The sequence below is a fragment of the Stereum hirsutum genome, assembly GCF_000264905.1.
Source record: "Stereum hirsutum FP-91666 SS1 unplaced genomic scaffold STEHIscaffold_7, whole genome shotgun sequence".
In the NCBI taxonomy this organism is placed as follows: Eukaryota; Fungi; Basidiomycota; class Agaricomycetes; order Russulales; family Stereaceae; genus Stereum; species Stereum hirsutum.
In genome coordinates this window covers 1,189,509-1,316,579 of record NW_006763137.1, presented here as the reverse complement: position 1 = coordinate 1,316,579, position 127,071 = coordinate 1,189,509, and the positions used below count along the sequence as shown (strand labels likewise).

General features: G+C 51.1%; 39 protein-coding genes across 39 annotated transcripts in view; 21 read left to right on the top strand and 18 right to left on the bottom strand.

Moving 5' to 3' along the window:
* The window catches only part of STEHIDRAFT_168651 (WD40 repeat-like protein), a gene marked incomplete at its 5' end in the record, with an annotated part of 2,169 nt that extends 1,986 nt beyond the window's left edge, over positions 1–183 (top strand). The window contains one exon of the mRNA XM_007304300.1: positions 1–183. This exon is cut by the window's left edge and continues 297 nt beyond it. Coding sequence (XP_007304362.1) covers positions 1–24 — 24 coding nt within the window. The 3' untranslated portion in view covers positions 25–183.
* A 1,012-nt stretch (positions 184–1,195) lies between these two features.
* STEHIDRAFT_57142 (DRMBL-domain-containing protein) lies at positions 1,196–3,202 on the top strand (the record flags this gene model as incomplete). Its single annotated transcript, XM_007303895.1, has 8 exons — positions 1,196–1,485; positions 1,561–1,628; positions 1,691–1,822; positions 1,884–2,095; positions 2,172–2,389; positions 2,444–2,471; positions 2,526–2,767; positions 2,845–3,202. 8 exons carry the CDS (start codon positions 1,196–1,198, stop codon positions 3,200–3,202), a joined length of 1,548 nt encoding a protein of 515 aa, XP_007303957.1.
* Positions 3,203–4,048: 846 nt separating this feature from the next.
* On the top strand, positions 4,049–5,010 carry STEHIDRAFT_111167 (uncharacterized protein; the record flags this gene model as incomplete). Its single annotated transcript, XM_007304299.1, has 3 exons — positions 4,049–4,542; positions 4,572–4,668; positions 4,771–5,010. The coding sequence occupies 3 exons, from the start codon at positions 4,049–4,051 to the stop codon at positions 5,008–5,010; spliced, it is 831 nt and encodes a 276-aa protein (XP_007304361.1).
* Positions 5,011–5,298: 288 nt separating this feature from the next.
* Positions 5,299–6,459, bottom strand: STEHIDRAFT_157023 (NAD-P-binding protein; the record flags this gene model as incomplete). The annotated part of the gene is made up of 4 exons (XM_007304298.1): positions 5,299–5,538; positions 5,636–5,807; positions 5,882–6,258; positions 6,331–6,459. The coding sequence occupies 4 exons, from the start codon at positions 6,457–6,459 to the stop codon at positions 5,299–5,301; spliced, it is 918 nt and encodes a 305-aa protein (XP_007304360.1).
* Positions 6,460–7,104: 645 nt separating this feature from the next.
* Positions 7,105–8,410, top strand: STEHIDRAFT_79313 (mitochondrial fission 1 protein). Its single transcript, XM_007303991.1, has 5 exons — positions 7,105–7,252; positions 7,409–7,541; positions 7,710–7,811; positions 7,882–7,959; positions 8,032–8,410. Exons 1-5 carry the CDS (start codon positions 7,190–7,192, stop codon positions 8,124–8,126), a joined length of 471 nt encoding a protein of 156 aa, XP_007304053.1. The 5' UTR covers positions 7,105–7,189; the 3' UTR covers positions 8,127–8,410.
* Positions 8,411–9,333: 923 nt separating this feature from the next.
* STEHIDRAFT_157021 (uncharacterized protein) lies at positions 9,334–10,049 on the top strand (the record flags this gene model as incomplete). Its single annotated transcript, XM_007304297.1, has 2 exons — positions 9,334–9,858; positions 9,933–10,049. The coding sequence occupies 2 exons, from the start codon at positions 9,334–9,336 to the stop codon at positions 10,047–10,049; spliced, it is 642 nt and encodes a 213-aa protein (XP_007304359.1).
* Positions 10,050–11,028: 979 nt separating this feature from the next.
* Positions 11,029–12,242, top strand: STEHIDRAFT_168647 (uncharacterized protein; the record flags this gene model as incomplete). Its single annotated transcript, XM_007304296.1, has 1 exon — positions 11,029–12,242. The coding sequence occupies one exon, from the start codon at positions 11,029–11,031 to the stop codon at positions 12,088–12,090; it is 1,062 nt and encodes a 353-aa protein (XP_007304358.1). The 3' UTR covers positions 12,091–12,242.
* Positions 12,243–12,493: 251 nt separating this feature from the next.
* STEHIDRAFT_79309 (V-type ATPase) lies at positions 12,494–13,283 on the bottom strand. Its single transcript, XM_007303990.1, has 4 exons — positions 13,233–13,283; positions 13,097–13,178; positions 12,936–13,036; positions 12,494–12,857 (listed from the first exon to the last, which is right to left on the bottom strand). The coding sequence occupies exons 1-4, from the start codon at positions 13,233–13,235 to the stop codon at positions 12,666–12,668; spliced, it is 378 nt and encodes a 125-aa protein (XP_007304052.1). The 5' UTR covers positions 13,236–13,283; the 3' UTR covers positions 12,494–12,665.
* A 74-nt stretch (positions 13,284–13,357) lies between these two features.
* On the top strand, positions 13,358–18,106 carry STEHIDRAFT_79307 (uncharacterized protein). The gene is made up of 13 exons (XM_007303989.1): positions 13,358–13,722; positions 13,791–13,905; positions 13,954–14,122; positions 14,185–14,312; positions 14,372–14,557; positions 14,609–15,730; positions 15,788–15,863; positions 15,927–16,084; positions 16,148–16,248; positions 16,304–16,610; positions 16,666–17,180; positions 17,239–17,348; positions 17,400–18,106. The coding sequence occupies exons 1-13, from the start codon at positions 13,476–13,478 to the stop codon at positions 17,877–17,879; spliced, it is 3,714 nt and encodes a 1,237-aa protein (XP_007304051.1). The 5' UTR covers positions 13,358–13,475; the 3' UTR covers positions 17,880–18,106.
* Positions 18,107–18,681: 575 nt separating this feature from the next.
* Positions 18,682–22,117, top strand: STEHIDRAFT_79306 (kinase-like protein). Its single transcript, XM_007303988.1, has 14 exons — positions 18,682–18,755; positions 18,823–19,085; positions 19,174–19,272; positions 19,334–19,516; positions 19,596–19,611; positions 19,677–19,686; positions 19,744–19,824; positions 19,886–20,090; positions 20,206–20,222; positions 20,324–20,393; positions 20,448–20,452; positions 20,507–20,583; positions 20,642–20,720; positions 20,787–22,117. The coding sequence occupies exons 2-14, from the start codon at positions 18,868–18,870 to the stop codon at positions 21,911–21,913; spliced, it is 2,187 nt and encodes a 728-aa protein (XP_007304050.1). The 5' UTR covers positions 18,682–18,755; positions 18,823–18,867; the 3' UTR covers positions 21,914–22,117.
* A 703-nt stretch (positions 22,118–22,820) lies between these two features.
* Positions 22,821–23,989, bottom strand: STEHIDRAFT_111161 (DnaJ-domain-containing protein; the record flags this gene model as incomplete). The annotated part of the gene is made up of 5 exons (XM_007304295.1): positions 22,821–22,889; positions 22,949–23,440; positions 23,504–23,548; positions 23,606–23,760; positions 23,806–23,989. 5 exons carry the CDS (start codon positions 23,987–23,989, stop codon positions 22,821–22,823), a joined length of 945 nt encoding a protein of 314 aa, XP_007304357.1.
* Positions 23,990–24,084: 95 nt separating this feature from the next.
* STEHIDRAFT_79304 (P-loop containing nucleoside triphosphate hydrolase protein) lies at positions 24,085–25,449 on the top strand. Its single transcript, XM_007303987.1, has 4 exons — positions 24,085–24,210; positions 24,268–24,498; positions 24,552–25,197; positions 25,264–25,449. The coding sequence occupies exons 1-4, from the start codon at positions 24,136–24,138 to the stop codon at positions 25,290–25,292; spliced, it is 981 nt and encodes a 326-aa protein (XP_007304049.1). The 5' UTR covers positions 24,085–24,135; the 3' UTR covers positions 25,293–25,449.
* A 1,273-nt stretch (positions 25,450–26,722) lies between these two features.
* STEHIDRAFT_157014 (uncharacterized protein) lies at positions 26,723–28,645 on the top strand (the record flags this gene model as incomplete). The annotated part of the gene is made up of 7 exons (XM_007304294.1): positions 26,723–26,740; positions 26,798–26,885; positions 26,940–27,300; positions 27,368–27,587; positions 27,669–28,038; positions 28,113–28,346; positions 28,407–28,645. The coding sequence occupies 7 exons, from the start codon at positions 26,723–26,725 to the stop codon at positions 28,643–28,645; spliced, it is 1,530 nt and encodes a 509-aa protein (XP_007304356.1).
* A 1,250-nt stretch (positions 28,646–29,895) lies between these two features.
* Positions 29,896–31,378, bottom strand: STEHIDRAFT_121579 (uncharacterized protein; the record flags this gene model as incomplete). The annotated part of the gene is made up of 4 exons (XM_007304293.1): positions 30,989–31,378; positions 30,556–30,909; positions 30,075–30,498; positions 29,896–30,015 (listed from the first exon to the last, which is right to left on the bottom strand). Coding segments are annotated over exons 1-4 (1,217 nt in total), but the record flags the coding sequence as incomplete, so codon positions are not given.
* Positions 31,379–33,025: 1,647 nt separating this feature from the next.
* On the bottom strand, positions 33,026–37,718 carry STEHIDRAFT_147218 (uncharacterized protein). The gene is made up of 11 exons (XM_007304292.1): positions 37,470–37,718; positions 37,359–37,404; positions 37,284–37,299; positions 36,858–37,222; positions 36,462–36,785; positions 36,002–36,265; positions 35,809–35,919; positions 35,544–35,758; positions 35,363–35,474; positions 35,083–35,099; positions 33,026–34,704 (listed from the first exon to the last, which is right to left on the bottom strand). The coding sequence occupies exons 1-11, from the start codon at positions 37,629–37,631 to the stop codon at positions 33,418–33,420; spliced, it is 2,919 nt and encodes a 972-aa protein (XP_007304354.1). The 5' UTR covers positions 37,632–37,718; the 3' UTR covers positions 33,026–33,417.
* A 1,562-nt stretch (positions 37,719–39,280) lies between these two features.
* Positions 39,281–39,876, bottom strand: STEHIDRAFT_131291 (ribosomal protein 60S; the record flags this gene model as incomplete). The annotated part of the gene is made up of 4 exons (XM_007304291.1): positions 39,281–39,322; positions 39,432–39,530; positions 39,616–39,648; positions 39,718–39,876. The coding sequence occupies 4 exons, from the start codon at positions 39,874–39,876 to the stop codon at positions 39,281–39,283; spliced, it is 333 nt and encodes a 110-aa protein (XP_007304353.1).
* Positions 39,877–40,234: 358 nt separating this feature from the next.
* STEHIDRAFT_79298 (40S ribosomal protein S15) lies at positions 40,235–41,331 on the top strand. Its single transcript, XM_007303986.1, has 6 exons — positions 40,235–40,308; positions 40,381–40,500; positions 40,558–40,566; positions 40,630–40,824; positions 40,971–41,082; positions 41,139–41,331. The coding sequence occupies exons 1-6, from the start codon at positions 40,306–40,308 to the stop codon at positions 41,162–41,164; spliced, it is 465 nt and encodes a 154-aa protein (XP_007304048.1). The 5' UTR covers positions 40,235–40,305; the 3' UTR covers positions 41,165–41,331.
* Positions 41,332–41,933: 602 nt separating this feature from the next.
* STEHIDRAFT_157009 (uncharacterized protein) lies at positions 41,934–44,709 on the top strand (the record flags this gene model as incomplete). The annotated part of the gene is made up of 7 exons (XM_007304290.1): positions 41,934–41,999; positions 42,080–42,721; positions 42,800–43,153; positions 43,212–43,623; positions 43,683–43,843; positions 43,900–43,999; positions 44,069–44,709. 7 exons carry the CDS (start codon positions 41,934–41,936, stop codon positions 44,707–44,709), a joined length of 2,376 nt encoding a protein of 791 aa, XP_007304352.1.
* Positions 44,710–45,501: 792 nt separating this feature from the next.
* On the bottom strand, positions 45,502–51,515 carry STEHIDRAFT_97455 (RhoGAP-domain-containing protein). The gene is made up of 11 exons (XM_007304289.1): positions 50,952–51,515; positions 50,802–50,889; positions 50,575–50,728; positions 50,257–50,513; positions 50,066–50,226; positions 48,924–50,002; positions 47,942–48,835; positions 47,739–47,870; positions 47,447–47,662; positions 46,844–47,387; positions 45,502–46,794 (listed from the first exon to the last, which is right to left on the bottom strand). The coding sequence occupies exons 1-11, from the start codon at positions 51,476–51,478 to the stop codon at positions 46,221–46,223; spliced, it is 4,626 nt and encodes a 1,541-aa protein (XP_007304351.1). The 5' UTR covers positions 51,479–51,515; the 3' UTR covers positions 45,502–46,220.
* Positions 51,516–52,864: 1,349 nt separating this feature from the next.
* On the bottom strand, positions 52,865–62,192 carry STEHIDRAFT_168636 (ATP-dependent DNA ligase). Its single transcript, XM_007304288.1, has 32 exons — positions 62,042–62,192; positions 59,108–61,970; positions 58,819–59,037; positions 58,513–58,748; positions 58,010–58,280; positions 57,751–57,945; positions 57,559–57,689; positions 57,423–57,508; positions 57,228–57,364; positions 56,996–57,171; positions 56,838–56,933; positions 56,693–56,778; positions 56,601–56,636; positions 56,257–56,531; positions 56,160–56,196; positions 55,994–56,084; positions 55,752–55,919; positions 55,648–55,691; positions 55,461–55,550; positions 55,344–55,401; positions 55,236–55,272; positions 55,095–55,179; positions 54,956–55,016; positions 54,794–54,876; positions 54,592–54,703; positions 54,040–54,535; positions 53,965–53,976; positions 53,829–53,899; positions 53,665–53,757; positions 53,406–53,543; positions 53,199–53,275; positions 52,865–53,076 (listed from the first exon to the last, which is right to left on the bottom strand). Exons 5-32 carry the CDS (start codon positions 58,256–58,258, stop codon positions 53,063–53,065), a joined length of 3,234 nt encoding a protein of 1,077 aa, XP_007304350.1. The 5' UTR covers positions 58,259–58,280; positions 58,513–58,748; positions 58,819–59,037; positions 59,108–61,970; positions 62,042–62,192; the 3' UTR covers positions 52,865–53,062.
* A 3,573-nt stretch (positions 62,193–65,765) lies between these two features.
* On the bottom strand, positions 65,766–69,315 carry STEHIDRAFT_168634 (uncharacterized protein; the record flags this gene model as incomplete). Its single annotated transcript, XM_007304287.1, has 11 exons — positions 65,766–66,423; positions 66,478–66,520; positions 66,590–67,333; positions 67,393–67,714; positions 67,778–67,861; positions 67,932–68,048; positions 68,111–68,455; positions 68,529–68,696; positions 68,750–68,847; positions 68,921–69,007; positions 69,075–69,315. The coding sequence occupies 11 exons, from the start codon at positions 69,313–69,315 to the stop codon at positions 65,766–65,768; spliced, it is 2,907 nt and encodes a 968-aa protein (XP_007304349.1).
* A 278-nt stretch (positions 69,316–69,593) lies between these two features.
* STEHIDRAFT_97447 (uncharacterized protein) lies at positions 69,594–71,524 on the bottom strand (the record flags this gene model as incomplete). Its single annotated transcript, XM_007304286.1, has 6 exons — positions 69,594–70,091; positions 70,156–70,324; positions 70,394–70,646; positions 70,706–70,980; positions 71,048–71,224; positions 71,313–71,524. 6 exons carry the CDS (start codon positions 71,522–71,524, stop codon positions 69,594–69,596), a joined length of 1,584 nt encoding a protein of 527 aa, XP_007304348.1.
* Positions 71,525–72,281: 757 nt separating this feature from the next.
* Positions 72,282–75,058, bottom strand: STEHIDRAFT_168632 (uncharacterized protein). Its single transcript, XM_007304285.1, has 9 exons — positions 74,587–75,058; positions 74,414–74,491; positions 74,268–74,348; positions 73,975–74,194; positions 73,791–73,896; positions 73,567–73,714; positions 73,320–73,485; positions 72,947–73,259; positions 72,282–72,833 (listed from the first exon to the last, which is right to left on the bottom strand). The coding sequence occupies exons 1-9, from the start codon at positions 74,995–74,997 to the stop codon at positions 72,332–72,334; spliced, it is 2,025 nt and encodes a 674-aa protein (XP_007304347.1). The 5' UTR covers positions 74,998–75,058; the 3' UTR covers positions 72,282–72,331.
* A 3,048-nt stretch (positions 75,059–78,106) lies between these two features.
* On the bottom strand, positions 78,107–78,916 carry STEHIDRAFT_157001 (P-loop containing nucleoside triphosphate hydrolase protein; the record flags this gene model as incomplete). Its single annotated transcript, XM_007304284.1, has 5 exons — positions 78,107–78,117; positions 78,187–78,329; positions 78,390–78,557; positions 78,621–78,730; positions 78,785–78,916. The coding sequence occupies 5 exons, from the start codon at positions 78,914–78,916 to the stop codon at positions 78,107–78,109; spliced, it is 564 nt and encodes a 187-aa protein (XP_007304346.1).
* A 1,714-nt stretch (positions 78,917–80,630) lies between these two features.
* STEHIDRAFT_111150 (ARM repeat-containing protein) lies at positions 80,631–84,298 on the top strand (the record flags this gene model as incomplete). The annotated part of the gene is made up of 4 exons (XM_007304283.1): positions 80,631–82,938; positions 83,005–83,289; positions 83,358–83,435; positions 83,505–84,298. 4 exons carry the CDS (start codon positions 80,631–80,633, stop codon positions 84,296–84,298), a joined length of 3,465 nt encoding a protein of 1,154 aa, XP_007304345.1.
* A 375-nt stretch (positions 84,299–84,673) lies between these two features.
* Positions 84,674–87,969, bottom strand: STEHIDRAFT_131278 (Adaptor protein complex AP-1 gamma subunit; the record flags this gene model as incomplete). Its single annotated transcript, XM_007304282.1, has 13 exons — positions 84,674–84,772; positions 84,857–84,949; positions 85,024–85,539; positions 85,596–85,639; positions 85,694–85,991; positions 86,056–86,271; positions 86,335–86,644; positions 86,699–87,030; positions 87,090–87,263; positions 87,334–87,475; positions 87,538–87,809; positions 87,864–87,892; positions 87,948–87,969. The coding sequence occupies 13 exons, from the start codon at positions 87,967–87,969 to the stop codon at positions 84,674–84,676; spliced, it is 2,547 nt and encodes an 848-aa protein (XP_007304344.1).
* A 304-nt stretch (positions 87,970–88,273) lies between these two features.
* STEHIDRAFT_168630 (uncharacterized protein) lies at positions 88,274–91,975 on the top strand. The gene is made up of 8 exons (XM_007304281.1): positions 88,274–88,559; positions 88,623–88,650; positions 88,720–89,596; positions 89,685–89,964; positions 90,039–90,069; positions 90,135–90,996; positions 91,071–91,638; positions 91,698–91,975. Exons 1-8 carry the CDS (start codon positions 88,319–88,321, stop codon positions 91,826–91,828), a joined length of 3,018 nt encoding a protein of 1,005 aa, XP_007304343.1. The 5' UTR covers positions 88,274–88,318; the 3' UTR covers positions 91,829–91,975.
* Positions 91,976–92,102: 127 nt separating this feature from the next.
* STEHIDRAFT_168629 (uncharacterized protein) lies at positions 92,103–95,503 on the bottom strand (the record flags this gene model as incomplete). Its single annotated transcript, XM_007304280.1, has 4 exons — positions 92,103–94,608; positions 94,668–94,754; positions 94,809–94,898; positions 94,958–95,503. 4 exons carry the CDS (start codon positions 95,501–95,503, stop codon positions 92,536–92,538), a joined length of 2,796 nt encoding a protein of 931 aa, XP_007304342.1. The 3' UTR covers positions 92,103–92,535.
* A 513-nt stretch (positions 95,504–96,016) lies between these two features.
* On the bottom strand, positions 96,017–98,310 carry STEHIDRAFT_57281 (DNA polymerase epsilon subunit B; the record flags this gene model as incomplete). The annotated part of the gene is made up of 11 exons (XM_007303906.1): positions 96,017–96,238; positions 96,304–96,405; positions 96,492–96,799; positions 96,865–97,084; positions 97,145–97,202; positions 97,256–97,383; positions 97,439–97,573; positions 97,639–97,789; positions 97,846–98,026; positions 98,090–98,228; positions 98,278–98,310. The coding sequence occupies 11 exons, from the start codon at positions 98,308–98,310 to the stop codon at positions 96,017–96,019; spliced, it is 1,677 nt and encodes a 558-aa protein (XP_007303968.1).
* A 1,201-nt stretch (positions 98,311–99,511) lies between these two features.
* Positions 99,512–101,134, top strand: STEHIDRAFT_121560 (Osmotin thaumatin-like protein). Its single transcript, XM_007304279.1, has 6 exons — positions 99,512–99,732; positions 99,798–99,857; positions 99,917–100,064; positions 100,134–100,259; positions 100,327–100,475; positions 100,532–101,134. Exons 1-6 carry the CDS (start codon positions 99,537–99,539, stop codon positions 100,558–100,560), a joined length of 708 nt encoding a protein of 235 aa, XP_007304341.1. The 5' UTR covers positions 99,512–99,536; the 3' UTR covers positions 100,561–101,134.
* Positions 101,135–103,630: 2,496 nt separating this feature from the next.
* Positions 103,631–105,013, bottom strand: STEHIDRAFT_57570 (uncharacterized protein; the record flags this gene model as incomplete). The annotated part of the gene is made up of 4 exons (XM_007303932.1): positions 103,631–103,814; positions 103,882–103,999; positions 104,064–104,163; positions 104,243–105,013. 4 exons carry the CDS (start codon positions 105,011–105,013, stop codon positions 103,631–103,633), a joined length of 1,173 nt encoding a protein of 390 aa, XP_007303994.1.
* Positions 105,014–106,032: 1,019 nt separating this feature from the next.
* STEHIDRAFT_97435 (Zn-dependent exopeptidase) lies at positions 106,033–108,848 on the top strand. Its single transcript, XM_007304278.1, has 13 exons — positions 106,033–106,324; positions 106,394–106,492; positions 106,546–106,649; positions 106,704–106,772; positions 106,826–106,883; positions 106,949–107,042; positions 107,123–107,198; positions 107,262–107,335; positions 107,398–107,454; positions 107,521–107,873; positions 107,966–108,273; positions 108,333–108,428; positions 108,497–108,848. The coding sequence occupies exons 1-13, from the start codon at positions 106,287–106,289 to the stop codon at positions 108,580–108,582; spliced, it is 1,512 nt and encodes a 503-aa protein (XP_007304340.1). The 5' UTR covers positions 106,033–106,286; the 3' UTR covers positions 108,583–108,848.
* Positions 108,849–109,390: 542 nt separating this feature from the next.
* STEHIDRAFT_57863 (carboxypeptidase S) lies at positions 109,391–111,861 on the top strand (the record flags this gene model as incomplete). The annotated part of the gene is made up of 13 exons (XM_007303954.1): positions 109,391–109,557; positions 109,630–109,728; positions 109,784–109,887; positions 109,951–110,019; positions 110,081–110,138; positions 110,218–110,387; positions 110,468–110,524; positions 110,584–110,597; positions 110,650–110,703; positions 110,776–111,104; positions 111,181–111,512; positions 111,585–111,689; positions 111,779–111,861. 13 exons carry the CDS (start codon positions 109,391–109,393, stop codon positions 111,859–111,861), a joined length of 1,641 nt encoding a protein of 546 aa, XP_007304016.1.
* Positions 111,862–112,083: 222 nt separating this feature from the next.
* On the bottom strand, positions 112,084–114,736 carry STEHIDRAFT_139485 (uncharacterized protein). Its single transcript, XM_007304277.1, has 5 exons — positions 114,594–114,736; positions 113,522–114,522; positions 113,438–113,455; positions 113,285–113,345; positions 112,084–112,939 (listed from the first exon to the last, which is right to left on the bottom strand). Exons 2-5 carry the CDS (start codon positions 114,489–114,491, stop codon positions 112,414–112,416), a joined length of 1,575 nt encoding a protein of 524 aa, XP_007304339.1. The 5' UTR covers positions 114,492–114,522; positions 114,594–114,736; the 3' UTR covers positions 112,084–112,413.
* A 1,331-nt stretch (positions 114,737–116,067) lies between these two features.
* On the top strand, positions 116,068–117,050 carry STEHIDRAFT_168621 (uncharacterized protein; the record flags this gene model as incomplete). Its single annotated transcript, XM_007304276.1, has 2 exons — positions 116,068–116,723; positions 116,789–117,050. A coding segment is annotated over one exon (582 nt), but the record flags the coding sequence as incomplete, so codon positions are not given.
* Positions 117,051–117,432: 382 nt separating this feature from the next.
* STEHIDRAFT_111139 (uncharacterized protein) lies at positions 117,433–118,610 on the top strand (the record flags this gene model as incomplete). Its single annotated transcript, XM_007304275.1, has 5 exons — positions 117,433–117,459; positions 117,523–117,716; positions 117,787–118,040; positions 118,119–118,320; positions 118,532–118,610. 5 exons carry the CDS (start codon positions 117,433–117,435, stop codon positions 118,608–118,610), a joined length of 756 nt encoding a protein of 251 aa, XP_007304337.1.
* Positions 118,611–119,984: 1,374 nt separating this feature from the next.
* Positions 119,985–122,109, bottom strand: STEHIDRAFT_121555 (phosphoglycerate mutase-like protein). Its single transcript, XM_007304274.1, has 10 exons — positions 121,786–122,109; positions 121,590–121,715; positions 121,272–121,536; positions 121,157–121,212; positions 120,978–121,106; positions 120,900–120,905; positions 120,685–120,832; positions 120,447–120,629; positions 120,196–120,377; positions 119,985–120,132 (listed from the first exon to the last, which is right to left on the bottom strand). The coding sequence occupies exons 2-10, from the start codon at positions 121,713–121,715 to the stop codon at positions 119,989–119,991; spliced, it is 1,239 nt and encodes a 412-aa protein (XP_007304336.1). The 5' UTR covers positions 121,786–122,109; the 3' UTR covers positions 119,985–119,988.
* Positions 122,110–122,743: 634 nt separating this feature from the next.
* Positions 122,744–123,564, top strand: STEHIDRAFT_156986 (uncharacterized protein; the record flags this gene model as incomplete). The annotated part of the gene is made up of 4 exons (XM_007304273.1): positions 122,744–122,754; positions 122,838–122,870; positions 122,957–123,413; positions 123,499–123,564. 4 exons carry the CDS (start codon positions 122,744–122,746, stop codon positions 123,562–123,564), a joined length of 567 nt encoding a protein of 188 aa, XP_007304335.1.
* A 1,605-nt stretch (positions 123,565–125,169) lies between these two features.
* Positions 125,170–126,661, top strand: STEHIDRAFT_97423 (FMN-linked oxidoreductase). Its single transcript, XM_007304272.1, has 5 exons — positions 125,170–125,380; positions 125,447–125,529; positions 125,602–126,034; positions 126,101–126,381; positions 126,437–126,661. The coding sequence occupies exons 1-5, from the start codon at positions 125,194–125,196 to the stop codon at positions 126,572–126,574; spliced, it is 1,122 nt and encodes a 373-aa protein (XP_007304334.1). The 5' UTR covers positions 125,170–125,193; the 3' UTR covers positions 126,575–126,661.
* The last annotated feature ends 410 nt before the right edge of the window (positions 126,662–127,071 follow it).

The following is a 127,071-nucleotide window of genomic DNA, read 5'->3' as shown; positions in this document are numbered from 1 at the left end:
AGGGGACGGGTTGATAGCTCATGATCGCTGTGCAAGGCTCTCTAGGATTGGTGTGCCGTTTGGTGAAATGGTCAAGAGGGGCCACAGTGGCGTCAGGATCAACGTACAAAAATTCGGACCGCGCCGGACCGTGTCATTGTTGACCGGTCGACCGCCGAGTCAGAGCGTTGATCTTCTTTGTCGGCGACAATTTGGACGATTTTCGCGACTTTGTTCGTTTCCTTATCGATTACCATCTTAGATCTATACTATATCTACTGCAGGCTGAATCTGCGCTATTGCTCGCCTCTTGATTGCCAACCTCTCGAACTGAACTTTCAGCTCAAGCGACTTTGACATCTACACGATGCCCACAACTTCCACATCCAAGAAACGCGTTGAAAAAGCACGGCCTTCATCTACTCTCCATTCCTTCTTTGCTTCCAACACGACACCGTCCAAATCCACCACCGCTAAATCCTCAAATCGCAATGTACACAACAAGTCCGCATCCTCGACTCCTCGTGTCAAGAAGTTCGTACCACCACCAGAGGAGGACATAATCGTTATTGACTCTTCTGAGGATGATGAACCGCACACTACGCTTCCCCGGAAGCCGTCGAGTTGCGGTATGAAACGCAAGGCCGAGGACAGGTCCAGTGATATTGAGTTTATTGAGGATTCGCATACGGAGACATCGAAGGGGACGTCTGCGAAAAAGGTGAAACAGGAGGTTATTGACGAAACTTCGACAAGGCCTGAAGACGAGGCCTCAGGTTTCTTTGGAAAGCCCCACTTGTTGTTGAGCTCCAAATCAGGGGAAAGTCCACCCTTCAGCACACCGAAATTCAGTGCGCCATCCGGCGAAGCTCCCACTGGACAGCGTCATGCCTCTGTAATCTCAGCGCAACCTGCCCCTCTTGTGCGCGACAACTCTCACCGCCCCACTCTTCTCGACTTGGACCCTTCGAGTACCGAATCTTGCTCAGCACCCGCTCCCAAGAGACCGTCTGCGTCCACTCGCCAGGATACAGCTTCCTCCAGTACGATATCGACATCTGGGCCTCAAGACGACAGGCTCCACGAGGTCGTTGAGATTGACGATGAATGGGACATGGGGGACGACGAACAGGCTCAGGAGGGCAGGGACCCTACTGAGCACGACTTCGACAATAATGAGGACGACGATGAAATAGAGTTCGAAGACCCGATCGATATGTCCACCAATTCTTCTAGTAAAGCCTCCACCTCCCGACTTGATCAAGATAGACCCAAAGTGGCGTCCAACAGCAAGAGTGCCAACGCGTTCTCTGTCCTTATGTCCTCTCATAAAGAGAACGAGGCTTGGAAGGAAGCTACAATCGCTGAGGACCGGACGTTCAGGCCTACGAAGAATAACGGTGGAAGGAGGAAAGCTCCGTTCTATAAGGTCATGACGGGTATGCCCATTGCCGTAGATGCTTTTCGGTATGGTGCTATCCCTGGCGTCACAGCGTATTTCTTGACGTGAGTTACTCGTCTACCTTACCTGATGTAGTAAAGTTGAAGGAATAGCGTTTCTCACCGCGTTAAATCCCTTAGTCACGCCCATTCAGACCACTACACAAATCTCTCGTCAAACTGGAAGGCTGGCCCAATCTATTGTTCCGGTCCGCATATCATTTTATATTTTGTATGGACCACACTCATTGTCAGTTTACCTCCCTTGTAGAAGGAACCGCGAATTTAATTATTCACATGCTTTCAGTTGATCGCAAGTGGGTGCACCCCTTACCAATGGACAAGCCGACAGTAATTCCCAACACCGGTGGCGTCACCGTGACACTCATCGAAGCAAACCACTGTTTGTCAATTTTCTTGTTCTCTTAAACCTAGAAATCTAAAGTTATCACTGTTCCGTGCAGGTCCCGGATCTTCACTGTTCCTCTTTGAGGGCAAACAAACTATCGATGCTGGTGACAGTACTTTCAAATCTCCCTTCGTCGGGTCCTCCAAGATGTTTCGATATCTCCATTGTGGCGACTTCCGGGCTTCGCCACAGCATGTGCTTCATCCTGCTGTCAAGGGCAAGCATCTCGACATTATTTATCTTGATACTACTTATCTTAATCCCAAAGTATGTTTTCTCCCTTGGTTCCTTGCTCTAAAGATACGTTTGTTGACAGGGCATGTGTGATGGTGCGCGGCATTAGTATTGTTTCCCAAGTCAGCCGCAGGTCATCGATGCGTGTGCAGAGTTAGCAAAAAGGATTGTCTGTGGTTCGGGCCTCGATGGAGGACGTGCAGGCGGCAGTACCAGCGTCGGGAAGACTGTTGATAAGTGGTTTGTGGCGGGGCCCAGCATCAAGGTCGAAGACAAAGGCAAGACGAAGGCGAAAGCAACTACGGATAAGATTCTGATCGTTGTTGGGTAAGAAGGAGACGCTATATGTCAGGATGATTGAGCTAAATCTCTTCAACCTAGAACGTACTCAATTGGCAAGGAGCGCGTCGTCAAAGGCATGTTGAAAGATGTTATGTCTGTCTCCAAAAGGTGACTAACGTAGCTCCCATTTTCAGCCATCGCTCGGGCCCTACAAACGAAAGTATACTGCGATTCCCGCAAAGCCGCCATCCTCCGCTGTCAATCCGATCCAGAGCTACACGCTATGCTCACCAAGGATCCCTATGAAGCCAGTGTACATCTTGTTCCCCTGGGAGTCGTGACTTCTGACAGGTTGAAGGAGTACACGGAGAGGTGGAAGGGGCATTGGGCTAAAGCGGTGGCATTTAGGCCCACTGGGTGGACGTGAGTTTCACTTCGCCCATTTCTTAAGGTTGTGACGCTCGCTCAGTACGCACGATCGCGCGACGGATACTTTTCAGGTATACGCCACCAGTAGGCAGCGATACTCTCCCTTCTATCTCTTCTATCATCACAAAGGGCAACCCACATCAGTCATTCACCCACGCCAACCTCAAACCCATGCGTAATAGCACTTTCACGCATGAACTCTACGGTGTACCCTACTCCGAACACAGCTCCTTCTACGAGTTGACCTGTTTCACCTTGAGTGTGGATTGGGGGAGAATCATCGCGACGGTGAATGTTGGGAGTGAGGGGAGTAGGGGGAAGATCAAGGCGTGGGTGGAGAAGTGGGACAAGGAAAGGAAGAGGAGGAAGGCCGCGGGGGTGAAAGACATAGATGGAGTGGTACCATATAGGAGTCCAGAGTACTGGTAGTGAAGGGGCATATGATGATGATGACGGTGTTGTGTCGTGTGGTGGTAAAGCGTTGGTTCTTGCTCACGTTCTCTCATTTCGGTGTATTACTATAGCTCACTGGTTACCTCTCTCCTGTACAGTCCTAATATCGTCGTCAATCTTATCTACTGGTTGGTATGTCGGTCTCGTCTATCATCCCTTCGGCCGATACGCAGAGCAGTAAGGCTGCTGAACAATCTGTTAAGTTGGCCGTTCCCTCTGGGACACTTGCTGGGTGCTATGTCTGAATTGTGACGGCGCATGATTGGCCTTTCTTCGAAGTTCTGATGCTCAAAGAGGCAATATCTAGGCTATTGCGACTGCTCAGCGACGAAGCTTCGTACCCCTTCTGGCCTCGGGTAGACTACTCCTGGAATGACAGTTGATTCCTAAGCGCCCTCGGTGGTCGTTCTCGGCGAGTGTGGATGAATATTTTGAGTTCGCCGCTTCACCTGAATCTTTGCGTTGGCTTAAGTCGCAGTGTTTTGCGCCGCACGAGATGCTTCAGTGGCGAGAAAGTTACCTCTACCAATGAATTAGTGAGACTTGGGTTTATCTTCACAGCGTTTCGTGCTGGTCATCTTCAGCCAAACGAACTTTGCCCGAGCCGCTTGAGAGCTAACTGACAAAGACTTTGGGATGTGCTTGAGTGAGATGGTTGAAAGTCCAATACTATGCCTATACATTAACACACTCTCCTCAGACAGGCGCTCTTAGACGAGGATCCAGTATAAAAGCCTAGTCGAATTGGCCGAGTCAATCCCTCACTAACTAGTCTCTTCATCTCCCTCCTCCACGAAGACCAACTCCCTGCTGATAAACAACATGTCTACATCCACCACTTTTGCCGTCGCTGGAGCTGGAAACATCGGTTCCCTCATTGCTAAATCTCTCCTCAAGTACAAAGCTTCGGGACGATCAAAGAGGTCATTGTCCTCACTCGCTCCGTACGCAACCATCGCTCCATCCTATTCTCGCAAGAACCAAACTCACCCCTCCAACACATTAACACAGGATACTCACAACGCGAACTTCTCTGCCACCGCCTCTCAAGACGCCGCCATCATCCCTGTAGATTACTCTTCCATCGACACGCTTATCGCCAGTTTAGCTCCCCACAAAATCGACGTTCTCGCGTCCCCCTTCAGCCACCCCACTGATATGGCGGAATCACTCGCTGACGCTGCGAAAGCTGCCGGTGTGAAATTGTTCGTGTCGTCCGAATACGGTGATCCCTCCACGGATTTGAAGGAACCGCTGGGGTTTATGGTTGACAAGATGAGGATGCAGAAGCGGTTGAGGGAGGATCGGAGGAGATGGTAACATGCCGCTGTCATGGGCCTCGAAGTATGAATGACATCGCGTCGTTCGTAGCCTACGTTCTCACAACGCTCCCTCCTTCAAAACTGGAGTGGCAGACTTTCCGCATCGAGGACGAGCGTCTCGTAAGCATCTCGTGTTCCTCCCGAGCTCTAGTTGCATCTTCACTCTCTTTCCGCAACGACGTCTGAAGATTCGCTCTTGCTGATATTTGTGTTCCCTCCCAGTCCTTCAACCAGATCTTCGAGGCCTACGAGAAGAAGACAAGGAAGAAAATTAATGTTACGCACAGACCCATCGAGGAGTTGAAGGACACGGTGAAGAAGGATAAATTTGCCAATATTTCCAGCCATCTGCATTTGATGGGGGCGGTGGGTGAGGCGTTGGTCGGCACGCCGGACCAGTTGTCTAATGGGTTGTTCCCCGGGTGGAACCCGAGGAGTGTGGCCAGCGTCATAGCACCTTAGATTCGTTGGAAGGTCTCTGATGTCGCAGAGTTTATCTGGAGAATGTAATTCGCCGTCTGTAATGCTTTAGTGGCGAAAATTGTGGTTTTTCTCCCGATATGCCCATTTCTCTGCACGTTTACGCTGTGGATTCTTTGGTGGCAGCAAATCTAAATGCCTTAAGATTTTGAGACAGGGAATCACACAACTTTGATCCGGTGAGAATCAATGCTTTCTCAATCCAAACTATATTTCTCCCATACCTCTGCCACCTATCCCCTTCCACCATACTATTCATACGTTCACCGCTCACGGCGCAATGATGTCAATGACCTTCTTTGGGTTCCACTCCGGGAACAACCCATTCGACAGCTGGTCCGGCTTTCCCACCTGAGCCTCGCCAATCGCCCACATCCAGAAGAGGCTGCTCACGAACTCGCCATGCGGGTCTCTCGCAACGGCTGCCTTCAATTCTTCGACAGGCCTGTAGGAGACGGCGATGTGTTTGCCCGTTTTCCTCTCGAAGGCTTCAAAGATCTGGTTGTAGGACTGCCAAGAAGAAATCATAAGAAGAACGAGAAAGGGTAAGTCAGCTTGACTGGACATGAAGACGAGGGAGGTGCAAGGAATGGCTTGAAATACTTACGAGGCGGTCGCCCTCGATGCGGAAAGTTTGCCACTCGAGTTTAGAAGGAGGGAGCGTAGTGAGGACGTGTGCCACGAACGACGCGACGTCGTACTTGGAGGTCCACGAAATAGGCATGTTACCGTCTCCGCCAACTAATGCCGTCCCTTTCTCGAAATCTATGCTCAAGGCTCTGTGATAAAGATCAGATGTGGTATCCGTCAGCTCGCGGCCGCAATGTCCCAGAGAAAACAAAACGCCACGAACGGGATCAAACAATACTCAGGCCACAGACCCGTAAAGAACAGGGTAAACGGGAGGTTCAAATCCCTCAAACTCTGATGCAACTTTAACTTCTCCACAATAAAACCCTTCGTCTCTGGTTCCTTCACATCCGACGTGGGCATGCCAAATTCGGACGGTATAAACAGCTTCACGCCTGCGGCTTTCGCTGCTTCGGCGACGAGATCGACCTTTGGAGTAGCAGGATCAAGCTCCCCGCCAGGTCGGCTGAAGGTAGCGAAGAAAACTTCGACTTTGAGAGATGAAAGGGTGTTGATGAGAGAGGTTATGGAGGCGTAGTCTACCGGGACGATTGTGGCTCCTTTGGAGGCGAGGGAGGCGAGTACAGGGTTGCTGCTTTCCTGGGATTGTCAACATAATGAGATCAGGTCACAGTAATGAGAAGCATAAAACGATAGGATAAGTATACTTACAGTACGAGTGAGGACAAAAACCTCTTTGATTTTACCCGCTGATTTGTATTTGAGGAGGGCCTCCGCAATCAAGGAGCCGATAGTTCCTGCGCCGGCGACGGCAAAGGAGGTAAACGTTGACTCGGACATGGTGATACTGGAGAGTGAATTGAGCTGTAGATGAGATGATGAAGAGAAAGATGAAGTGGTTGATGAGGTATTCTCTGGCCTCAGTCGAAGGGCTTTTATACACGAAGGTTTCCAGATACCAAAACCAGTGAGTACGGTACATCCTAGAGTTCAGGGTCGCCAGTCCATGTATCAATAAGCACTCGGCCATGAATGTTCGAAGACCTGGATGCGTTTTGAATCATGTAAGAGAGGGACATGATTGTGTGCTGCGGTGGAAGACTATTTCGTTTCAAAAGCTCAGTGTACGACTCGTGGTCTACAGGTGAACAAGTTCGATGATAATAATAGATACTAGACGCTGGTCAAACAGAGATTGTTTCAGGCTCGAGACGATGAACCACGCTACTTAACCGCGAGGAGTTTACTTGTCAGCCGTTCGGAGAACTCTAGTAAAAGAAGCCCGGGGAGTTGACGGTAAATAAGCAAGGTTGAACTTGTTCGGCTCGGGCGTCTTGGTAATCTTCCGAGCTGTATTGTGGCCCCGTTGTGGCGAGGAGGCCAAGCCCTCGGTGACACCCGGTTCCGAGACATGTTACGTCACCGCAGTGCCGCGTTTTGCCGCAGAGCTTGAGCGTACTCGTCTGCTTGCACTGACTCTGTGTTCGCCACTTCACCAGTACACTCTCCTTGCATCCATCCTTGTCCTTGCATACGTGAACTGTTCACCTAGTTGAAACAGAGAATATCGATGACTACTGAACTCCCATATGCCGCTGACGCAGAGGTTTCGCTCTCATACGATGAGCTTGAGGTCAGTACGCACCCCGCACATTCTAATTGCTATCAGACTTCCATTACCCCCCACCGTCCTTTGCTGGATAGAGTGCTGATATTCTGAATCTTTGCATATTTGGTATGGTTGTTGGCGGCCATTACTCAATGCAAATCTCGTTACGACACTGCATAGGTTCTGCGACTACAATATCAGAAGGAACTCGCACAAGCGCACGTCACGACACAGACTAAATTCAACTATGCGTGGGGGCTTGTGAAGAGTCCGATCAGGGACCACCAAGTTGAGGGCGTGAGGATACTTCAAGGTGCGTCTTGTTTGACGATTTGGAGTTGTTTCCATTCCCCTACACGATCGATGTCCAAACAACTTTGTCTATCCTTCCATTCATTCGTCCCGTCTCATATCATGCTCATGCTCCTTGTATCACATACTCGCGTAACTCATGGTTTCTATTCCCTGTTATGCTTTGCAGAAATCTACCGAGCAGAACCACAGAGACGGCGGGAATGTTTGTACTACCTTGCTCTGGGACATTACAAGATGGGAAACTACGAAGAGGCGAAGAACTTCAATGGTGCGTTGCGTTCCCTGTCATCTCTTCATGTGCCAACCCGCTCATGTCTCACAATTGTCGATTTCGGTAGCTCTCCTCCTCGATAGAGAACCCACAAACATGCAGGCGCAGTCTCTGGGCGGGCTCATAGAAAAGGCAGTTTCGCGAGGTGCGTCACCCTTTCGATTCTCACTTCAGCACATCTTATAATATCTTCATCTTCGATCTCTACATCATACAGAAGGATACATTGGCATGGGTCTAGCAGCAGGCGCAGCAGCACTCGGCACGCTCTTAATCGCAGGTCTCATACGGCGAGCAAACAACCGCAAATGATTCTTATTCTACCCGTGAACTCGCTGTGCTTACCACCCGCCTTTCTTTCGCAAACTGCAACCTTCAAACCGCAACCCTCATCTACCTCCCATATTCGCCCTTCGCCATGCATCATTCTTCATCGACTGTCCTTTCAATTCACGACCCCACCGCTCACGACACCTTCGATTCGCGACTACCCAACTATCGACCATCGACGGCCCAACCACGAGGACAGGCGTCAGAAGTAATATTCTTCACAGGCATCAATCCTCTGTATCGTATTCAGTACACGTATAACCATCCCATTCATCCCAACTCTGTTACCCTGCCTGAGTCTCAGCTTGCCAGTTATATCACACTGAGTCGTTCTCCCGGGACTAAGGTGACAAGAGTGCAGGCCCTCACAGATACCCGAGCGCATGGTCATAAGCTTTCGATCTCGATCTGTATAAGTGACGTTCTCCGAGTTTTCAATGTACTCATCGAGCCGAACTCGTGCATCTAGATGGATTTAGATGATCTCGTGAAGGGCCTGGAATTATCAGGATTGCAAGATGGTTTTCTAGGGTGCCCCGCAGTATGTGGGACAGGCTCCGATGGACCATGTTGTTGATGGAACAATGGTCTCGATGGTGTACATACCCACCTTCTAACTCGTGACTGCCCCGGCAGGACGTCAAGTTGAAGGGGCCATAAACATGAAGACAGCAACAGACAGTGACAGACCCATGCATGGAACAGAGGACTAAATACCTTGCAAATTATAACGTTCTGTGACTCGAGCAAAAATGATTTCACGATCCCTTGACTGGACAGTGTACGGGTTGGGGTTCTCTGCAACGCGTCCTGCCGGCAGCCACAGTGCATCCGTTCCCGATGCCGGTTCTGGAGAGACGCGCAGGGCGTCCATTGCGGCACACCGCCACACACCCAATGGCATCGCTGACAATACGGCCATCGCATTACGCTCGCCTTGATGACCGTGTGTTTCGCAAGCCCTGCTAAGTCAAGTGCGGATGTGCATGGCATGAGCTGACGCCTCCTACCGGCCGTGACTTTAATCACTGTACTATAACAGCGGCCAGCGCGCTCGTGCTGGACGATCCCTTCTCGCTCTCCGTTGACTGCTCGGGCCTCACCCTCCTCTCGAATACTCTCGGCAGGCCTCGCCTCGTCGGCTTTCAAAGCACTCGTACGACACCACATCTCGATATTCATAAAAGACATGGGCTGCTACTGGAATCGCAGTCGCAATCACCCCTCTGAACCGTGCCCGCATCCACACCGGAACCCACATTCGACTTCGAACGCTCAAGTTCCACCATCATATTATACTCACGTCTCTCGCCGCAGAGGACCTGCACGTATGTTCTGGTTCGTCGTCGGCGCGATCACCGCTATCGAAGTTATGGGATGTTTCGACAGGGTCAAGGATGGGGCGGCGGAGAGATTGAAGTATCATCATGCTCGTTGGCATGAGAAACATGGATACAACTGGGGACATGGGGACTGGGGGAAGCATTGGGGCAGGGATTGGCAGGACTGGGGCTCGCATGGGGATGGAAGTGGACATGAGTCGTGGGGGTATAGGTCGAGGAAGTCGTGTATGTTGTCTGGGAAAGGGACCGTACCAGAGGATAGAAGGATACAATCGTCTACGATGGAGATGGAGAGTTTGAGTGAGACGGCGACTGAGGTGGGTGGCGAGGGGGTTGAGAAGAATGGTGTGGCGAAGCCTGGTCATGATCCCGTACGTTCCCTGCCTCACTGAACCTGTTTGAAGTGACCATACGTACTAATGATCGGTTGATTCCCTTTGTCTAGTTGACCGATAAATTTTGCGAGCTTTCAGAAGCCACAGTCGACGCTTTGATCATTAGCCTTCAGCGACTGAAGACAGCAAGTCTCTCCATTTTCACCCTTCCTCTCCGCCGATTCTAACATCGACATCGTTTCCAGCGTCTAGCCAAGAATCGACCACCCTATCCACCCAGCCCAGAATCAACTGAGCTCTCCTTGCCAAGCACGCCACACGCCGGTGACGCCACACAAACACCACCACCGCCCTATTCGCGAAGTCAAACTTAACATCCACAGTTCTTTGCTTTCTTTTTGTATTGTGCATCTCCGTTCAGTCTCGTTTCCTTACTCTCGGACCATACCCACCTACAGGGCTGTACTCTCAGTTTCACTGCTCCCACTATCCTTATACTCGTACCCTCACACTTCACTACTCTTGACTTGACCACCCGTCCTTCCGTCCTATGCCCCTGTTTTTCGGATTTGCTTGTTACACGCGCTTTCTGCATCATCCGCCTGACCTGTCTCTTCTTCCAAACCTATAATATTTCTGTACCATCGTTGCATTTCACTCTCAACATTTTGGCATTGCTCTTACTCGTCATCTTGCACATAAACTCCAGAATAAAAATGAGACTGATCCTGTGTCGTCCATCAATGAGAATGACAAGTTCAGACCACTCGCGGCTCAGTCCAGGGCAAGTCTAGGGCCACATCGGGGCCACATACCATTTTCGTGCCAAACGCCGCCGGGAATTGCCGCACACCCAGGTAAGATCAACTTGCAGAGGCGCCTAAGATGCAGTGCCTGCGAAACCTGGGTCCTCTGCTCTTTTCTCTTCCCATCATCCATCCTTCCCACTGAACGACTTGAAGGAGGCTCATCGTAGGATGTTCAGGAGAGTGAAGCAGATTTCTAATAGTAAGTTATTTGCAGCCGTCGCATCTGCTACTCTGCGACCAGTGCACTTAAAAGTTGACCTTTACAAATTGATGCAAAATCCGAGTATAGCTTCACAGCCGTGCAGATGCATCGACGACGAGAAGGGGACGTTTATGAATGGACAGCGCGGTATGTGGATCGAGAGCCGAATAATCCCACCTTTATTGATAAAAAGCAATGTACACAGGACAGACTGAACAAGCCACGACCCATGAAGACCACGACCAGAAATCCATCATCTCAGACGGTGCAGACACCGACACTCTCGTCGACCTGACTTCTTCCGCATCATTGCACGTCCATGCAGCCAGTCTCAAATCACTGAAGCTGCAAGACCGCGCTCTTGGAAAGGACGGCCGTAAGCCCTCGATACTACACTTCCGACTGCCACGCCGAGTCGGAACTCTCCTCTCCGCGACTCGGAACAAGCTATTCGTCCAAGCCCCACTTGCCGTGCGATACGATATCGTCATGACCCTTCGCGACAATTTCGGTTGTGCTAAACTGGCCGAGACGACTATCAAGGATCATATACTACCGGCCTGTGTGGAACGTCTCGGCCCCAAGCATATCCAGACGTTGGTCGTTCGAGAATCGCTCGGCATTTGCGCATACCGTGCAGGAAGATATGGAGAGGCGATGAAGTTTTGGCAAGAAACGTGGGAGGGACGGAAGGAGGTTCTCGGACGTGAAGACCTCGCCACACTGAGAGCCCAATATAACCTCAGTGTTGCCCTGTTTGAAATGGGGTCTTTGGCTGAGGCGGAGAAGACGGGCACGGAGGTAGTTGCTTCTCACGAGAAGGTGAAAGGAAGGACACATGTGTGGACGCTGAGATATCGGGCAGCGCTAGCAGTCACGATCCATAACCAAGGGAGGTATGAGGAGGCGAAGAAAATCCTGGAGGAGGTGCTGGAGGAGCAAGAGAAAGCGGGGCGAACAAACCGTCCGGACGCGTTGCTATCCAAGCAATGCCACATCCTCGCGATATACAATCTGGGAGGAGACCATAAGCTGGCAGAGGAGTCGCTCACGAAGCTCTTGCGGAACCAAACGAAGGTGCAGGGCAAGAAGCATCCGAATACGCTCGCAACCCAGCTGTCTATAGCGCATGCGATCGCGAGACAAGGTCGAGAGGAGGAGGCGGAGGCCATACAAAGAAAGGTATTGGAGACGCAGGAGAAGGTACTGGGGAAGGATCATCCGCATACCCAGAAAACTCGACGTTTGTTGTCGTAGATTGTTTGGGGGATGAGGCGAGTGATGTGGTACAATTGATGGACACAGAAACGACTTGTCGAGTATGTGATCGGTGCTAGAATTGGTTCAGCACATCCATGTATGAGTATTGAGTAGAAGGGAGAACGAGACCTCGAGGGGACAAGTACAGCACGAGATGTATGGGTGAACACGTACCGAACATTGTTATGTATCGCAAGCGCCGTTGCCATAAAACATCGAGAAGGTATCATTGCTTATGATCAGCATTGAGTAGTTGAGAATATAAGGTTAGGGAGATCGAATGAAACTGCATAGCTGCGACCGTATTCTCTGGGGGTCGATAATCAGGCCAGGTGCAAATCCGGCGAGAAACCTACGGTTGCACTTTGCTGTTCCGCACAAAGCGATAGACATAGTATCCAGTGCAGTGACAGTAGGATGAGTTTCAAAGAGTAATCGTTGGCGTGGAAGGGCACGATGCAGGATAATTAAGTACATCATACGTATGCATTGCGTTCGGAGGCTTCGTTGTAGTTGGGTCCGTCCGGGAAAGGAGTTGACAAGGTAAAGAGGGTTTCGTAAAGTATGGGAGATCACTGCGAGGAGTTCTCTGTACCCAGCTTCTTGAGATTGCGGTGAAGTTGCGGGGTGACAAGGACAACGCGATCCAGCAGTTTCTTGACAACGGCATCTTTGTTTGATTCGAACTGACCCTCGACCTCTTTAAGCTTCTCATCTGTCTCCGCGTCTACAGCGCTTTGTGCCGTCTGGGTTGTGCCGGCGTGCTGTGTAATGTGCGTTCACGATAGTGTTTGAACTCGTGAGCGATAGGGTTGAGGAGGATTGGAACGAATGGGACGCACCGACTCCTCGAAGGCCTTGAACTCGGCTTCCTTGGCCTTCCTATACTCCTCAATCTCTTTCGATGCTTCTGAGCGGGCATCCTTTAGCCTTTGTACCCTGTCTAGATCAGAGGCATGGTCTCAGACATCGATATACGGATGTGAATGTAGAATTGAGATACATTGGCGTGCCTGCGCGACAACCTTCGCCGCCTCCTTCTCTGCTTCAAGAAGAGTTTGGATTCCCTGGGAGTGTTGAGCAGCCTAGAAATAAGTTTAATTAGTGATGAGAACAACGTCGAGATTCGAAGAACGCACCATGGTACAACGAGAGTGAAATGGAGCTATAAGAGCGTGAATGGACCCGAGCAAGCTGCGTTGGGAGAATTCAAACTCCGAAAACGCGTCTTTCCCTCTTCCGTCATTTGCCTCCAAGACAGCGCAGTGTGCTTTCTTTGAAGTCCTGCAGCAGTCAAGCGCGTAAAATAACGATAAACGACCCAACATATAGCCCACAGGGCTTGAGTCTTGTCAATTTCCGTCATATAATTTGCGAATAATATGGCAGACCCACTTCAGGCGCTACAGACCGCCCTCACTGTTCCACCCGACTCGAAACAACAAGCAGACGTGCTCGCCACTCTGCGTGACACTCTAGAAGGACAACCGGGACCTATTCCGGTCATCGTATCGACGCTGATACAGACAGTGAGGAATGGAGGGGACTCAATACTCAAGCGCTGGGTCATTGATCTCCTTCATTTTGGGCTCTGTCGGGCGAACCTCCCTATTGAAGTGCGGACACAACGTACGCCCCGTCTGTCCTAAGTGTGCTTATCTCGTGCTGACTTTCAATTTACCCCCATCTTTTTGTAGTCGCCTCACAATGTCTGGATACTCTCGCTGGGTTGCTGCATGACCCAAATCCCATGACTGTGAAGGTGGTTGTGCAGGCGTTCGCAGCAGTGTATCCTCTTTTATTCCGTTACCTGTAAGTGTGTTCTCACTTACCCTTGGATCTTTACTGACACGTAGTCAGTATCACCAACCGGTCGAACCGACAACAATGGGACGTACTCTCGCTCGCGAAGGGTCGAATACTGGAGTTCGTCTGGTCACCAGGAGTCAGTGCGGGCGTGAGGCTATCGGCCTTGAAATTTCTCCAGAGGGTTGTATTGGTGCAGACGCGAGGGATTGCTGACCCTAGGGTACTCCCCACCTTCACCTCTGCTCTGTATATACATACTTACGGCGCCACTCGTGAATATAGCTGCAAAACAAGAATGACCCCAACCTCTCCATGTGTCCTGCAGACCATCCGTTCATTCATGTCATGAGTCTCGAGGCTGAAGGCCAAAGACTCTTTGAGCATACCCTGGCCATGCTGTTCAATAGCCAGTGAGTGCAAGAGTATCCCCTTACCCGCTGTTGGTTGACATTTCTTCACGCAATTCTAGGAATGCCGACATCATGTCTGCTATATTGAACAGTTGGCCGAACCTGGTCAAACTACGTCCTCTTCTCGCCCAAAATATTATTGGTGCTGTTTGCGCGTGGTCACCGGCCGCTCTCGTTGGCTTTCCATACGGAACTGTCCGCAGCGTCGAAAAGTCCATCCGTATCCTTCTCATCCATATCCTTCGGTAAGTTATCACACCCGTAGCTTCTTCCCGCTCATGTTGACTTTTTCTTAGTTCACCTCAAGGCGCACCATTCGCCCATCAAATCAATGACGCCCTTAACGTCCAAAATGCGCGGATGGAAAGGGCTACCCTGGACGAAAAACACCGCAAAGCAGCGGCGGCTGCCCTCTCCGAGTCTCGCAAACGTCCACCATCCACCACGCTGCCTACAGACCCTGCCGCCACCGATGCTAACAAGCGCGTCAAACTCGACCATGACCCCTCCTCAGCAGCCACTCTTCCGGCCTCTATCCTCTCAGCATTCGACTTCACGACATTGCCCGCGCCACTGATCACGGAGCTCATTGTGGCAAATCTGCAAGCTTTCGACGAGAGGACACTCATCGGACTCGTCCAGAACTACAGACAGGTGATGGCTGCCGCTACTCTGGTGGCAGGACCCAGCACAGGTGCGGCACCTATGGTCGCCCCTGTTGCCGTACCGGCGGGTGCGCCTGGGGCTTCAGATATTGCTACTGTGACACCAGTTGCCCCCGCTTCCACAATTCCTACAGCTGGAACCCCAGTCACGGCTGCATCGACTTCTGTCCCACCTGCAACTTCGGAATCTGCTCAGACAGCCGATGTGCCCACGGAGCCGGTACCTCCAACCGAGGTTAAAGAGGAGCCCGTCGACCCTCTCCAGATGGATATCGATCAGGACGAGCTCGAGTATGAGCCCGACCTATTGAACCAGGAACTCGAGCCCATGCAAGAGGACGACGAAGCCGCGGCTCTAGCGGCTCTCGATACCAAAGCCCTGCTTGCTCTCGATTTCAAGATCCCGCCTCCACGGACATTAAGTGAACCGGAACGAGACGCATTTGTCAAGTCGAGTGTGGCGAGAATATGGGATGGAAAAGATGATCTGTTGGTTGGTGGGCTCGAGGTCGCTCTTGGGCCAGGGACTGGGGGAGTTGGACCCGGAGTCAATGACATGTGGATGCTATTGATTGTGAGGATGGTCACTCGAGTTGTGGACCCGAATGATGAGGAGAAAAGTGATGACGATGACGAGGACGACAACCCTAAGAAGGAGGGGGAGGAAGATGAGCAGATAGTGAGGCTGTACGAGAGGCAGGATAGGTTGAGGCGGACGTTGTGCGACTACATTATGAAGGATTTCTCTGGACGGTAAGTCTGCCACCTTCATGTGGCTAGTCTACTCTGACTCTTCTGCTTATCCTCTAGAATAGCACTGGCCACGACTTGGATGAACGAGGAATGGTATAACGATCAAATCCGGCTTCAAAGAGATCGTAACTGGGTCCGTCAGCATTCTGAATGCGTAATCAACCATGAAAGCTAATGGTCGATCACTTGACTATAGCCGCCAAACTACGATACATGGCTAAACCAGATCGTTGCAACTTATCAAAATAGTTTGGATGGCAAGGACCGTGTGTTTGGGCGGTTTCTCTTGGACTTGCCGGCCGTACCACCAGATGTTTTCACGCTGCTCCGGGATCTCTGTCTAGAACAAGAACGGTAAGCCTGTCTCCTTTGCTCCATTGCCGCAGTATGTCACATCATTGACCATTCGCCCATCAGCATGCAAGTCGGGTTCACTACTCTACGAGAGTTTGTCACACAGCGGCCGACCCTCCGAGTAGAGGCAATGAACATCATTCTTGAACTCACGACTCACCCAGGTAATACCACAATATGGTCAGGTATGGACTGTGCTGACAATAATGCATTCTACAGAAAAGGTCACCCGAGCGGCAGCAATCATCACCGTCAAGCGGTGGATTGGCGAAGACCAGCAGCCAATGGACAACATGGTGCGAGAGTTTGCATTGGGCCTGCTTCGACGGTTACAATCTCGGCCACCGTCGGAAAAGAAGTCCGACGACCAGGATGAAAATATGGAAGATGGCCAGCTGCCTCAGGAAGAAATGCTGCAGACACCATACCTCCCTGATCTGGAGTTCCCAGCGCAGAAACCTGTAGTGTTACAGCACGTCGAACTCCTGTTCGCTCTGTCCGTAAGATCCTCCGAATTCCTAGCAGAGTGCGTATCTTTTTCCCTCTCATCCCGCGAAACCAGCGCTCATGTCGCTATGCAGACTCTTTGCCGCCTATGGAGAGATGGATGTCAGTGTACAAGAAGCGATTCAAGACCTCATCACAACACTCGTGCGCTCAATGGGCCCAACAAACGGCAAACTCCTCACGCTCATGCGCACATTCCCACCTGGTGCCGATACACTCGCTCTCCGTGTTCTCAACATCTTCACCGAACACTCTCGACCATCCTCGCAACTCGTCGCCCTTGTCAAAGCTCTTATGGCTGAGCGCGACCTTGATGCCCGTTTCCTCATCCCTATTATCGCGGAGATGGACAAGTCCGACATCGTTAGACATTTGCCCAAGATTGTATCGATGTTGAACGGGACCATGGAGCCGAAAAACCTGGTGAGGTCGGTGTTTGGGGCTATTGTCACGACACCGCCACAGACGTTTGGGAGCGTGACGAGTAATATGCCAAGAGTGAGGCAGAGTGAGTTGTTGACACCTGCTGAGCTTATGGTGCTATTACATGAGAGTGAGAAGGAGATTGGGTTGAAGAGTGCGATCGAAGGTCCGTGGTGTTAATGATTTTTTTTGGAAATTTAGATGTTGACAGTCTGTTCCGTTAGCTATTGGAATATGTTTCTCGATGACGGACGTGTTCCGTTCAGAGATCTTGGCTGTTGTGATGCAACAGATCGTAGATGAGTCTGTGCTACCTACCCTCTTCCTGCGGACGGTAAGAGATTTCAGATTTAGTTCTATCACAAATGCTGAACATCCATCACAGGTCATCCAAGCCGTCACAACCTATAAGTCTCTCGTTGGCTTCGTCTCAACCACACTCCTCTCTCGTCTCATCACCAAGAAGATCTGGATGAATCCTCCTCTCTGGGAAGGCTTCATCCGCTGCGCCAAAGTAATCGCCCCATCCTCCTTCGGAGCCCTTCTTCAGTTGCCAAAGGAACAGCTACGAGAGTTGGTCGACAAACAGCCGAGTCTGAAGGCAGGTTTGCGGGACTATGTAATGAAGAAGGCAGGTAATAAGGCGCGTGTGGCGGGGTATCTGGATATATTTGGGGAAGATGATGGGGGAGCAGCGGCTGGGACTCCGGCTGGGACTCCGGCTCCTGCAACTCCTGCTGGAGCGGGTACGGCGAACGGGAACGGAGCGAGTACACCGACGAGTGCCACTGCAGATGGGGCTGCAACACCACCACCACCACCACCGTCGGAAACGCCTGCTCCTGCTTCACCCACGCCTGCGTAGGCAGAAGTGTATTGATTACTGCGCACTGAAATTGCTATGAAATGGGCAGAACTCCGTCGATGCTCTTCAATGCATCCGTCGTGGCGCAATATGCTAGTGACTCTTTTCAACGTTCCGACTGTTTGTTAATTATAATTATTCCTCTTGTTGCATCGTAAACACTGCTATATCTGCATCTGATACGCGTATACTTTCTTTATCTTTCTTTGCAATTTCCATCGCATATGATCAACGGACATTTTCAAGATTGTACTTCAGTGGTATGGAGACCAGACGCCAGCATGATATCAGTGTCATGTAAGTGCTTATTTCTCGATTCTGCCTTCACTGCCTAACTCATTCAGTGCCAACTCTTTTCTTCCCTATAGTACTCGTACATTAGTGCACGCGTGTGACTATCTCTCTATGCATCTCGGTTTAGATTTGGTTTAGCCCATAACGTCCATCAAGGGCTGCGAATCAATTAAGCCATGCACTTCGACGTCAGCCCGTACGACCACATACCACACAGACCTTTCCTGAGTCTGACTCCTGGCCTTTTTCTTGGATTCAGGCGAATCCTGAACGTCATATCTTGGAGCAAAAGTGATTTTAGTGACTTCGTCGATGCTTTGAGAGACAATAGCAATCAAATAAATTAATTCAGAATTTTGTCAGTTGTTTTTGTGGGCCACACTATGTTCAAACATGCCACTTGAGTGAAATCTAATCTTATCTTATCTATGTCGGTGTGTCACTGTTTAGTGATGCCCCAGTTGTGGCTCGCTCTCGTTCCGATCCTCCTGCTTCCCCGACACTTGTGCCCTTCTTGTCTTCAGCCTTCATCATCGCTCGACGCAGATTTCTTGGCAAAAGGAATCCATCCGGTCATATAGTGTACTAATTCATCCCTCAAATTCTCGATGTGCTGTTACTGACTTGTTAACTTTCGGAACAATGACAGCGCCGGAACGGGACTTTTGCATACAAGCATTCCGGACAAACCACGATGATCGAGAATGAGAAGATGCAGGATACGGAGGACGCACCACCACATTCCAACGCAGGCTCACAGCGTGGAAGGCGCATGTCGAGGAGTCGGAGCCAAGGCGAGGAATCCCCAGAAAGTGTACAAGCGTCACCTTCGTCATGGGATCAGAGCTCTCGGGGCAGATCCCTCTTGCGCAAAATGACTGATCCGTTTTCCGAGGCTAACCTGCGGAGGAGGTACGTGAAAATGTCGTCAATAGCTGCGCTTCCCCCATATAGGACTACTGTTCGTGCCTAACGTCTTGATTTTGCCGAACATGTACAGGGGATACCATACACTGCAGTCGTTTGACAAGACGTTTCATGTTGAGAAGAGATGGAAATTGATTAGAGAAATGGGCTCTGGAGCATACGGTGTTGTCATGTGCGTTTCGATTCTAAATTCTGCTCGACGTGTGGGCGTCAACCTCGGACCCTCCATACAGCTCAGCCGCGGATGATATCTCGGGCGAGACAGTTGCGATCAAGATGGTCACCCGGATATTCGAAAAGACACAGCTTGCAAAGAGAGCCCTTCGTGAACTTGCTCTACTCCGGCATTTCAACAATCACGAGAACATAACGGGTCTCATTGACGTCGACGCCATAGCTCCGAATTTCAATGAGATGTGAGTTCTTGGTTCAGTGGCATATCGTGGATTTACATATCGATCTCATGGTTTGTTGTGCTGGATTTCCGGCAACCAGGTATCTGTTCATGGAGGTGCGGTGTGTTCCCAGTGTTTCATCCGGCGTTCTCATCGATTGACGTTTATCGAATTTGGCTAGCCAATGGAAGGTTTGTGGACCTCGCTGTATTGTTCGCCTGCTGGCATGCTCACCCACAAGTAAACAGCTGACCTGCACCAGATCATCAAATCTGGCCAGATGCTGTCAAATGAACATGTCCAATATTTCACCTACCAAATCCTTCGAGGTATCTTAACCCCTATTCCCTTCGTCATCTGCCCGAGGTAACCGAGAACGTGTCTACCCAGGAATGAAATATGTCCACTCTGCCTCCGTCGTGCACCGCGATTTGAAGCCTGGAAACCTTCTCGTCAACTCCGACTGCGAACTCAAGATCTGTGACTTTGGTCTGAGCAGAGGCTTCGAATCACGACCGGACGAGTACGTCTCGCACATGACAGAATATGTAGCAACTCGGTGGTACAGAGCCCCCGAGATCATGTTGGCATTCAAGTGAGTTCGGGATTCTACATCACCCTCCTGGACTTGGCCCAGGTTGGGCTTTTGTTACTCCTTCTCTCTCTTCTTCATTGCTTGTTCGGACTGCTCGTTCAACTTTGGCCGCCAGGCGTTACGATACAGCAAGTCCGTTATATTTGCTGTATTTTCCTTTGAGACGAATGATTTTGACTGACCTCTATCCCTGACTCATTGGTGTTGCTTCATCTCTACCTTCCGTCTTATAGTCGACGTATGGTCAATAGGATGTATACTGGCTGAACTCCTGACTGGGAAACCGCTCTTTAAGGGCAAGGAGTAAGTGACAGTTGTTTACTCATGGTAGTTCATTAGCTAACGCAATCCATTTAGCTATGGTCAGTGTCGCATCATCTTCATAACCTGAATCGCTTTGTGATGTTTTGTTCTAGTTGACCAGCTAAACAAAATTCTGGATGTCCTGGGCACTCCAAGCGAAGCGGTGATCAAACGGATAGGCAGCGAAAAGGTATCATGATTTACACATTTTTTCTGGTCGTGGGACCCTCCAAGCTGACTTTACACAGGCACAAGCATACGTCCGCACGCTGCCGATCAAGAAGAAGGTCCCCTTCCGAAAACTTGTCCCCTCCGCTGACCCGCAAGGTGAGGAAATTCATGAGACAGAATTAACCATATTTTCTTTGTTCACCCATGTACCTATAACCATAGCCCTCGACCTCCTCGAGAAAATGCTTTCTTTTGATCCCAGCGGCCGCATTACCGTCGCCGAAGCCCTCGAGCATCCATGGCTCTCAGGTTATCACGACGTCAACGACGAACCCGAATGTCCGACAAAGTTTGACCGGTGGCGCGATATCGAGAAGTTAGAGACCATAGAACAGTTCCGCGAGGCACTGTGGAAGGAGATCGAGGATTATAGAAGGGAGGTCAGGATGATTGCGTTAGAGATGATGGATGATGAGCCTGCGCCACTTAGGAGCCCGAGTGTGCTTAGTGCGGTAGACGAGGGCGGGGACAAAGCGCAGGTGGAGGTAGTTGATGAAGAGATGGTGAATGCGACTCGGCTCGAGGGAGTGGATGAGTGTACCCAGGAGAAGGTCGAGGGGCAAGGACAAAGCGAGGCACAGCAGGAGGATACGGAAACGATACCACCACTCGCAGAGTTCCCGTCGAAGGAAACGAGTATGGAGAAACGGAGAAACAGCGGAAGCAGCACCCAAGGCTCTTCATCACTCGCATATCCGACCCAGCGCATCCCAGCCGTTACAAGAGATCCACTCGTTTCTTATGCCCGACGCACGAGCATGTTCGGCGCACACTCTAACCGTGGGTCATTATATGAAAGCGCCACCGGCTCTCCATCGGATCCCTATCAACCCATGTCCACCGGTACACATCCTACACCGACACGCGCTTCATCTTTCATCGATGACGGCTCTGGCGTCAACTTCGGGGGGTATGCGCTTGGATCGGGTCACGTTAAAGACAGTAGCACCAGCACCGCCGGGGGCATCGCGTTCCCATCCATGCAGCAGCGAGATGGGTTCATCGTTCCCGCAAGGTCACGGACGGCGAGTATGGCCACGGGGTACGATGTACCGAGAAAGCTATTGCGGACCCTCTCGACTGTCTCGATATACGAGAGCTTGGGACCTTTGGCGGGCGGTGGTGAAGGTGGAGGCGAGGGCGCAGCGTCAGGTGTGGCACCGATTGCGAAGATCATCAGGGAGAGAAGGACGGAGGCGGATGCGCCACCTAGTGAGATGCCGGGAGACTTCCAAATTGGGGTCGGGGGGAGCGACAGTGAAAGTGGGGAGAGCGGGGATGGGAAATAGACCTGGAGATTTGGAGAGCTGAGGATGGCCTTGGTGGATACATCCGTTCGTTAGTTGACTGGTTTCGCATCACTATCTACCATCTGCTTTCGTTACGGCGACACCTAGAGTTCGTAGAACCAACCACTGCCACACGGTCATTTCAGGATTGCGATTATCGTCGCCTGTACAATAGATAATAGACTGAACGAACAACAATACAATGCAGCTTTGTCCTTGATGGTCCATGTTAGAGGCCGTACCTAGCCCGTTCGAAATATGGTCGCCAAGGTCACGACGGGCGGCCACTTGCTCTACGATTCCACATCCATGACGGTGCCATATACTTTGTCACACCGCGTAGCTACGAACTTCTTCAGACTCGATTCTAGACACGGACACCTTAGGAGGATTGGAAAGCATATTGTCCTGGATCCATGAGGATCCTTGTAATTACACGGAATATATAGAGGCGAGGTGATGGCTTGTGAATCGTTGAAAAGTAGGTGAAAGCTATATATCTTGCCCGTATCATCAGCAATTGGAAGGATGCGTAAGTGAGATATACGGACGAGCGGGAGGAAGGTTTGTTTACAACGAGGATGGGACTTTGTGTACAGGTCAGGAGATTGAGTTAGGTAGCGCCATCATAGAACCCTGAACAATATGAGAGGAAAACGTATACAACGAACCAAAGTTAGAGCACAGAAACGGGAAGGAGATAGGAGATAGCACAAACAAAGCGTCGACTACTGTGCACACATGTACTACTTTGGCTTATTGGGAATGAAGGTACAGAAAGGGGGATAATAAACGAATAACCGATACGATTGAGTAGATGATGTTGCCTGTGGCATCGTAGGAGAATAATACGCTGGGCGGTCAGTGAATTCTGAGAGGTTGTTAGTGTTGGCGAAGTTCCGGCTTGCTATGATGCCAGCGTCCAAATGCTCTTGGATGAAGCGTTTCTCGAGACGCTTGGTCGAGAGGCTTTCATCTACAAAATGCACTCTCGTCAGCATCGATGCTGCGTCAGATGTCAGTTTACCGGCGTACCTGCTCCAGCCTCAATTTTCTCGCCTCCCACTCAGGACTCAACTTATATATCTCCTGCACCATCGTCTCCACCAGGACTTTGTATTCTTCTTCTTTCTTCACCTTCGTTTCCTGCTTCACCTCCTGCACTTTCTCGACCTGCAACTTCTTCTCTTCCTTCTCCTCGTCACGCCTTACTTCGAGTGCTTTCTCACTCTTGGTGTCCTCCTGTAGCTGTTTTCTCCCCTGGCCCTCTTTGAGGGCTCTAAGACGTTGCTGACTGCGGATATGACCTAATTGTGCCCATGCTTCTCGTTCAGCTGAGCGGCGAATGGTTTCGATGCTTGGCATTGAAGATGGAGCGGCATAGGTGGATTGTGAAGAGGAGTCCGAGTGCGTAGAGTGGGTGGACTTCGTGTCCCAGTTGAAGGAAGAGGCTCTCGAGGCACCAGACGGGGCGGGAGATGTTGCAGGTGTTGGATGCGGGAGGTTGCGTGTGTGGATGTCATACGCCTTATGGACAACAATAAGTCTAAAATACTCTTTCGAATGAGCACACGTTGAGCAAGCACCTACCCTGCGTTGGTCGACATTGCCTAACACCTCAAAGGCTTCTCGTACCTACCAAAACGTTCAATGTGCTAGAAAAGGGGATACACTCTATGATGGCCAGCTTACCCTTCTGAATTGATCCTCAGCCTCCTGTTTCTCCTGTTCACTCGCATCAGGACCAAGTTTGTCTGGATGTGTCTCAAGCACTTTCTGTCTGTATGCCTTTCTGACTACACTCCAACCGATCAACAAACACGAGGTCAGGACCGAGGACACCCTACCTCCAAATGCGGTTATGGCATTTAGAGTCAAACGTAAGTACTTACCGTCATCAGCAGTAGCTGCAACACTTATTCCTAGCGCGGCATAGTAATTGGGTATCGGATCCATAGGACCCTCGCAAAGATCGTAGGATTCAATATGCGGGTTGAGGAGGGGAGCGTCAGCGTGTGAAGTCACGACAAGTTGAACTTCATAACGGCTGCGGCTCATCAAAGCGGAACCAAGCATTGGACGCCCCTCGCCACGTGGGCGATGGTACGCGGGCCCTCCCGGGCCGGCTTAAAGTAGCCTTACCAAGCGCCCTCTCCATATTTCTCTCTTCCGGTCTCTTGCCTCTTGTATTTTATTCCTATATTTTCCACATTTAAAGCATAATGCTTGCTGTACAACAGCCCGTACCTCTCCCAGATCCTCTCTCCGTTCCATCGAATGCACCGGAACATTGTCCAGTACGCTCAGCTAATACCTCCAGTTTCTTCGTCCCACTAATTGTCGTAAATTTATAGGGGACCGAATCAGACCTAGCAGGCAAATCAGATGCTTGCAATGGATGCGCAAATCAGGAAATCTGCGCATCTAGTACACCAAAGGGCCCCGACCCCGCACTTCCCTTGATTCGTGAACGAATGTCCTCTGTGAAGCGGAAGATCTTGGTCCTCTCAGGCAAGGGTGGTGTCGGAAAGTCTACATTCACCGCTCAACTGGGATGGGCATTTGCTGCAGACGAGGACTTGCAGGTAGGTTTATCCCTGCAGCATCAGCATGCTTGAACTGACCTGCATATCGTTAGACCGGTATCATGGACGTCGATATTTGTGGCCCCTCCATCCCCACCATCCTCGGCATCGCCTCTGAACAGGTACACTCCTCATCATCGGGATGGTCTCCTGTATACGTTCAAGACAACCTCGGCGTCATGTCCGTGGGCTTCATGCTCCCCTCATCCAACAACGCCATAATGTGGCGCGGACCCAAGAAAAACGGCCTCATCTCCCAATTCCTCAAAGACGTCGACTGGGGCACCCTCGACTATCTCCTCGTCGATACTCCCCCAGGCACGTCCGACGAACACCTAAGCATAGTGCAATACCTGAAGGAATCGGGAATCGACGGTGCGGTCGTGATCACGACCCCACAAGAGGTGGCGTTGCAGGATGTGAGGCGCGAAATCGATTTCTGTAGGAAAGTAGGGATCAGGGTGTTGGGCGTTGTGGAGAATATGTCTGGGTTTGTCTGTCCGGGCTGTAAGACGGAGTCGCAGATCTTCAAGCCGACGACAGGAGGGGCGAAAAAGCTGGCGGAGGAGATGGGGGTAGAAATGCTGGGTGCTGTGCCACTGGATCCGAGGATAGGAAAGAGTGCGGATTACGGGGTCAGCTTTTTGGACGAATATCCGGACAGCCCTGCGACCACGGCATACTTGGATATCATTGACCGTGAGTATATTTCACCCGTGTCCAGTCGACCGAAATCGATGACAGATCTTCTTATTTTATCAATAGGAATAAAGGAGATTCTAGGCGATGATTAGCCCGTCATCGTGTCCCTTTGGCGATGTTCGGCACCTTGTACACTCATACCATTTTTCGCATCCCTGTACTTTATCACTTACTAGATCACAGCACTCATGTACATTTCGCATTCCTTATCGACGCTTTCGGATTTTGGGATAGATTCATGGGCTCAAGGCAGCCGCTATATTCGCGGCCATTCTCTCTGTCGATGTTTCTCGACGTTACAGCCCAAGATAACTGTCAACAGTCTGCGCGAAGTAGCGAATATATTAGGTGTGTCGCCAGTTGCTTGGTCTTATTTGTTCGCACCGGTGTCTTGCCCAGTTAGTTTTCCGATTTCATCCTCCGCTTGCGTGTATCGCTGACAATTCTCAATCCACGTCTCGTAATGAAGGAACCCACCAAGTTTCAGATCGGCGAGGCTTCATCGGAATACGGTCCTACTCGACCTTGGCCTGCAAGACGCAAGCGCTCCACAGCCTGAGGCGTCTACGAGTATTCAGGAAAGCTTATTGAACGTCCTATCTTCAACACCAAGGTCTGCCTGTGGGAGACTAGGAAAGCTCCATGGCCTTACGGAAACAAAAGGGTATATCTTTTTCTTGGCTGCACTTGGGATACCGTGATCGGTCTGCTATAGGGCGCTGGGTCTGAGCGACTATCGTCACATCTCGTCCGGACAACATACTGCAGCTGTGATGGCCCTTTGAGTGTGCTCTTACTACGGCTTGGCCTTGCGGACTCTGGAATTATTCTAACACTTCCTTTGATTTGCGACGAATAGGTATACGCCTATTGGAAGAGCCATAAACTTTGTGGTTGCATTTGTATTAAATATTGAAGAGGCACAAATGTCAAGTAAGAGGCACACGTTAGCATTCCCTTCACTTACGACACTTACGACGATTCCTGCCACTACGACGATACCAGTCTTGTCCCCTCTTGGCATCTCATACATCTACTTTCACCTACTTGCGACATCACACACGACTAGCCAAGGAATGCATGGCGGTTCAATATGACGGTACAACCATTGAATCATCATCGCCTTGCCAAGACGGTCTGGTGAGACTTGAAGTTTCTGCAATCGCCAAGACCCATCGTTAACAGATCCTTGAGCAGATACCTGAATGCCCTGAACATCAACATTCGACAGGTCTCCGTGATGTTTCTCACTTCGAAACTGGCACTATTAAAGGCTCAGCTGGGCCCTCACTATCGCGACTATGGCATCCTCTACACTACCCCGGGCTCAGGTCGAGGCTGACTTTTCGCATTCAATGGCTGCTGCAGTTGACGCCAATTCTATGCAGCCAAACTGTGCGCTTCTCATCATCCGTATCTTCTTTCACGGTACCCTACTAGTGCTGTTTCCTATGCTCTCCGTGTACGCAATATCTTTTCCCAATATCTTTAGTCTCGTCGGCGTCGCCGTGCTCCTAATAATATGTCTACTCGTGATCAGGTGCGGGAGTCTTCTGTGTATCTAGTATTCATAGGCTAACAAATATTGAGATATTAGCGACTTTGTGACTGTGGTACGGAGAGTGCGTTATTCTTCCTACTGGATCTCAGCCTGACTACAGGCTTAATTCCATTCTGCTGGTTAGGTATGTTCAGTGTTTCAAGCCTCGGCATCGTAATGATTACAGTCCCCCTTGCAGCCGAAGCATACGACAAGTCCTGGGACGAACAAATCCTTGACGATTTTTCGGATTGGCAGGAGCTGCTCTACTACTGCTACCCCTTCTACAAAATCAGTCTCTGGTTCCCTAAGATCCTCTGCGGCGTTTACGTTCTATTCATGATCTCAGTACCCTTTATCAATATATGGAGGCGGACACCAGCGTTCAATCCTCTGTTTGCAATCCCTAACGCCCCGCCGCCGAACCCATCTGAAGCCGGCGCGCCTCGTCCGTGGCTACGTTCGGTCGTAGGTACAAACCGGAACGAGAATGAGAGGCACTACGTCGAGAGGCATTGTGCATCTGCCTTGTTTCGTCACTCGCCTTTCCGCAAGCATCCGTGAGTTTTATACCTCAATTTTCTTTTTCTTTTTATGTCTGTTTTTGTTTTTGATTGGCGTGAACAGGTTTGAACCTCCGATTTTGGGCTTCGCGCGTGGGTTGATCGCGGCATACGCAACGCTTGGTCTGTTGGGCTACACGGTTTTCCTCGTCAATTCGGAAGAGAGTACCGCGAGTACCACGCAATCCGTCCACATGTCTCTTACCTTGGTCGACAAAAGCGGAAGTGATCTTTCAACCGGTGCCAGCTATTCCTTCGGTTCGAATAATCCCCAGATCTACGCGGTAAGGGATCAGTCATGCCTTCCTTAATTTATATCCTCCTTACCCTCGTGTGCAATCCTCCGCACGTGGAATGTGCTGTAGGTCGCAAATAATATCGCTGATCAGGTCTTCGGCACCTTTCGTGATCTACACATCACAGTCCCCGAAACAGAGAGTGGAGTACACTGCGTACAGGTCTACGTCGACAGGCCGGAATCTCGCGATACTCTCTCACAGAATTGTACTATCCCCGCTTCGGGGAGCTTCTTTCATCACCTCAATTTATCTGTCTACGCCAACGTCTCATTGTCCATATGGATCATCGACACTATTGCCGGAGCAAGATTCGATCCCTCCACGGCCAAGACGCTCACCAGCCCCTTCATCCTTCCCGCGAATACACATATGTCAGGATTCCTGTCAGTAACGAAGAAAGTAAGGGGAAAGGTCGAATGGCTCGCATACGATCCCTGTAAGCCCTCCTATCAAAGATGCGGTGAGACTTCGCCGATACAAGGTCTGACTAGCAACTATCGGCACGTCCAGACCTCTTGCAAACGAACGCTTCCGCAGTGGAAGCAGCTGAAGCTGGAACATCTTCGATCGCACTTTTCACCCACTTCCCCGAAACTATCGAATGGATCCCTACGGTCGAAATCGTCTCGCCTTCTGTCCTCAGTACAGCCCTTGGGATCATCTCTACCGTGGGCGGTGTACACGTTGTCATAAACGGGCTATTCTTCTTGATATTCGGAAGGGGTCTGTGGATGGTTCTCGTCGGTAAGTCGACCATCTTTCTCAATCTCATGACCCATCATATGAGACGCGCATTCTAAATAGCCGCAGGGGGAAGGCCGATCTCCCCGTTTGGAGTGTTTTGTATGTTTGCATGGTATAGGCGCGCTATCTTGAGACATTATCCGGCGCTGGAGGACGACCTGGAAACCGGGGGCATGGCGAGTTTCATAGAAGAAGTTGGGATGGATGTCGTGGTTCTGCGAAATGCGAAGAGCAGAATCGTGGATAGGAGTTGTGCAAATTCCAGGCCAGAAGGGGGTGTGAAAGATTTGGAGTGCTAGTGGGATCTGCTAGTGTCCTCACTCGATTGAAGATATGAAGTATATTTTATTTTGTATCAGTGTACGTTTAGAGAACATCCACATATATATGGACCGTTGTGGATTTCTATTACCAAGCTCACCCGATAGGCCGTCCTGGTACTGTAACCACAACTTGAATGCAACTTGAAGGGTAGACTCTACATAGTAAATTCGAGGGAGCTCAGACGCGCACGTATTTTTTTGCCCTACACCTTCCTGTTGATCGTATGATAGATAACGGGCGATGGATTGCGATTATAGAGGAGTAACAGTAAGGCTATAAATCACACGGAAGGCAACAGAAAATGTGGTGTCGAAAAGGTTCCGAGGGCTCGTCAAGCCTCCTCAGCGGCCTTCCTGGCCTTCTTCGCGCCAGAGGACTTGAAATCATCCTCGGAATCTGCCTTCCTCTTGATCTTCGGGGTCGAGGCCTTTCTTGATACTTCGTTCTTTACCTTCGCGATCTCTGCGGTCTGCTTAGCCGCTTTCTCCTCTGCAGCCTTCTTGGCCATCGCACGGAGCACAGCAGCAGGAGGCGAGCGTGGCAGGAGAGCCTTTGCCCTAACAGTACGTTGAGCCTGTTCTATCTCCCGATACTTGGCCCTTTTCTCATCATCGGCCAGATCCTTGAGGCCCTCTTCGGCGGCCCCAAATATGGCGATGAACTTCTCGTGGATATCCGACCAGGAGCGGGTCTGGTAAGCCTCTCGAAGAACGTTCCAGAGTTTCACCAGGGTGTTCCCGAGTGGACGTAAATAGATCTGCATGTGGTTCAAGATTTTTTGTTGGAAATCGTTTTTGAGTGTGATGATGAGTCGTTTGTTGGCGGAATTAATTGGAAAGATTCTCCCTCAAACAATTCCTCAATGACGGTCTTCAAAAATTGGTCTTTCGAAGACGTCTGGTCGAGAACGACGCGGGTTCCTGGTCCTGTAAAAGAGATGCACAGCCAACAAAGTATCCAGAAGAACCTTTCCATGTCATGGGTTGTTTCGTGGCGGGTGACTTTGTGCTTGGACTCTGGGATATCCTCCTCAGGAGATGGAAATGTGAATTCTTGATCGGTCGTGTTATCGAAGTATGGACGATGGTTTACGTCCGATATCTCCGCACTCATGAATGCTAGAGTTCCCTAGAAGAAAATTCAGTGTAAATGTCTTGCCGCAGAACCATTCGCAACGAGCTTACCGTTCGTGCAGCGTCGAGCAAAGGCGTGTGACCTTCGAATGCGACGGCATTGTCAAAGTCGATAATGATACCGCGGTTTGGCTTACTATTACCAGTCAATAAGATGTTGCCATCGCTGATGTCCCGATGAAGAACACCCTTCTTGAATGCATATTGATGCCCTACCAGGACGGATATATCAGTAGGGTTTGAATTCGACGAGGCAGAAATACGATTACACCTTTAATAGCGTCATGTAATCCCTTGACTAATTCCTGTAAGTCGACGAATTCGGAAAGCGGGGAACCATGACTCTCAATTACCATGCGCGAGTGAGTCCGTCGTCGTGGGCTGGAAGATTTCGGACCTTGGGAAACTTCAAAATAATCCTCCCAGTCGCCGGGTATGCAGTCCTTATGAAGGTATATATTAGGATGGTACTCGCGATCGTAGAAATCCTGTCTCGTCCAGACATTGAGCGGCGCCCCGGAGTGGGCCAAGCCTTTTTGCGCAAATTCCAAGGTTGTATCAGCTCTACCACCGAACGTGACTATTTCATACGAATATACCACAGCGATCCCAGGAGCATCACACCCTATTTTGTGGTGGAGTTCGCCTTCAGGTTCTCGATGATCATCTCGCCAGTTGTCCTTGATGACATAGATCTGAAACCGACATGAGCAATGGCACAGGAAGAGGATTCAGGTACGATATCGACACACCTTTCGTTTAGCTTCTTCAAGCTCGAGATCGGCCTGTTTCCATGCTTGCCACACCCTCGTAGCCCGTCCGCAAATCACCTCTCCTCGCGCCACGCTGATAGCGCCCCAGAGCACGAAATTTTCGCGTTCGCCGTTGGACTCCGCATTCGGTTTCAGGACCGACAAAACCCACCAGTGCTGGTCGTACGGATTATCAGGATTCAAGCGATTCCCACCGGACACCTCCCACGAAGGGCGCGACTCAAGACGCTCGTTCGGTTCGCTGGTCACCATTCTGAAGTGTGTGTCCCACCCAAGCTCGAAGGGACTCTTTGTGGTCATGCATGCGATAACACGTATGAGCTGTTTCGGATCCTGAGATCAAGCAAAGCAGGGGCGAACCTCGTTAGTGTAGTGTTCAAGGGAGGAGACTGGACAGGCGATTCCTATGTACCTCATGAACATTGAATGATTGAGAGCCTAGCGCCCCCGACCGATCAACGAGCCATACAGTAAGGTGAGTCTTAGCGTAGACAAGACCAAAAATAAATCGTCGGTCCACCTGCTCGTAAAGCACTTGACGACTATATTTGAGAACCCGAAGAAGGCCGGGTAGCACCGCTATCGGTTCCTTGACCTCGACAACCGTCTGTATCAACCTCCATAGGTCAAATGAATCGTAATCGCATGCCTGTAAGAGACCTATGATATCAGGCTTGACATCAGCTGCTGCCTCTGGATTGACCTTCTTGGAATGCACGTCCTGCCAAACGAGGTTGAACATCTTTGCACTACCACATGCCGCTGTGATCGCGTTGAAAATTGTCACAAGGGGCTCATAAATGGAATCCACGCTGGTCGGGTTGGTTGGAAGAGAAGTCCAGCACTTGTTGGTTTCGGAGTATAGTGGGTGATCTCCGCTTGTCAAGTTATCGTAGATTTGGTCTATGAACGAATCGTCGCAGGAGAAGAGTGTGTCGAAGAAATCAGGAGTGTTGCCAAAGGCCGCGTGGCGAATCTCTGTAAGGATGATCTCCTCCGCTTCCGCGGCAGTCGTAGCCGTTCTATTGAAGTGAGTTGTGTGAGAGGTACGTTGTTTGATGGGACTACTTTGATAGAAGGAAGGCATACTGAGGATATTGGAGAATAGGGGTTTGGGACGAAGAAGAAACGCCCGCATGCGATATATATGCATCCGATGACAGAAGAGCTTCGTGAGTCCGTATTTGCGACGAACTTCCCTACAAAATGACACAAAAAACACGTTAGACCTGGCTGTACAAAGGCTGACACTGATGCCGCGTGTGCCTACAGGTATAGTTTGCGTGTCGTCGATCGCACCCTGCGCCTCGAGGGTGTCAGAAGAGCTTTCATCCATGGACGCGTTTAGTACCATAACGACGAGCGCAAAGAGTATAAGTCGAAAAGACCAGGGCCTCGAGGAAGTGGTACGGAGTGGAAACGATGACACAGACACAATCTACGGAAGTACATGATTCCAACTCCGATTCTCACGCCACCAACGCGTCTCGGAGTCGCCTCGTTGGCGAAATGTCACAACTGTAATTGAACTGTAATATCGCCGCTGCAAGACTTGCATCGCCCACCGCCACTGATAGCTATGACCCTGTAGTCTTGAAAAAACGCTCGAACAGGCTTCCTCGATTGCCCTAGGATGGCAGGATGAACACGCAGACTGGTGCATAACTTACTACTGCAGACGACCTGGTGTTGACCTGGTGCCGACCTTTGTCCTATCAAGCCAGAGCTCGAGAAGCTAGCGGTCACTAGGACTGATAGAGGCCCTAGAGTTCTGTCCTCTAGTTCTGTATGAGCAGCTTGATCGACCCTTCTCGTTCGTCCTGGCTCTAGTCCAGTGCCAGGTTTCTGTATAGCATGTTGACAGTTCAGGCGTGTTGGGCGCCAAGTCTTCGACGGGTCAACAGGAGGTGAGCACTCCGCATATACTGTCTGACGTTTATTTTATGGCTATTATTTAACTCAGGATCTTAACGACTACTAGGTAATCCGCCATCACATAACTCATGATGCGAAAGGTATCTCTGGATGCTCTGCTGCTTATATATCTCCTACACAGGGCCCAGAAAGCGTGACGTCCTTGACGAAGACTCGTCAGATTATCGACACCTGAAGGCTATAGTCTAGGAGTGGCTTCTGCGATAAAGAAAGACGATTGCTTCTGTAGGTTATGTGACGAGCTTGCTCGGTTCTGTGCCAGAATCCCCTTCGTGTCCGAAGGCATCCCGCTGCGTTTATATGTTTTAGAATATTTCTTACTTCGCGTATTCTACCATGATGTTGAATATGCCCATTCATTTCGCCACTATTATTTACCAGGACGAAGGAAGTGTGGTTTGAGTTCTTCTCAACGGCGTATGTGGCGCCCACACCACCGGGACGCCACAGTGCGGAGTAAGTTCGTAGGTTGAACTGACAGAGTACTAACCGAGGTGGAGAATGGGGGTTACTTCGAACATCCTTCTAACTCCAATACATAGTTATTCTAGATGTTCGGGTGGGAAAGAACGACCCGATGGAGAAACCCGTCACGTAGAGTGCCTCCGACCAAACTTTCACCGACAAACCCCGTTATTACGCTTATACGGTACGTAGATGTATAGAAATATGTACGAGACTTCGATGGAAACATAGCACTGTTATTTTAGAACGAGAGAGGACGGAGTTAAGGATAACTGGTCATGGACCAAAGTTCTTTCGTCCAGCGAAGCTCCCGAGTTCAACTGCTCGAAAAGACAAACGGGCGCCTCCGTCACACCTCTATTACACCGCCCAAGTCCATCAGGCATAAGCACGACACTGTTTAACATCCCGTGTCCGAAAGATATAGATGTATAAAATAGATTAACGAGGCCGCTCGTGCTCCAGCCAAGGCAACCCTACCGGCATCGTCGACTTTCCGCCGGCGCCTCCAAGACCAACCGAGTCTGTCATCATCATCCCGCCTGATATCCCCTGCCCATGCCCCTGATCACCATGACCATCCTTTCCCATACTTCCCATCCCGCTCATGCTCATTCCGTACTGTTGCTGACTAGATTCCATCCCCATGTCATACCCATGCCCGTGCCCCGACCCATGTCCCATACCGCCGCCACCTTCTCCTCCCCCTCCCGCCGACCCGAGCTTCGAAATCGCATCCGATGGGCTGAGTTCAGCGATTGATGTGGCTATTGTAACCGTGGCGTTCTGCGAAGCATGAGGAGCAGCATTCGCTGCGGATTGTGCCATGAGTGCGATCCAAGGCGGCGTCGGTAGCCTTGACTGCGATGGCGACGACCTACCGTTCCCATTGGGAGGCACCCATGAATCCAACAACCCCGACGCCTTCAAGCTTGGCAAGCTACTCCCGCCGGCTCCACCCCCACCACTTCCGCCTCCGCCGAGAACTCCTCCTCCTATGCTTCCCATTCCGCCGCTCATACCGCCGGGGCCCATTCCCGCCATGTCATTGAGGATGTTGCCTGCCGAAGCTAAACCGCCGGAACCACCGCCACGACCTGAGATGCCAGGGCCTAAACCTCCACCACCCATCGGCATCGCTTCATCTGTGATCCTCATCTTGCCATACGACCGGCCTAAAGATGAAGTGGAAGCCGGCGGTCCCATCATACCCATAGGCGTCGAACCCGAACTTCCACTCGCACCGGAACCACTATCTAGCGGGGTATCGGAATCGTGGATTGCTAGGTCGGTCAGTCCGAGTAAGTTGGTGGCGGTGTTCCGGGAATGAGGAAGGCGTTGCTGCTGCTGGAGCTGTAAAGAAGGAGCATGCGTTTGAGTATGGGGATATGGATTGGATTGGAATATATTATGAGAATTGGATTGTGATTGTGAAGAATGATGCGACTGAAGAGGCGCAGGAACGAATTGCTGAGGTACAGAAGCCGGGTGTGGTAGCGATATTGGTTGTGGCGGTCCGCGATGTGGTTGAAGCGGGTTCAAGGCCTGATGTTGGAGCTGCGAAGAAGACGCGGAGGCTGAGGATTCCAACGAAGCGGTCTGCTGCTGCTGCGATTGCCTGAGACCATAGAGCAGAACCTGAGAGAGTTCGGAACCCCACATGGCTTCGAAGTCCTTGCTCCAGGACTGGATGGTTGGATGGTCGGCAAGATCGTACTTATAGAGAGGCTAGATCATCCATAGGTAGGCGTATAAGGAGGATAAAGAGGCCGTTGAGAATTTAGAGAAGTGAGGGTGCAGACAGGTCATTGGTGCGGCGCAAAGTACGCGCAGATGCAGTGTGAGAGGCGACGAACGAAAAACCAGAGGGCAGCAGAATTGCCGCAGCCGTCCAAAGAAAATTATCCAAGAATAGAGCACAGAACGAAGATAAGCACGTCGAGGTGAGAGCAACGGAGAGGTCGCACGACGATGGTCAGACCAAGAGTAGATATCGGCAAGGGGCACGAAAGAGATACGATAGATGGGACGCCAAACAAAGTTGTGACAAAGAATGATAGGTCAGACACCGATATCACGGGAAGAAAGGAGCTATGCCAGACTTACCGAGAATGCCGCAATCGCTACTTGTCGATTCCATAAGACATGACGGCAGCATGTCAATCCGGCGTAAAAGACGCCGTCCATTCACAGCCATGACGGGAGACAAGTAGCCGTGAACGGACCATATTTGGCCGGAGAGGGCATCCAGGAGGTCGATCGTACCGAAGCGAGAAAGCATGAATAGGGGTGGGAATTTTGATCGGGCAGCGGGAGGTAGAAGATCGGACAGATGAGCGACGGGACAAAAAGAAGAGCAGAATGGGGGACGAGGCGGAGTACATACCGAGGAAGCTATTTTTTGCTCGGTTTCCAATAGAAGTGAGGATGTACAGCATCCTTTCGCGAGCCCAACTTCGAGTCTCAGAAACCGAAAGGCCTTGTGTGCGGAACTTAGCCTGATGGAGGGAAATGGAGACACGGTCATGGGCAATGTATGACCTAGAATAGAAACTAGGGAGACTCACGTCGTAAACCATAAGCACACATGCCGTATGTATGATATGGGTCATGAAATAGCACCAAGCACCAGCGTTAGAACTTGTATCGAACATCGACAGCTGCAGTTGAAGGCTCTCTTCGTTGAAGCGCAGATGATCCGGTAGCGAGGCATCCCATGTCGCGAGGGCCTTCTCCGCATCGTTCACCATTCCCTCGACGGCAGCACGGTCTAATACACCAGCTGTACGCTATTATCAAAGGAGAACCTGTCAGAGGCGAAGACCGACTGACCGGTAACATCGCGCAGAGTCGATTCGACGTTCCAACGAATCTGTGCCATTCTGATGAGATGGCCGAACTCTGAGGCATACTGCGTCTTCGGAGCCGGCACGTGCAAATATTCTGAAGTATTCAAGGTCATCCGTCAATGAATGATTACTCCCGAGCACATGAATCCGCAAAGTCTTTCAGGAAGCGAACGTACCTGATAAAGTCGAATGCACACCCAACTCGAAACTAGTCTCGTCTACCGGCAATCGCAACGACAAGTCGAGGGGTTTAGGCGGTATTGGGACATAGTAGAACGTGAAGGCCGTCAGATGCATGAATCGAATCAGCCAGAATGCACGACGGGCGCATTCTCGGTCGATGGCAGCGAAGACAAATTCGGGGGTCGGAACGGGTGTCAGTATTGGGTAATTTTGTTCGTGGACCTTAAGGTCTTCCTCGAGGATCTTCAGGGCCAAGTCTACGTACGAACGGAGGCAGATAAATCAAATAGGGACATTTCGGAGATTTCGTTAGTGTTTCGCTTGAGCGGGTGAGTGCGGTTCTTCGCCGTGGCCATGGCAAACAGGGGATATATAGGAGTATAGGAGACGGGTGTGTATCGGATGCAGAAGGGGGTTTTATGGCACAGGAAATAATATGGGCGAACCACTGACCTTGATATCGAGTAGATGCAGTCCAAGGCCATGACACCGTCATCTCGTGCGACTGGATAATCATTAGAGCCTGTACCGTAACGAGGTTGTGTTCGACAATCAAACGACCGTGCTGATCGAACATCTGCGCCATCGCGAGTTGTCCATAAGGTACACCTGCCATTCGTGGAGGTACAGTCTTCACGGCGCGTTGCTTTGACATGGGCGCAGCTAGAGCGCAGATAGCGTAAAGGAGATAGCATGGGGTGCGAGAGTGGCTGAGGGCCGCAGAGAAGGAGGGCTTGTGGATGAGGTTCCGCTGTGGATGGCAGTGCGCGAAGAAGACTGTGTACCCAGCAACGAAAAAGGTTGAAACCTAAACAAAGGAGAGGCAGAACGCAACGGTGGCACACGTACGGTTCACAAGCTCCCTCACAATATATGGATCGAGTCGAGAGACAGGAACTAAAGGATTGAACGGTGGCGCAGGTTCAGGAGATGGGTCTCGAGAGGGAGTGTCTTCGTCGCCATAGCGGCATCGTTTGCGGTTATCTGACGTGCCTTGGTCGCTGTCGTCGGGTGGCGCTTGTGAAGTGGAGGACTCAGCATTGTAAGACTGGACACGGCTGGAACCCTCTTGTACTGGAGGATGGTGACGGGAGCTGTCGAGTGAGCGACGACGCGGATTCGAGCCCGGTGCCCTGTCCGGCCTTGTCGATCGCGGCGCGGGAACGGGACGACCAGACGCGTCGGTATAAGTGCAGTCTTTCGATGCAAAGTAGCTATCAGGAAAATAGATGAGCCGAACAAGATGCGGGGTAAAGTGGGTGATTGAAAGATTACCAGTTACTGCAAGGCGCTGCAAACAGACAGGTGAGTACCATATAGAACGTCGAGGGAAGCAAGGAAAGGACACACCGGTGCCGTCACAACGGCGTTTGCTTTTATGGCAAGCATCACACGCCTTTTAGAGAAAAAGACGACGGAAGTCAGGAAAGGCAAGAGCGCGGAGCATCACAGAACACCCACCTTCGCAAGCCGTTTGCGTTTTGGGCCTTTAAGAAAGGCAAAGTTGATGGGATCAGCCTGTTGAGAGCCTGCCTGGGAAGAGGAGGGCTGCGGGGCGGCGTCCTGGCCTGGAGAGATTGAGGAGCTGGACGCCGGCTGGGACGACGGCGAGTGCTGGTCCATGTCGTTGTCGACGATGAGCGCGAAGAACAAGAGGTAGAAAAGTGACGGAGTGGGGTAGAGCAAAGGGGGAAGGAAGCGGTGTTTGGGTTGTTCGGGTGCGTATTCAAATCAAATGGGAGTCGGTGGTGGCATCGTTTAATTATAGTTCCATGCGTCCAGTCGGAACCCCAACTTTGGGCGGCGCCCATTTCCCGGGGTCGTTTTGGCATATATACAGAGTCCCTGCAACCAATCGCACGCGATCTCCATGTCTGCGGCTTACCATATATGGTGACTCCGGCGGCATTGTGCTCACTTGATCTTGTCTTGATCTTCTCGACGAACAGCCTCCTCACGCGATCGCCCGCCCAGTCGGCCCCGGCCATCTTCTAGGTCCCGCTTGGCGCCACTCGACGATGTGGAAAAGATTGCTACCCGCCGGCATGCCCCGACTCTCGCTTCAACTGCCTGCGGCGAACCTGTCCTATCGGGACAGGACGGGGTGCGTTCTTGTCGGGCGCGCAGTTTCCTCAGCCCTCACTTGCTCTTCGATTCCCCAGGGAGCGCAAGAAATTTTCGAATATTTTACATCCGTGCAATCTACTCATGCTCGAGGCGAGCCGCATGCTCCAGCAACGCAGACGTTGAGAAAATCCCAGCAGAAACAGGGCAGGAACATCAGGAACGCGCAGGGCCGACCAGGACCACTTGTGGACCACCCTCATCCAGGCAAAGAACCCAACGTACGTAGTCGCAGGCACCTGACCAAACAACCCAGAGCGTGTTCCTAAACGAACAAGTTTTGAATGCGTGGTGGACGGGTATACGGAAATATACCGTAATATACCCCAGCCCATATGTATAATACCCACGCAGGAAACTTCGGTCATGATAGTGGGATAGTTCCTCAATGCATTGATCGCAGGAAGCAGCGCAATGGCCGAGTTGACCTGGTTCGACCGCGCCGTGAGAGCGACATAACGCACATACTCACTGCTCAGTGCTGCCTCAAGACAAAACGGGCGGTCTGTGAACAGAAAGGGGTTATTGTCGATTATACAAATAGTCAATGCAAGACTTCACCTCGTGATAGGTATATTTGAGCTGTCATGTCAGAGGGGTGAGCCCAGCTTTAGACCAATGGACGAATCGTGGCATTGTCTACGTGACTTGCTTCTTGCCTCAACTCCTGAATTAGTCCTGGACGGGCCGTCTCCCTTGCCAGGATTGAAGAGGGCTTCGAACCCGAAGGCGGGACTACATCCTCCATAATTCTGCCTACTTGCTTTCGGAACCGTGGCACTCGAGGACAAGATTGCAGCCGACTCGATTGACGGTGAGCCTAGGCACCGGACAGAGAGCAAATGCTTGACAGGCTCAGTGTTTAGTGAGAGATCAGGCGGTTGTGCCACGGAACTTTACTCTCCGAAACCCATTTGATCGCTGACGAGGAATGTCCTGTAAGATCGACCGCAACTTCTCTCGTTTCGAGGTTGACAGTGAGAGGAAAGCATCCGTGGGCAAAGTCTCGCAGAAAATAATCTTGACAGCATAAACGTGCACGAGATTGGAGCATCACAACGAAATTGTGATTCGGAGACGAACTACAGACATCATAACGATACAGTGTGATTGTAGTCGAAGCAAAAAGGCGGATGCGTGGGGAGCGTTTAGTCGAACAGACCAAAGCCCATGTCGTCGTCGGACTCTTCCTGTGAGAGAAAAAGATACCATGATGTCAACATCAGCAATGCACGGCCGGCGGCACGAAAGAACAATTGGAATGAGAGGCATGAAAGTCTGAAAAGGGGCCACACGAACCTTCTCCTCTTCCTTCTTCTCCTCCTCCTTCTCGGCAGCGGCAGCGGGGGCGGCACCACCGGCGGCAGGGGCGGCAGAGGCAGCACCACCAGAAGGAACCTGAACCACGCGGACAGAGGAACACAAGTGAAAAGATGGTCAGCGGGACCGAACACGAAATCACTTTTTCGAAAAAGGGACGTACGGAAGCAAGCTTGCCGTTACCCTCAGCGATGAGCTATAATCACACCAGGGAGCATCATATGATCAGGTCTTGCACAATAGTGAGAAAAGATAGCGAACACACCTCATTGACATCCTTGCCCTCGAGCTCAGAGACGAGCTTCTCGAGGCGCTCTTCATCGGCCTCGATACCAACAGCACCGAGGACCTTCTTCACATCGGCGGCCGAAGGAGAGGCATTGCCGCCGATTTGGAGGAGGAGGTAAGCAGCGATATGGCGCATCTACAAGGCGGAAGGCAGAGTACAGTCAGGAGGCCACATCTTATACTGCAAAGCAGGCCTGGAACGCACTTTTGATGTTTAGTCGTAAGAACGGTAGCCACAAATCACTGTGAATTGTCGGAGCATTCAGCACGACTCCCGGCGACAACTATGGGGATTGGACATGATGAAGACTTACATTTAATCCTCTAGAGGACGACCTGTGGATTCTATCCGAAGATGAGTGTGAATTAACTTGACTCAATATCGGACGGCACCGACATCCCGCGCGCGCGTCGACTGTACAGTTCCACGAGATAAGGTTCGCGCCACCCTCATCCGATTTCCAACTCCGACGCGTCCCGCCACCGAGCACCAAGCGTGAGATTATTGGCAAGCCCAAGTCCCCAGCCTCGACGCCGCCCTCAAGAACCTCAAAAGACAGCAACCATGGTGAGGCCCCAAAGACGATGGAGGCGACAGAGTGCGAAGTGCTGACGGTGTATTTTGACGATGTTATTATAGGCTGATTCCGCCGTTACCGACCCCCAAGTCGCCGCCGACCTCAAGAAGAGGAGGACCTTCCGTACCTTCTCCTACCGTGGCATCGAGCTCGACAAGCTCCTTGACCTTTCCAACGAAGAGGTGCGTCCAATCTTGTATCATATCTCTATGTTTTTCTTACGTTTTTGTGCCTGCCAGTTCGTCGAGGTAATTACAACCTCTTGATTCGACTTGCGCATGTCCAGAGTCCTCACACCATGATCGATACAGGTCGTTCATGCTCGTGCCCGCCGGCGCTTCCAGCGTGGTCTCAAGCGCAAGCCTATGGGTCTCATCAAGAAGCTCCGCAAGGCTAAGACTGAAGCTCCCCCTAATGAGAAGCCCGCTGTCGTCAAGACTCACCTTCGTGACATGATCATCGTCCCAGAGATGATTGGCTCTGTTGTTGGTATCTACAACGGAAAGGTGCGTTCTTTGTCCCGTTTCTTCCTTGCTTTATGTTTCTGGGATCTCGAAGGTTGCTGGTGTTGGTTGAAGGGTTTTATGGCGACATATGACGGCTTGGAACGGTGGACATGAGGGTTGACTTGGTATGCGATTTGGTTCAATAGGTCTTCAACTCCGTCGAGATCAAGCCCGAGATGGTCGGCCACTACCTTGGCGAGTTCTCCGTTTCGTACAGGCCCGTCAAGCACGGTCGCCCTGGTATCGGTGCTACTCACTGTGCGTATCTCACCGCTCCTCCCCATTCTCGTCATACTGATGTCCCCGTCACACAGCTTCGCGTTTCATCCCTCTCAAGTAAAGGATTTATTACTTGTTGTTTGGGCTCGGGGGCCCGTCATGTTGTTTTCTATCTGTGCTCTCTCTCAGTACCTACCACCCACGCCGCGACTGTGTCTCTAAAATCTTTATGCATCCAACATGCGCATATGGGCTATGCTTTCTGGGACTGTACGATCTGCGGGATCCAAGAGAAAGGCTTGAATGATAAAGAGAAACATTCGATAAACATAACTTCACCAACGCGGCACATCCCTCGACTCAGAGTCTCGAGTACGGAGGCATAATAGTGAACGCACTGTATATATTTCGTATCGTTCGTGTCGTTCGTGCGGAGAAGGTGGTAGATAACTCTCCGCCACTGTTGAACGTTGATGTTTGAACGTATACTAATGCGAAACAGGGCATATTTGTAGCGATGTAAACTTTTGCATCCCCCACATAGGGCATATTTGTAGAGATGATAACTATTGCTCCACCGGCCAAGTCTGGCTGGGGATGCCAAAGTTTACATCGCTACAAACATGCCCTAATATTCCCTAACACACTTTACATCTTCAGTCGACAAGGCACTGCCAGATCCCCGTAGATTTCCAAGTCAAACCTTTCGCAACTCCTCGCCACGAGGCGACTCCGAGATATGTCGGTGGCGTGAGAATCGGAGTTGGAATCATGTAGTCGTAGATCGTGTCCGTGTCACCGTTTCTCTTTCCTACCACTTCCTCGAGGCGCTGGGTTTTCTCGATTTATACTCTTTGCACTCGTCGTTACTTATGTTACCAAACGCGTCCATGGATGAAAGCTCCTCTAACGCCCTTCAGACGCAAGGGGCGGTCGACGACACGCAAACGACACCTGTAAGTCACGCCACACGTACACGACATCAGTGTCAGCCTTCGTGCAGCCATATTTAATGTGTCCTTGTGTCATTCTGTAGAAAAGCTCGACTCATGCCACTCACTCCGACAGAAATGTTACGACGGCTGCGGAAGCGGAGGAGATCATCCTTACGGAGATGCGCTACGCGGCCTTTGGCAACACTCTTGGTTTCTTCGACAGTCTCTTCTCCTGTGACGATTCGCTCATAGACCAAATCTACGATGACTTGACAAGCGGAGATCAGCCACTATATTCCGAAGCCAATAAGTGCTGGACTTCTCTTCCAACCAACCCGACCAGCGTGGATTCCATTTATGAGCCCCTTGTGACAATTTTCAGCGCGATTACGGCGGCATGTGGTAGTGCAAAGACGTTTAACCTCGTTTGGCAGGACGTGCATGACAAGAAGGTCAATTCAGAGGCAGCGGCCGATGTCAAGCCTGATATCATAGGCCTCTTACATGCCTGCAAGTACAACTCATTGGACCTGTGGAGGTTGATACAGACGCCCGTCGAGGTCAAGAAACCGTTAGGAGTGCTACCTGGCCTTCTTCAGATTCTGAAATATAGTCGTCAAGCGCTTTACGAGCAGGTCGACCGACGATTTATCTTTGGTCTTGTCTATGCTAGGACTCGCCTTACTGTATGGCACGTTGATCGGTCGGGAGCGCTGGGCTCTAAAGCATTCGATGTTCATGAGGTGCGTGGAGTCGTCTGTTCATCCTTCTCGCTTAAGCACTGCACTAACTAGGTTCGCCCCTGCTTCCCTTAATCTCAGGATCCGAAACAGCTCATACGTGTGATCGCATGCATGACTACGAAGAGTCCCGTCGAGCTTGGGTGGGACACGCACTTCAGAATGGTAACCAGCGAACCGAATCAGCCTCTTAAGTCATACCCTTCGTGGGAGGTGTCCGGTGGGCCTCGCTTGAATCCTGATAATCCTTACGACCAGCACTGGTGGGTTTTGTCGATGCTGAAGCCGAAGAGGGAGCCCAACGGCGAACGAGAAAATTTCGTGATCTGGGGCGCTATCAGCCTGGCTCGAGGAGAGGTGATTCGGGGGCGAGCTACGAGGGTGTGGCTAGCATGGAAAGAGGCCGATCTGGAGCTTGAAGAAGCTAAACGAAAGGTGTGCAGATGTCGTACTTCAATCCTCTTCCTGTGCCGTTGCTCATAATCGTTTTCAGATCTATGTCATCAAGGACAACTGGCGGGATGACCGTCGAGGACTTGAGGGCGAACTCTACGACAAGATAGGGCCCGATGCTCCTGGATTCGCCAAGATATATTCGTATGAGATAGTCAGATTCGATGGCAAAAAAGATACAACCTCGGAATTTGTGCGAAAAGGCTTGGCCCATTCCGGAGCGCCGCTCAATGTTCGGACGAAACAGGACGGCAATCGTAACTACCATCCTGATGTCTATCTTCACAAGGACTGCATACCCGGCGACTGGGAGGATTATTTTGAAGCTTCCCCAGGTCCCAACCCACAAGGACGCATTCACTCGCGCACGGTAATGGAGAGTCATGGTTCCCCGCTCTCCGAATTCAACGACTTGCAGGAGTTAGTCAAGGGCCTACATGACGCTATCAAAGGTGACCTCATATTTCTGACTCGTCGAATTCTCCTCGTACTGACATTTCTTTCTTGATAGGGCATCAATATGCATTCCAGAAGGGTGTTCTTCACCGTGATATCAGCGATGGCAACGTACTACTCACTGACGATAATAAGCCACATCGTGGTATTATGATCGACTTGGACTATGCCGTCGCATTCGAAGGCCACACGCCTTTGTTCGACGACGCGCGTACAGTAAGTTCTTTGCGAATGGTTTTGCAGGGAGACGTTTAAACTGAATTCTTTTTCAGGGAACTTTAGCATTCATGAGTGCGGAGATATCGGACGTAAACCATCGTCCATACTTCCCGAACAGGATCGGTGGAGGAGTCATCAAGCACATAGTCACTCGTCACGAAACAATTCATGATATGGAAGGATTCTTCTGGATACTTTGTTGGTTGTGCATTTCTTACACAGGGCCCGGCACGCGCGTCGGTTTCGAGAAGGAGGACGGTGTTGATCACTACTTGATGAAGACCATCAAAAAGTTATTCGACGGCGAGGATTTCGATGGCAACGGCGATGCCAAACGGCTCATCATCAAGAACGTCGACGAATTCCAACAAAGCATCGCCGATCACATACAGGCTTATTTCCATCCGATCAAGGATGTCGTGACCGACCTTCATGATGTTCTTCGAGAGGCTTACCGAACACGCTCTTGGCCGGATATCCACGACAAGTTCATCGCCATCTTTGCGGCTGCCGAAGAGCGTCTCAAGAATCTGGCCGATGACGAGGGAAGGGCCAAGTATCGGGAGATGGAACAGGCTCAACGTAATCTTAGGGCAAAGGCTTGCCTGCCACGCTCGCCTCCTGCTGCTGTGCTCCATGAGAGGGCCAGGAAGGCTGCAAAGGAGAAAGCGGAGAAGCTGGCTGCAGCGAAGGCCGCGAAGGTAGACGGCGATGGACCAAGGAAGGCCTCGAGCTCGCAGACCAAGAGGAAGGCTGATTCCGAGGATGATGTCGAGTCTTCTGGCGCGAAGAAATCTAGGAGGACCACTGAGGGTAGGAGGACTACTGGGGGTAGGAGGACTACTGAGGGGGCTTCAAGCTGAAGAGTTCGTTGATTTCGTGGTGGGGCCCTTTTCGCCTGTGATCCGCGTCTGATCACTATGATCCACTACATTTTCTGTTGCATTTCGCGTAATTTCTAACTTTACTGTCGCCGTTTTCTATCTTTGCAATCCATAACCTGTTATTTATCATAAAACCCTCAATGTAGGGCGAAGAAAGCGTGTGCGTCTGATCATGAGTGGCGTCTCCCTCAGCCTCAAGTCCTTCATGTTGTGGTTACGATACCACGGCCTACCGGTTCAAGTAGTTCGCTCGGGTAGGTAGGTCGATTACGGTTCAGGTCGTGTCAGAGGTTAGTTTCCCCGTCATAGACACCGTCGACAAGAACGGTCAATCTTGGGCTTCACTACGATGTCTCCCCGTGATCGTGACTGCCAACCACCTCGAGGCAAATTCACTCGGTATGCTGTCTGCTCGAAGCGGCGAAGTCGGTGCTAAGTTACTTGAAATCAGATGCAGGTGCAAACGCGGCGACTCGGATTCGGCGTCCATGTACTAGTCACCCAGCCAAACCACTTGCAGCTTCGTAGAGTTTCTTCGAGGACCATGTACACATCGACTCGGATCCCCCAACCTAAATACATCCGAGCAATTCAGCAATTCACGTCTCACGATCTTCAATCTTCAAGCTTCAATCCTGCGACCATCGATCCGCAGAAAATAATATGTAGCTTGGTGTTCGTCTTGTTGACTCGAAGATCAGGAAGAAAAGAAAAAAAGAAATTGGAATGAAGGGTATCATGAGGATTTGCCAAAAAACAATTGGTCCATGAGAAAATCGTAGTGAAAAAGAGAGTGGAGAGAAAAAAATGAGAGGGTGAGAGAGTGACGATGAGAGATGAGAGAGATGAGGATGAGTGAGGTTTACATGTAAACAAAAAAAAAAAAGACGGAGACGCAGTCGAGAGATCGAGAGTCGAGTCAAGCGGTCACAGGGGACAGAGTCGAACGTCAACGTCATAGTAGTAGTCAGAGAAATGTCGGTAAAGGTCGGTAAAAAGTAATGATGGCAGGCAGCTCGACGCACGAATAAGTAAATAAGGAAGAAGGGGGGGGCAGAAGGAAGAACGTAAGAAAAGAACTATTTGAACTACGGATAGAGAAGAATGCCAGTCCCGCCATGAGCCATAAGTAAATTAGAACGCAGACGCAGACGCAGACGCCATAACCCAATAGACCCGGGCGGTGGAAGTAGAAACATGATGTGTTAGTGGGGTGGGAGTGGGAATGGTGGGAGACAGGAAGAAGCAAGTAGAGACAAGAATCCACTGTAGAGAGAAGAGCGAGCGAGCGAGTGACGGGATGGGACGGGACGTTGGTATGGTGATGGTAAGGTAAGGTATGATACGGTACGTTAGGATAGGTAGTTGGCAAAAATATACAAGCGCCTATGGAGGACGTCGTGACACAGTGTACGGACAAAAAATAATTCACGGTCGGATACGGACATGAAAACGAGAAAGCAGAGTGGGAGGTTAAGAAGAAAAGGCTGTCATCGCATATGCCCATTCCCATTCCCATTCTGATACGGATTCGGATACGAATCTCCCCCCGACCTCGAAAACGACCCCGAATTCGGCCTCGAACCCGGCCTCGAATTCGAATTCGACGTCCCATGGCCATTCACACCAACACCATTGCTAAACGGCTGTTGTGGACGCTGCAGTTGCACATTCTCCCATTCCTCGCTCGAACTCGGCGGCACGCCCCCTTCCTGCGACCTTGAAGAAGCGTACTGCATCATGCTCGGCCCACCCTGCTGCATCATGCTCGGCCCACCCTGCTGCATCATACCCGTCCCACCCTGCTGCATCATACTCGCCCCACCCTGCGACAACGACGACGGCATCCCACCACCTGCACCGACACCAGCGCCTCCACCACCACTGATACTAGGACCAGAATACGACGCCGGCGAGTGTGGAAGACCGGGGGCGAGTGGGGCTGGTGATTGCGATTGTCCTTGCGGCTGGTACCCACCATTCATATTGCGAATGGGATTTTCGGAATGCATCGAAGGACCGATGTTTGGCCGTTCGGGACTTCGTGATAGTGAAGGGCCCAATCTGTTCCAACGTAAGGTCGATGTGACACGATGAGAGAATATATGCTCACCGCGACTCCATAGTCTCCACCGGCCGTGTCATATGCACCGGGTTCGAATTATTATTCGCAAGATACGGCGATCCTCCCCCAGGCGACGTCGCCTGCTGCTGCTGCTGCTGTTGCGGCCCCGGACCGGGCAATCGTCCCGCCGCCTTCAACCTCATATACGTATCGCACTTCTTCAAAAACTCCTTACTCGGCAACTCCATACTATGCGCGAAATACTCCTGATCTCTCAATATCGGTAAGAACTCCTCGGGAACGGAGAAGAACACGTCCTGATTCTCGAGCAGATTGGTGACGACGCGGATGGAACCGAATTGGTCGTCGTAGCGCGCGGCGTTCGAGCCGGGCGAGTAGAGGATGGAGGGGCAGATGACGGTGGCGAGGTTGGGTAGGTCCATTTTGCTCCCGGTTTGTTCGTCTAGGTGCGAGAAGGATGCGACCCATTTGAGGAAGACGAAGAGGACTTCCATCGTATCTCGGTGCGCTTTGGGTAGGACCAGCGAGAGCATGTGAAGGAGCCGTTTGCGTTCCGATTCGTTCGGTATACCTATCGCACAACGGTCAACTCATACGCCTACACTATCCGAGAATGAAGAGAGGACGCACTTGACGTATTTTGTGAAGCGATGAAGATCTTGTATAACTTAAATGTCATGAGAGGATCCGGCAGGTCACGCAAGAACTTCTTCAATAGCGCCGCTAGCTGCACAGGGTTATCCGTCGTCAGATCCACAGACGATGGATCGCGGTCGATAGCCTCTGTCAGGTCTTTCAGCCGTCTGATGTTGCCGTTCTTACGGAAGATACCTTCGACGGACATGTCTGTTCAAGGAAAGGAAGGGGGAGTCTCATCAGTGTGTCCATGCACTCGCCATTCCGCACTTGAAGAGCGACTGACCCATTTGTCGCATAGCGGAGATAACATCGTCGATGAAACTGGGTACTCTGAGCGTAGCGCGTGAAGCCCCATGCAACGAATCCGCCCCCTCCTTCTCCACAAGCAAATCCAAAGGAACACCAAACACGCCGGCTACCCACCAAAAATCAACAGTTCGTCAGCGCCACGCCTCCACCTACAAAGCCAAAAAAAAAACCACGCACTCTTCTTCTTCAAATTCTTCTTATCGTTCCTATTCCAAAACTTTCCCCAAAATCCCTGCTTCTTCGCCTCCACCATCTCCAATATCTCGTCCAAATCGATCTGATCCCTCAACGGACTCCGATTCAAAATGAGTACCGCCGCATGCTTCACGATCATCAACTCCAACGGCGTCAGCTCCGCAATGAACGGTATCGAGTTCTGTCTCGGTAATGCCCTGTGCTGCTCGAACGCCTGTGCGACCTCGACGAGCTGCGGGATGTCCGCGAGCGTGATGGACGCGTCGTCAGAGGGCGGGGGCAGCATCCCGTCGTACGGCGGTCCGCCGGTCGGTGAGGCAGGTCCGGAATCGTCTACGATCATCACTTCGGTGTTGTTGCGAGCAAAGGAAGGACGGATGACTTGTTGGCCTTGGGCTTGACTTGGGCCTAGGTCGAGGTTTCCTGGGGGTTGTAGAGGTCGTAATGGTGGCCCACCGGGATAGGGTACGCCCTGCTGTGGTCGTTGTTGTTGGCCTTGTGACCGTCCAACGCTGGACTGTTGTTGCTGTTGTTGAGACTGAACATGGGGATTAAACGGCGGAGGTGCCCTTCCACCCGTACGTGGACCCTGTGGTACAGGCGCAGCGATAGCGACGGCGCCCACCGCCCCTTCCTGGTGATGATGTGGCCTATCCTGGTGGTGCTGGTGATGATGGTGTTGCTGCTGCTGCTGCTGTGATGTCAGTACGTCCGTCGAATGTGCGACTTTGCCTGTCGGAGACTCGACGATCGTCGACCGTTTCGGTAATCGTGCCGTCGCAGATAGCTTTCGATCGAGGTGGACGGACTTCATGCGCATGATGTCGCCTGAGTTGCGGTACGGATCCTGTACGGGTTCGGGCGCTTGACTCGGCGCTAATAAGGTGGAAATACGAGATGATATATCCGCGAGTTAGCAAACCGACGATACGAGACACAAAATGCGATGAAAATGGAGACGTACGCAGGGTTAACGGGATCACCTTCCGTTTCTTCAAGAGCAAGTATAGCCGCCTCAGCGCCACATTCAACAAAAACGCATACTGCTCCAACCTCGAGACCGCCTGGAAGCCACTCCGACAGCCCGCATGGGCATGCTCCGTGCAATAAACCACGGTCGGCACCGTCCCAAACGACGACGTCTCCTTGATCGTCTCGAGCTCATAAACGAACCCGTCCACATTCGCCGGTGGCCTTCTCACCGTCGTCACCTTCGACCCCGAGCCTCCCTCCTTCTCCTTCTCCCTCTCCTCGGCCGTCTTCGGTGGCTCCTGCGGCGGATTCACGGCCGCCGCCTTCCCACACTGTTTACACTGCACACAATGCGAATGCCACCGCTGATACGTCCCCAGTCGCACGCAGTCCTCTTCCACGGTGGAGTTACAGCGCACGCAGAGGTCCGACGGAGGGTTCACCACAGGGATATTGGACAGCGCGGGATCCCTCGGTGCGCCCAAGAACGGCGACTCGCCCGCGTTCTCCGGTGCGAGACTTCGAAAACCGTACGTCACGCCCGTCGTGCCTGCGTTGCCCGACCGCTGCGGGGGCATGATCGTCTCTCCCTTGGAGCCCTTCATCATCCGCCGTGCGGACGGGTTTCCGCCCTGGACGGCGAGGAGGTGGAGTTTGTCGAGGAAGGAAGACATGGCTTCGCGCATGGAGTGTTCCCGTTCGAGTTTGAGGGCGCCGGTGAGGGCGATGCGGATGAGGATCTTGAGGTAGTGTGCGAGGCCGGTGACGAGTGCGAGCAGTTCCTGCGTCATGCCCATTCGGCGGGCGCCGGTCTCTTGGGTGTGCGAGAGGAGGGTGAAGAGATCGACGGTCTTTCGGCAGAGCATACGCGCTTCCCGGACATGCGACATGCCCTTCAGGTTCAGACGGGCAAAATAGTGCTCGAGATCGTCGATGGTAGCGAACAAGACCTCGACATGGAGAATAAACTTTTCCGCCATTCGGATAGCCTCGAGATACTGGCCGTTGCTGACCTGCCTCAACATGTCTGAAATGCAAGCGGCACTCGACTCTTCAAACGCGGACAGGACGCTGGCGAACCCCCGAGTTGCCGGTGAGCAGCTGACGACAGGGGCGAAAGAGTGCAGAACTCACGTCCATATCCGGTAAACCTGCTGCTCCATCCTGACCTGCTTCTCTTTCAAGCTCACCGCTGTCTCCTTCGTCTCCTCGTCCTCGTGCGTCTGTTGCTCCTGCGGTTCGGTCCCGGGCGTGATGTTCATGGATCGTCGGGAGACGACTTTGACGTTCCAGAACTGTCATTGTCGAGGTCAGGTACGACAGACGTATCTCGAGAGGGGAAGGGGACGTGCCTTGTTGATCATGTAACATTCTGGATGCCAACACTCGTCCCGCATGTTACGATTGATCTCGACGAACTGTTTCAAAATCGCCGTATTGCACCCGGCGCACTTCGTCGCGAAGCGGGTCGAATAATGATAATGGCAATACACATCGCCGCCGTGCTCGTAGTACGAGTCCTGAGGGCCAAAGAGCGTCGGGCAGATGGAGCAAGTGAAGTGTTCGACGTGGAACTTCTTGTCTGAGATGATGAGCGTGTAAGCGATCGGGTAAGAGGGATGATGGCGGGAGAGTGAACGCACTGCAGGCTGTGATATAACTTCCCCGCAAAGCCATCCCGCACTTTGCACAAATGAGGTTCAGCCGCCGGAAATAATCGCGCTCGCATAGCGGTTGTTGCTTGCCGTCGGGGCCGTCGATAGGGAAGAACTTGGAAGCGACGACGGTGCCACAGTCCTGCAGAGGGACGGTGGTGGTGAGGACTTGGCAGCTGGTGGTCATTGGGATGAAGAACTCGGGGGAGACGCACCATGCATTTGAAACACTGGAGATGATATACAGTACCCAGTGCACGAACGAAGGCTCCCTGCATCGTCTGCCCGCAGGCGGAACATGTCCTATTGAGGGGGGATCAGCAGCGCATCGGATGGGCAGGACACGTGAAGGGCGGGTGACATACGTAGACGTAACGCTGCTGACCGACGTTGCAGTCGGTGGAGGACGATTCGGGGCTTGTGAGTTGGACGAGCCAGAGTAGATGGAGGACGCGCTGAGCCGCTTCTCAGACCTGTCCGAATGCCCGGACGACGACGGGATGTGTTCGTTCGAGCTGCCCGGCGTCGTGGGCCGCGACGGCGAGAGATAGGCGGGCGACGGGGCGGCGAAGACGGCGTCGTGCGGGTTCGGGGCGAGCGAGTGCGAGAGGTCTTCGCTCCTTGCATGGTCCTGGCTGTCCTCGAGCTGCCTGTGGTGGCTGAGCTCGTTCTCGGAGCCGAGGGTGGACGCCCTGGTCGGGACGGACGGCCTCTCTGGCAACAAGCTAGGTGAGATTGGGGGCGCAGACAGTGGCCCGTCGTGCGGGGATATTCTGCGCGGAGGCGCAAGGGCGCCACCTGGCGAGTGAGGCGATGGATAGGATGGCTTGAGCTGATTGGGAATGGGAAGCACGGCGGGCTGGGACACGCCCTGGTCCGCTTGGGTCGTCATGCGCGCAAGTACGCCAGTCTTTCGTGGATGCGCCTGGCGTCGGCGAAGGGTGGCTGGACGTCGTCGGCGACGGCGAGGGAGGTGTGTGTGTATGGAGGGACAAACGGCGATTCAGAAGGCTGGCAAGGATACCACCGTACGCACCAGCACCGCCAGTCACACCCTTTCGCACCCTGTCACACCGTCACACCCGCCCTGACGTCTTCAAGTTCCTCCTCGTACCGACTGCCCTTTACGGTCCCTTTCATTGTCCGTGTGAATCTCTCCCGCCGGTTCTCCTTATAGTCTCGCTCAGGGCGTCCCTCCTATTGCTTTGCCCAATGCCCCCTAGCAGCGCACAAGCACCTCAGCCCGTCTCTGACGTAGTTAATCACAGCGAACATACCTCGGCCACATACGTACACGCCCACGCCGCCCTCATGTCTCTTCTTGAGAACAGACCGTAAATTTAGCCTCCTCCCCTCAGACTCGTCACAAGTGCTAGTAAACCTCGGCGAAATCAACTGTGTCCCTATCCTCCCTTTTCAGAGCCATACTGTTCATCCCGAACGGATTGGATTGGAGCTCCTTGTCTTTCAAGTTCACAATCCGATCTCTCCCATCTTACTGCCACCGTCCAAAAGCAAAACCTAAACCCCATCCGTCCCATAGATTTCACACTCAGCCACTCCGTAGCGGACCGAGCAGGACGACTGTTACTGGCTAGTCGTCGCTTTGATCACTGCTGACCAGCGACGAATCGCACGCGAGCGTCTATAGCTAGCACGAGCCCTCATTGGTAGGTCGGATCTCTGCAACTGAGCGCTGAGCCACCCAATGGCCTATCGACGAGTCGTCTGTTCCGAGCTGGCAGCTTGAAGAAACTAACCCGTAAGTAGTACTTACTTCAACTCGCCCTCTTGCGAACCTATGTTATTCTTCCACCAGCTGCACATAACTCATCTAATCACAGCAGCCGCATCACCCATCCATCCATCATCCCGTCGCCGCTTTCAGACATCAGTCCACTGTCTCTTACGGTAGGTTACGGTATGTACTGCGATCGTGCCTCGTTTGTTCTGTGTTTAGAATAAGGATCAGACGACGGCGCATCCGTACGTTGTCGGCAGACGCGACGTGGGTCTTTTACTTCTATGTATCTTGTACTGTACTTCACCTCGCCAGAGGGATGTGTTTCGTCTCGTCGGTGGTGAGGCCGAGGATATCTGTGGATTGGGTACAGAAGGTTATGGCCATTCGTCGACATTCTCGTATGGAGTTAGCGGAATGAAGATCATCGCCATTGCGAGCGTATAAGAACTCTGCGCATGCTTTCGATGTGCTGTAATTCCACTGTCTTGGACTGCCAGGTACTTGCCACAAGTCAGAGGTTCATATTTCCCAGTCCACAAAACACTATTTCTCATACGGTCAGCCCTATCATTGTATCAAGCAGCGATACGAGAACGGCAACGGTACGATCACGACAGCAACAATGTACACTTCTGTACTTTCTGACTTCGAGGGACTTTCGAATCCTAACTTACGTTAATATTCCCACGCCACACGCTCGCCACACCATCCATCCATGTCCGCTCCAATAAATCAAGGCATATAACCTTTCAAACAAAAACATATCAGCATTCATGATTGACCTCACCGGACAAGGATTCACAAGGTCCCCCCCCAAAAAAAAAAAAAAGAGAAGGGAAGGAAAGAAACCAAAAAAAAAAACACTCACCCGCCTCATCCAACAACGTCTCTTCCTCCAGACAATCCTCGATAAAACTCGACAGCACGACGTTCCTTCGTTTCGGCCTGATTCATAACAATGACGCCCAATACTTGTCAGATGCGAAAACAAAACGGACGAAAAGGGGAGCAAGTAATAAGGGAAAAGGGGAGCAAGTAACAAGGGGAAGGGAAAGGAGGGAACAAGAAAGCTCACTTCGCCGTCCGCGCACCGATCTCCCTCCGCCGACTCGTATCCCGCTTATCGACGAGCACATGCGTCAGTTTCGGATCGTCGATGTCCGTGCTGATTCGGCCTCCGTTGTCGGTGATCAATTTCGAGAGTTTGTCGAAGCTGTCGAACGTAATAATAAAAAAACGAAGAGCGTAAACGAGGTTATAGTCGGAGTCGGAGTTGTCAGGAGAAGAGGAGGAGTGGGAGGAGGAAGAGGAAGAGGACAAGGACAAGGACACACCTCTGCGAGATGATGTCTTCGTTTTTGGATTGGGCGACGGGCACGGATAGGTTGTGTTTACGCGCGTTGGCGTGTGTGTCGAGGTAGAAGCGGCTGAACATCATCGAAAAAAATAGAACTGTTTAATGCCATGACTTGACGACCACACTTGGGAGAGACCTTACAGATGCGTGAATATTCGCTCCGTGTCGTATTCCATCGCCGAGTCGTCCTCGCCCATCTTCACGTCTTCGGCCTACATATGAGCAAGGGTTAATACGAAATCATTGGAATATTTGAAGTAACGACGAGATAACTCACCTTTGGGTCGTCCTATATTATAAGCGTCGTGGATGAGGACTGAGTCCATGGAAACAATTTGGAGAGAAGACTCACTTCATGTTCGACAAGACCATCCCTCGCCTCCATCTTTCCTTTGCCCTTCTCATCCCCCTCTTTCGCAGACAGATTCACCCACTCATCCCCATCCTCGTCTTCAGTCCTATCCCCATCCTCACCCCCCCAACCCACGCCCCCATTCTCATCCTCATCTTCAGTCCTATCACCATCCGCAATGTCATCAACAACATCGTCCCCTTCCGACTCCGGATCCGTCCCCTCACCCTCATCACCCTCATCCCCCACACTAGCACGCTGCGAGTTCTCCGGCTTAATAACAAACCAAGGGTCCGTCTCCTCTTCGTCCTCGTCTTCCGTCTTGTCCTCATCCGCGTCTTGAGTCTGCTCTTTTCCCAACGTAGATGCAGGGGCAGGGGTGACAGAAACAGAAGGCCTTTCGTCGTCATCGTCTTCGGGTTCCGTTTCACTCCCAGCTGCGTCTTCGTCGAATCCGGGCTGCTCTTGTCGAATGGAGGTGGCGTGGAAGAAATACCTTCACATTCCCATCATTAGGAGCAGTCTATGAAGACCTGATGAAATCAAACCTACTTCTTAGTTAGAGGGACGCTATACCTCGATCCCGCCGCGATACATTCGTGAATCCACTTCGAGCGTATGATATCGTGGAAGTCTTTCTTCATGATCGCTTTGATATCGTATGCTATCACCCAATAACACGCCAGATAATTATAACTATGAGCAAGTGCAAAGTCATCGCACGAGAGAAGAAATGGGAGAGGCGAGGACGTACGCGTCGTTGTACCATCATAAACGACCAGAAGGCCCGGCTGATTTTTCGCGACTTGTACGATCTTGCCACCGTTTGCGCGAATCCTGCATCAAGGCAAAGACAAAGACATTTTAGGAAGGAGCTCAAGAACCTCGGGGCCAATATATAGGTATGCATGCGTACAGCTTGAGGATGTTCTTCTTGTCCTCGTCCTGCGTCCTCGACTTGGGATCCGAGACGACGGCTGGTAGAAATTTACCCGTCAGGCTTCAAGTCAGTGAACGGTATGGTAAAGAGGCCGAAGGGGAGAAACTGGGCATACCGAAAGCCATTCCCTCGAATAAATCAGACTCGACTTGCACGTCCTTCAGATCAGTTGATCCTTTGTATTCCTGCAAGATCAACGGCTACAAGCAAAACAATCAAAACAAACTCGAGTGACACGACAGATCGTTATGCATACCTTCTTCGCCACTTTCACTCTCTTCTTCTTCGGTTTCCTGTGTAAAATTATAAAGAATTCGTAAATGAGCAATGAAGACGCCGCTCATCATCAGCATGTCTGACTTACCCCAACATCTCCTCTTCCCGCTTCCGCTTCCGTTCAGATCTCACACTGTCGAACAACGCTATCATGGACAACGACACTTATTAGCCACTTCCGAGCGCACACAGGACTGACACGCACCAGTAGCAGTAACACAGTCTGCAACTGTAAGATCGTCGCGGATACCCAAAGCCCTCGGGAATCGCATGGTGTAGCCTATGTGGTATGCATCTATAAAGGCCGAGAATCCAAAACGAGCGTAGTCATCAGTACCACAGTACAGTGCTGTACATATGAAGAGCATGGTGGGCTGGGGAGAATATCTGACCTGTAGGGGTGATTTCTGCGGCTTTGACCTTGATGATGAACGAGCTAGTATCCATGTGTGAGTAAAGAGAGTATGAGCAAAGTGGGATCGAGAATTCGACGTACTGTTCCGGTTCTAAATACAGCTCCGGCTTGTCCTCCAACGTTTTCGACTTCGCTACTTGCAAGAACGCAGGCGGGTTGTTCGGGTCGTACTCTTTCCAAGGCTTGTCTCGTATCCATAGATAATCGGTGTACGAGAACCCGGCGCCTACACGCACAAAAGTGCTGTACCTGTCACAGTACAATCACGCTTAGTACCAGAAAACAAGGACAATGAGAATGGCAGCACGGGGAGAGGACCTTACTTCGGCTCTCCTTCTTTGTAGCGGTCGTCCAGAACACCGCAGAGGATGGATGAGACGCCTCCAGCACGTCTGCCAGAGCCGTATTTGCCACCTAACAGCGGGGTGAGAGGAAGAAGATGAGTAGGAGGGAAAGAAAGGGTGATAAACGAAACCATATTGAACTCACCGATGACAAGAACATCTACTGTCTCGCCCATATTATCCTGTACTCAAGTATCAGTCACCACAAACTCACACTCGACCGAACGCACAAAGTCACGAACCATATACTCTGGCTTGACCTTGATCCAATCCTTGTTCCTCCCATTCAACACATACTCCGAATCCGGATGTTTCATGACAAGTCCTTCCCCTCTATCGTTCATAACCTCCTCCATCTTCTCCCGTACCTCCTTCGCCGTCTTAATGATAAACTCGTCTACGAACTCAATGTGGCCTTTGATGGGCGTGACACAGGCGCGGAGGTTCTTTTTGCGGAACCTTGTGGATTTGGTGATAAGGGATTGGCCGTTTAGGTAGAGAAGATCGAAGACCTTGACTTAACGTTGGGAAGCGAAGAAGGGGTAAGTTCGATATAGAGAAAATACTTGGATAATAGGAGGCGTACAGCATGGGCGAGGGTTGAGTCGTTCCTTGGATTTATCTGTGAATTCTGATGTCAGCGGTACTCACGAGGCGAAAATGGAGAAAGAACGGCACTCAGAGCGGCAGTCTTCAAAGTTCCGAAGGGCAGGTTACGTTCCGATACGGGATCCCAGACCAACATCTCACCGTCGAGGATGATACTATGGCAATGACTACATCAGAATTCTACTTTCAGGAGAACATACTCGAGAGGACTCACTCCTCAACCCGTGGGTCGAATGCTCCAGCAATGTGCGGAGTAAGACTACCTGCTGCAACATGTTTCCCATACAGGTAAGTATAATCTTTGCCTTTCCTATCTCGATCAAAACCCGATGAGTCGTACAATGCAAACCGAAACATGGGGAGAAGACGCACCGAGAGCAATAGAAGAACTCATTTCCGCGTTTGTGTAGCTGCATCCTCTCTCCATCGAGCTTTTCTTCCAGTATGAATGCACGGCCTCCCATCTCTTTGACAGACTCTTCGATCTTGCCAGTAGGTCGTTTGCAGAGCATCGGAGTGAACGGTCGGAACAATTGTATTTCTTTGTCCTATATGTGACTTCAGCTGCAAGATATCGAAGAGGTCTCGAAATACGTGAACAAACCTCTGCGTTGAGCCGCTTCTTCGTGTCCCAGAGCTCCCATGCCACTTTCTTGAGGTCAGAGCAAGTGTTGTATAGGTCATGAGCGTCGGGATGAAAGATTGAAAACACGGTGGTCTCTTTCACGGCAACATGTAGATCTGTATTTAGTAGTGGTTCAGCATCGTGCAGAGACCATAACAGACGAAGAGATCTGACCCTTCAAAATGATTCGCACTAGCCAACGCTGCTCTTCAGGGGTCGAGCGATTATATACTCTCTGAATAATCCTCGACTGAATATCTCTGAACACATCATGAGAGATAGGCGACGATAGTAATGAAAAGAGACACACGATTTGCCAATGTTGGTTGACAGTTCATCGAGAATGTTATTGATGTCTTCAATAGTCAAGGAGCCTTCAATGACAGAAGACCGCTTGCTCACGACATCATACAACACGAGTGGGAAGTCGCCCGATGTTTTCTGTGCATTGAAAGTGAGCAAGCCACTCCGGTGTGCACATCATGAGAGCAGCAAGACATACATCAGCTTCAGACGGCCTCTTCCAGTTCAGCAGCCTGATGGCTTCCGGATGCTTCGGTTCAAGTGGGATAGCCTTGATATACAGCCTTGCCAGATTCTTCTCTTTCAAGCCGTAGAGCGCGCGTTCTCTGTCTTTCTGTGGTAATATAAGCCTCAACACAGGATACAAATCCGGTCCGACTTTCTCTCTCCAGTGCTATTCACATTTCTCTTCATCAGTTATGCGACAAAATTCGGACTCCAACAAGGGCGAAACGCACGTCAAACCAAGCATTCAAGAGTCTCCGCCTCCTCTCGTGCTTGCGCTCGTTCTGTAGTTTCTCAAATAGACCAACAAGAGCGCCAAAGGGAGCGCTTCCGTTATTCTCTGGAGGAGGAGGGTATTGTATGTCGTCAATAGGCTCGAGGATGTCTTCAATCGGGTCTCCAGGTTCTGAGGATGGAGGCTGCTGTGACTGAGTGAACCTCGGAGAATGTGGAGGGGAAGTGGGTGCCGGGGTGGGGAGCATCGCCCAGGTGCACTATTCGAACCTAGCTGTGTATTGCGGTGAATAGAGGGTTGAGGGAAGAAGAAAGAAACGCGTCGAGGTGCAGAAGACGCGACTGATCCGCGTCGTCATATTGGTGCCACTGACACAGACTGACACGGTCCTCGTGACGGCGCTTTCGGTGCCGCTCGAATTTGCAAAGCCAACGACTTTCGATCCTAACAAGTCCAAACAACCCCGAGAAGTCGGCCCCTTGCAAAGAAATTCTTCCGCACCTTAAGCTTGTCTCCTCCTGCCCAGATTTTGTCGCTCTTATCGACTACACATCCCGGGACGACTACTATGGCTCCATCACATAACCCGAAAACCGGGACGAAAGAGAAAAAAGGAAAGAAAGAGAAGGTCTTTCACCCCCAATCCCGAAAAGCAGGACAACTCCAACGGACTCAGCTCCGTAACCAAAAACTTGCCGGTCAGGCTTCCAAGCGATCCAAGAAACATGCCTCCAAAGGTATATATTGATCCACTCTTCCCCATGGAACCTCTCCTTGAACTGACGTTTTGCGATGCTGTATGAATAGTCGACATGTTTGGCTTCTTCTACCACTCACTGCCAGACGAGGGAGTCCTGACTCTCGACGAGCTACACAGTCTCGTGAGAGATCTCTGGATGACGAGACATGATGCAGAGCTCGAAGAGGAGAGAGCAGCGAGGCGGAAAGGTCGGCCGAAGAGTGTGAAGGAGCAGAAGCTAGAGGAAATCAAGCGCAGTGAGGCAGAAGAGTATCGGACAGGGATGGGTGCGTCTTCTTCCTCTGCTGCGCCACATTTACCTACGATTTTGCTCACGGTTTAACATTGCCCTTGTAGAGGTGCTTGACTTGACCCACCCCGCAAACGTCGCTCTCTTCCGACAATGGGATCAGATCGAATTCGCATACATCCAAATGCTTCGATTCATCCGCATAACCAACATAAAACCCGAAGTCGTTGTCCTCTCAAGACCGGGAAAACACCTCTTACTCCAAGATCCCTCCCGCACACCCGCAGGCGAGGACGAAACTATGGACGATTCTGAAGCACCTGCACTGCTCGAGCCCAGCACGATCATGGCAATGGACGAAGTCTAGTAGTCTGTATTATTATGCGATCGTCTGGTGACATGTACTCTATAGGTTGTACGACTCTGCTACTGCTGATACACTGCTGATACACATACGCTGAAAGATATAGTGAAATTGTATGTTGGTATGTCGTGACGTCGAACTTCCGAACCTCTCCACCTCAACAACTCACCGGATCTCAATCTCACTGCCTCCAAAGTCTGAAATTCTGCCACTCTCCACCCCACCCATCTCCTGACCCCTTAAGCCCTGCTTCTCCGTATCCAGACACCACTCCCTCTTCAACCTCCCATATATCAACTTGAAAGTCGACAATGCCCCCTTCTCCTGCACCAACTGCAACACCGTCACAACCCCCGCCGCCGTCTGTGCCGAATCAGCTCTCCGAACCTCGACCCTAAACCTGACAGCCTTCATAACACTCATCGCACCCGCCGGATCCGCAAACTCATCCATCTTGCACTTCAACACCCCGAGTCCCTGACTATGAAGCACAGCACGCACACCCATAACACTAAGAAGCCTCCTGCATTCTTCGCGAGTGACGTCGGCGTCGTGGATGGATTGCAGAGCATACACTGCTGGCTTCAGCTTGAAGAGGTTACCGAACCAGGCGGGTGAGAGTGGTGGAGCCGTGGTGGGTTGGGACGAATCGGATGAGACCTCGAGCGCGGAGATGGTCTTTCGGCGTCTCAGTTTTCCTTTTGGCTCGACGATCTGGATGCGTTTCTCGCTGAGGGCGGCCCTCGGTTCCATGTCTTCGGTCGCATGAACGTCGTCATCTTCAAAGTCGAGGATGAAGTGGGAAGAGCTCGCTTTGTCTTCGTAGATGGACAGTGGAGCGGGGCGTGACCGACGTGTGTTCAGCGGTCTGATCTCCGATGGGTTCTCGTTCTCGTCGTTCTCGTCTCCGTGGGACGCGGCCTCTCGCGTGTGGATCGTGTGGATGAATTTATGGCTCGGCTGGGGAGGAGAGAGTACGAGCTGCGGTGACATTGCCCCAGCGGGGGAGTTTCCCGACGCAGCCTGCATCACGTTGAACTGATCCATGATCTGCTTGAAGAAGTGCTGAACCTTCTCGTCCTGCATATGAGGTACGTCCGCCGGTGGCGGAGACATATTCAGGGCTGACCAGATAGGCGAGGTCGGAGCCAGAGGTGACATAGGACTGTCGGAGTCAATATTCACATGAGGTGAGGGCATCAGAGGATCGACAGGAGTGAGGGGGAAGTTTGGAGTGAGAGGCGATGGTTCGAAGGATTGGCCGAACCCTGGGAGGGGAGAGTAGAACCCGCGAGGGGTCGTGACGGAGAATCCAGCCGATGTAGGCGTTCTATCGTCGTCCATATCGATGGCCATGACCCGTTCAGGATTTTTACGGTATCCGTTCGGAGCGAGGAACCGAGCTGGCGAATGCGTGACACTCTCGTCCGACACGGACTCCGGAACCCTCTGTAGTCGTTCCCCTGCACGGGCACGTTGAGGAGTAGGTGGATCGCACCGAGGGGGGATATCCCGCCTGTTACGACGATCTGAGGACGATGTGTTCGCTCTTTTCTTTGAGCGTCTCTTCGATGCCCGACGAACCATCTCCTCTGCTTTCTCGTCGTAGTCCTCCAAGCGCTTCGCACGATACTGGACAAGAAGATGGTACACGCCCTTCTCCCAGGTCCTCTCCGAGTTCAGCAGCTTCTCCATGATAGCGTCGTCCGACGTCCCGTGCCACAACGTCCGTAGGTTCCCGAAGATATCTGGATCAATGGCGGCCTTGCTCGATAGAGGTCTGGCGATCTCCTCAAGCTTAGGAGAAATGGGAGGGACGTTCTTGGCCTTTTGCATGGTATAGAACGAGTGCTTCATGATCTCGGGCACCGTGATCCTCCTCATCGGATTCCTTTCCAGCATCCTAGTGATCAGGTCCTTGGCACGAGCGTCCATCGAAGCCGGGAACGTGAACCTGCCAGAACTGACCTTCTCGAGGAGCGTGGGCACGTCGTCGTCGTCGAAAGGGAGTCGAGCGGCCAGAAGCGCGAACAGGATGACGCCGCAGGACCAGATATCCGCGATCGACCCGTCGTAGCCTTCACCGCGGATGACCTCCGGCGCAGCGTAATGGGGGCTCCCGCACGCCGTCTGGAGCAGCCCGTTCGCGCTCGATTTTTGCCACGTAGCCATCCCGAAGTCGGCGACCTTGATGTTCCCGTCTTTGTCCAACAAGAGGTTCTCTGGTTTAAGGTCCCTGTGCGCGATGTTGAACTTATGGCAGTACTCGATAGCGGCGATGATCTGCTGGAAATAGTTGAGGGCTTCTGTGGTGGAGAGACGGCCGTTGCGCTCGAGGAACTCGAAGACCTCGCCGCCTTCGACGTATTCGAGGATGAGGTAAAGGTCGGTGGAGGTTTCCCAGACGTCGTAGAGGTGCATGATGTTAGGATGGTCGATGAGTTTCATGATGACGATTTCACGTTCGATGGAGAGCAGGACTCTGTCGGCTTCTTCTTCCATGCTTATGTCGATGGGAGAGCGAGAGTTGACGAGGTCGACCTTGGAGATGATCTTGACCGCCGCGTACTTGCCTGTACGTCCATGGCGCGCTATACGGACTCGACCTAATTCAGAGAGGATGAGTTAGAGGGGTGTGTGAGGGAGGAAGGCGGCGGGCAGACGGGCGAGGACAAACCTGAAGCTCCTTGGCCGATGGTCCTGCCAATCTTCCAGAGACCGATAACTTTTGGATCGTCGTTCTTGCGGTTGCGGCGGGGAAGGCAAGGGATATCGTCGTCAGACATAGTAATGAATATTAGTGTGGGTTAGGAAAATAGCGTGAGTATGTAGCGTGGGCGTGTAGTTGAGCCTGACCAGCAGCAAGTTCGAGAGCAAGCGGCGAGTCTGAGGTCCTGGCCAACTTGGGAGGTGATTTTACCAGGTCTGGGCCTCACTTCGATCGAGCTGCATCGCGCCAACAGACAGCGGGACCGTCGAGTGCACAATCACGAAACAGTCAAGTTCGGGTGAAGACCTCGCTTGGCCACACTGATCGTGGTTGAACTTGTTCACGCCACCGCCTTGCTTATCGTGCTTAGTCATCGCCAGCCTGAACTCTGCTCGCACATGTACACCGGTCCTTCAAGCAACATCTCGCACGGCAAACAATTTCATGGCAAGGACAGCCAGCTCCCATACAGTCCATTAATCATTATCGTCGGTAACGAGAGGCGGAAAAATAGGATTACACGTTTTCAAGGGGCGCTGACGATGGGCCCATCAGAACTCTTGGAAATCCCTGAGAGGCCCTGAGAAGCCCTGAGCGTATGGTGGACCATAAGTTACGGTTCGTTTTCAATATTTTTCCGGTGTGCCGGCCGTTGTTTGGCCTCACGATCGACTGCGATCCATCTGGGCCTCCGCACGGACCCTGGCCACCCGACTTCAATTTCCAACTCCATAGCCGTTGGCAGGACTCGGATGGGATCTCCTGTGCTCCTGATGTTCGGTCTTGAAGCTTGATCTTTGGATCTCTAGGCTTGCCATGACTGGACTTCTGGTCTCATTTTACCTTTGGTCAGTTTGTATATGGACTCGTATGGTTGGCAGACAGAGTACAAGAGTGCTCCCACCTCGTCAGATATTGTCCACAGTTTGGCCGAGGTTGATGTAGTCTGACCAGGTTCAATGAGGTTCTCTGGCTGCTTGTGAAAACGGACGGGGACCAGCCACAGCCTCGGACGACCTCATCGGACCTTGTCCAACTTCGTTGTACTCCATCAAACCTGGTCAAGCTAGGTCGTTCGGCATCGTGGCGGACCAAGGTGGCCCTGCTCACCGTCAGTAAGACCTCGCCGTCCCTCCCACAACCACTCAGTGGGAGTTGAATTAGGCTCCAATGATCTCTAATGTGCTCAGACCGAGGACAACGCGGCTATAGCCTGTGTGAGGTTGGTAGTAGATCTCACCACGACAGGTCGTCTGAAGTTTGACCAGCTAACCAATGTGGCTTGCTGCAGTTTGACTAGCTCTGAGTCTATCTGATGAGGTTCCGTCAGGTTTGGTGAGGTACGGCGAGGTTTGATGAGGTCTGCAGCGATCTCACGCTCTCCCTCTCTTCCTCACATTTCTGGTCATGTGCTCCGCTTGAATTCAAAAGCAAGAGTACGACGCTGAAAAGTATGGTATATCTCCCTCTCCATCTCCATCTCCACCTGGCGTCCTTTTCCTCATCTCACTCGACCCCGAACTGTATATCTCAGATTACCCATGACCCTGCCGCCTGCGCCCGCCAATGTACCTGCTAGCTCAACCTCATCTACTCTATAAATGTTATCACCTTATCCTCGACATCCTCGCTTCTGTCACTTCCACCTTCTCTTTCTCTTTATCTTCATCCACCCACAACGCAAACCACACAGACCACCACACAACAAACCACGATCGATATTATTCGCACGACAACGGACAGGCCTTTGTGTCCCAGTCCCATGGCCAATTGAACGGAGATAGTAATGGTATGGTGGGGGCGTGAAGAACTCTTACAATTACGACTCGCACCACTCCGGAGAGTTGAAGCTGGGGCTGAAGACGAGGACTACAACGGGGATGGCTCAGGCGACAACAATGGAGGGCGGATGAACTGCGCCGATCTCGATGGACGCAGAGGATCGGGCTACGTCATTCAATCCGCCCACACGTCCTACGGGAAAAGAGAACATGAGGAATTTAAATGAGTTTTTCGTTAACATTGCAGTTAGGAGGGAGGGAAGAGGGAGGGAGGTGGAAGGGATGGGAGGCCGTCGGTTACAGATGAGGCGATGGAGGTGTTGATAGCGTGTGCAGAGGATATGAAGGCGCTTTGAGAGGATAAGACAGTGGTGGATTGTGAGTCGCTCTCTCTTTTTTCGTTGTCTACGTTTGATGTGTTGATGCCCCTTTGTTGTCGTGTGGCGTCACTGTGGCGTAGCTCCCTAGATAACATCCACTGGATAGCCTCCTAGTCATGCACCCTATCCAATCCGACACAGACGTAGTCCGCGCACAATTGTGCACTATCGGCATCCAGGAGCACATTCGAGGATGGTACCAAGGTCAGTTTCAGTTCCGGCTATTCCCCGCATTCTCATTCACCTTCTTGACTCTTCCTGTTTGGAGCATATGCGATACTGACAACACATGTGCGAATGCGATACTGACGACATGACATATGCGGCTATCCTGTCCAGTCCTGCAAAACCTCTGATGTGTCTGACAGACAAGAGAGTAAGGATCAAGGATCACGCAGTGTGGCATTGGAAGAACGAGTTGGGTTTGGAATGGATGTCTCGTGAGCATGATCGACTGACTGACTGACTGACTGACGTGATGTGGGTTGAAAGTAGACGATGATGTGCCAGTGGGACAATGATTACATGTGTTGAACCAGCTCATCAGAAAGTCGACTAAGGTGCTGGAAGGAAGGTGATGGGGCGTCCGCTCTGCTTTTGAACCCCACCCTATGTGCTCTACTCTCATACTCCACTCTACACATCAGCCTCATACCCCACCATGGTCGAATCATACTGCCACTTTGGCCTCATGTAGTTGTATTGATGCATAGTCTCGACCACATAATAGTATAAAGAACCCAATCCATGTACTTCCGAGTCCATAGCACCCAGTAGTACACAGGCCAAAAAAGCCCGACTCCCTGGTACTGAACTTAAGAATATACTTCCTGAATGAATGTATCATTATATGCAGGTAACGTCATGGGCCAGTGGCGCCGAACATAGCCAGGTGGCAGCTTCAGTACTAGCAGCTGTCTACTGCCTCGCAAATATATAATGTCCACTCATTCACACCAGTTGTATGATTTATGTAGGTAGGAAACATACCAATCACAGTCATTTCTCAGAGTGTATAGTGTTGGACAAGTGATCCATGACCTGGAGCAATTCAGCTAAGATATTCGATCTCACCACCGCTTGACCACTGGCTCCCAAAAAGGCAAGTGGCGGGCGTTGTGGCACCGGCGTGAGGCGTAGCAGTAACAAACCACATGTGAATACATGTCATCCACTCATTCACATCAGTTCTATGATTTATGTAGGCAAGAAGTATATACATTGGAGTGATATTACGGTTTGTGCAAGGTTGCGCACAGGATCCATGACCTGTAGTAATTCGAGTCCGGAAATTCTACCTGCCTCAGTGACGACCCAAAAAGGCAAGTGGCAATACTGTGGCGTTGTAAACTCACTTTGACTGCCACTGGCATGGGTCTGATGCGAGCACATAGCGGAGAAAAGTGTCAACAGTGGACTAGAAAACGGACGAAGCCTTGATTGCTATTCTAACAGCACTTTTGTGCAGTTACATTCTCACAGGGATTAGATACACAGAACATACAAATCCATTCGAGTCCGCGACTCGGTTCAGTCCTCGATGAAGAGCTGTTTTTTCTTGAAGCTCTCCTTCGCACTACCAGCCTTCTTGTCCTTCGTCACACACCCCTGCTTGCGACCCCTTCCTCTTCCTCTTCCCTTCCCTGGTCCAGACCTCTTATTATCTAGCCCAATTGTTTCTGCGGCGCCACTTTCTGCACTACCCTCGTCCTCCGCCATATTCTCCGCCACATTCCCATTCCCATTCCCCGCCACACCTCTACTCCCAGACCCGCCTTCATCCCTCGCCACATCCATCGTTATTCCCTTCAGCTGCTTCCCTAGTTCAGCGCTAGACTCATCTTCAGACCTATCCAATTCATCCACCCCATCCTCAGCCTCCTCACCGGCCTTCCCACCCGTCTTCGCTTCAAGCTCCCCATGCTCCTCCCCATGCTCCTCCCCATGCTCCTCCCCACGCTCGTTCTCCAACCCCTCATCACGGTTACTGCCACCCTCCTCACCACCATCATGGTCACGATTCTCTTCATACTTCTCGTTCCTCTCTCCAGGGTCTTCCGTCTCAGTCGTGGCTTCGAGTATCTCCAGATCAAAGTAGCGACAAAATCCATTGCAGATGTGCTGTGACGGGAATGCGTCGAACGCATGTGTCAAATTTCCTGCACCGAAGTTCTGTGCATATGCGCTGCTAGATGAATTAGTGGAGTGAATATAATGATGGTGGAGATTTGACAGCACGTACGCGGATGTGAGGACTTGGGGATCCGTCAATAAGTCTCCCCCTCCTAGGATAGATGAAGAAGAATCAATAATGTGTCAAGTAATGCGCAGCCAGCAGTAGATGTTAAAGGCACCTTGTAAGTCAGTTAGAATGATAGACTTCCCTGTGAAAACATACTGCACATGTTGGGCAAAACACAGAAACTGGGCACGTATCCAGTTCTCCGTCCGCCTAGCCTTAGACTTCTTCGTGTAACCGAACGGCTCGCATGCGGTTGCTGAAGCGTTACTGATATACTTGACGAACGGCCCATTGATCCTCTCCTCAAGCAGGAAGACTTGATTGGCCTTGTCTTCGGGAACGGCCAGGATAGAGCGAACAAACTTGAGTCGAGGAACTTCGTCAAAGTCGGCGAGCTCCTTCTTCTCGTTTGCCTCCTCCAACACTGAATCCACAAAGGAGTACACCAGGCTCATCAGAACTCCACCCCAGTACAGACAATTGGCCTCGCGTAACATCAACCCCAGCTCCTGAACGTGCGGGTAACGTTGACGTTTCGGTAGTTCCTCATCGTTCGAGCGCCGTTCGGGACGGTGAAAGCAGCGTTTGGCGACCCAAGTAACTAGAGAAAGGTCGTATGAAAGTGGTTGTTGCGATTGAGATAGACGAATTGGGTATAAGGCAGCACGATGACACGTCTTGAAGCTACCAGCGGCACCAAGCATGTCCTTGGAACGCGTCCAGACGGAAATACTAGCTTGGGGCGCCACAGCAGGATCCCAGTGTAAGCGCATACCAGGCCGTTCAAGGAGCTCGTTGAATGAATGTTCCGGGATCTCCAGAAGAAGCACGGTGAAGTTAGCGTCACCGTGGTCTACTACAGTGAGTGAATTTGTGAGTGGATGGTTTATGACTTAGAGGTGAAATATAACATACGGGGCTGAACGGCCTGAGAATCAAGATCTTTCTGCATAACGAGAGCCTTGCGTAGCAGATCGGGGTTTGGCACTTGGAAGCGGGACGTTTTCGGAATGGGATGACTCGAGACTTGTAACGGAAAAAGGGTGTCGGTATCGTCAGTTCCGGCGGAGTCGGCGGAGTCGTTTGCATCCACGACAATGGGATCCGAGAGAGATGTCTGCTGGGTAGAGCTAGCAGCAGGAGTCGAGCGGGGCTTATGGTGTCTCCGAGTCGTCTGCCCATGTGTACGAGCACGCTTGGTGCTAGGAGCATCGCTCTGGTTTGCAATATCCAGGGTCTGCTTCGAAGTATTCCAAAGACTAAGCATGGTACTTGAGTAGAAAATCTTGATATAACGTACCTCTGAGTCTGTTCCCTCAGGCTCTGGTACTTTCCGTTTGGCAATAGCACGTCCAGCATGATTGACGGGGCGAACAACCTCGTTCTATTGAACCAGGTATATTTTAGAGGCAGACCTGACATTCGACAATGTGCTAGGCTGGGGATCTACGCACCTGAAATTCGGAACCAGAATCATATTCCACATCCTCTGGTCGGTGAAACTCACCATCACCGTCGCTGTTGATGTTGCCGCCATCATACCCCTGAATCTCATCATCTCCGACAGGCAGCTAAGGTCGAACTTGTCAGAGACAAAACGTGGGAGATACTAAGTTGGTAAATATGGACTTACATCTGCCTCCACGCGTTCTCTGTATTCAAGAGCGGCCATATACTTTTCACGTTCAACAAGCAGGTAAAGTCTGGGCTTGACATTGGAGTTGAAGACTGGGTGGCCTAAGCTTTTTGCGTTCGTCCGGTAAAGTAGATCTCGAATGGCTAATTCACTTCCAATGCGGGGACCGTAACTGAACTTGTAGACCAAAAGTTTCTTATATTTGCAGAGCGTTGTCTCGTGCTGTTTTAGGGGAAATCCCAGCGACCAATTGACCCAGTCCTCCTCAAGTGTCTCCCATAGACTGTTGTGGAGATCGTATTTTGTGATGTTCTCCGAAACCAAGATGTTATAATCCGAATTCTGTCACAAAGTCAGCTTCTCTTTGATGGACAAGAATAATGGCCGGACTAAATGAAATATTGGTGGAACATACCCCAATAAGATTGGTGCCCCCTTTGCCAGACTCTCCTACGGTCTGCAGACTTATAGCTATATCTACCAGCCGGCCGCCTCCTCCAGAGTTCATACTCGTTGTTTTCTCTAGAACCCTGTCCCGGTTATGGAAGTACTTCGAATGTACATCCTGCTTATAGCCAAAGGACTGTCGAGTTGCGTAAGGATTAGGTAAATGGTGCCATGAGAAGAAGCTCGCACCTTCACAGGTACGGGCGGTGGAGCCATAGAGCCGGCCCGACTTGAACTGCTAGAGTTCGCCGGAGCACCTGATATGCGTCGAGTGGGGAGGGTAGCATCTGGCGTGAAGATATAAGAAGGTAGAAGAACTCGGAATCAAGATTGAGGAGATTGATATCATAGGTGACTTACGACCACGTTTTGCCGCAGCTAGAGCTTTACTCAATGCCTTGTCAGATATGAGCTTTGGTCCGGCAGAGGCTGGCGTTGTAAACTCCACTATTAGAGGGGGACATGACAGAATAAATCAATAAGGAGATTGCTAATCAGAGAAGGTCATACGTACACGATGGCGCCCCGTGACGCTCCTGCTCCTGTGCAGCCCTGCGCTTTTCACCGGTTTTGCGCGCCTGATAGTGGTCTGTGCATCCGGGACAGCACACCTTTTTGGTAGGCGCTCCTGTCTCAGGGTCCCTGCCATTAATAATAGAGCACTGGGTCTGAGGACCAGTCCAAGTACAGCCGAGGCGCTCGCAGTCAACTGTGGCAACATTGGCTGGGGTGAAGTCAATGAGGTGGTCGGCCATTATGATGCGTGGAAGATAAGAGTGATGGTCAAGAAATCAAGGGATATGTGTTAAAGACACTTAGCAGATGTGGACAACGACGAGGACAGCCAGGACGAAGAAAAAAGGACAAATGTGCAGAGGCTGAATGGCCCAGGATTTGTGGCGCTTTTTTGGCAAATTTCTTGTTTTGGCAAGTCAAAGCGCGATCAGACCAAACACATCGGACCAAACACGGCCATGGGCCCATGGATAACTGGTAATAAAAACCATTCTAAACACAGAACACATCAGTACTACTAGTCACTAAAGACAACCCCTGAGTCTTCAGAGTCGTCTGAAGAATATACCGCGACAACTTCCTTCAACGGCACCTCGTCATATTCCGAGTCCGTGTCCGATCCTGAGCCTGACCCCTTCATGTCCTGCACCTCGGCGTCTACACCACCCTCTGATGTTAAGGCCGATCCTTGGGCAATCCGAGCTGGTTTCAGGTTTGGGAGAACGGGGACAAACTGATGATCCTCCTGTGTGAAGCCTTGTGGTGGACATGGCTCTGCTGCTCGCTCAGTGAGCGCCACCTCAAGGTTCTCTTCGCCCTCTAGGGCCTCAAAGTAGCCCAGTAACTCGCTGTAAATATCCCAGAAACTGTCTCGGTTTACCTCTGGCCATCCCATATGCTCCATGAACTCTCGTGCGTACGCATCAACCTCTGGAGGGACAAGATCGAAGACATAGTGATTTGAAGGGGCATGGGCCTCCCGAACCTCGTCCAATAGCTCGGGGTCCACCTTGACCTATGGGTAATCGTAAGATTAGTGAACGCACAATTACGGGCGAGTTCTAACTGTGAATCCCTACCCCAAAATTCTCAGTCTGGAACCTGCGTGGCCTGTTATATATCGTATTTGGGCGGCCATGGGGGAGGACCTTGTGCTTGTGGTAGCGTCTTTTAGTGTCGTTGAATCGCTTGCGATAGTTGTCGAGTTCCTTCTGTAGCCAAGGGATGCTCAAGTAGTGGAATACAGTCCTTTGACACTCATGAGTTGAGCATAGCGTTCACGTGGGCTCAAGAAACTGAAGCTGATAACTGACGTACCGTTCCATCATGTTATCGGGATCATACAATCCATGTACCAATCCATACTCGAACACATCCTCGTACCCTGGTGTCCAGTTTCTCCGAAACATGCCCCAGAAAACCTCAGGCTTGATATTCTTATTGTTGACCATGAACTTATGCTGAAGAGACGCAGAAAGGGCGGGATCTTGGCGGTGGCGAAGAATAGTGTGGACGTTGGCGACCCCAAAGTTCTCCGTTCCAGCGTCGCTTTGAGTCAGGAGTGGCATTTCTACATAAATTGGTCGATCAGTATCAATAGCTACAGAGGAAATTATTCTGGATGTATACCATAATTTACGTTCTTGATTGTCTCAGCATAGTAGCCGGTAATAAGACGGGGATTGCGGTTTGTCCACCACACTTTCAGCCAGAGACAAGTTCCAGAGAAGGGCTCAAGTCCAACGTGACAGAAGAGCTGATACTTCCGCCACTTGTCGTGCTGGTCCATAACCCAGAGGTCATTGACTCCAGCGCACCAGAACGTCTTACGTTTCAGCACATGAGACTTGCGGGCGAGAACTTCCTGATGATGATGGATGTGCATATAGTCCAAGATTTTTGGCCTGTTTATTATATCGTCGTCAGAGAAAGAAAAAGGTATATGTAAGAGGTAGAGTTTGAGAAAAATACCTGCTGACATCGACTTCCTCATCAGCCAACAGGACTCTCTTCATCTCATGGGAGCCCATTGTTGGATATTTTGCTCGCACACGCTCAACTGCAGGACCGATGCTGTTCACAGTATGTCCCTTTCCACGAGCTGACCGTATCTGCCATTGGCTCCGCAGCTTTTTGAGCAAGGGAACGCTATAGATGAGAAATGGGACATGAGAACACTAGTCACTAGTCGTGTATAGCACTATCGGAACAGTGGAACGAACGAACGAAAAATTACCTAACATTATACCTATCCATATCATAATGATCTCGCAACTCCAGAACAATGTCATTATTGTTATAGCCTCGCTGCACAAGATCCTCAATGACAGGCCGGATGACTTCATGAGGGGCTTGAGTATACGAGGTTGTTAGTATTACAGTGCCAATTTCGAGACTGGGAACGAGATAAGGTAACTCGAGACGTACGACATCCTTTGGTGACACCATTTTTGCCTGTGGGATTAGGCATAAAATATATATGACAAAGGTGAGGTGAAAAGTCTTCAAGACGGTAACTAACGAGTACAGCAAAGTCAATGAACTGAGAGTTCGGAGTAAGCTATTGCAACGCCACAGTATTGCCACTTGCCTTTTTGGGTCGTCACTGAGGCAGGTAGAATTTCCGGACTCGAATTACTACAGGTCATGGATCCTGTGCGCAACCTTGCACAAACCGTAATATCACTCCAATGTATATACTTCTTGCCTACATAAATCATAGAACTGATGTGAATGAGTGGATGACATGTATTCACATGTGGTTTGTTACTGCTACGCCTCACGCCAGTGCCACAACGCCCGCCACTTGCCTTTTTGGGAGCCAGTGGTCAAGCGGTGGTGAGATCGAATATCTTAGCTGAATTGCTCCAGGTCATGGATCACTTGTCCAACACTATACACTCTGAGAAATGACTGTGATTGGTATTTTTCCTACCTACATAAATCATACAACTGATGTGAATGAGTGGATGATATATTTTCGCGACTACTATAGTGTTGCCAGTGTCCAAGTCAGTTTGCATATTCAGACATGCACAGATAATCTTCTCATCAGTACATCTGAGGCTTTAGTTCTCTTCATCTCTCAGTGTTGGGTCCTTTCAGATTTGGAAGCTGGCAATACTAGGCAGAATACAGAATATATTATAGCAGAGCGGCACAACACAAGCTGAAGGTGTAAAGTAAAAAAAGGATGAGACGAGATGAACAGATAACAGATAGACATAAAAAGAGACAGTAGAGAGTTCAAGAGAGCTAGAAGTAGAAGAGATGTGCATCGTCCGGATGAACCTTGGTATTTAACTCTAAGCCACGACTGACGCATCTACGTTTTCCTCCACCATTCAAAACCGCCAAATTCTCGCTGCTCCCTTCCTGAACATATAGATCTGCGCACTTGCGCTTGCGGACAACCTTCTTTGGGGGACTGTTAACAATCTCAGTAGACAATGGCAGGCGTGACGATGTAGTGGAGGACGAGTGGAAGGAAGATGAAAGAGAAAGAGACGGCGCAATAACAGCAAGCTTATCCCTAATACCCTTGTCTACCTCTGCCCGGTTGCGCTTCATGAGTTTCTCCAGATAGGCCTTTGTCTTCTCACGCGCCTTGGGCTCCCGTGGAAGGACTGACGGGATTCCGTGCTTGCGTTTGATCTCAGATCGAGTACGAAGTAGTTTGCACTGGTTCGAAACGACTGCCCGGATCTTATAGCGATCGGGTACACGAGCATTAGGATCTCCATATCCGGTAAGCACACTACAGAGAAGAGAGAGATGTCAAAGAGTAAGTGAACATAAGTCAAAACCACACAGAGCATCGACACAAGCATTGAAAACGGGAAACGAATGGATGAATATGAAGGTGCGTACTATTTGGTGCGGCCATTTTCGGAATTCTGGACTATAGCATTACCACAGAATTCCAATGGGCCCACAGCGACGTCGATTGAATGAGTAACGGCCCAATTGAAGGAACGCGAAAGACGTTTGAGCCACAAAACAGCGCTGAATGTTCCGGATTGGACAGTGCTGTTGTCGATGGAGGTAACCGACCAGACATAGCCGGCATCGGAATGGTCGTAGGTGAAGGTCGTGCGGCGAGATAGGGATCGCAGTTGAGAACGAGGATTGAATAACTGAATATAAGCGTCCTCCTGGAGATGGGTATCGTCTAGGCTGAGACCTGTTATGAATGTGAGTAGGTCAATTTGACAAGCGATGAGATACCAGAGTACAGACCCACCTTCGCGTCTGAAATATGCAGTAAGTGGATCGTCCACTGCAGAAGACGACACTTCCGGGAGCCTTTCTTGAGTATGTGGTGAGAGGATGAGGTGGCCCAAATGATGAGGCTGCTTCAACGCGTCACGGATATAGTCAAAGTCGAAGACATCGAATTCGCGATTTTTCTATGAAGATGAAGGAGTACCATGAGTAGGCCGTTGCGGATACGATCCATGGATCCATGAAGGTGCAGGAGAAATACTTGCCTCGTATGCGTCTGCGAGACCTGCAAAACGCATTGGTACAGCGACCTGCATTTTGCCCCAGATACGAAGAAGTTTACCATAGGATAGACGCTGCTTTATTGTGGGCGCCATGACAGTCCCATGCATAGCAGGCTGAACGATTTTTTTCCTGACACAACAGTGAATGGTGTTTAGCGCGAACAAAGACAAAGGAGAAGCACAGTTATGGTGAGGGAGAGGCTTACCACATAGAAGGATTCTCGATAATCTTCTGGAGGTAAGCCATGAGAAATCGAGCAACCCGCGAAGGGTTATCGAATACCTCGGCTTCTGTCAGTGATAGGCTAAGACCTAAATGCAGTGAAATAATCGAAAGAGGCATGAGCATTGTGATCTGAGAAAAAGCATATCCTTGAACAGAATAGTTACCAGCCATAAAGAATAGCTCCTGCACCAGATACTTCCCGATCCCTCCGAAAATATCTGACGCGTTTCGAATTACGTTCATGGCCAACACCTTCCAGCGCTGACAGTGGGCTCCCCGCCGGCGACAGATCCAATCAACAACACACTGGAGAAATGTGTCATAATCATCAACAAATGATATATGACGAATCGGGAGCTCCGAGAGGCGATTTGCCCAGTAAACCTGTCAACGGACATGGTTAGAGCACAATGCGACGTAGAGGAGAATGCAGAGAGACGAGAAATGTTATCCGTACCTGAAAAAGATGGCTACGTGTAAGGAAACCAAGGGTGACGTGCTCGAAGACGAATGCAACAGTGATGCAAAACTTGCGGGCCTATCAGTTCCTCAACTTTTAGCTCTCCAAGTCAGGGACAGCAGACTCGAAATGGCCCAACTCACGGAAAGCGGTGTTTTCTTGAGATTCACCCATTGATTTGCTGTGTAGACTTGAAGGGAGGTATGGAGCAAGAACTGCAGCTGGAAATGAAGATCAGAGTGAAACGAACATCAGCAGATGAATGCGGATTCAGAGAGAACACAGAACAGAGCAAGGTATTTATAATCAACTATACCTGTGCAAGCATAACACCGAAATTAATAATCAGAGTGCGAGGAGTGCCGGTCACATCTTGCAAAGTGAGCTTGGACAACTCCCCTCTCGGCATAAACTGATATGGTTCCCGTTCCGACCGAGGTTTGGCTAGGTCGTCCAAGGTCGGACATGTCTCAGGGACACGAGGCCAAAGAGGTGTTTGATTGACCTTAGCAGATCCACGTATGATTGAAGGAGCTAGATCCTCTGTGAGCTCCTTGACAAAATGGCTGCTAGCTTTTGACGAGGCGCGGCGCTCTTCTGACGAAGGGTCATGATAGATCTGATGCAGAGGTGAGCCCCAGATCTTTTGGCCAGTTTTCTCCTCGAGATGATCTATGGAGTAATGACAGCTTTGCACTGTTGCAAGAAGTTCCGGGAGCTCAGGCATCAGGAGACACGAGAGCAAGCAATGTCGCGCAAGACAAGCACGAACAAGAACGCGAACGAACAAGAACGCGAGCGAGAGGCAAGACACGTCTTATTGCAACGCGTCGCGTCGCATAGAGAATACAAACTCCGCCGGAATTTCCCTCCTGCGATCCGGAATCGCGCCACACCATTTGCCACAGTTCGCAGTTGTTGATACTTACTGTTTCTGGTTGGGCGATAGCATACTGTTCTCGCTCAGAGCTCCAGTTGCTCACAGTATCAATGCATGTTTCAACAGTGATTTTGTACTGTGAACAGGAAATGTGTAAGAGATCTGAGTATGCACAGTGAGTTTTCAATCTGTCATGGATATCTAGTAGGGGTGCCGAGGGTCCCAGCAGAGGCCTTGGCAGGGCTCACTCGATCGGGAGGCCAAACAACGGCCGGCAGAAGGGGAAAATTCGAAATCCGAACCGTAACTTATGGTCCACCATATGAGCGGCCCTGACGATCCGTTCCGCGAAAGTCCGTGAGGTCTCGAGAGCTCGTCAGGGCCTGTCAGGGCTGTCAGGGCGTCTCAGTGCGGTCAGTGCGATTCTGGTCGCTGTGTGGCACCCGAAAAGTAGCAAAAATTCATATATATATTCATATGTACATCGCAATCCTGACTACAAAGGGCAGGACCTTTCTGAGACTACTATACCGTACAGTACATCGATGCGACATAAAAGTTGGATGGGCTATGAGCCGATGAAAGTGGGAGAACGTCTCCTGTACAAACTAGCACAGCAACAACTTAAAGTTCTCGCTCCCTGAAAAGAAGGGATAGACAGCGGGTCGTTCGAAGTACCTACTACTGAGACCCGTGGTCTTCAAGCCTCGAGATGTATATGGAGATATGATATACACAATTCCACGGGACAAGCAGGGAGAATCGGGGTCTCTTCAGGACCGTTTGAATCCATGGCCCGTTGTCCATGGTACAGAACATGGTGGAGGAAGGGGACAGAGAATGGTGACGGGGAGCGAGAAGACATTGCGGTGTCATACGGGAATGCTGCGAATAGATGGAGCGAACGGAAGGTACTTGGAAGGACAGGACAGAGGTACGGAGTGCATATGTAGAGCTGTAGGGATGCCTGCAACTTACCTGAGCAAATGGTCGTGCTCGTGCTCAGAATCGCCACCGTTATCAACAAGCTACAAAGCCGCGAGGAAGTGAGCATCCTTGGTGTGCACAGTTAAACTGCAACAGCTTTCGTGCTCCGCAAAGTGTTGGATATATTCCAAGGGCGTGATTCGGGACGAGTATTCTATGTATCCAGCTTTGTTATTTGTGGATTCTGTTAAGACGAAGGAGCAGAACATACTTGAAACGTACCTTGGAGATGATGTAGCGAGTGTGGACGGCTGGAGGCAAGGAGTGGAAGGAGATGCCACGAATGTCAGCGCTCGTGCAATATCAAAGTAGGCGGTCAACAACGAGCGGTGTTCATCTTTGCTCTCATACAGTCGAGACAGTCAGAAAAAAAGGGCACGCCAGCCACACGGACACACCTATATCAAGTATTCAAAACGATATACGAGATCCGCCTCCGACAAGATGATGATTGAAGAGAAAGTCTCACCTTCACCCTCCCAGCATTCTATACAATCTTTCATCCCAGCCCTCGCAGTCTTCCGATGTTATGTCAGCGCTTGTTGACGTAGACCAGTCGTAGTCCATGAACGATTGTATGAGCCAAGTCAGTCAGCCTGACCTGGCAGTGTGGTGGCGCATTGACATGATGTCGAGCCGAGAGGAGCGACGGACTGGCTTGGACGTCGATTCTTTGTGTTTGTGGCGAAGTTGCGAGGCAGGTGGATATAAATCTGCACTTGGGACGGGTTGGCAAGAGTCAGAGAGCTCGATGAGGACTTCAACGAGAGAGGGAGCAAGAAGAGGAAGCGAAAGGCTGGAGTCGGCTTTGTTGACGTTTGTTTGCCCTGCGTTCAACGTCAACGGCCGTGCGACCGCTCGCTGCCTCTCGCTCGTTCTTCGTAGAGACGTTCTTCCCGATCTCTGTATCGTTCGTCGTCAGGCCCGTTCTTCTAGGTGCGTACCGAACTCGTTTCATGAAGCTATTCAGTACGCTCTGGGCTCTTTGTACCACAATTTTCAACCAAGCCGACACGACTCTCTTGTTGATGGCCATGGCTGAAAGCTGGAAGACATGATCCGCCGAATGACGTTGCTCAAAATCGCTTAGGTGGGTGAGAGAGAATTGCGCACGCAAGACTGTGAGTGAGAAGAATGATCAGAGTCAGCGTCAGCCATTTATGACCTAGGTGCGCATCTCGTCAACGTGCTCGGGCTTGGGGCGTGTTCGGTGAACTACGATGCACTTCTTGTGAGTCAAATCACCATCTCTATCTCTGCTCCCATCTCAAACACCTCACCGGAACGCTCTTTACGGTCCCTCCTCATCTACCCTCCTTCTCCATGTGCTTGGTTTTCACGTCATTCTCTTATGCCTCTGGCAGTTCTATCGGCTAAGAGCCTATTGCATGCACTGGGACATGATCAGAGAGGACTGGATGCTCTTGATTACACCGTGCGTACGAAACAACTCTTTGCTCTTTCCGTAGCTAACGTCAACTTTCCATCTACATTACTCCCTACGCAGTGCATCCACTTTCGTCTCCCTCGCACAATTGATCACTGTCAAGGAACCAAGTTTCCGAGTACATGTAGGATAAGGGTTATGTAGGATTAATGAAATTTGGATTGAACGAGAAAGCTGCCGGTTACTGTCTATTATCAGAGTACATATAGACATACGAATATATATATGAATTTTTGCTACTTTTCGGGTGCCACACAGCGACCAGAATCGCACTGACCGCACTGAGACGCCCTGACAGCCCTGACAGGCCCTGACGAGCTCTCGAGACCTCACGGACTTTCACGGAACGGATCGTCAGGGCCGCTCAGGGCTTCTCAGGGCCTCTCAGGGATTTCCAAGAGTTCTGATGGGGCGAGTAAAAACGGCACAGAAGACAGTGACATGGGGTAGGCTAAAACGGGATGACAGTGTATACGACAGCAGACTCGGAAGAGAACAAAAAACAAGGTGGAAAAAAAGCGATTAAGAAGTCACTGCACGGAGGAGAGGTTGTCAGCATTACAGAAACAACTTGTGCACGCGAACGATGGGAGAACACTCACTGTAGCTAGCAGGATCGATGTGCTCGGGAAGCTCAGGGATCGCAACTTCGAACCGAGACTGGATGGTCGCCATCACCTGCTGGTCCGCCTCCGATGACTGGAAAGTGATGGCGAGACCCTTCGTTCCAAATCGTCCAGCACGACTGAAAAAAGAGAACTCAGTCAATCAGAGAATACACGGCTCGAACGGAGATGACACTTACCCCACACGATGAAGATAGCTGTCTGCATCCGGGGGGCAGTCGTAATTGACGACGATGTTGACACGCTCAAAATCGATGCTACGCTCAACATCGATGCCACGCCCAAAAATATCGGTGGCGACAACGATACGCTTCTCAAACGCCTTGAACGCTTGGTAGCGGCTTATACTATGAGTCGGAAAGTGGCATCAGTTTAAGACCTCCAGGCCGACGTCCAGAGCAAAAACGTACCGCTCCTCTTGTGCGAGGCCGGAGTGAATACTGATACTGGGAAAATTGCACGAAACGAGCAGCTTGTCCAACTCGATCGCCCTCGCAACAGATTTCACGAAGATGACGGCCTGGAACAAGATGTCAACACACTGCATTGATTCTGAGATGAGTGAGATACGCACCTGGTTGAACTCAAGCGTGTCAAGGAGCTCGTTCAATTTCCTGTTCTTCCCGACTTCCTCCAACTTGACGAAGTGTTGCTGCAGACCGTGCAGCGTCAACTTCGTCTCATCATCGACGAAAATCTCCAACATCAGCAAATCTGACAACCTGTTTTGGCCTGTTTGGGCAAGTTTGAACGGTTTCGCGCAGTTTCACACAACGGACAGTTTCGGAGAGTCTGATTTTCTGCGTGTATTTCCCAACTATTTCCTCGGTACAGTGGACAGGCAATACATGATATTACAGTACGATATCCCAGACTTGCTACCTGTGCAGACACATCGCCGACCTACAGCGCCTCCTATTCTCGTCGCCAAATCACGAGCTCTCGACCATACGAAAACCCTGGTGCCCAAACGGTAATCAAACAGCTCAGAATGACACGTACCCAGAGCCAAATTAAACACGCCAAAAGCCGCATGGTGGAAATCACGACCACAGAAGAAAAATGACGCACACTGGGAACAACAGAGTACGTTCGAAGGGTTGATGACGAGCTACAGGGAAAGGTGAGGGATTATAATTATGTGGGACATTGGGAGTGAGATGTGGAGCTGACCGTTAGACCCAAATCACGGTCGCGAGTTCACTGTTCGCCGCTCGCTGTCCGCTGCCTTGATTCTATCGAAGAGCCGTGGCATCTCCAGCGGCCCGTGTGGGAGGTAGAATTGAGGATTAAGCTCGGATTCTTGAAAGGTGCTGCGAGGGAGGGGGACAACATGAGTCGTTGTCGTGGCGGGAAGAGAGAACGACAGAGAACGACGCGACTGGACGCGACGCGCGTCGATGATATTCAGGATTTTCAACTCCGCTCGGCCTATCCCGCTATCGTCATCGTCTGACTTATAAAGTCGATCTTGCAGAGTTCAGTCGCTCCCTGCTTTTGTGCCCTCCCGCCATGAGCTTCACACCTCAAAGGGACAATTTGAACATGAGGCCCGGCCCATGACGCTGGCTACTAACGCCAAACTCGAGTCTTACAGCGGCGGTGTTCTTTTGCTCGGACTAACGAGATTGTCGCCATTGCACGGTCTTTCACCGTTGGCGGGCACGGGGACTGCGATAGCAAGCCGCCATGTTTATGCTAACCGGTGACCCAGTCGGAATGATGCATGCGATGAGGGATGGTTACTAGTGAGGAAGCAAGTGTCGTAGAGTAGCAATTGGTCGGTACGCGTAGAGTCGCGTCTTGGCCTTTACGAGATCGTCAGAGTGCAGGAGTGCTATTGTAGAGAAACCGCAGTTTCACCTCTTTTTCAGTTTAGTAGTTTACGTCGAGTATGATTGTTTTGGGCATTTTTTATATCTGTGGTTTCGTTCAGTTTCGCGGTTCCTGTGAGTTTCACTGAGTTTTGGAAAATATTCCTTCAAAATCCAAACTCGCCCGAACTGTCCGTTCTTCAGAACCGAGAAAAACCGAGCAAACTGGCCAAAACTGGCCAAAACAGCTTGTCACATTTGCTGGTGTGATCGCGCGCAACAATTTGGGCTTCAACAGGCCATGCCACACGGCCATCCTAAGCGAACAATAGGATCTTATCGAACGGCGTTGGACCAACAGAGAGCGGAACCGCTGAATGCACCGTCACGAAACGGTCAACTTCGGGTGAAGACATCGCTTGGTCCCACAATGATCGTGGCTGATCGTGGTTGAACTTGTTCACGCCACCGCCTTGCTCGTCTCCTGCCACGTGTTTAAGCGCCACATCGCGCTTAGTCATCGCCGGCCTGAACTCTGCTCGAAGTCGAGTCTGTCTTGCTCAGGCTCTTGCCACGACCACGACCACTCCTTTCACGTCAACCACAATGTCTGCTCCGAATTCACCCCGGCTCATCGACTCTTTCACCGCCCCGAAGGACGTTCTCAGGGAGTTCGAGGAGCTCGCCGAGGAAGAGGACGTCGACCCTTTCGCAGAGACGGCCTCGAAACGTCAGATTGCTCAGCGCCAGGGCGACTACCACAAACGACGATTCAACCGCACTGCGAACGAGTCTGCCGATGCTTTTGCGGATGGAGAAGAGGGTGCCGAAGGCGAGGGAGGATATAAGGAGGCTATGAGGCTGCAGAGGTTGGAGAAGGAGGAGCAGAGGGTGAGGAGAGCTATCGAGGAGAAGGAGAAGCAGGACAGGGAAGAGGGCAAGATGAAGATGGACCTCGACAAGACGCCGCCTGCGAAGGACATCGAGGAGGCCGCGCAGGAGCTTGCCAATGCGGCCGCTGCTGGACAGAAGCGCAAGCGTCGGTGGGACGTCGCGGAGCCGGAGAAGGCAGAGGAGAAGAAGGAGAACGAGGCACCTGGAGAGTGGTCGGCTGAGGCTCTGGAGGCCTCAGCGCCGAAAAAGAGACGGTCAAGGTGGGACGCTACTCCTGCTGATGTCGCTGCTGTTGGAGAGACTCCCAAACGTTCTCGTTGGGACCAGACACCCGTTGCCGGCCAAGGCCCCGTCGAAGTACCCATGACGCCTATCATCATGAACGCGCCAGGCTTCATGCAGGAGGAGAAGCACAACCGCTATCTCACCGACGAGGAACTCGACGCTGTCTTGCCTTCTCAGGGATACGCCATTGTCACCCCACCTCCCGGCTATGCTCCCTCTGTCGCTCCTAGGAAACTCCAGGCGACCCCCGTCGCCGACCTTGGTGGCTTCCAGATTCAAGAGAGCTCTGATGCAGCAGCAATGGCTGCTGCTGCCGGTCTTGCACCCGAACTACCCACAGATATTCCTGGCGTCGGCAACCTCGCGTTCTTCAAGGCGGAGGATGCTCAATATTTTGCCAAAATTCTCAAGGAGGAGGACGAGACAGAACTCTCCGTCGACGAGATGAAGGAGCGCAAGATTATGCGCCTGCTTCTCAAAATCAAGAACGGCACGCCACCCGTTCGAAAGACCGCTCTGCGGCAGATCACCGACAAGGCCCGCGACTTTGGCGCAGGTCCCCTCTTCGACAAGATTCTCCCTCTTCTTATGGAACGGACCCTCGAGGATCAAGAGCGTCACTTGCTCGTCAAGGTCATTGACCGTGTCCTCTACAAACTCGATGATCTCGTTAGGCCGTACGTCCACAAAATTCTCGTCGTCATTGAGCCCTTGCTCATTGACGAAGACTACTACGCCCGTGTCGAAGGACGCGAGATTATCTCCAACTTGTCCAAAGCTGCTGGTCTTGCGCATATGATTTCCACCATGCGACCCGATATAGACCACGCCGACGAATATGTCCGTAATACCACAGCCCGTGCATTCTCAGTCGTAGCGTCTGCTCTCGGTATTCCCTCGCTCCTGCCCTTTTTGAAAGCCGTCTGTCGTTCCAAGAAGTCGTGGCAGGCTCGCCACACCGGTATCCGTATTGTTCAGCAGATTGCGATCATGATGGGCTGCGCCGTACTCCCCCACCTCCGCAATCTCGTGGACTGTATCGCCCACGGTCTCTCGGACGAACAGCAGAAGGTCCGAACCATGACTGCACTCGGATTGGCTGCCCTCGCCGAAGCCGCTGCTCCCTACGGTATCGAATCGTTCGACAACGTCCTCAAGCCCCTTTGGCTCGGTATCCGTCTTCACCGTGGTAAAGGTCTTGCCGCCTTCCTCAAGGCCATTGGTTTCATCATCCCCCTCATGGACCCGGAATACGCCTCTTACTACACCAAAGAAGTCACTGTCATCCTCATCCGAGAGTTCCAAACGTCAGACGAAGAGATGAAGAAGATCGTTCTCAAAGTCGTCAAGCAGTGCGCCGCCACCGAAGGTGTCACGCCAGGCTATATTCGCAAGGATATCCTCCCAGACTTCTTCAAGGCATTCTGGGTCAGGCGCATGGCGCTCGATAGGAGGAACTACCGACAGGTCGTGGAGACGACGGTCGAGTTGGCTCAGAAGGCGGGAGCGGCGGAAATCATTGGGAGGATCGTGAATGAGCTGAAGGACGAGGCGGAGCCGTATAGGAAGATGGTTATGGAGACGATCACGAAGGTTGTGGCGAGTTTGGGAGCGTCGGATATCGATGAGAGGCTGGAGGTTAGGTTGGTCGACGGGATTATCTACTCGTTCCAGGAGCAGACGACAGAGGACCAGGTCATGTTGGATGGGTTTGGAACCGTCGTCAATGCTCTTGGTAAGTCTTCACACCACTGCCGACTTTTCATGGCTTCCTTTGCTGACGGCCCCTTTTCTCCCCCAGGTATCCGCGTCAAGCCATACTTGACCCAGATCGTCTCGACGATCCTTTGGCGTCTCAATAATAAGAGTGCGAAAGTCCGCCAACAGGCTGCCGATCTCACCACGCGGTTGGCTGTGGTGATCAAGCAGTGTGGCGAGGACCAACTGCTGAGCAAACTCGGCTTGGTGTTGTTCGAGCAGTTGGGAGAGGAGTATCCTGATACACTCGGTAGTATCATCGCTGCTGAGGGTGCTATCGCCAACGTCGTGGGTATGACACAGATGAACCCACCTGTAAAGGATCTTTGTGAGTCGATTCAACCGTATGTTCTCTTGATCGTACAATTTGTTAACTGGTCGACGTTTTTTTTTCAGTGCCCCGGATGACACCTATTCTTCGTAACCGTCACGAGAAGGTGCAGGAAGCATCCATCAACTTGATCGGTCGTATCGGTGAGCCTTTCTCTTAGTTTTACTATCTTCCACTTCATACTAATGCCACATACCCCCTCCCTCTTCCAGCCGATCGTGGTGCCGAGTTCGTCCCCGCTCGCGAATGGATGCGTATCTGTTTCGAGCTCCTCGATCTCCTCAAAGCGCACAAGAAAGGCATCCGTCGCGCGGCCGTCAACTCCTTCGGCTACATCGCCAAATCGCTCGGTCCACAAGACGTCCTCTCCGTCCTCCTCACCAACCTCCGCGTCCAAGAACGTCAGTCCCGAGTGTGTAGTACCGTCGCCATCGCCATCGTCGCCGAGACCTGCGGTCCCTTCACCTGCATCCCCGCCATCCTCAACGAATATCGTACCGCCGAACTCAACGTCCGCACGGGCTGTCTGAAAGCCCTCTCGTTCGTGTTCGAGTATGTCGGTCCTCAATCGGCTTACTATGTCGACTCGGTCGTCACCATGCTCGAAGACGCACTGACGGACCGTGATCTCGTGCATCGTCAAACGGCAAGCACGATCGTCAAACATCTCGCGCTCGGTGTCGCCGGTCTCGGCTGCGAAGACTCGATGATGCATCTCATGAACCTCGTCTGGCCGAACTGTTTCGAGACCTCGCCGCACGTTATCGGAGCGGTCATGGACGCGATCGAGGCGATGAGGGTGACGCTGGGGCCGGGCGTGCTGTTGAACTATGTCCTTCAGGGTCTGTTCCATCCGGCGAGGAAGGTCAGGGAGGTGTATTGGAGGGTTTATAATGCGCTGTATCTTGGGGCGGAAGATGCGCTGGTGCCGTTTTATCCGGATTTGTCGGAGTTGAGCGAGGGGCAGAATGTTTATGATAGGCATCCTTTACAGGTGTTCATCTAGACGTTTCACACCGTGCGTTTGTTTATCTCGGTCGGTTTCCCTTTGCCAGTGTCATGGTGTTTGTCGCGTCGCGTATGAGATTATGCGGATACTAGTTTCATTTATATGCCTTTCTATGTACCAGTACCTTCTGTGTATATCACTCGATTCATCCATCCCTCGTGTAGGTACTAAGTAAGTCGGTCCGACTCCTACAAGAATCACCATCAAGGCCTTCATTAGTCTCATCCAATCCACATCCGACAAACTGAATCAAACAATTCCCTCTAGTCCACGGGAGGATCTGAATTTACGGCTGCAAGGTTTCAACGCTCGTTCCCTCGTCGTTACTACAAGAGCTCGTGAACGCATGAACGCATGAACGTGTGGAACTCCTCAGGTCAAACCCGCAGGGAATCCAGCAAAGTCTACTTGGTCCTGGACGGCTCGGCCGCCGAGGTTGTAGGATATTCGAAGACGGAGGCGGATGTTGCTCTGTATTGGTTCAAAAAAAGAAAAAGCAGAGTAAGCAATCATGGAGTGACTTGAGAAGGATGGAAATAAAGCTGGTAGACTTACACCTGCAGGAGCCAAGATTCGCATTTGCTGAGTTTCTGTCGCTCCCGGTTGAACGTCAGGGTTCGACACTGGTTGCATCTGCAATTGTTGTGTCTTTTGTGTGGCGAAGCAGACAAGTCAGTACGGAGTACGGAGACTTCTACTCATAAACACCAGTCCGAACTCACCCTCGGCACAGCAACCTGGAAGTTCAAACCCGTCGCAGGCGTCGACCCCTTCATCTGAAACCTAGCCAGTATTAAAACAACCCCAGGCCTCTGCGGCGACGTCTGTGGCGTCAACGTCACGAACAACTCATTCGCATCATACGCGGTATACGACTGCAGCTTGCTTGCGGCTGGGGCGTGTGGTGGTGCGGCCTGTGGTGGCGGTGGAGCAGGGGACGACGATGGTACGGGAGATGAAGTGGCGAAGAGGCTCGAAGGTGAGGGAGAGGCAGCTGCAGACATTGGGGCGGGAGAGGGCGTAGAGCCAAAGAGACCGAGGATGTCGTCGACGGCGGATTTCTTCGGTGCGGGAGTGGCGGCTGAGGGGTTTGATGGATTGATGGAGAGAGCTGGGGTGGTCTCGTTCGATGAGCCACCAAAAATCTCGGCAAGGAGGTCTTGGTTGCTTTGAATGTTAGGTTGAACAACGGTCGGCGCTGGGCCAGACGGGGCGATTTCGTCCCCTAGAAGATCAGCCTATGGAGACTGGAGGGTCAGTACTCTGTCGTTCTCAAAGTGTTTGTATCACGCACGTCTTTCCCTGTCCGCGTTGATCCCACAGGTTTGTTCTCGCTCACTATAATAGTATTCAGCAACCATGTTTCGCGATTTGACGAGAAATATGCCTTACCAACACCCGACACAGTAGCCTTCAACTCCGGTGCCGGCATGCGCTCCAGCACACCGGCCCTAAGATCACCAAGCGCAAACAAGCTCGCGAACTCTACCGCACGCTGCTGGAGCTCAAGCTCCATATTTGTGGTGTACGACGCCAGAATGGCGGCGATGCGGTCCTGTTGTGCCGCACTGGTCGTCGGCCTCGCAGAGATCTTGGTGATAGCGGCAAAGGTAAATTGACGAGTGAGATAGTTGGCGTATGGTGAGTCGAGGGTGGAGACGATGAGATCCACGATTTCGGTATCCGTGACCTGAAATTGAGAAAGGAATCACCGTTAGTGACTGGGTGCTAACGGATGGGACAGATATAATTACAGGTTTGGGTGCCTCGTCGTCTACGAGGCCACCCTCAATCATGATCTCGCTGTACTCGCCGATGACCCACGTAGCCGCTAAAGTCAGAGACTCTTGCGAGATATCTGAGCGTAGGGCAGCGTAAAGTTTTGACGCAGTGTAGGCCTGCAGTTCAGGCGTGTGTGCCACCAACCGGACGAAAGCGGATAAGATCTCTTCGCGCACGTAGTTCCCGGCCTAGCCACCGCAACCATATGTCAGTGTTTATACCTACCACCGGTGTACAATAAACATGCTCACCAGCTTCAACACTCGCAGAACAGTATCAATGTGCCACCGTTTGTTGGGCGCAAACCGTTCCGCGGCTAAACTGATTTGAGTCGTCATACCAAGTTTGAACTCGTTGTCGGCGACCTCCAAAAACGCGAGGAGTTCCCGTGTCAAGATTCGGACGTTCTGCTCATTGATCAGGGCATATGAGAGCTCGAGTGCACGTCGACGGATGGAGATATCTCCATCGCGAAGACAGTCTAGGATTGTGTTTCGGTGTCGCTGAACGGCATTTGTATCCATTGATACAACCTTGTTGAGGGTATTGAGGGCGACATACCTAATGAGAGTACCTTCAGTAACTGAGTCTCAGTATAAAGATAAGACCGTGTACCGAATATTGTTGTCGCGGTTACTGAGGAATTTGCCAAGGATGTTGATGGCCATGACACGCAGGCCGCTGTCTGCCTCGATTTCGAGCACAGTCAGTACCGTCTCGTATAGGATTGAGTTCCCGACATTCTTGGTAGAATCTGTGTTCGTCGCCACCTGGGCCAGGATATCGTTCATAGTTTCGCTCGCTTGGACGTCGCCACGTCCGAGTAATCGAAGAAGACGCAGGATCTTGACTTGTAAGAATGGATCCGTGATGCCGGAAACGTCGTGTTCTGGGCTATATCCCGTAGTGACCAGAGATTTGAGATGGCGGACGAGTAATGGCACAGCCTGCGAGTCATGACTCAATGAGCAATGGCAAACGCGGGTGACATATGAATAGCACGTACGTTGCGGAACTCATCTAAGCATACAGGCTCAGCTTGTACCATCTCGATGACCAGCGTAATGGCTGTAAGGAGTACGCCATGGTTGCGGTCGGCTAGGAGGTTTTTGGCTTTGGAAATGAAGTGATCTGTAAGGTCAGGCACTTTCTTGATGACGCGGAGAGCGCACAGCGCAGCCTGGTTGGGTGCATAACTGGAGTAAGAGCGAGTATTATAGCCAAGATCCAAGGTGCGGCTGAGGACGCACCTTCTTCCGGATGTAGGTATTGCTTGAACCAAGCAATTTCTCTATCTCATTGACAAGGTCACGAGACATCTCCTCTGAAGCGATATTGGCGAAGGTACATAGCGCCAAGCCGACTGCATACATATTCGAATGGTTCATATCACTACAAAGGTGCCACAATTCAGGTCAGCATGCTCTTCACCCTGTAGACATAGAAATACGCACTTCTTGAGTGAATTCGTCACGAGCGTTAATACCTCCTGACTCTCGTCCAGCAGTAGCATGATTCCCAAGTACCCGAGCCTCTTGTCACTGAACCGCGGACTGGCGACAAGCTTCAGACATTCGATCTGGCCAAAGTGTGCAGGGGAGCCGAGCATATGTATGTAAAGCAGCTTCGCAATGTTGTTGTGTCGCATGTATGAGTCCTCCTCTCTGAAAGAGGCCCGAATAGCGGCTGACTCTTGTTGTATGAGAGCGCGTTCATCTGCGACAGTCTAAAGGGGACATCATGTCATTATGCATGGGACGAGAGGCCTGATCATACTGACCTTACATGCTCGGATACCCTTGATGAGTGCTACGTAATTTGGTCAATCCTGAGTCAACATAGCGACCTTGATACAAAACCATACCTTTCAAATTATGGTAAACCATCGTAATACAAGGGAGACGAGCCCGACAGTAACCTCGGCGTTCAGTGTCTCCCTCGCCACGCCGGCGCGTCCAGAGATCGTCACATGTGACGCTATGTGACGTCTCCGCATAGTCTCCGCATGTCACACCGTGACCTGCTTCGCGGTGAAGTCAAAGGACGGTGTTTCTCCTTCGTTGTCGCTCTTGCATCCACCAGAGGTACGCCGTTGTCTTTATACCGCCGGTGGTTTCCTCTCTGCGTCATTTTTTTCTGGTTGTATTACTGAGGTACTCTTTCTGGTTTGTTTTTCCCCTTCAGCCACTGTTTGACGGCTCAAACTTTCTTAATCTCGGACCGCTAATTTCCTAGATGTCTTCTGAACTTGTTCGCTACGGAAAACTCTACTTCGCGGACGGAGACGTTGCCATTGCCTCTACGAAATTGAGCGAATCCAAAGGCCCCGTGTTTCGTGTCCATCTCTCTACTATCGCTAAACACTCTAGTCTGTTCGCCGACAGCCTGAAAAACAAAATCGAATCGGCAAATGGTAACGACCAGTACGACGACGTGCCTCTCATCAGATATCCAGACAAACCCGAACATATTGCATGTACGCGCCTAGTCTCACCTCTACATGAGTTTTGCACCCTTTAACGCTGTTTTTCTCAATCAGCAATCCTCGAGGCCGTTTACTTCGGGATGTAAGTTGTCTGGTTTAACCTCTTTTGTCCGTATTCCTGTCGCAATCTGACTGGTAATTCATAACCTAGCACGGTACCTCTCAGGTTCGATGCTGAAGGAGTCAGAAGATCACTCACGGAGGTTATGGAGATGGCGAAGAAATACAAGTTTGATGGTATACAAGCTAAATGTACTGCCGTCCTCCAAAAAGACTGGCCGCCCACACTCAGTGGCCTATATCGTGCCCAGGCTGAGATGAAGCAACTTCAGGGGAACCCACGCAGGACTTCGGACCTAGACGACGAGGACGATATAGACGACCCCGATCTCAAACAAGAAACACCTGAACGAATTCGGCCCAGAAAGTTTCGCGACGTAGATATCCAATGGGCCTCCTACTCCGGCCTCGCACATGCGCTCGATTACAAAATCCCCTCGATTTTCCCCGCTGCGTTCTACACGCTCTACGTCCAGGCCAACTTTCGCACCGTTCGCAGATTCTCTCTCGGTCATGATGGACCTAAAAATATCCGGCATATGATCCCAAACGATCTCAACAAGCTCACAAAGATCTTTCCCGCAGAATTCTCACTCGTTGTGCCTCTCCTCAACAAGTTTGTTTATATCGTCAGCTTCTGGATTCAAAAGAAGTTCAAACGCCAGTGCAGAGACTGCGAACGAGCGGAGAAGAAGAGGGCTGGTGATGTAGGTGATGAAATGGATATCGATGTTGGGCCAGTCAAGTTTCCCTTGCCTCCTTTCGTTGATCTTCGAGTCTGTGAACCCGACCCTCTGGGTAACCTGCGTTTGGAGACCATTGAGTACTTCCGAAAGTATCGTCCAATAACCAAAAAATACTGCCAACAATGCTGGACGGTTCTGAAACAAGAGATCAATGCCTGGGCGGACAAATTATGGGTTGATGTCCTCACAAAACAAGATTTTACGCATAACTTTATTATGGACGTGAGCAAGCATTTTCATCCCCATCTACTGTGATTGTTAATACACTGGTTACGGCGAGACTGACACTTCTCTGTTCACCATCTCACAGGAGGTGATGCTGGAAGGTGCATCTATGGACTGGCCCGAAAACGGACCTGAAGTCGTTCCACATAAGACACTCTACTTCCCGGACGGAGACGTAGCCCTCCAGTCCTCGGAAACGCCTTCTGTTGGAGATATTCACATATTCCGCGTCCATGTCTCTGTCGTCGCGTTGCGCTCTCGCGATTTCGCCACCAAATTAAGGAGTACACCCGGAAGTACCCTTTGCGACGAGTACGATGGTGTCCCTCTGATTACATTACCGGACGCACCTGAAGACCTAGAAGGTATGTACCTGCTTAATCAGTCTTTCTTCCCCAACCTGTCCATGAAGGTTCTAACTTTTCCCCCTCCCAACTAGCGATCTTGCGCATTGTATATGGTTACAGACTGTGCGTCTCATCCTTGCATCGTGTCTTGTCATGCTATCTCATCTGACTGGCGACTTCGGATGTAGCGAACTCCCCCCACGGTTCAATCTCGAGGGGTACAGAGATAAACTCTGGCGAATCCTGGCCATGGCTAACAAATACCGATTTGATGAGGCCCGAGCGGACATCATCGCCTTTCTCGAGAAGGACTGGCCCCCTACGCTCGAGAAACTATATATCGTCCAAGGTGAGATCAAGCAGCTCCAGGCAGCTGTCGACAACTTCGCGGACTTGGATCACGAGGACGACATCGACGACCCTGACCTCAGAGCCGGACCTCTCCAACATGTACCTGCCAACCGACTGAGCGACGAAGATATCGATCGTGCCGCCATGATGGCTATAGCAATGTCACACAAACTCGACATTCCCTCGATTTGTGCCGCCGCGACATACAGGCTCTACGTGCAGGCGAAGTTCCGTACCTCCTATAGACACTCTGACGGGATAGCTCAAGAGGCCGTCAGAGGGCCAATGACGAACGAGTTAGCTAAGCTTGCTAGCCATCTGCAGGATGGATTCCTGAACAACTCTCCTCTCGAACCTATTGCGACTTTCGTCAGCTTCTGGGTCGAGAAGAAACTCAAGCGCCGATGTCCAAAGTGCGCAAGGGAGGACGAGAAGAGACCGGAGGTCCGAAAAGAAGCAGCAGCGTCGATTAAGGAGCCTCTGCCTCCTTTCGTCAATCTTCAGGTCTGCGAGACTGATCCCCTAGTCCTCTTACGCTCGGAGACTCTCAAGTACTACCGCAAGTACCACCCAGACGACGACAGCAAGTACTGTCAAGAGTGCTATGCTGTACTCAAAAAGGAGATCCGAGGGTGGGCTGATCGGTTGTGGGATACAGTGTTTATGAAGCGCAAAATCGACATGCTCGACATAATAGGGGTGAGCACAACACTATCTTCATCTCTAATTCCCCACAATAGAACACAAGTTAACAAACACTCATCATTTTGCAGGACATATTTCAAGGCAACGATGGCTCCATGAACGTGAAGGTTTTTGGCAGTCAAACCGATTCGCTCGCGTCGCGCATGACGGAACTCTCAGTGGGCTCGCTGCACAACCTAACGACTCTTCCTCGTGTTCCACCTCCGACAAGCCACAACACTGATCGCGCGGGATCCTCTCGATCAGCCGAGCCTTCTCGTCCCGCTCAGCGATCTCGTCCCTCCCAAGTCTCTCGTCCTGCCCAGGCTTCGCGTGCTTCTAGGCCTACCGAAGTTTCTCGTTCTACGACCGCTCGTCCTACGCATCCGACAGCTGCAAGTACCAGTCGCGCTGAGGACACTCGTCCCGCTGGAGCTCCCCGCCCGACTGGATTTTGGGCTCCTTCTCCTTCTCCTGAAGCTTCTGGTTCCTCTCAAGCCTCTCCTACCGCAGCTTCTTGTTCCACTGCTGGCCGCCCCATCGCCCCACTTCCGAAGAGAGCACTGCCCAAGAGTACGCCGAATGAGGACGTTGCGATGCAGTTCGACGAAAGTGCCTACTTGGCCGCTGCATCTGGACGTCCAGTCATAAACCTGGGTTCGTCTACTCCATCTCTTTTTCTCTCTGTCATGTCTCAACGCACCGCACCCCTGTAGATGCCGTCGCCCCCGACCATCAGCCTTCAGAAGAAGAAGAAGCTGCGGATGAAGTGGATTCAGATGAAGATCTATACGGCGGCGCTCCCCTTCGTGAACGGTCGATTCCTCCCGATGCCTGGGATTATTAGTAGTTGGGGCCACAGTTCTGTGTTCCAGCAACTTCGGGTAAAAAGCCTTGGCTGTCGTTGTTCGTTCTTGCCGTGTACTATCGAGATTCTTGGTATCTTGTCCCCATGTGCCTTATAGGCACCCGTTTGTATATTCGTACATCTCCGTAACAGCGCTTTGAATATAGACGAGTGCAGGGGTCACAGTGCATTCATATCGATCAGAAGCGCTGAAAGTCAAACTCGACCTCGAAGGCAAAAAAAAAAAATTGGGCACGTCATTCTGAAGATTGGTGCTATATCGGCACACCGTGCTACAACTGAGAAACGGCTAAAGATGGCTAAAAGAAGTGGACCAGGTTATAGTTCGTCGTACTGCATGTCGAGACGTACGCGAATGCGAGAAGAGAAGAGAAAAATTGCAGAGTGCGAAACTACAACAGGTGTTCGTAGATGCCAGAGAAAAGGGGGCAGCATATAGTAGATGACGGTCAGGATGAGAAAGCAAGCGCAGGTGTGATGCAGTACGAAAAGATGCAAAGGGTACGAGGTCGTAAGGGTCGTAACGTCGAGGCACAGGTTCAAGTCCTGCCAAGCAAGCAAGAATCGTCCACGCACGCTTCATATATTGTACAGTAAGTAAAATATCACGACCTGCAAGCAACAAAACATAGACAGCGATAAAAACGACAACGGAAGCATCAAGGCAAGACGGAGCATCGAGGTCATTACCACGCCCGACTCCACCCCTTTGGACTCGGTCCATCAGGGCTCTCGTACATAAGCCCCTTCGTCTTCCCAAACATGCCCGAAAAGCTGTATCCAGAAGGACTGTCGATAGCTCCTCTCTCTCCCATCCTGGCTAGCTCATCGTTCAGCATAGCGGAAGGGTCATGCGGATCGTATACCCCACCGCTCGGCGTACTTCTAAACGGAGAGTTCGATGCAGAGCCAAAGTTTGGATAGCTGAGGGTGAGGTTGCGGGGAGTAAACGGATTCGAGAAGGTGGAAGACGTGCGACGGTAGCCGCTGCCGCGGGAAGGAGTACTCGTCATATCGGTCGGTGGGTAGGGCAGTGCGGAAGTGGACGAAGATGCGGCGCCCGGCGCAGACACCGTAGGAAGCGTGTCTGAGTCGCTCGAGCCCAGTGGCGATTTGTTGGGTGGCGGATTGAGATTAGACTTGTAGTACGCGAGGCTCGGTGACGGACTCATGTGTACGCCAAGGTGAGACAGTGGCGTACGCACGGCGGAGATCATATGTCCAGCAGAACCTCGCGATGAAGGACGAGCCGCAGCCTTCCTCGGTGGTGTGGACGGTTCAGCAGGTTGATGAGAGCGAGATTTGAGCGAAGGGAAGATGTTGTTGGTAGGCGGCGGCGGGGTTACAGGTCGAAGTCTATAGGGATTATTCGCATTGGATTTGCGGTTGAGACTCGGTGAGTCAGGGACTGGTGGAAGCTTGGGTGCCCGTGCGTGAGCGTGAGCGTCTTCTGGACTCTCCACATTTTTGCCCTTCCCCTTGGACGAGACTTTCGAAACTGTTGGCAAGACGTCTCTCGAAGGGGAGTCAGGATCGTCCACGATATAGTCTGCCATATCTAAATCGGGGGATCCGTCAAGAACAGCGGCCTCATCCTCGTCACCAGAGCCCGTAGGTTCTTCGTCGTCATCAGGAGGACTAGACGAGCTACCGTTCGTCAAATCCGGCATAGACATCTCCTCTCCGTCAGAAACCGGTGGCACCGACGGAGGGGAAGACGAAGGCAGGTAATCAGCATCGGTCGAGTAGTACGAACTTGATGTTCCGGGACGCGAGATAGAGGCGGCGTCGTCCCCGGTATGCTCCTCTTGTTCGTCCTTCTCTGCAGTGGCCTGATGAATTGCGGCGCCGGGTGGAAGGGGAGGAAAGATGACTCCGGCTGGCAGCATATGAGGAGGGTATGAGTATGGATCGGAAAGAGTCATCCCAGGCTGTGGCACTGGATACGAACTAGAAGGATAATAAGGCTGATGATGGGTCCCAGGACGAGGGGCAGGAAATATGGGACCAGAATACAGAGCCACGGAGCTCAGTGGAACACCCATATGCGGTGGAGGCGGAGGCATGGGGTAGGAGTGTTGGTGCGGTAGTAGACCTAACTCGGCGAGTGATGCGGGAGGTTCAGACTTGGCGTCTTTGCTCTCCTCCTCCTCAGTAGTGGGTGCGGGATCAGCAGCAGATTGTGTGCCCTTCTTCGAGCGTTTCGCCTTCCCCGTGCGTGGCAACTCGATATCTTCTGCAGGACGCTTCTTGTTTGCTTCCTTCTTGGCTTTCTGTTCGGCCATTTCCGCACTCGCCTCCTTGTTGAATCCACCTTTCTCAAAGCAAGGCAGATCTGCGTCCCATATTGCCCACAAAGTCCGACCAACGGCGCGATCACGTTGGACTTTCCGAAATACGACCGTCGTGCTCAACACGTGACGAATGGAGTTCATCCAAGTTTGTTCATTTCGCTTGAAATAGGGGTAGACGATGGTGATCCAAGAATAGATTTCTTGCAATGTCAATCGGTGCTGTGCAGAGGAAAGAATGGCCTGGCCAATGATAGCGGCGTACGGGAGGTCAGGCTTGTGCGGTGAATACGGTCCGGGAGGAAGCGTGAACGGGTATGCAGAGAATTCTTCTTCGCCAGATCCCATTGGACCAGGAGAAGAAACGATATTCACTTTCCGGATCGGGCTTGAATCGGGCGTCGACATTGAAGGCGATGCAACTTCCTCCCTGTAGTATGGGCGGCGAGGTGTGATAGGAGGAAAGACCTAGACGTTGATAGACATGTGAGAACGGGTACGAGGATTCTATGAGTGAGACGCCATACTTGACGTTCTTTAGCATAAGAGGAAGACGCAACGCTAGAGCGTGATTTCGACGGCGATGGGGATTCGGGTCGAGGGACATAGGTATTCTGCACAACGAAGCGTCAGTTTGACTGGAGTTCAAGGCAACAGAACCTTCCTACCGGTCTTGTAGGGCGTGATGAACTGGATTGATATAACACTGAATCCCTATAATACCGTCCAGCGGATGGTGTCACAGGAGGCGGCGGGTCCTATCGCATGACACAAAAAAATTAGAACACATCTACAATCAGGACTATGTTTGGCGTACCTTTGCAGAGTTTCGACGCGTCGTGTGCGAGTCCTCTGAGTCGGAAACGCGTCGCGAGCTGCTAGACTCGACAAGAGAATGTCTGCGTCGGGAAGAGTTGGACGGGGAGCGCGATCGTTCGGGACTGTCGTCATAGTCCCTACTACGGCTGTGACGGTGTCTCCTTCCCTTCTTGCTCTTCCGACTATTCTGCCTCTCTATCACAGCCTCCATACTATCGTATTTCCTGAGAGATGTAGGAGGGTCGACTGGTTCGGACTTGATGGGGGTAGCAGGGGGAGAAGTGTATCCGGATGCATCGTTCGTCGAAAAGGAACGCGAAACCGAGCGGGAAGAGCGTTCAGATGTCTTTGGCGTACTTGGAGCTTGGGCTTCTTCACGGTCCTGCATGAAAGCACGAAAAGAGTTTGCGCGTTCTGATGTGAGAAATTCGCGCATCTGGTCGCTCTTGCGGACGAGGTCTTCGCGTGTCATCCCCAGACCTTGAAGCAGCTGCGAAACAGGCGAAAGTGGTGGGGAACCATGGCGGTGCGCTGAGTCGGCCATGAGAGGTCGATATGTACAGCGTGAAGGTGTATCGAGAGAAAGCCGGCCAGCGTGGTCGTGGTTGATGAAACAGGACGAGCAGCAAAACCCCGGTAGCGTGGTTCAGACGCGATTTCAAATTCCCTCTTTTGCTCTTTCTGTCCTCGGATCGTCCATGAACGCGCTGCTGACAAGGAACCTTTCAAGCAGCCTTTGCAGGTCATGGTTTTATTATATGCCCGTTATGGCTAGATTAACAATGCGGCCTGATCGTTTTGTGTCCAGCTTTCGGGCACAAATCATCCTTCAACACACCGGGTGCCACACACGTTTTGCGCCACATTGCTACTATATTACCCCCTGAGTCCCTCAGGCTAAACAAGCAAGGGCCAATGTTACAGATTATGTATTCAACACAACAGCGACGACGAGAATATGACAGAACAATTGAAAGCCCTCGCAGCAAATTTCCGAGAGGTGATGGTACTCATTCCCCGGCAACGACTGCAATAAATAGCATCGAAGGGACTGCGACTAATCTGTGTCTGGCTCCAATACGCTGTGTCCAAGCATATAACCATCAGCATTATCTATACCGGTCAAGTACGCCGCCAACACGTACCAAGCCTCAGATTCTTTATTTGCGGGAGAATACGACGCGAACTCGAATGAGCGACCGACAAATCTTCCAGGATTGAATACGTGACACCCTGTGTATGTCAACCTATAACTTTCGTATTTGTCTGCAATGACGACCTGTGTACGCAGGCCAAGGCGTTCAGTGACATCCAACAATATTGATGGTGAAGGGTATATCTGACCGCGGTGGGTAAGGGAAATAGGCGCAACGCATGGTCGTAGTCCGATATTACGGGCTGTATGTCGTTCGAGAATGGTGCAAGATGACTTTGATCCAGAATCGACTGCACAAGCTATAGCAAGAAACAGACGTATATATGAGCAAATTGCGACGAAGACCGCGTAACAAGCTATCTAAGAAAGGACTTACGAATTGTTTGAGCTCTTCAGTGCGAACCGCAGGCTTCACTCCTACGAGATTCCTGAGCATTCGAGCCATCATATCTTCTCTGAGCACCACGATCTCTTGCCCAAAGAATTTGATTCGACACGGGTTACTGGCTAGTTGAAGTCTCGGGATCTTTGCACGTAGGCGCGCGGTGAAAGATGAAAGTAGGGGGCGCCGTGGCAGAATGGAGTTCATAGCGAGATCCAGTGGCCCGGGTACGAGAACGAAGTGCGTGGTCTGTGTGATAAGCGGGTACGAGGAAATGAGGTCCGCTAGAGCATCAAATCCCGCTGTTAAGTGAGATCCATGTCAATGAAAAAATCCAGAGGAAGATTGCATAGAGGAGACAACAGACTTTGATACTTCTGAATGTCGCGACTGTTGCCCTGTGCGATGCCGCGGCTGGTGAAGTTGCCGCACAAGACCATAACCTTGGGTATAAAGTTACTCTCTATACAATTGTCGAATATTCGGGACAGTCCTTTCATGCAGTCCGGATGATCCAGCCATACGTCCGAAAGGAAGAAGAAATTGATAGCCCCAAAATCTTCTCGGATTCGCATCGCGTATTGTGCCTGTTATGGAAGGGTTTGGAGTCAACTTCAACACTTTGCATATATAGATTTCAGATTTACATCCTCAAGAGGCGTCGTGGCGCCTTTCCCAAGAAAGTCGACATGCCCGTATATTGACCTGTGCACACGACGTCAGCCTGCGAGTACTCGACAACACAAAGCAGCACTAACCGCGATGTTTCTCGGGTCTCGGATGGTGGGTGACCCATGCCATACACGAGAAATGTTGAATCTTCAGTATAATCTCCTTCGACCAATGCGAATGCGCCCTCTGTGAAAAGTCCATCGCTAGGCTCGTCCTGTATGATAGTGCACCTTAATATCATCACTCAACCCCAACGGTGTATCTCATACCATCTGTGAGAAGTCGAGCTCTACAATGCCATCTTGGTCTTCTAGGCATAACTTGCCTTCCTTCGTATGCGAGAGCATCCCGAATAGTAGAAACCGCTGACCCGCACGACCAAGAAGTTGTTTAGTCGACTTGACCTTTATCATGAATGGTCAACTTAGTATATAGCTACTAAATTGCAGCAAGAGGCAGATGAACGAACCGTGATTAGGTGTTGCCGATCTCGAGAAGGGACTGTTGATGGCGTAAAGTGTTCATTCCGCGAGATAGTCTGTCGGATGATGTTGAGCCTGTTTCTTGTCGCCATTACACGAGACTCGGCAGAACTGAAAGTTGAGAGAGGTTGTGATGATCTATGAAGATGTCCAGATAAGTTGTGAAGTCTCCGTGGATAACCCACACGGCCTACTTGTCGAATGTACCACGTTCATCAGACCAGTTCCACAGGGGCATATCGAAAGCGTTCACAAAGAACAAGTAATCATCCGGGTCAAGGTAGGCTTCATCGTCCTGGGGACCGCCCTCTCCTGAGTTTTGTAAAGCGGAATAGACTCGCTTTAGAATGTCTATCGACACTTTTGTACCGGCATCTAGTTCGTTCAAGAAGCTTCAGTGGGATGGTCGTTCGTACTCAGAGGCTGTAAACATCATACCCTCTTGTAAATTGTATTGTTTAGCAATGACGTCAATGGAGGCCTCGACGTATTCATCCGGGATAGCGTGTCGATCTATAACCTCTTCTAGGAATTCCACTTCATGCGGACCAAGGGAATGACTATAATTTCGGAAGACCTGTGCATCGTCAGTTTCAAGCAGCCTACGCAAATAAGGGGAAACCAACTCGAATGATAGTTCGCTGGCGTGGCTGAGACATTTGAGCAAACTAGAAAGAGCAACGGATTTAGTAGCTGGACTCCAGACACGATGTGAAGGCAGTAGACAGAACGCGTGCGCTTCGACGCGTCCGATTCTGGACGCGTCGCGCCACTTCTGTCACACTCCACGTGAGTTCGCCTCGCGCTCGTCACAGAATTTATCGTGACACAGGGCAACGTCGTGTTTGTTACTGTTTGCCAGAGCTCACTCTCAGCGGCCAGGACTCATGCGGAGGCATAGGCATCATGTCCCCCAGCAAAGACTTCAGCGAGCGACACAAAGCTATCCCTTGCTCTCTTTGCTATGGTCTAATTCATCTTATGGCATCGTTCCAGATCAACGCTCATCTGGCCTGTTGCTCGGCAACTAGAGTATGTTGAGTTGATAGCTCACGAAAATTTCGTCTGCGTCCATCGGACTCGATCTAATTGTCAAAGATTGTGTGCTCAGCATGCGTAATCTCATCTCCTCGTACGCCCCCCATCAGTGCCTTACTGATGCTACGAAAGGTCTCGACTCGGATGAGTGTAGGACTCGATCAAGACAGGAGTCACTGTGTTACTAGCCTCGAGTTCTAACCACGTCTTGCTGGCGTTTCTGACATTCAATGTAACCTTCTGTCAAGTCCTGCATCCGACTTCTCCTCGTGGATGCATCTACAGTCTCCAGCCCAGTGGACGTTCACTTCGCTTTCAAACTACTGGCCTAGGCGCTCGGAACCTTTTGTCTGGATCTTAAGTCTTCACTGGGATCAAACACCGTTGGAAACCCGCACGCTCATACCTAATGGACATGGAAAATGTGGGTCCCGATCATCGTACTCGCATGCGTTTCTGTTACGGTACTCACTCCTACATATTTGATCTTTTTCTTTTCTCCATTCAAAATAGATTCTTTAGCGTCCCCTCGCGTTCCTCGTCATCCGTACCTTCAAGTTTTAATACTTCCATCTCCGCCATCTTCATGTGCTCGATTTCGATCCATCAGCCCACATGAGTCTGTGCTAATTATGAGCTTTTGTACTGCTGGTCCTAGGATACCTTAGCTCCGCTCGCTGTGCTCCCACTTGCAACATCGCTCAAGCTGATCGTTCTAAGCATGAGGTCCTCTTGATCGTACTTCACCCTCGGGGGTGTTTGGCCGTATCTTTGAGGTACAAAAGGAGTGCGGTCCTCGAGGTTGAGCTCCCTCAGCAGCCCCCGGCTAAGCCTCATCCCATTCATCATGTTCAAGCTCACGGCTCTTTTCTCTATCCTAACTCTCGCGAGATCTGCTGCTGCACAATCCAGTCTTTATGTCTGGAACAACTGCGGAGACACTATTTGGGCTCACGAAGTGTATGCAGGGTATTCCCAGGTGTACACGATCGGCCCTCAGAACGGCGCCTTTCTGAGCGTACCTCCGGACAACAATGGTGTTGGTCAGTTATTTTCTCTACCGGAAGGTGGTGCGGAGACACAGCTTACTAAAATATGCCTTCCACAGCCGTCAACTTCTACACAGGCTGTACCGATAATTCCGCAACGAGCTGTACGACTGGTGGAGGTATGATTTGTACCGTCACTTTCCTTATATTCATCGACTAACTATAGATCGCTCTACAGTGAACAGTAACAGTGGACAAACCCCTTTCATCCGTGGCGAAGTCACATACGTCGGCAACACCGCGAACTACGATATCAGTCCTCTCTACGGCTACAATCGCGCTTTGAAGATTAACACCGACGACGCCAACTGTCCCGGAATGCAATGGTATGCGCTCTCCTCCAGTCTTCTCCTCGAATACCCGTTCTAAGCTTGGCTGAATCTCGCTATTCTTAGCAACATCAACTCTGGGTGCCCTGTCCCTGGTCCTGACGGCTCTTGCTATGCGCCATGCTGCTCCAGCGCCTCTGGTTGTTTGGGCACTGAGAACTGCCCTTACGATCCCATATACAACATCAACTTGTACGCTTCATCATTGCCTCACTGTAGTGTGTCGGTCTTGCTGATATATGTAGCTACGTACGTACAGCGGTGGCCCGGGAGTGAACAGCGACTGGTACCATAATGCATGCCCCAATGCTTATGCTTTCCCCGACGACGACTGCTCCAACTACGGCCACTCTCCCGATGCTGGGTGTGGTGACAGTAACAGGGTCACGATGACTCTCTGCCCCACCGGTATGCTCTTCACCCCGGTTCGCAGTCGAGGTAGTACTTATAGGATACTTGATTAGGCAGCAGCAGCAACATCGACCTTTGTTGAACCTCCTCGATGGAATTTCTCCGATCTTCGATAAGCTCATTAGGTCTTTCTCTGTTAGGGCGGTCTACATGAAATGAAATGATATTCGGTGGTGTATTTGTGTATTGCATTTCCAATCATGTGCTATGATAATGCTTGTATGTGTATTATGTTGTGTAAGCAGTAATATCGAGTGAACGTGAGCGAAGTACGGTCAGTGTTGATAAGTATGTAAGTATGCAAGGTGCTGTAGCGCAAGTATGGTGATTAGTCTAACGTCAATCAGATGTGCAGTGCGTATGGATGAGTAAATGTCGGAGTGTGAGTGAATGAAGAAAGAAGAGCGAGAGCGAAAACGTAGCCATCAATTCACACAATGTTCGTAATGGGTTTATGGACGAGCCGAACCTTGTAACGTTCACAGTCCTCCCTCGCCATCCCCAGCGCGCTATCTTCCGCCCGGCGTGTTACCAACACGACCTTCCTCTCTTCCTCTCCCTCGTCCACAGTAGTCGCATCGTCCTCTTCCTCAGCCACAGTAGTCTCACCGTCCTCTTCCTCATCCCTCATCAATCCCTCCCTCAAGGCATGGCCGAACCTGATCCCCAATAGTATATCCACAGTCAACTCGACTCCTCCCTCACCACCCAACACCAACGTCCTAACCCTCCGCGGCAACAACCACGCCAACTCCGTCAAATCCATCGTTTCATCCACCTCCAGACACTCCAAATTCACACACATATGTACCAGATCCATCGCAAGCTCGGGACACGCACCCGACACAGATAAGGTCTTCACCCCAGGCAACTTCTTCTCCCGTTCATCGTCCGCACTGCTCCAATGATTCGGATTGCTGGCATGGTTCAAAGACCCTATCGCCGCGATCCTCCCGAAATACCTCATTCGCAAGCTCCTGAGGATATCTTCGGTGATTTCCCCCTCAAACCTGAACCTCACTTCCAACGTGCTCACACTATCCGGCAAGTCCAGCAACCTCGAGTGGTCGAGCAGGTCGTTGTAGCCCCAGTTGGCGTATTCGATGGTGACGTGTGTGAGACTTCGTGCCGAGGACGGCGAGTACTTGAGGCGATGGAGGATGTTGGAAAGGGCTTCGCAGGCATGGTGGTTGTTGTAACGGAGGTAGATGGGGCGTGGGTCGGGATAGCCAGGTCCGCCGGAGATATGGATGGTGAGTTGTTTGAGCTCGGAAGATGCGAGGTCATAGGAAGGGAGACTGAGGTAAGGGGGAGCGGGTAGTGCGATGGGGGAGCTGGAGCGAGGAAGAGTGAGAATGGAGGTGTAATGCTGAGAGAATTTATGATTCGGTATGTAGACCTCGCGGATGCAGAGGTAGTTATAGATGGCTAAGAAAGATTTGTTAACGAGAGGAAGGGATCGAAGAAGTATAGTGCGCTCGTCAAGATAGAGCTGCGAGCGCCAGGCGATCTCTACGATGTACTGAAGTAGCTCTGCAGGAAGCGTAGGCATATCCGGGCCGGTGGTAGAATTAGGCCTTGTGCTGACGAGAGCGTCTGCCATAGTGGATAGAGGGAGCCGATGAGTAGGTAGGAAGAGGGTAAGTGATGCAGTGGGACTTGAAGACAGTATGTCGGTCTGTTGGTGGTAAGCGGTAGAGTTCCTAGTGAGACGATGAACTGAGATTGGCCACATTTTATGCATTTCGAGGAAGCGTAGGGTGTCTTAGTCTCCCGAGCAGGCAGCCACTCCGATGAAATCGGCGTGAGTGAGACATCGTCCGAGACCAGTTGCTCTAGCCTTTTTTCCATTCCCAGGATGCAGAAGATCAAAGAGAGAAAGCATGATGATGGATATGATTTCCGGCGTGATTGTTGGTGGAAAGAAAATACCAAAGAGCCAAAGTGATTACATCGTGACGAAGCTGAGCCCAACCTGGAGATAGCCCACTTTTACGAGTGGTGCGGAGAATATTGTTAGCTGTGTGATTTCAGGAGAAATATAATAGCTTCTGGTTTTGTATGAGAGGGAAGTGCTTCACTCAGACTGGTTGTAGACTGGTTGTCGTCCGAGAAAGAGTGAACTTGAGAGTGAAGCTTCCGAACTCTTCCGAGCGTGCGGAACCGTGGGAACCAGAGGAAGCCAATCCGGGTGAGAGTGGCGGTGGCACCTCAGGGAGACCCTGCTGTCCGCTTCGGCGATATAAGTTGTAACTCGCGAAGAGATATTGACTTACGATGTTGTTTTCAAGAAAATACTAGTGACACCAAGCTGCATCGTTGCTGTCAAATAAAAGTACAGACAAAACAACCAAGCCGACATCTACTACAGCCATCTATGGCGAAATGGGCTAACAAAATAAAGATACACCTCGGAAAGTGCCTCTCCCTTCCTCGGAGCCCATTCTGGCGCATAAGATTTGAAGTTAACATTTGATAGATTGACTCTGTATGGTTTTTTGAGCTATCGGGCATGGTGAGGTGCAGGAAATGCGAGATCAGCTGAGATTTCTGTTATCATCCGTTTTATGACGGTTTGGGCTGTGACGAAGTCGCGTCGGTTATCAGCGGTCCGGTAAACCGACAGCGCGAAAAGGCTCTCGGAGATCTCCTGGTGTGACGGGTGATTACCATATGTGGCTGCATTGAAAATCCTCGTAAATTGCTCTAGAGCCCAGAAGTAGTGAGAACATATCACACAGGTCGACCTTGCACGAACAAAGTACCCATATCTCATCTTGTATGGATACATATGTCTCCGGATTAATTTCATGATTTATGAGAGAGTTTTGACCATGTTAGCGAGACTGCAAGTTTTAACATTTACAAGTTGTCCTTGCAGATCTATGTCTTGTAGGAGCACTATGATGATCCAGAGATTGAAAATATTCTGAAGCATGAATGAGATGTACAGCTAAAAGTACCAACAAACTCCGAGAGGTTTCATGCGGGGAGTGAAGAGCTATGGACGTTTAGCCCATTTCGGCATGCTAGCCCATTTCGCCATAGATGGCTGTACCGCCTCTAATCACTCCGAACCCCATACCCGACGCAGCATAGCAAAGTACCAATGGCAACAATGTCCGCACAACACATAGATCTATAGCCATCAATCACGATACCACTAGAGTCTCAGCCTCAATGGCTTCCGTCTTCTTCCGGTGTACTTTCATATGCCTTGCCAACTGATCAGGTCTCGAGAACGACTTTCCACAGCCCGCTTCGGCGCACGAATACGGCCGGACGCCGGTATGCGTGCGAAGGTGTTTGGAGAGGTTGGAAGATTCGGAGAACGCACTAGTGGAAAGAAAAAACGATGTAATGTGAGTAAGGCTGTTGACGTGGGCGAGGAGATGGGTCATACCGATCGCAGTACGTGCATTTGAACGGCTTGAGGCCATTGTGGATGCGCTTGTGGATCGTGAGCGCGCCTGCGATGGCGAATGCCTTTCCACATCCTGGGAAATCACAGCTGTACGGTTCTATAAGGTCATTTATCAGCGACGTTACGATTAGAGAACAGAAAGAAGGAACAAAGGAACGAACTTTCTTGTGTATGCCTTCGCATGTGCTGTTGTAGTGTGGCCGCCTCGGAGAACGACTGTTTACACACGGTGCACAAGAACGGTCTGTGTCCCGTATGCGTCTTTATGGACCACAGGCAGTGTTAGCGTCGCGTCCCGACATTGGGAGACACCTAGTCTCTCAATAATAATAAAACTTACCTGAATATGTCGGCAAATCTTCTGCTTGCTAGAGAATCCCTTCTCTCCGTTCCTCGGACAGTCATTCCAGAAGCACTCGTAATGCGCCTTCCCTCCGCCAACATGCGTGGCCGTAATATGTTCCGTCAGCGCATCGACCGTCGTATACACCTCCGTACAATCCTTCCAATGGCACCTATGTGCGCCCGTCGTGCATTCGTCGCATTCGGCCTCATGATCCATCTCAAGACCAATTCCGGAAAGTGGTGGTGAAGAAGGCGAAGGTGACAATGCTTGATGTACGTGTCCTTGCTGTGGCGGTTGAGGGAGCTGCTGCTGCTGGACAGATTTGGAGTAGCGGGCGAGAGGGCAGTCATGTGGAATAGACATGAGGTAGTTTATGGCTTGCATGGCGGAATTTTGGTCCATTCCTAGATGATCGTTCAAAACGTGATGCGCGACGATCTCTGCGGCTGCGTTGACAACCTGGCTATCTGGAGCGCCACTCTGGATGGGCGGGGGAACATTGAACCCAGGACATTCATTCCACTGGCACGTATTATTTTGCAGGTTGTATGACTGCGAGGTGCTGGGAAATGTGGGGCCGAAATTAAATAGGTTCGAAGACTGGTGGGCAGAAGAAGAGTCGTTCGAGGAGATACGGAGGTGTTGAGAGTTGACGTGGTTCGTCAGTTCAGGCAGGGAGAAGAAAGACATGTGGCAGTCGTTCCATTTGCAATGATGCTGAAGATGCGAGTGGGACATAGGCTCGTGGAGGGGTGGCGTATACATCGAGGAAGGCGAGCTATGGCTGGAGGGTAAAAAAGAGTATGCTGAGTCGTCCATGAGTTTGTTAAACGACGGAGGATGCTGGTTTATGCCATGATAGCTGGAAGAGGGTATTGAGAGACCCTGGCCAGCCATCATGTCCCAATTGTAGGGTGATGGTTGTTTCTGCGTTGTGGCGTGGGCATGTTGCTGCTGCAGACTGTCGATCTAAACGGCCGTTAAAACGACTCATTAAAATTATATTGAAGCGACATACGGGTCTGTGAGTGAAAGAACAGTCCGCGCTGGAGTCGCAAAGAGCAGCGCAGTCCTCGTCCATGCACAGGGCGCTATGATTTGGATCGTCGCACGGGACGATAAAACAGTCGTCTGTACATTGCTGAGAGAGCTCTGAGACACAGGCAGGATCCTGGCAGTTGACCAGACACTCCGTACAGTCCTCCTCTTCAAGATGGTCTTGAGAGGTAGAGGACATGAAGGCTGGACTCCTCGAACTGCTGGCCGGTGGCGATGAGGGTGAAAGCGATACCATGTTTGATTGTGTCACCCGCCTGACTCACGGGTCAGACTTTCGTTCATCTATTTACGAGAGGGTGAACTTACAGGGATGTGAATAGTTTTGGCGGCTGAGCAGCGTTGGAGATGACGGCGACGGCGACGAGCGCGTGAAGGCGAAGGACAATGGACGAAGAAAAGGATGTGGACAACGGTGAGGGTATGACTGTGGCGGTATGAAAGACACGACCGAAGCGGTCCTCGCTGACGTAAGCTGATCTCACCTTGCGTCGCCGCGCTAATTCGCAATTCTCTCCGTTATCATGTTCACTTGCCACATGATGTGTCCCTCAGTACATATAAGTATAGCGCTAGCGCAGTTCACCCCTTGCTCAAGTTTCCTTTCGCTCAGAGAGAAGAGAGAATGGTCGACAACAAACTTTCTCAAGATAGCTTAGGCTACCTCGGTACGACATCGACAGAGAACAAGACATGGACTTCACGAAAGACAGCGACTCGCCTGACATCTTGGATAGCAGCAGCACTCATTAGCTTTGGCTTGATTTACACCTTGCACATCCCTCGTACTGGAATAGCTACAGCTACAAAACCTTTGAAAGACGGGGTTTCAGCTCTAGATGCACTGGACTTCTCGCGTTACCCTCTTCCTCCGAACGAGAACTCGACGACTTGTCCCCAACCATTGCCACTTTCGTCGACGGGTCATGCGGAACTAGAGAAGGAGCTTTTCACTTTGTACGAAGAGGAAGATTACAGATTGATGGCATTTGAGGCATTGGGAGGTGCTGTACGGGTTCCGTACGTTTCTCAATTGCCATTTGACTGGGAAGATGCTTTGTGTGACGTCGAACCTTTGTCGCCACACAGGACCGAATCTTACGACGATCTTCTTCCCGTCGGACAGGATTCTCGATGGGACATCTTTGCCGAGCTGCACACCTATCTTGAGATCTCTTTCCCACTTGTGTGAGTGATAATTTGGAGTATAATCAGGTCCACATACCGACGCCCAACGACAGCTTCGACACGCTCGAGGTGACCAAGGTTAATACATACAATATGGTATTACATTGGCAAGGCTCGGACGCGTCACTCAAACCTGTTCTGCTGACGGCACATCAAGGTGGCTATCAGTCTCGCTCGTTCAGTACATCTTGGGCTGATCACACATTCATAGATGTGGTTCCTGTCGAGCCCGTCACAGTCGACGCATGGATTCACCCTCCGTACTCCGGGTATTACGACGGTCAGCACTACAGTCTCGCGATGCTATATCGTTTTAGCTCACGGTGAAGCTAGGAACATGGATTTGGGGTCGCGGAAGCAGCGACGATAAATCTGACCTCGTCTCTCAAATGTTCGTTCCGCACCATCTTTAAGCGAGAGGCAACTGGCTCAACTATATTTCAATTTTTCTGCCAGTGTGACGATCGATACTCTGCTCAAACATGGATTCAAACCTCGCCGAACGATCGTGATTGCATGGGGTATCGACGAGGAAGCTTCGGGTCTCCAGGTAAATTACATCCTCCCATATTTTTCATGCCCCCACCCTCGGTGTCGTCACATCGTATTGAGTCATGTTTATCGTACTAGGGCGCGGGTCACCTAGGACCATACCTCGAAAAGACCTATGGAAAAGATGGGTTTGCTATGCTAGTTGACGAAGGCGGTGCGTTGCGTATATCTCTTGCTCTTGACCATGAGGCGGGCCTGACCCATCGGTGTGAGCTAGGCAGCATGATCATTGACCCGGTCGACAGCACAATCCTCGCTGTCCCAGACGTTTCCGAGAAAGGCTATCTAGATGTCGGGAACACTTCCCTCATCTCCCGGCTAATACGCAGGCTTTTCTGACGCATTTATATCAGGTCCGCGTCGAGGTGAACGTCCTGGGTGGCCATTCATCCGTCCCACCCGAACATACCGTACGTCTTTGACCACCGCACCATTCGTTCTATACACCCATCGCTCTCTTGAACCTTGTTCTGCAGGGCATAGGCATCCTTTCCGCCCTCCTCACTGAAGTCGAAGCCAACCCCCACACGCCTCAACTCGGTCGCACCTCCACTCCGCTCCGCAGCACCCTCTGCTTAGCCACCTACTCAAATATATTTCCTCCTGCTATTCGTCGACTTGCCCTCGATGCTGGTTCCGCTCTCGACGATGAAGTGGAAGACGAGGCAAGGCTAGAGAACCTAATGCATGAATTGATCAAGTTGGATAAAGTGTATGGAGCGACTCTAAGGACGTCGCAGGCTATCGATCTTGTGTGGGGTGGTGTGAAGGTGAATGCGCTGCCGGAAAGGGCGACGGGTATCGTGGATCATCGGATTGCGGAGTTCAGGTTCGTTTTACCAACACATCAAGTTTACCCTCACGCTTACTTCAAAGAACGCTGACGGTTGGGCTTTACTTCATATTGGTACCATCGGACAGCTCCGTCAAAGAACTTCAAGACCACATAACATCCGTCCTCGCTCCCGTCGTCGCCTCTTTCAACCTCTCCCTCACCGCCTTCGACGACTCTGTCGGCATTCCAAAGTCAGAAAGCGCCGGTGAAGTTATTCTCTCCGACGCTTGGGGAAACCAGCTCGAGCCTTCGCCAATCACACCAACGGGAGAGAGTGGGCCCTGGAAGTTGTTGGCTGGGACGATCAAAGCTACTGTTGAGGCTACTGGGGGAGGAGATGGTAAGAAGGGAGGAAAGGCGGTGGTGATTCCCGGTTTGACTATAGGAAACACTGGTGCGTAACTAATTCACGATATTCTGTGGGTCATTAAAGCTAAGCTGACGGCTTGATAGATACACGGTTCTACTGGCCTCTGACGAAGCATATCTTCCGGTATTCCCACAAAGGAGATGCGGATTCATTCAATGGAGGGCACACCATCAACGAAGGTTGGCACAATTCTCTTCCTGACTTCTCCATGGTATTATCTGTTTCTAATAGGGATTACTCCCAACAGCTGTTCGCGCCGAGGCGATAATGAACGAGATAAAGTTCTTCACGAAACTGATCTTCAACATGGATGAGACGACATTGTTTGAGTAGTTTTGGGCGTAAGATGGATGAAACCGTGGAAGTTGAGATCTAGCGAATATTTACGGTCTTAAGCCTATGCTCAGATATTTGTATGGATCGTGCTAAGTTCCCACGATAACATCTCCTACCCACTGCCTCTAAAACTGTACGTATGAGTACTCGACGGCCAATTCCACAACCACACCTACGCCGATGGCGAATTCCAATTCTTCCATGTGGCGTAAAATGTGGCGAGCCTACTTCCCGAGTGCCGCGGGACTGGCTGGCGCTTCCGCTATCCCTCTTTGTCCACCATTCCTCGGCCAAAAATTGAATTCTTGTCGTATCTAATCGCCCTTCGAGATGTCGCATTCTTACCACCACTTGACGATGTTACACGAACCTTACTAGTACTTCCCGTTCTTGGTCGTGTGCTCACGTTGAAACGTATATCCGTCCCGTTACTGACAAAGCCCTATAAAGCACCCAGTTCTCGTGCGTCAGGGGCAAAAGCTCCACAGACTAGTGCTCTTCCCACCTATCGTCTTCTGGTTCAACTTCTTGGACGACGTTGACTATCGCCATGGCCTCCATAAAGCTTGACAGTAAGGAAGGTCTTCTGCCTCAGTCGACCGTCCCAACCGTCCAAGCCACCTCGTCATCCTGCACCTCCAAATCGAAGAAATGGGCCCTCATCGCCGGTCTCGTTCTCTGTTCTCTCGTCCTCCTCAGACCCTTCATCGAAGAACCCATCAAATCTGCCGGATCGAGATGCATGGGTATGATGCACGGCGCTCATGTTCATGGCCATCATCACAAACACGGATTGGGTGCGAGCATGAGGCATAAGCTCGGGTTTGGTCAGGAAGAGCCATTGTGTGCACAGGTTGGAGCGTTATACCCGGAGAAGGAGACCGAGCTCTATGAGAAGTTGGGGAAGTGGTACTCGACGGAGGAGTTCAAGCAGAAGGCGATCGAGTATTTGGGAGGGGCTGTCCGAGTTCCGTAAGTACTCGTCCCTGTGTTTGGTGTTCGTTGGCAGATTAATTTTGACCCTCGTGTGGATGTTGTGCTTAGTACTGAGAGCTACGACAAGATGGAACCCGTCGGTGTGGACCCACGATGGGAGGCATTTGGGCCCTTCCATGAATATTTGTCGACTACTTACCCCCTGATGTGAGTACCTCAATCATCCAGCCTAAATTACCGTCTTCTTATCGTCCGATGATAGCCACTCTACCCTGACTCTCACTAAGGTCAACACCTGGGGCCTGGTCTACGTCTGGAAGGGATCTAACGAGAGCCTGAAGCCTTTGCTTCTCGCTGCTCACCAAGGTTGGTTGCTTGCACTATCTCTTTCCTTGATTTACTCATTGAAATTGCGTGGCGTGTTTGTAGATGTCGTTCCCGTTGAACCGACCACCGTCGATACTTGGGAGCACCCGCCCTACTCTGGGTTCTTCGATGGTAAGTAGCATCGACGCTTCCGCATCTTCAGTAAATCAACAACTTCTCGTGAATTGTATAGGCGAACGTATCTGGGGCCGAGGCTCTTCGGACGACAAGTCTGGTCTTATCGGCATCATGTAGGTTTTTCTTCTATCTTCTATAAAATGTATATACCCGTTGCTTTGCATGATTCCATATTGACTTATATGTTTGTAGGTCCACCGTTGAGACTCTCATCACCAACGGCTTCAAGCCCACCCGTACTATCTTCCTTGCTTTCGGCTTCGACGAAGAGACTAGCGGACTTCACGGTGCCAACGAGATTGGAAAGTACCTCCTTTCTACCTACGGAGAGAATCACTTTGGAATGATCGTTGATGAGGGAGGTCAGTCAAAAGTCAAATTCGTCTCTTGCCTTTGAAAAGCGTAATGCTGATCCCAACTCCCCGAACTTGGCGCGCTCCAGGAGGATTCGCGAGAGACCAGGGAACCGTCTTCGCTACTCCAGGTATCGCCGAGAAGGGTAAGTAGATTCCTCTTGTTTCTATTGACTAAGGTTGACTAATGTCGCTCCCTTGCCAGGATACCTCGACACGGTAGCTATCACCACTCCTGGTAGAGTAAAACTCAGCATACTGACTTTTGTAGAGGATCCACGTCGCCAGTCCCGGTGGGCACTCCAGTGTCCCACCTCCCCACACTGTGCGTACTTGTCCGTCGCAGTTCATCTAACCACCAAGCATCTAACGAATATCGTAAACTCACTCATTTCAGTCCATCGGCATGCTCGCCCAAATGCTCGTAGACATTGAAGCCAACCCCCCGGAACCCCACATCGAACGTGACACCCCCATGTACTCCTACATCCAATGTCTAGCGGAACACGGTACATCCGTCCCTCGCGCTCTGCGCAAGGCCATCAAAACATCCGTCTACAGCGACAAAGCGCTGAAGAAGGTCGAGGATGAGTTGCTGACCACGAAACAATTCAGGGCGTTGGTGGGGACTACGCAGGCTGAGGATCTGATCAGTGGAGGTGTGAAGACGAATGCGTTACCGGAGCAGGCTTGGGCTGTTGTCAACCATCGCATCGCGACTCAGTCGTATGTTTTTCCGCCTTGTTCTCTCCTCTGCTGGTTGCGTCTTCAAATACTGATTCTCCATTGCCTGACTACACAGCTCCCTCGCTGAGGCAATGAAATCCGACACCGACCGCATCATCCCTCTGGCCGCCCGCTTCAACCTCTCACTCACCGCTTTCGGAGAGGTCATTACCCCTGCCGACACCCCTGCCTACGGCACCGTCACCCTCTCCGACGCATGGGGCAACCAGCTCGCGCCGGCGCCAGTGACGCCCACGGGAGCTGACGCTGTACCGTACAAGGTATTGAGTGGGACGATCAAGGCTACGTTCAATTCGCATCGGGCGGCCGGGTTTGGGTTGACGGACGGGCAGGAGATCGAGAATGAGACTATTGTGGTCAGCCCGGGGATCATGACTGGTAACACTGGTACGTTCTTTGCTTTACCTGGCTGGGAAGTGATAGGGCGAGTGGTGGACTGAAGGATATTGGTTGGGACAGATACGCGTTATTACTGGAAGTTGACGCCTCATATCTTCCGGTACAACCATCGCAATTCTGCCGATGAGGGCAAGACTTTCGGTGGCGCTCATACCACTAACGAATGTACGTTGTTTCTCCCTATCCCTCTCCCTGCTCCATAATTTTCGAGTACGATGAATTTTACTGACCTTGTTCGAACTGTCGTTGTTTAGCTATTCACGTCGACGCCTTCCTCGAGATCATCCGATACTTCACTGGTTTGATCCTCAACGTCGACGAGGCGGAGGGTATCTAGATCCCTGTTAATTTCTCCAAAGTGTCACGCACGCCTCTATACATACCGTTTTTGCGCGAGATCTCAAGTAAATTCCTGAATCGAAGGATCATAGACACTGTACAGAACGCAGCACACGATTGTAGATATGTATAATGTGAGCGGACAAGCAAACAAAGGAGGAAGAACGTGAACAGCTGAAGCACAAGATGGGGCAGACTCAGAGCGAGGCTGGTGAGCAAGCGAGTGATACAATTACAATATGTACAACCAGATCAAGACAAGGAGATCCGGGCGAGTGCGTATGACAAGTACAAGTACAGAGTGCGTCTAGGTATACATGTGGTGACTGAGTATGGTGAGTATGTAAGTATACCGTGTCGTGTGTGGAGGTATCGTAAAACAGCAAGAGAACAACAACAACAAGGGAGAAAGCGAAGAACATGAGACAATATGGAATAGTGAAACAGAATCCAGACCTTCAACCAGCGAAAGCTAGAGTACGGAAAACAACAAGGTCCCTCCCCCGGGTCCCTTCATTGTCCTACTTTTACAGACGACCATACATCGCACTCATCTCACTCCCTCCGCCCCCGGCCCACCACAAAAACACCTGCCCACCACCCTCCCGAACCTCCTCCAAGCCCCGATCGGCTCCCTCGCCCTCTCCCTCGGCGCGTTCTCCTCCAACTCCACACATATCAACAACGGATCCTCCGGTGTACTCCCATGAGATTTCTCCAATATCGGGCCACCGCCGTTGATCATTTTGGCGCCACCGCGCGACTGGGTTCTGCTGAGTACGGCATTTCCATTGCCGTTATAATGCCCGATGAGGCTGCCATTGTATTGGCCACCTCCGAGGCCGCCGTTAAGGGTGGAGTCGCTGAGAAGATTATGACCGAGCGCTGATTGTGCGCGAGATTTGGGCGCGCCACCGAACGATTCGTATGCTGCGACGAGCCGCAGGTGGTCAGAGTCGCCGTTGACGGAGACGTAGAGTTTGACCCGGGATTTGTGGATGGATTCGCGGTAGCAGAGGTAGTCGATGTAGTTCCCTGCGCGCCGGGGAGGTTGGACGTGGTCGTGGTGGAAATAGCTGTGTTTACATGATGTGAGAACAGGGGAAAAAAAGGGAATCAGATGAGTGAAAAGTAGGTGAGAATGGGTATTGTTATACCAGGATGGAAAGGTGTGCGATGACAATGAACGAGATTGGAAAGAGGAAGAGGGATGAGGTACGAATATAGGGAAAGATGGAGGATTGAGATTGGGGAGGTACATATACAGTAAAATGAATTCGAGAATGATGTCTGCGAGAACGAGATTGAGTCGTTCTAGAATTGTGTGGGAATATTTGAAGGTAAACAAGGACATAGAAGTTGGGAGTTTGGGAGGAGGCGTAGAGATGAAGAGCATATGTGACGTGATTGGAGGGACGTACGCTAATGAGGGGTCATCTGCATGGATTCTCCATTTCGAAGGGTATGCGCCACTCGAATGTGCTATTTCAAGAGTGAATTGACAGATAGAAGAGGGGCGGGTCAGTATAAATCAAGAAAGAAACCGAGCTTTTACAGCTGAAGGAGACACATACTAAATAAACGATAATAAACTGTCACAGAAAATGCCATCAGAATGAAGGGCCTTCGCGCATAGACGAAAGAGGAAAATGACGCACCTTTTCGCAACTTATCCACATTTGGGCCCCTATTCGCAAACGACACCTCCGTCAACGCGTCCCCGATACTCATGGCCCTCATCCCACCTAAGCCCATGTTCAAGTTTGCCATCGACGCGCTCGACATCCTCACGTCCATCATCTCACCTATCATACCGCCAGTTTTAGCGGTCAGTGGCTCCTCGCTCACAAATGTAGGCGGATTCTCATGCGTCCCATGGCTAAGTCCTTCCGCCCAATAACCGATCGACTCTGCCCGGGGCGACAGCGGATTGCTATTTCCGTTCCCCATCAATCCAGTCCCGTTCATGGCCATTCCATTTCCAGTCGTATTGGTCATGCTCACGATGTGGTCATAGTTGCTGTTTGGACTGGGGGTATGGTAGGCCATAGATCGGTGGTGAGAGAGCTGTGAGGCGCCGGGTGGAGGCGGTGGTGGTACTGCTGCAGGCGCGTCAGAGTCGCCGCGTTGGGTGAGTGAGGCGACGTCTGGTGTTGCTGCGTTGGCGATACGGAGAGCAGGATATGAGAGACGATGGTAGTCGACATGGTCTTGGATTTGGTCCTCGTCTTTATCGCTGTCATCATTGTCGGGGTATTCCAATTGGAATTGTGTTTGCAAGTTCGGGAGAGGGGGGATTTGCGGAGTGACGACAGCAGGAGAAGACATTGCGTGTGGATTGGAAGTACTGGGCAAGTGTGAGTTGCTATGAGTGCGTCTATGGACCCACGAAACAGTGCCCGGCACTGGTAATGGTCGATCGGCCAGCGAAACGCGTGATGCTCTTCGATGATCGTGGTGCTGGTATTGTTGGTCTCCAGCGCCAGTAGGAAAAGGAAAAGGAGAATGTATATATGGGTGATTTTGTGCTCGAGCACTGGGCGAGTCGAGGTAGGGGTAGGACGTGCGTTGTCCGTGACCGTGCGCGGAGTGGGACGTCGCGACTGGGAAGTCGTGGGTGTCGCCCATGATATTCGTCTGAGAGCGGCTCTTCCGAGTCCTTTGCATAGCGTCAGTGGCTGCGGTTCTGTGGGGTAAAAGAAGGCGCTCTGGGTATATTCATGAGCTTACCAACTTAAGAGCGCGGTTATAAGTGCGCAGATGTGAAGATACTGAACGCTGGCCTCCGAGGCTGTGAATAGTGAGAAGTAATATACGGACAGAAGTCCAGCAAGCCGAGCAAGCCGGTGTGAGCTGCCAGCGAACGAGTTGAAGATGACGGCTGGGAGAAAGGCTCAGATATATACTGCGTGGGGGAGAGATAAGTGGACGGACATGTTCGTAAAACGCAAGGCGGATCAGCAGCGCGTCATCCCGCGGGCCGTCGAGCGCAATGTGGCCCAAAAAAAGGCGATTAGAAATATTTGAGAAGATGTTCCAGTCAAGTTTATGTGCAATAGGACAGTGACGCTACCGGCGTCGTTACCACAACCTGGTACGCTCAAGCTCAAGGCTCGGCTACAAAAAACGTTTTCGCTTTGCGATTTCACCAACATACGCTGCGTCAAAGGCGGAGAAACACGCTGGCGGCATGTGGGGGATTATCGAAAAATTCCCACGCTTGCGCGAGTTGGGACCCCTATTTGGTGCCACACAGCTCTTTCACTTGAACTTCCATCAACACGCACCTCCAGAATTGCCCGCCTTGTATATCTCAGTACCTTCTCTGTGCGCTACCTACAACTTGAGCATGGCTTCCTCGGTACGAGTGCCAGTCTGGTTCCGAGCAGCACCGTTGGCGTGGATAGACTATACCTAAATACCTTTCTGACTTCAGAACCCTTGCGAGCAGAGTTTGCGATCCCGAATACTCTCAGACCATGTGCAACGTCTCAGTCTCTCACACCACAGTGATGCTCTCGAGGCGGGTTCAATTTCTCCAGATCGTTCTCTGGTGTCTTCGGCCCCGTACTGTGGGCTCAAAATACAGCCGTCACTCTTACCTGAACTCACTAGCGTCGTTTCTTCGTTCTTGTTGGCACAGGCAGCACTTCGCAATCAAGCGTTTGATCACTCATGGCCATCAGAGCAGGAGAACTCTCTTCTACCTGGAGGGCTGACCCGGGAGGACCTCCTACGTTTCGAAACCCTGCCTATTGTCAGTGACACCATCAATTTACCACCATTTTTCGTGTATCGTCCCCCGGTCCTAATCTTGCTGTTAGGGCCCTCCGGAGCTAGAGGACCTACTCGCTGAAGAATTGAACAATACTTTCCGCTCATTATGTGACGTACTCTACGCTCATAGTGAAGATGGCGAAGGTAACATTCAGTTGAACCAGCAACACGTATTCGTGATGTGTTCGCTGAATACGACGCATTCTATGCTTGACTCAAGAAACGGAGCATTCGCCAACGCAGCTCTTGCAAGATATATTAGCCCTACAAGCCGCTTCTTCCGACGCACGAAACAAAGTTGAAGACCAGCGCGAACGCGTGCTGACACTCGTATCCCAGATCAACGAGGTTTGCTATTCTCTCCGAGTCTCCGTGTCTCTTAACCCTGGCTGCTGTGTCTTGAACCATTCTGACATCATGCCATAAGATCCACCCGCGACTCGAATCTCACCTCCTCAAAGCCCTCTCCTCTCCGTCTACTATCACCAACACAGACACCGGCACACCAACAAACATCCCCTCAAAATCCAACGCCCAACTCTCCTCTCGCGTCTCCCTCCTCGCAACATCCATCGACACCACACTCCTCCGTCTCCAGCTCCTTCGAGCTTGTTTCGAGGAGTCATTATATAGTTTCTCTGCTCCGCCCTCCAAGTCCAAGTCTGGTCCGGTACCAAAAGGGACACATACGAGGGGAACAGGACAAAGTCGGACGTTCGCCGAAGCTCTGCAATCTTCCTCACAAAAACTATCGGAGGAAGAATCTCGACTTGCGGCTGAAGAGGAGGAACTAGACCGGAAGTTGGCAGAGTACGAAGCTCTACTGGATATCGTTGACCGCGACCGTGGCGTGGGTAAAGAGAGGAAGAGAACTGTCAGCAACCGTGACGATGGGAGAAGACGAGAGAATAATACGTTTGGGCAGGTGGTCGACGATTGGGCGAGGGTGAAGAAGGAGACGGAGGAGTGTGTGAGGGATTTGAGGAGGTTGGGGTGGGCGGAGGGGTGAAAATACCTTTGAATGTGTCAGGGACTTGAGGAGGTTGGGTTGGGCGAAGGGGTGAGATTACCATTACAAGCGAGGTGCGCCTTCAGTGTTCCCGGAATTCCGGCTGGCTAATCACTACGTTAAATTCCTCAATATGCAGTGTACGATTCAAGACAAGGGTTGTCGTTGTGTAAGGAGATTGGCGCCACAGTGGCGTGAGTTCACTCTTGCCTCGCTTTCCTCGCTTTCTTGACTTGTCCTGAGTGGCGTCTGAATGCTTGGGTCACATATGTCCCAGCCATCTCTTCACTCCATATTGTGATGCGCAGTATACAATAAAAACGATTGCTAGCAGGTCTTGGTAACGAGGGCTGGTAGGTTTTGGTGCAGTGAGCATTCTAATGGCGCCACCGTGGTGCCACATTACCCCCGGGCGTCTCGGTTTCCTCTGCTTCTCTCTTTCTTGTCTTGTGCGAGTGGCTGCTGGTGGCTGCCGTCGTCTTGAAACACCGTAAGTGCCGGTTGACAGTCTGTGTCTGGACAACCGGGGAAATTTCACGCTCACAATCCAGTGCACAAGGGTGCTAGCAGATATTGTTCTCAACTTGGATCGCTAGTACTTGTGTTCACGCTGAGAACAACTCTTTCTGCGCCACTAGTTCCTGTGACAGGCGACATGCTCTTCAATCTTTGTGTCCATGAACGAACAAAAGGACCGTGCGATTGAGTCTGGTCGATTCTCTATAAAGGCCAGGTCTATCTGCGTCGAATTCAGTATCCTTATTCCATCCTTTTTGATCATTCATGCCAATCTATCCAACTGTCAATCAGGTATGTCACTGATACTCTGTGCTGCCATCTCTATTACACATGATGACCTTCTCTCAATGCCAGATCATGAACGACAGCACAACGACAATAGTCCCAATCAAGACTCCTCCGCAACTGACCCCGCACCTGAAAGTCCCAGCCGGTCTCAATAGCGTTGGGTTCAAGGTCGTGGATCACACCGACAATCACAAACGAGAGGAAGATACGACCACGCTGTGCTCTGAATCTCAAGTGTCTTCGACTCCGGGGTTGCTCGGGTAAGCAATTTTATTCCTGGAGCGTGGCTTAGCACGCCTGATAGGATATGCCCTCGGTGTATTCGATTAGTACCTTGAGGCTGGATGTACCACCAGCGGACAGCTCGAAGGCCATCGAGATATGGCGCATTCGCGCGGTGCAGCGATTGGTACTGTCTATCTCCACAAGCGCCGCCCAAAAGGACGAAGTGATGAAGGTCATCAAGAGCGAACAAGAGCAGGCTTTGGAGACGTTGCGGGCGAGCTTTCCGCCCAGTTTCCATGAATACATCAATAATTTGTCCTCAGAAGAAGCGAAGAAGGAGGTGGTCAAGGTTCATCTCGGTGAGCGGAACTTCTGATTCTGTTGAAACTCTGGAGAACATTTACTTGATTGCTCATCTGAATGTCACCGGCGGTCAGTCATGACGGCCCCGGGGACCCCTGATATGATTTCTATTATCGTGCTCATCATGGATGGTGCCCGTCCTGGTGACTTCCAGTATTCACCCGAGGGACGGGCTATAGTCAGAGAATGGTATAAGAGAGAGAGAAGGCCTGTTCCCCGTGATTTGAAGCCGACTCGGAGAAGCATCGGTTCGGTGATACGCGACTATCTAAGCAGGTGTGTTTTGTGTACCATTTTTTTCGATGTTTCCAATGTTGACGAATGCTGATCAGCAGGAAATGAGACACAGAACTCATAGGATTTGAACTGTAGATGACTGTCACGGTTGGTACTCAGGGTATATTTCTCTCGGACACGATCCCGATGACTTGGGGTTTCACGCTGTTCTTTTATGTATACCACGTCTTGGATTTTTACTATTCTTCAGACTCACTTTCTCCTTGTGCAACAAGATCGAACGTCTCTTTTGTCTCCTGGAATCCGTTGCGGTAACCCTCTGCACCTAAGCGTAGGATCATAAAGGCGCCACAGTGGCACCGAGTGACACATTCCGAGTTTATACGATTCCTGTCGATTCGCTTGGGGTGGGTGAAAGTTGTCTGTTGGGGCAGGAAATGATTGTCAGTCATATACGGCATGAATACGACGATCATAATCAATTACTCGGATGAAGAATGTAGACTTGGCGAGCATAGCACTACAGGTCATATTCAAGCTAGTGCACATAAGGATACCTGCCAAAATGGGCGAACAAGGCCTCGCTTTGTGTCCTGATTAGGCAGAACTAGTATCTAGCGACACAATAACTCTTTCTTGTTCTTTTCTCTGTCGGTTTAACTGGTAACTATGTGGACATGTACACAAGGGTCTTTTGTCTATCTAGATTTGGTGAGCCATATATGATGGCACAAGCGAACAAAGGACCGCCACCGATCGCATTATCGTAAAAGCTAGAGCCGAATAAGCGATGTATTTAATCAGCGTCGTACCCTTCTTTCCACCCCTTTCCACTCACCCACCTCAAAACCTCGCCCATAACAGCCTAGCATCATGTGCGTCGCTAAACCCTTCTGCTACTATTAGTACTACTGTCATGGTAACGTCAGCTAAATGAGCCCGGATCTTCACTCATTGCCTCTTCTCCCCTAGGTCCTCAACCATACACCAAAACAGCAGCCCTGGCCGAGACTACTTCATCTTCAAATGCGGAAGGTTCCTCATCGAGACTCTCAAAGTAGACAAGAGTTCAAGCGAAATCGAAGCGATGGTGCATGAATACTGGGATAGCCTTGACGAGACCGAGAAGAGAGATTACGAACGGAAGGCGATATCGATAGCATACACCGTGTCTCCGTACGTGTCCTCGACATACTTCAGATCTAACAACCAAGAGTAAGTGATATTTCGTCCTCACCAGTCGTGCCACAATTCTAATGATTTCTATGTGACGTTCTTCGGGTTCCCTTAGGACTTCGATGAGACGTCCGAGCCATGAGCAAGAAGCCCATACCTCAGCACAAAGCAGTCCGGGCAGGGACCTGTTCCTGAAAGTTGGCGCGAAGGACGTCGGTCAAGGGTCCGCCAAGCCGAACGATTTTCAAGCCGTGCTCTTGAATAGACAGTGGGACAACATGTCTGGCGAAGGGAAACTTTACTGGGAGAAAAAAGCCATAAGTCCAAATCAAGCCGACGAGGAGACCGGATCCCCTTCCTCCGAATCAACCGACTTCAGCTCCGACTTCGAATCTGGGTCCGAGTAGCCGAATTGATGATTCAGATACGCAGTCACGGTGCATATATTCATTGATTCCGAGTATGTCTGAAAATCGAACCAGAGTGATTCAGATCTATCGAAATATAAAACATACAACAGTGCAGTAGTCATTAGTGGAAGGCAGGTCTGCGAGTGACCCAGCGGCGCCACTTGTCATAGCTATTCCTTCGAGATGCTGACTGACTCGCGCACGGGCGAACTGTATGCTGATTACATGCAGCGCACCAGTCCGCCGTATTGTTGATGGCTGCGAACTGAAGATCATCATCGGATGGTAAGTGACGAGACTGCGGGCCCAATAAATACACAAGACTGACCTCGAGGGCGCTTGTAAAAGTACTGAGTGGGACACTGGTGGTATTCGCTCCGAAACGGCCCAAGACGACGGGATGTAAGGCAGGATCCTCAGTGCCATTCTTGAACTTGAAAGTTAAGAAAGGCTCTGAATATCTCCCACTTGCGTCATTGACCTCCAAGACGAGTGCAGAAGCATAGTCGACTGTAAATGTACACAGCACCAAATAATGGGTCACTATGGCTCCACAGGAGTACAATTATGATTACTCACCGATACCGAAGAGGGGCTCATATACGCCGTTATTGTTAAAATCCGCACTTGCAGCGGTCAGGTTGAAGTAGCTTATGAACGGCTTGTAAGAGATGCCATCCAGTGCAAGTTTGAGCGGATCGGAAGCGTTGGCGATACGATTCAATGAAGAGAACATGGAGGGCAAAGTGGTGCGGATTGCGACTGTCACAAATAAATTCGTCTGAGCTGAGTTCCATTGAAGGATAAATATGCGTACCGTTTCCGACACCAGCAGGGGATGCATCGCTGAACACCCCGTTCTCGTGGAAGTTGGCGAACCCATATGCCTGTTCCACGAATGTGGGCTGGAGTGAGGAAGCGAATGTCGCGTTGTGGATGTTTTGAACGTTGACGAAGTCAAAGATCTAAATAATCAAGGTATAACATCAGTTATTCTCGAGCTCATGGTCAGTCGTATTCGATACCACGCACATTGAACTGGATAGAGAAGGTTCGGTCAGAATAATCAGATACAGAGAGTTCTAGACATCTTTGGGAATAGACACGAACCATGTTGGTAAAGTTTGTGGACCGTCCATTCAAGTATGGAGACAGAGCATTCAGGAAAGGCTGTGCACTAGACGCCTCTTGTGCAAATGAAGCCGACGCATAAAAATCAACGGTGTGTTGATCGAAGGTCTACACACAAGATCAGTCCATACTTTTGGAGAATAGTATTAACAACTTACAGGGCAGTTGGTGAAGGAGTTAAGTGAGACATCCTGTGTATTTTCAACAGACTCGACTATGTATGCCCACATCAGCGAAGCAAATTGTATCTGACTATGGGATGGATATACTTACTTGGAATATACTGGGCCCCTCCTTCGGCTCCTATGACCGTCGTTCCATTGGCAAGTGTGATATTGAATTCAGGTGTTGGAGGAAACAAGCCCGAGGTTAATGCACCCATAGACCTCAAGATCGTACTGCCTTCACCCGCAGCGTCTGCCCGAACAAGGAGCTGGTCGAGATTCGCAACCGGAAAACTGATTTTCGCAATGGCAGACGGAGAGGACGCAGAAATATACGTCTCTCGGAGGAAGCTTCCTAGCTGGAACTCTTCAACCTGTTATATGTGGGTAAGTTCTTGAACAAAGCCCTCGACGGGAGAGGGCTCACCGTGCCCAGAGGCGTGAGTTGAGTCTCAGATGGAGTGTATGTGAGCGGATCCTGGAAGAACTCGAGACGGTCGCCATGCCTGGCCAGAATAAGAACACCAAGCAGACCAGCAGACGCGTTTACCATCTGAGAGCTTGATTAGAGGGTGTGCTGCCAGTGGGTCACCGGTGGGGAACAGTGTATCACTCGAGCTGACCTTTATACATCTCAAGGGGGAATGATGGCTGTCACATCTGAGACCCGGCATAGACCAAGATCAGACAATCGTGTACTAGTATTTGCCCGGCGTAATTCCACTCGATCGTGAGGGTACTTTGAAGTAGTAGTGTTACCCATTCCGCTCGTCTGTTGCGTCTGTCGACAAAAGCGGCTCCATTGTATACGAGTTTCGTCGTCGAGCCGAACAACACAGCGCCGTGGCATACGGAAGAATGATGCGCGCGTTTTCAGGTTGTGCCTGGTTGCGCATTATAGCTGCTGAAGGGAGTGTCCTGCTTGAGATTAGTTCTGTACTCGGAAGGGGAACGCGGTTCAAGTTGTTCGTCCGATGGGAATCCTTACCAACCCTTCCTCAGCAGTCACCAGAAAACTCCAAAATGCACATACTTACATCGACCGCCTCGGAAAATTGCAAAGATACGAGCACGTACAAATAAGTCGATCCAAAGGCAAGAGGATGGGTCGAACTGCATTGATTGAGACGGTTGAAGAGTGAATGGTTCAGATTCTGAAGTTCTGAATCGGAGCGATTTCTCCCGGCGCGGCCCGTTCTTATATAAGCGCCGATCGTTGCGCAGTGGACGGTGTCGCAATTCGGCAACTCGTTTTCTTTGTTGATAGTTCCCTTATCTGATCGACGCACCGCATTGGCCCCGCGAGGAACGCAGCCTGGTGTCCTGCCCACCGCCGGCTAAAACGGATCTATCTTTGTCGCAGCTTGGCCGAATGAGTGCAAGATACAATAACATATATCTTTGTCTCGCTAAGCCGTGCCTCCGTCAAGGTGTTGCCTATCTTGGCTGAAAGGAATTGGGCATAGTCGAACATATATAAAGCATGATTCTCTGCTCGAGGTCTCCCAGTATTCATCCTCTCTGGCAGTCTTCACTCAATCTTTATCCAAGCTCGTCCTCGACCGCTGAGTTACGCACATCATGGAGTCACGGTTCGTGATTCGTTCCTATATGCCACGGTACTGGCTCAGTGACATCACCAGGAAACTGACTAGCTGTTTTCCTCTTGTGTTAGGACACCTACACGCTCCAACGCCGACATCAATAGGTATGCGCCTCTTTCTTTCTTGCCTCATGTCGTCGGTCTCCTGTCTACAGCTGATTCAACTACTCTGCATTATCCACCCCAATCAGCTCTGGCCGCGATCTCCACGTCCGACAATGCGCCTCGGCTCTCACCCCCCACAAAGACGTTTCTGATAGATTGACTTCAAACGATGCTGAGACCATGGGTTTCCCCAAGTGGGAGGACCTGGATCAAGAAGCGAAGGAGTACTTTGAACAGGCGTCACTGGCTTCTTTGAAATCGAAACAGGTGGTCCCTCAGACTCCAACTACACAAGGACGTGTCCAACCAGTCCCCTCCACTTCCTCAACGACAACATTTGAAGCGTCTCTCAGCGATCAAGGGATCAGTCCGTGGCGTGCTTTCTTGGAAGAGCGACTTCCCGTTCTCAGGCAATACTTTCTACAACTGTCACAGCCTATTCCGGACACGCAAGGACTGATAGTAGTCCTCGAGCAGGAATGGGAGAGTATGGACGCGAAACAGAAGGCGCCATATGAATTGAGGGCTAAAGGTTGGCAATATGTGCGTGGTCCTTCTTTGCCTCGACTCAGATCCTATATGAGATGGGCCTATTGAAGCTGACGGTTTTTAATTGTCGAAAATATAGGCAGGGTCAAGAAGGCATCCTCAAGAACCAGTGGAGGGGTGGGCGCGCTCTCCAGAGGGGAACTGATCGCCTTTAGTATAATGCCAATCGGCATTGTAGTATGCGCAGTCCATATTCCGACAATTCACGTTCCCTTCCCTCGGCAATCCCAGTCTCATCATCAATCTCAACCCATGTTCTTACAGTATAGCAAGACGTTCATCCTTTTCTAATCCATATTTCTCTCAATAAATCAAACACCTTGGCCGTAGCCCTTTATCCCGCCAGCCAGCTGTGATCTAAGAGATCGAAGGTGCGATCGTCTGCATCACTGCCAATGTGGCAGGTAGTGCCACTGACAACCTGCCGTACGTGGTATATGCTTGGCCCAGAACCACCGAATCATTCGGGGAGTCATCTCGTCTTTACTGGGGCGTGAGTCTAAGACTCTGGATTATATCAGGATGAGAGTTGGACGCTGTAAATGATGAGCACGAAGGGCGATTAGAAATGTCCGGCTCATGAGCTAAGCAATATCTATTATGGTTACAGCTTGAGAGACCCCATTGTCAATTGCACTAGGGAAGCTCCACATGCTGTGGCACTGACCTTGCTTGAGAGACCTCTTCTGACAATGGCATATCTACCAATGCTCAATATTTCTGTGCACTTTATTTGCAGTAGCAACTTTGTTAGCGATACTGCAGAGTACTATTCAGTACCGGAAATTACTTCTGGATGGTCACGCAAGAGTCGCGCCACAGATGGTTCTTCTTGGCTCGCAAACTCGTATTCAACTCGTATTAGAGGCAGCCTTTAAATCTGCACAATACATCCACGTTCCGATGGCCACTGATGTCGGGTTTCTTGCTTGGCTGACCGCAGCAGCGCCTCGAAGCGTACGTAGGCCTCAGGAGAAGCATCGGCTTGATTCATTGTGGCGTCGATCTGTGGCGATTGTTTGTCACCTGCTATACGTTTGTACTTCCGTTAGTGCATCCTGGCGTCACCACCTTTGTTTCCCTTTTTTTTTCAATTTTTCCGTTCTATTTCATGATGTGTCCGACCTTAATTGCGCTCCTTGTTTGTTTCGATCTCGCAGCCACACGCTCCTTACTTATGCATTTTCGCACTCAAGTCTTTCCTGTACCGTTCCGACTCTTTTTGTTTCGTTGTCAATAAAAAATAGCTGCTTGGTCCTATTGCATTGTGTGATATTTGTGGCTATCGTGCTATCTTGTAAGTGCTGCACGGGCACGCGTGGCGGGCGTTGCCACCTGTGGCCTTTCCCGTGCTTATGTGAGAAAAGCTTACGCAAACTGTTTGGCTTTGTGTGCGAAAAAGTCGCTCAGCCACAATTACCGGGTTGGGAGAGACCTTGCAAGCAAGGTAATACGACGCGCATCCATACACGAGAGCGACACGACTCCGTCGAAAATGCGATACTGTCCATCGGGACCCATTCTGGTTGCATTCTAAGCACTACCATGGGTTTTTCACAATAGCTGAGTCAGTCTACAGCATCGAAATAGCCGCTGAGCTTCTTCGTCTTACAAAGCCATAATGGATGGTAGATCTAGTGCCTTGGTGTTGGGTTGAACGACGAGTCGGCTATCTCGCGAAACGAAGTGTCAGCTATGTGGGTCTGAGTATATAAACTACTATACAACGACACTGCACAGCCCGCATAACAGAACACCTCCTCTTCGAATTCCTATGCTAGCGAACACCATGTCGAAGCTATTCCAGCCTATACAGCTGGGGAATATGAAGCTGCAGCATCGCATCGTATTGGCTCCACTCACTCGCTTCAGAAATACGGCCCAGGGCGTACCTCTCGATATCTCGACCGAATACTATACGCAACGAGCTTCAACTCCAGGCACGTTCCTAATCTCCGAAGGTACGTGTTCTTGTATCACTGCGTTGCGGAACCTCGCGTGATGACTTGGCTGACTGTATGCTTCAGGAACTTGGATCGCACCAAGAGCGGGTGGTTGGGAACACGTCCCTGGAATAACGACGAACGAGCAAATCAATGCATGGAAAAAGGTCGATCTATATCACCCAAAATTCGCAGCCATAGTAAACGCGCATCACTTACCGTCTCTCTCAACCCTGCAGATAGTTGATTCCGTCCACGCAAAAGGCAGTTTCATCTACCTTCAGCTTGGAACTGCAGGAGCCTACGCTTTCCCAGATATCATTACAGCCCAAGGCTTCCCATTCGTAAGCTCTGGGTCGATCCCGCTACCGAACCGTGAAGGCCCTTCTCCACGCCCACTCACGATCCCGGAGATTCAAGAGTATTTCGAACTTTACGCCACGGCCGCAAGGACCGCGGTCGAAGTCGCTGGATTCGATGGTGTGGAGATACATGGAGCTGTCGGATTGATCGACCAATTCTTGAAAAGCGATATGAATAACAGGACGGACGAGTATGGTGGCGACGTCGAGGGTCGGTGCAAGTTTGCGTTGGAGGTCGTCGACGCGATAGCCAAAACTGTCGGTCCAAGAAAGGTCGGATTGAGGATCGCTCCTTGGATGAGCCACTATGGTCGGTCCATTAGTTTAGTGAAGCTGAAACGTACTGACATCATTCATGACTCCATGTTTGAACCAGGCATTCCATCTTCTGACGTTGTCTCGACCTTCGAACATCTCGTCACTTCTGTGAAGGAGAAATACCCGGACCTTGCTTACCTTCACGTTATCGAGCCCAGAGTCCAACCCTCCGCTGGAGAGATTGTGATTAAGCCAACCATAGAGAGCAACGACTTCGTTAGAGACATCTGGGGAGCGGAATCGTACATTGCCGCTGGCGGATTTAACCGTGAAGAGGCTATCGAGACTGCCGACAAGAAGGGAGGACTCGTCGCCTTAGGTCGCTTTTTCATTGCCAACGTAAGTTTTTATACAAATTATATAGGGTCATGAAACTGACCTGAGGCAATCAAAGCCCGATCTCCCTCGTAGGTTCCGGGAAAATCTTCCATTGAACAAATACGACCGTTCGACCTTCTACGTTCCCGGCGAAAGTCCAGCGGGCTACATTGATTACCCATTTTATGAGCAGAACGAAGGGATTTCCGCCTGAGTGGGTTTATCTGAACGAGCATTTCCCAGAGTGTAATATGACTATATAGACCTATGCTGCCCTCAAACTGCCAGTGGTCGATTGAAAAGGAATAGCCGTGAAGGTTTGAGGACCGTCGTACGAGTAAAGGTACTCAATTTATAGTGAAAAACATGTCGAGCGGCCCCATCTCTTTGTTTCCAGATGGTGTTCCACATTCCTTGCTGATACGGAGAAACGAAGACAACGACCACAAGGACAAGAGGCCCGGCGTTGGCTTGGTGAGAGGTGTGTATGAAAACGCTAGCCTAGCTGGTGGAGGGAGAGCCTAAGTATGACACAGGAGCCCTGATCGGAGATCGAGCTGCAGACCCAGATTCCACCGAGCGCATAGTGACTTAGGACGTTCCAGTCGTTGTGATGCGAAGCATTCGTGTCCAAACGTTCGTCTCAACAAGCATTCTTACGCTGGTTCATAAGGGCTTCCGGCCTCTTCCGGCGCCTTCCGCAAGTCGCCG

Bases quoted from the DNA above. Each gene is read 5' to 3' on its own strand.
- STEHIDRAFT_168636 (XM_007304288.1), bottom strand. From the start codon at position 58,258: ATGCTCCCCACCCCGGCACCCACTTCCCCTCCACATTCTCCGAGGTTC. The intron at 57,365-57,422 runs GTCAGATCTCTT...TACTAAATACAG, and splicing joins AGTGCGAATCATTTTGAAGG to ATCTACATGTTGCCGTGAAA. The intron at 56,085-56,159 runs GTGAGTTCAATA...CCCCGCTGTTAG, and splicing joins AGTAGATGTTCTTGTCATCG to GTGGCAAATACGGCTCTGGC.
- STEHIDRAFT_147218 (XM_007304292.1), bottom strand. From the start codon at position 37,631: ATGGACCAGCACTCGCCGTCGTCCCAGCCGGCGTCCAGCTCCTCAATC. The intron at 37,405-37,469 runs GTGGGTGTTCTG...TTTCTCTAAAAG, and splicing joins AACGCAAACGGCTTGCGAAG to GCGTGTGATGCTTGCCATAA. The intron at 36,266-36,461 runs GTCAGTGGTTCG...GTTCGTACGTAG, and splicing joins TGCATCTACTCGATATCAAG to ACTTGGCCCTGAAGATCCTC.
- STEHIDRAFT_79304 (XM_007303987.1), top strand. From the start codon at position 24,136: ATGCTTGCTGTACAACAGCCCGTACCTCTCCCAGATCCTCTCTCCGTT. The intron at 24,499-24,551 runs GTAGGTTTATCC...GCATATCGTTAG, and splicing joins CTGCAGACGAGGACTTGCAG to ACCGGTATCATGGACGTCGA. The intron at 25,198-25,263 runs GTGAGTATATTT...TTTTATCAATAG, and splicing joins ATACTTGGATATCATTGACC to GAATAAAGGAGATTCTAGGC.
- STEHIDRAFT_121555 (XM_007304274.1), bottom strand. From the start codon at position 121,715: ATGGTAAACGCGTCTGCTGGTCTGCTTGGTGTTCTTATTCTGGCCAGG. The intron at 121,537-121,589 runs GTGAGCCCTCTC...CACATATAACAG, and splicing joins AACTCACGCCTCTGGGCACG to GTTGAAGAGTTCCAGCTAGG. The intron at 120,630-120,684 runs GTACGCATATTT...TATTTGTGACAG, and splicing joins CCCTGCTGGTGTCGGAAACG to TCGCAATCCGCACCACTTTG.
- STEHIDRAFT_168632 (XM_007304285.1), bottom strand. From the start codon at position 74,997: ATGCCTGAGCTCCCGGAACTTCTTGCAACAGTGCAAAGCTGTCATTAC. The intron at 74,195-74,267 runs GTACGGATAACA...GTCCGTTGACAG, and splicing joins CACGTAGCCATCTTTTTCAG to GTTTACTGGGCAAATCGCCT. The intron at 72,834-72,946 runs GTACGCACCTTC...TCTTCTCTGTAG, and splicing joins GAAAATGGCCGCACCAAATA to TGTGCTTACCGGATATGGAG.
- STEHIDRAFT_97435 (XM_007304278.1), top strand. From the start codon at position 106,287: ATGGCATTTGAGGCATTGGGAGGTGCTGTACGGGTTCC. The intron at 107,043-107,122 runs GTAAATTACATC...TTATCGTACTAG, and splicing joins AGGAAGCTTCGGGTCTCCAG to GGCGCGGGTCACCTAGGACC. The intron at 108,274-108,332 runs GTGCGTAACTAA...ACGGCTTGATAG, and splicing joins TTTGACTATAGGAAACACTG to ATACACGGTTCTACTGGCCT.
- STEHIDRAFT_79307 (XM_007303989.1), top strand. From the start codon at position 13,476: ATGGCAGACCCACTTCAGGCGCTACAGACCGCCCTCACTGTTCCACCC. The intron at 16,249-16,303 runs GTAATACCACAA...TGCATTCTACAG, and splicing joins TGAACTCACGACTCACCCAG to AAAAGGTCACCCGAGCGGCA. The intron at 17,349-17,399 runs GTAAGAGATTTC...CATCCATCACAG, and splicing joins CTACCCTCTTCCTGCGGACG to GTCATCCAAGCCGTCACAAC.
- STEHIDRAFT_121560 (XM_007304279.1), top strand. From the start codon at position 99,537: ATGTTCAAGCTCACGGCTCTTTTCTCTATCCTAACTCTCGCGAGATCT. The intron at 100,065-100,133 runs GTATGCGCTCTC...CGCTATTCTTAG, and splicing joins AACTGTCCCGGAATGCAATG to CAACATCAACTCTGGGTGCC. The intron at 100,476-100,531 runs GTATGCTCTTCA...ATACTTGATTAG, and splicing joins GATGACTCTCTGCCCCACCG to GCAGCAGCAGCAACATCGAC.
- STEHIDRAFT_79313 (XM_007303991.1), top strand. From the start codon at position 7,190: ATGACTACTGAACTCCCATATGCCGCTGACGCAGAGGTTTCGCTCTCA. The intron at 7,542-7,709 runs GTGCGTCTTGTT...TATGCTTTGCAG, and splicing joins GGGCGTGAGGATACTTCAAG to AAATCTACCGAGCAGAACCA. The intron at 7,960-8,031 runs GTGCGTCACCCT...TACATCATACAG, and splicing joins AGAAAAGGCAGTTTCGCGAG to AAGGATACATTGGCATGGGT.
- STEHIDRAFT_139485 (XM_007304277.1), bottom strand. From the start codon at position 114,491: ATGGGCGACACCCACGACTTCCCAGTCGCGACGTCCCACTCCGCGCAC. The intron at 112,940-113,284 runs GTACGTCCCTCC...ATGTAAACACAG, and splicing joins GCAGATGACCCCTCATTAGC to CTATTTCCACCACGACCACG.
- STEHIDRAFT_79309 (XM_007303990.1), bottom strand. The intron at 13,037-13,096 runs GTATCTCAATTC...CCTCTGATCTAG, and splicing joins TGTCGCGCAGGCACGCCAAT to ACAGGGTACAAAGGCTAAAG. The intron at 12,858-12,935 runs GTGCGTCCCATT...CACATTACACAG, and splicing joins TCAAGGCCTTCGAGGAGTCG to CACGCCGGCACAACCCAGAC.
- STEHIDRAFT_97423 (XM_007304272.1), top strand. From the start codon at position 125,194: ATGCTAGCGAACACCATGTCGAAGCTATTCCAGCCTATACAGCTGGGG. The intron at 125,381-125,446 runs GTACGTGTTCTT...TGTATGCTTCAG, and splicing joins CACGTTCCTAATCTCCGAAG to GAACTTGGATCGCACCAAGA. The intron at 126,035-126,100 runs GTCGGTCCATTA...TGTTTGAACCAG, and splicing joins TCCTTGGATGAGCCACTATG to GCATTCCATCTTCTGACGTT.
- STEHIDRAFT_97455 (XM_007304289.1), bottom strand. From the start codon at position 51,478: ATGACGACCCAAGCGGACCAGGGCGTGTCCCAGCCCGCCGTGCTTCCC. The intron at 50,729-50,801 runs GTGCGTCTCCCC...GTCCCTCTGCAG, and splicing joins TCCAGTGTTTCAAATGCATG to GACTGTGGCACCGTCGTCGC. The intron at 47,871-47,941 runs GTGCGTGGTTTT...TTTGGTGGGTAG, and splicing joins GAAGAATTTGAAGAAGAAGA to CCGGCGTGTTTGGTGTTCCT.
- STEHIDRAFT_79298 (XM_007303986.1), top strand. The intron at 40,825-40,970 runs GTGCGTTCTTTG...TTGGTTCAATAG, and splicing joins TTGGTATCTACAACGGAAAG to GTCTTCAACTCCGTCGAGAT. The intron at 41,083-41,138 runs GTGCGTATCTCA...CCCGTCACACAG, and splicing joins TGGTATCGGTGCTACTCACT to CTTCGCGTTTCATCCCTCTC.
- STEHIDRAFT_79306 (XM_007303988.1), top strand. From the start codon at position 18,868: ATGATCGAGAATGAGAAGATGCAGGATACGGAGGACGCACCACCACAT. The intron at 19,086-19,173 runs GTACGTGAAAAT...GAACATGTACAG, and splicing joins GAGGCTAACCTGCGGAGGAG to GGGATACCATACACTGCAGT. The intron at 20,721-20,786 runs GTGAGGAAATTC...CTATAACCATAG, and splicing joins CCCCTCCGCTGACCCGCAAG to CCCTCGACCTCCTCGAGAAA.
- STEHIDRAFT_168630 (XM_007304281.1), top strand. From the start codon at position 88,319: ATGTCTTCTGAACTTGTTCGCTACGGAAAACTCTACTTCGCGGACGGA. The intron at 89,965-90,038 runs GTATGTACCTGC...CCTCCCAACTAG, and splicing joins CGCACCTGAAGACCTAGAAG to CGATCTTGCGCATTGTATAT. The intron at 91,639-91,697 runs GTTCGTCTACTC...GCACCCCTGTAG, and splicing joins ACGTCCAGTCATAAACCTGG to ATGCCGTCGCCCCCGACCAT.